The sequence below is a fragment of the Saccoglossus kowalevskii genome, chromosome 8, assembly GCF_978046115.1.
Source record: "Saccoglossus kowalevskii chromosome 8, keSacKowa6.1, whole genome shotgun sequence".
In the NCBI taxonomy this organism is placed as follows: Eukaryota; Metazoa; Hemichordata; class Enteropneusta; family Harrimaniidae; genus Saccoglossus; species Saccoglossus kowalevskii.
In genome coordinates this window covers 9,316,865-9,441,025 of record NC_140648.1, presented here as the reverse complement: position 1 = coordinate 9,441,025, position 124,161 = coordinate 9,316,865, and the positions used below count along the sequence as shown (strand labels likewise).

The 124,161-nt window shown below is 36.1% G+C and overlaps 9 protein-coding genes and 1 long non-coding RNA gene across 10 annotated transcripts; 5 read left to right on the top strand and 5 right to left on the bottom strand.

Annotated features, from left to right (window-relative positions):
- Positions 1-1,509: 1,509 nt before the first annotated feature.
- On the bottom strand, positions 1,510-5,456 carry LOC100370047 (proprotein convertase subtilisin/kexin type 9-like). Its single transcript, XM_002731178.4, has 7 exons — positions 5,232-5,456; positions 4,847-4,865; positions 4,375-4,587; positions 3,020-3,163; positions 2,760-2,885; positions 2,040-2,210; positions 1,510-1,721 (listed from the first exon to the last, which is right to left on the bottom strand). The coding sequence occupies exons 1-7, from the start codon at positions 5,283-5,285 to the stop codon at positions 1,651-1,653; spliced, it is 798 nt and encodes a 265-aa protein (XP_002731224.1). The 5' UTR covers positions 5,286-5,456; the 3' UTR covers positions 1,510-1,650.
- A 3,507-nt stretch (positions 5,457-8,963) lies between these two features.
- Positions 8,964-10,502, top strand: LOC100369900 (beta-1,4 N-acetylgalactosaminyltransferase 1-like). The gene has a single exon (XM_002731177.1). It carries the CDS (start codon positions 8,964-8,966, stop codon positions 10,500-10,502), a length of 1,539 nt encoding a protein of 512 aa, XP_002731223.1.
- Positions 10,503-38,689: 28,187 nt separating this feature from the next.
- Positions 38,690-40,144, top strand: LOC102804391 (beta-1,4 N-acetylgalactosaminyltransferase 1-like). The gene has a single exon (XM_006812038.2). The coding sequence runs from the start codon at positions 38,690-38,692 to the stop codon at positions 40,142-40,144; it is 1,455 nt and encodes a 484-aa protein (XP_006812101.2).
- Positions 40,145-44,036: 3,892 nt separating this feature from the next.
- Positions 44,037-45,185, top strand: LOC100369750 (beta-1,4 N-acetylgalactosaminyltransferase 1-like). Its single transcript, XM_006812037.2, has one exon. The coding sequence runs from the start codon at positions 44,037-44,039 to the stop codon at positions 45,183-45,185; it is 1,149 nt and encodes a 382-aa protein (XP_006812100.2).
- Positions 45,186-55,823: 10,638 nt separating this feature from the next.
- LOC102804151 (beta-1,4 N-acetylgalactosaminyltransferase 1-like) lies at positions 55,824-57,323 on the bottom strand. The gene has a single exon (XM_006812036.2). The coding sequence runs from the start codon at positions 57,321-57,323 to the stop codon at positions 55,824-55,826; it is 1,500 nt and encodes a 499-aa protein (XP_006812099.2).
- A 480-nt stretch (positions 57,324-57,803) lies between these two features.
- On the bottom strand, positions 57,804-59,021 carry LOC100369599 (beta-1,4 N-acetylgalactosaminyltransferase 1-like). Its single transcript, XM_006812035.1, has one exon. It carries the CDS (start codon positions 59,019-59,021, stop codon positions 57,804-57,806), a length of 1,218 nt encoding a protein of 405 aa, XP_006812098.1.
- Positions 59,022-61,855: 2,834 nt separating this feature from the next.
- On the bottom strand, positions 61,856-97,809 carry LOC100369450 (uncharacterized). The gene is made up of 3 exons (XM_006812032.3): positions 97,686-97,809; positions 65,915-66,416; positions 61,856-64,418 (listed from the first exon to the last, which is right to left on the bottom strand). The coding sequence occupies exons 2-3, from the start codon at positions 66,411-66,413 to the stop codon at positions 63,469-63,471; spliced, it is 1,449 nt and encodes a 482-aa protein (XP_006812095.1). The 5' UTR covers positions 66,414-66,416; positions 97,686-97,809; the 3' UTR covers positions 61,856-63,468.
- On the bottom strand, positions 75,684-78,174 carry LOC146739266 (uncharacterized). The gene is made up of 2 exons (XR_014930142.1): positions 78,052-78,174; positions 75,684-75,914 (listed from the first exon to the last, which is right to left on the bottom strand). It is a non-coding gene; the product is annotated as an uncharacterized LOC146739266 (long non-coding RNA).
- On the top strand, positions 80,861-82,018 carry LOC100369622 (uncharacterized). Its single transcript, XM_006817985.1, has one exon. It carries the CDS (start codon positions 80,861-80,863, stop codon positions 82,016-82,018), a length of 1,158 nt encoding a protein of 385 aa, XP_006818048.1.
- A 35-nt stretch (positions 97,810-97,844) lies between the features above and the next one.
- On the top strand, positions 97,845-123,465 carry LOC100369304 (uncharacterized). The gene is made up of 18 exons (XM_002731173.4): positions 97,845-97,968; positions 100,732-100,839; positions 101,413-103,377; positions 103,942-104,212; positions 105,897-106,151; positions 107,429-107,598; positions 108,184-108,334; positions 109,680-109,916; positions 111,049-111,255; positions 112,363-112,520; positions 113,319-113,577; positions 114,225-114,322; positions 114,432-114,525; positions 114,820-114,884; positions 118,312-118,740; positions 119,871-120,334; positions 122,262-122,420; positions 122,670-123,465. Exons 2-18 carry the CDS (start codon positions 100,786-100,788, stop codon positions 122,758-122,760), a joined length of 5,127 nt encoding a protein of 1,708 aa, XP_002731219.1. The 5' UTR covers positions 97,845-97,968; positions 100,732-100,785; the 3' UTR covers positions 122,761-123,465.
- The last annotated feature ends 696 nt before the right edge of the window (positions 123,466-124,161 follow it).

Below are 124,161 nucleotides of genomic sequence, written 5' to 3'. Positions count from 1 at the left end.
GCGGTCTGTTGGGGTTATATTAAGCCAACCGATAACAAAATTTAGTCGAATTTGGCGTTTTTGTGTGGAAATATTATTTGCATACGAACACCTAATTACACGAAGAACATAGAACACTTTCCTGGGGTATTTAAAACTAAAAATTGGCATTCCAGCTCTGCAGCCAATCAGCGACGCCTAATGCTTAGACGACAATTTCGGTTTCAAACACCCCGGCTTAGTGGACCTCTCTCAGATTTGTTTATTTTGTAATGATATCTTTAGTTATCTAATTTTGGTGAATATTTTTGGTAAAAAGTGATATTTTCGACTTCCATCAGGACAACTTTGCCCACCAGCAGTGAACACTTGAGTGGAAGTAATTCAAATCACCGACACATTTACGAATATGTATAAACAAGATTCAACTCAGAATTCCGCAAATGCATATTGCCTCTGTAAGCAGACGAGCTCCCTGTTACGCCACATTATTATAATTCTTCGGGGGGGGGGGGGGGGGGGGGTTCAGCAAACTCTTATAAAATTGGTATAACTCTCCGACTCTTCAACAAATAATTTCTGTAGCAAAGTGTTTACTACCATGCATAGATTATAAAACCAATAAAATTATTCCACTTGCGTATTGGTTGCAGTTTTTATTTAGATTAAAATAATTTATTCAAAAGAATTCATTGTGTACTATTTCTGCAAGGATATATATGTTCTATATGAATATATCAAAATTATGTACGCAGTCAATCTTGGTGCAAGAAAGTACATTTTAGTCAAAATATTGCAATTAACCAACTGGAAATCATGCACACGTTCACGAAAAGATGCAATAGAAGTTAAGAGACACACCAACAACATGAATGTAAATTTGTTTGTAAACTCATTGACTTAGCTGTGGGTCCATAGATCTTGTGTCGGTCTTTTGTCGTTGTAATGATATTTTAGTAATTCTGATACATTTGGTATTAAAAGTTGTAATTTGTGGATATTGAAATGTTATCGACAGAAATTCTATGGTTCCTCTCATAGACTTGCGTAACAGAAACCAGGTTCATGTTCAAAACTCGTCAACTAAATTGTCATATTGGAGCAATATTAGTTTGACAATAAAGTACAAAATATGAAATTGAGTATATGTGGGAGCAGTGATACATGACCCAAATTACAGTGACTGCATGTTAATTTTTGATTTTCCAAACTATGCCTTTAATGCCAACATCTGATAATAAAATTAACAGAACCAATAGTAAACAGTTGCCATAGGAATGCACTATTTTAATATTTATTTTAATTTATATTATTAATATTCAACGTTGAAGCTCTGGGTCAGAAAAGTCAGTTCAATTAGTTCAAACAAAGCAGTCTTATGCTTTGTTTGAACTAATTGAACTGACTTTTCTCTCAAAGTATCCTCATCAAATGAATGAATGCATCCGTCTCAGATTTGTGTTACGTTGATAGAATTTTCATTGGTCGGGTGGATGTACGTGCCTTCCAGATCGTGCTTTCGCATCTCAATCAGAAATTAAATGATGTGTAATTATAACACTAAATTGAATGTATACCCACTGTTTTAATACTATATTTGTTTAACTCCGTCACCATTATAACTTGTACGATATACTTGTTTCATTTGTACATTTCGTTTGTTGTATGCATTCACCCAGTTTTACAACATACGGCTACAGCCCACAGCTTGTCTGTTCCAGCGGCAATGCAATTATCATCGTCTGAAATGAAACAAATAAATGTGTCAGTCTTCTATCATCAAAACCATCTCAACTAGTTAGTTTAATATAATCTGGCCGGCGCACGCTTCAGTTTGAATTTACCCACACAGTGCATGTTTACTATGATTTGATTATTTGCTTACTTTACTTTCTATGTCCGCAGCAACTGTGAGTTTACAATTGTTTCTCAGTACTTATTCAGTTTGAATTTGTTGGTTTCTGCCAAAACTGTAAAACGCCCTCCGCGTTGGTTCATGGTTACTTATTGTGCACTGCCCCACACAAAAATAGTTAGCATAAAGCAAAACTGTTACCTACCATCGATATAGGCACCGTCAGTTTCTTTCCATGACGTACGAACCGAACATCCAGTCAGAATCCATCCATCGTCGCATTTTACCTTGGCTTCGGCATTTTTAACCTGCTCGCTAAACTTTGCTTTACATTTAAGACCAGGAGCACCACAACATGCAGCATGTCCCGTAACACCTTGAATAATATATATATTAGAACCAATTATTTTTTTTTGATATCTGGATTGCCACAACTTCGTTCAGCATCCATCAATGTTTACCACCTGGTAGTGCGGGTTGTGGGCGAAATTTTACATTTTTGTACAGTGTCAAACATTCAACCTATGGGATCTGGACATTTGTCAATACCCAAACATGCCAATTTATTTGCACGACTATTTTTACTGTTTAAGTTTCTGTTCAATAAAATAAAGACCATATAATCGCTGAGGTGAAATTCCCGGACGCTGTCAAATTCCCTAAATAAGCGAGTGTCATTGCATTCAACGTTCTATGTGGAGACTTTTTTGTATTTAAAATCAACAAAATATATACTGAGTCGGAAACCATTTGGGGGTGTAGTTTGGTCGAATAGTGATTATATATTAAGATTCGATATCTAAATTTAGTTACCTATCCGACCAGAGACGGAAGACTGATGTTATAAAATGAACAACACGGCAACTACAACGATTCACATGAGCAATAGTTGTGGAATTACTAATGACAAACTCTAAATACATACCCTTGCCAGAATATCCGTTAACTCCGTAACAATAGTTATCAGTGATATCAGTCAATTCTGTCGGGTAAGAAGGGACATTGGGCTGGGTGCCATCAAGATTTTGCCAATAAGTGTGTACTGCACATCCTACAAAGACATAACATAACTTGTGAATCAAGGGACAATGTAGATTTGGACAAAGTAAATCGTCTTTTCGAAGCAGCAATCTCTGTAGACAGCCACAAAAATTACGACAGAAGATTAGTTTAAAAGGGAAATACCTGTTACGGAGGCACTCATACAATCGATTACATCCGGGCACTGTGCTATACTGATAGCATCATCTGAAGTCTCGGATTGTTCACCTTTCACATATTGGCATGTCATTTTCGGCCAATGGCAACATCGAGCATATGCATACACCCCTTGAGATAAAATACATGCAGGGTTTAGAAACTTATGTCTGATATCATCTGATTGGGTGATTATTTGTTAACAGGCACTGAACAATTTAAATAAACGTAAATGTCACAACTATTTTCTGTTAAAGTCTTTGAAAGCACAACATAGTAACATACAAGTACTCGAGTGACATGTTGCATCCCGAATAATATACAGGTGTGTAATTTGCCTACGATGTTGTTATGAAGTGGAGACTGACAAGTGAATATTTAATATAAAGGTAATTGACAATATGTAAGCAATAGTTTTGTCTGTTGAGTTTCAGGACTAAAACAAAATTTGCATATAAGTGAATCTGCTGATCGTTATTACCGTTGACACCCAATATCTATTCTAAAGGCCGCATTATCTGTTGTTCTACCTGTGACGTAAAAATACACTGCACACCGAAGAACCTATAGATTGTGACAACCAAACTGAAAACAGCCGACCAGGAAAATCAAAACCGCGGTCTTCCTGGTATTTGAGAAACTCCATTTACGGAAAACGCATGTATTTACTTAGTAAAACTATTAATTGTTATTTGTTTGTAATATGTTTTCAGACCATTGACTACCGCTATAGTTCATATAAAAGACGACCAACAAATTTCTAGCTATAATTAGCAAGCACAACTCAAAATATATAAGTCTAACCAGAGGCGGCGGCACAAAATTTTGCATTCGTGGGGGGGGGGTTCTTCTCACCAAACACACGACCTTACCTTAATGAAACACTATTTCCTGCATTTTGAGGGGCAAATTTTGCTGACACAAAGGGTTTCAGCTTGATTTTGGAGGGGCATTTTTTTTTTCTCTGCCACTCCCCTGTGCCGCCGCCACTGCTAACATGCCAAATTAAATTAAAGAATAGCCCATATCTAAGCAAACATCGATATATAAGTATATCATGTTGGAGCCGTACGTTTGGTGACTGTATAGAGTTAGAGTAAAATGGTTAAAAAGTAATTTTTCATTGAATTTGTATAGTGATTCGAACTACCATACCAGCATTGTAATTAACTGGTTTTAAGACAGCTCGCTCAACGAGTTTCAAATTCTTACCTTTTCATCTACTGACGTCTTATAAGATGTAAGTTTCTGGAAGCTATAGAAAGGGTGATAATTTTCTATATTTTCAAGCTGAACAGAATAGTTTAATACACTTAAATAAATAATGAACGAATAACACTCACCCGTTCCTTTGTAACCATTTTGAGCAACACATACAGCATTGCCATTGGTGTCAGTTTTGAAGAATTCGCCGTCTCGTTTTCCATGCCCCTTCCCCGGTGAATAGCTGCTACATCCTGTCATTACTTCGCCGGATTTACATTGTACTTCGGATTTGTCATCATCTCCAGTGCCAGATAATTCAGACACTCTTGTTGTACAGACTATGCACCATTCTATAAACGATAATAATATAATATACCACCTTACCTTCATTACAATAAATATATATCAAAGAATAATACAAAAGTAATACATTTCTGAATAACAAACATAACAAATTGAATATTTAGGTCTTAACCGGTGTCACGAATTTACATGTCGGAGAACACAAACCAGCGTAATAAACACACAATACATTATTTGGTCCAAATTAGATATAGAAACGCATATAAACATCCGAACAATGATTCAAAACATAAAAAACGTTCTTACCACCTTCTTCACCACAAACCTAGAACATAGAAAGACCAGAATTATACGATGAACACCAATGTACATGACTCTAAAATACGTGTGAGACAAGGCGGGGTCAAACAAATGTTTCAAGTAATCTTTACATGTTAGACATATGTACGAGTATTTCGGAAATTGGCTCTGCCTCTACGTGTTGCGTTATATACACTGTTCAACGTCGAAGTTTCTGGACATGGTTAAAATTTAACCGGCGTCTTAAATTCGTGTTGTCTATTACACCTTGTAAAGCTTCACTGAATCCCCTGCGTCTTGACAGATTGTTTTGCTACTAATATTCATATACTGACACTAAACAGCTCGTATGTATCTTGATAAACACTGCAATGAATACAATATCACCTACCGTACTGACACAGACGACAGTCAGAACAACACATACACAAAAAGCAATATTCATGATTTTTCTATTTAGTTCGTACACGCTACTGTCAAATCGTTAATGTAAATTGAAAACTATCTTCACATATATAATAAACAAAAACGGTGTGCTATTATGGTAACATTGATGGACACGCAATGTGGGAGCATTCGACACGCAGACGATTGAAATTACATGCTAGTTACATACATACATACATGTGCTCGTGGTATTATTTTTTAAACAAGAAAGTTTACAATTGTCTGGGGCTAGGCACGATAGCGTGTACGATAACGTCTATTTTTGGAGAGCATGAACATTAAACTGTCATAGTATTTCTCAGGAGCCAATGATAAAAATGGATCGCTGGACAAATGCGGGCAATAAGTTGTGCAAGCCAGTATGTGTTCGCCCATTTTGCGGGGCGGCAACTAAAACATTTCATTCGGAGAGAAGCGGGGAGGAGAGTGGAAAAAGGAATACCGAGTGGGAATCCATCGCTCGTATTACATTTGTTTGTTTCATTATATTTAGTTCAGCGACCAGATCTGGACCTGAATGGGCATACACATCTCTATGTTAACCGTTACCACATTACACAACTTATATTTTTTTAATATCTATAATTTTACTATTCAGTCACTGGAATCGATTGACAATAACCCTTGCGTGTGCATTCATGTCAATATATGCAGTTACTGTGACTGGCGGCCATTTTGTTTTAATGAATGTGTTCTAGTGCCATATCTCTGAGTTGCTTTGGCTGATTATGTTCAAAATTTAAATATTCATTATACATCATGTCATAGATATACAGATAAATTGGTTTGACGATCTTATTCAAAATGGCCGAATGGTGGCCATTTTTGTACTAAAAAACATCAAATATCAAGCATTTCCGGCATTTATGGATGGATTTCGTTCAAACTTGGCACATACATTAGACATTACGGGTTCCTGATGCACGTCATTTTATTGTTCAGATCGGATTCAAAATAGCTGACTGGCGGCCATTTTGTTTTAATGAATTAGCTTCTAGAGCTATATCTCTGACTTGCTTTGACTGATTATGTTAAATTTTTAAATATTCATAATACATCATGTCATAGATATATAGATATATTGGTTTGACAATCCTATTCAAAGTGACCGAATGGTGGCTAGTTTTGTGCTAAAAAAAATATATCTTGAATTCAATAACTAACGAGGACTGTGCTATGCATGGCTTGTTTCTAATTTGGTTAGGTTAAGTGCGACTATGAACACGTGGGGGCATCGAGTGTACAATTAAAATCATCACCGAGTATAATTGGGGCACAGTGACCGAGTCACAGTGATTCACGGCGGATATGCCTGCTACGATCGTGAGAGTTTGAGGAATCCACGAATAATAGCCAAGTGAATCGGTCTGAAGTGTTGAGGGTGGGTCTTACGTGCGCCAGTCAATCATTCATGGCACAGAATTATATGTCAACTATGTAGTTACATAGAGATTCACCATTCTTGAGTGTACTCGTAATTTCTGGATTCCAGGCTATATACCCCCAGATAGTGGTGCAATAGAATGAAAATCCAAGATGGTAGCTGAACCACGTGACTGTTTCAATCACATTCTAGAACGAATCAATTAGAATGTATTCCTGAATTCTCATGCCAAATGGTACAGCTGTTTTTGAAAAGTCATTTGAAAATATAAATTGTGTAGGGAGAAATGTACGTGTCTCATGCAATAACAAACGATTTAAAGATGGTGTTTACATTGTACATACTAGTACATCATCTACTAGTTTAAATGAGCTAACGTATCCATTGTATCGAATATTCGACTAAGACTCGTCTCTTGATGCTAAAACGTCGATTTCATTGCTTCAAGTTGGATTTCCAATCCTATCAAAGTTCCGATTTTTTGTGTAGCAGCTCTCCAGAGTATGTGTAGGGATAATCACTTTAAAAGCTTTGGCGGTCACATGACTTTGACCGCCATTTTTAATTTTCGAGTAACATTCAAGCAGAACCAACCAAATATGGTTGGCCACTGGGATCCACTGATATGTTCTACCCAACTACTGTTTCAGATGTTAAATTACTAGCGTCAATGGAGTTACTTAGCTTGACGAAATGCTCATGTAGGAGAGAGTTTTGTTTTAAAGAGTTTACATGTAGCACATAGTTTTAGTTGTCATAGTTCTAATCTTGCATATACTGTATTATGTCCATATTAAGGAGGGCAGCCATGCTTCAATGGAAATACAAAACAGGCAAGGCTAGTGGACGATGAAGATGACGGAAAACAAGAATTATTGTTACTGTGTACATCCAGAAACCTTTATAATAAAAATTTATATAAAAATATGATATTTTGGTAACATTGATGGACACGCAGATATTTTGATTACATGGTAGTATTTATCGATAATCTTGGCACTTTTAACGTCGTCGAGAATAGTTCTACATATTTGGCGACGCCAGATACAATAGTAAAATCCTGCACCAAACAAGCGTTCGTGGTATTATTGTTTAAACAAGGAAGCCTACAATCGTCCAGGGCAATACACGAGACACGATAGCGTGTAGGATGACATCTATTTTTGCTGGGCAGGAAGAGCCAATGACAAAAATAGATCGCTGGACAAATGCAGGCAAGTAGTTGTGCAAACCAGTAAAACTGTTCAAGTTAAATTTCAAGTTCATACGTCCCTACATATTATTTAGACCACACAGAGAAATAATTACCATAAAGAAATATACCAGAACATTACAGGTTTGACTAAAACATCCCATTTGACTGATGGAGTATACCGAAAATTGGGGAATGGGTTTATAAAAAAACAATATTTATTTGTATCAATACAGATATCATAACATGATATCAGACAAGTCAATGGTTGAATAGATTCAGCAATGACAATATTGACGTCATACTTCCACAATAAACATTATTTTGGTAAATAGTGTAATTACATATTCCAATAAAATAATTGAGCCCATAGAATACTATTATATTTACCATTTGTAATATAAGCCATATATAAACCAATATACTCTATAAGCATAACTAATCTTTTTGCATATGAGATTATTTTTATTTATTATTGATCAATAATTTCTTTTTACTACATGTAATTGCAAATACCCCTTTTATAACAAACTAAACATATTGAAACTTTGGAAGTATGGTTATAATTCGATTTCTAAATCTATTAAACTCTAAATTACATTTGAAATGTATAAACCCCAAATAACCCTATTTTTATGCAGATCTTAAACAAGATAAAGCTATACAATGGAGCTAGCTATTACACACTGTATCATAGAAATGTGAAGCTTGCATGTGAGACTTTGGCCCACAGAATAGTACCAGCATCATCTCTAAACTGAGTGTCACTTGAGGAAATTTGTGAATACTGTCGATTCGCAACAAAGACATATTTTATTGGACATTTGACATTGGACAAAAGACATTTGTTATTGGAGAAAAAAGGAAAATAATAGTGACTGTATTACTGAGAACAATTGCAAGTTTATTTTCCCTCCAGACCCCTATTTTTAAAATGGTCCATTCCTTAATATTTGTCATATCATGTCACTGTATTTTTACTGCTACACGCTGTTACAGCAGACGAAGCATGAATATAAAATGATATACATTTATATTGCACAGCTGATACGCTTATAGTGGTAACTATATATAGTTGTTTGTATTTTATACATACTGCTATGGATTCTACTAGACAATTATTTTGTTACATGATATCTCTGTTTGCTGGCAGCTTATTCTCAAATGTAGTATGGATATCCGGACCATATGCAGTGGAACGAAGAATTGTCTCAGGAAAACAGTTGAGAGAAAAGCCAGAGAATTCTATGTCCGTGAAAAACATGGCGACTAACACAGTTACTGATTCCAAACTTCAAGAAATTATTGACGATGTCAATTACCAGATGGAAGGTTCCCGACCTCACTGTGTTTGTACGAAGCCACACCATAGAGCGTCTCAGACATTGGATTTGAAAAGAAGAACTGAAGCACTCGAATTCCAGAAAGACTGGCGAACCAGTGACCAGCCATTGACTTTATGTAAAGCCATGTTGCCAATTAATTACATTGGTAATGGCATTCAGTTAGAGCCTTTAAACTCTGTTCCAATTGTAGGTATATCTTTCTCTGAGCATATTGTTTTTTCTAAAACACGTTGGAAGTTGTCCATAAAAACGCGCAAAAAACTAGGCGTAGTGTTCGTTTCTCTGCCAGCTAGTAATTCAGAAGCGTCGGCACTCGCCATCACTGGAAACTTCAGTGGAGAAATGTATATAGAGGCAGTAACATTGTCATTATTAAATCAATATATCTCTAATCTAGTCTACAGAAGCCAAGAGTATGTAATAGATGCCAGAGACAGTCTTGAGGTGAATTTCCTAAACTATACTACTCATATCAATATACACATAAAAAAACATTCACTGTCATTTCGTTACCCTATTGTAAGAGGTAATGTTTCAGAGAAAGTTACTGTTATTACGAAAACATTTGAGCGTTATGAAGCGGTACATCGCCTTGTGAACAGCGTGCATCAGTTGTATGACAAATTAACCATAATCGTTGCTGATGATTCGGAAAAACCAGTGAAAATCAACAAACCTTACGTGAAACACTACACGATGCCATACCTAGAAGGTTATTTTGCTGGAAGGAATCTAGCACTCAGCCAAGTGACCACGGAGTATGTCATGTATGTTGACGACGATGTGTTTTTTACAAGTAACACGAAATTAGAATCTCTGATCGAAAAAATGGAGCACACGAATTCAAAAGTTGATTTAGTTGCAGCAGCTATAACTGGCTACAGAAACAATTCAGGTCATGCCCATTTGATGTCAATAGCATATTCTGCAGATGGTATGTGTTATCAAGGAGTGCGTAAAACCCGCACACATCAATATTTTCCGCAGTGTCAGTGGACAGAATTGTCTCTCAACGTTTTCATTGCTAGGACTAACGTTCTGAGGAGCATAGGATTTGATGCAAATACAACACCATTTAATGGTGGACACATCGAATTCTGGATTGATGCTCTAGGAAAAAGTCAGAGCATTTTCTGTCGCGACGTTTCTGTTGGACATGACGATAAATTAATAGGAAATGAAAAGTACGAACTTATTCGTTCGAAAAAGCAGGAATCCCACCCTAAGAATATCATGTTACAAAATAATATGTGTAGTCTTCTATATTTGGGAAGACAACGATCCTTTATATAGGATTATATTAATTGTGATTGAAATACAGTAGTGGTTACAGATTTATACACAAACAATCAGTTCAGATCAGATCATAGTGAGATCATATTGGAGTATATATGTATATTTGCATTCGAAATATCTGACCTTTTGATTTCATATGCTGGGGTGCATTCATCAATCTTCCACAGCTTTGCACGCAGCTTTGTTATGTTTATTTTTGTTGGTTGCACATGTATTGGGTTTGTGTTCATGAATTTATATTTTCCGATGCGTATTTCGATTGCTAGATCCACGGTTGAGCATGATATTTCTACTATGCATTAACAAAATTTGACAAAATAGATAAATGATAGACTTTTAAATTGTGTTATCATTGATGGTTATTCAGTACGCTTATAAAACATTACTTATTTCATCTTAACGAAAAGATTAAAGGGCGGCAGTCGTCGCGCCGCGTTCTGTTCGATATGGGACTCATAGCGACGTATACAACGCGTGTAAAATACATTGTTTATTTACATGAAATTCGAACACGCGCTGCGCGACGACCACCGCGCTTTAAACAATTATTAAACTTTGCTATGCTTCACCTCATATTGTTCATTTATAGAGACACATTATGCAAATCAAGGAATTGTTCAGTACACGGATAATCCTCCAACACATGTGGCATGTTACAACCATTTTGGCATTGTTTGACCTCCGTAACCTTTGAGTTAAGATAGAAAACTGCAGTCAGCTTGATAATATTGAGTAATTTCACGCATATTTGAATTGGTAATAACATTGGGTCTTTATCTAATCATATTATTTCACATATGTTCTCAACTAAATTGTATATGGCGGTAGATGTTTTTACACACATAATAATAACAGAATATATTTATTTTTATACATTTTATCCGATTCATGAAATCTGTAACAGGCGTGATGGGATGTCTGTATGTGGAATATCTAAATATTTATAATTTTTGCGAGCGAAAGACAATGACGATGCTCTTTAATTATTATGAGGTGTACTTGTATTGTGTCAACTTGTATTAATAATTTTATAATGTTCCAAAAAGTAATATATATTGTGAAACTCATGAGGAAAGTTAGTTAAATATTCCATTCAACCGCTATTACAAATAAGACATTGGTATATTAAAATTAACATTGTTATAACAGATATGGATTTAATTTTAATTTTATTTAAAAAAATATTTTGTACTGCATATTAACAATGATGATTAAAACTTACATAGTACAATATTATACAATAAGAAATAGGACTGCGTTCAATTGAACCACTTTGACCTAATTATACTGAGAATATTTATGTATGAGAAAGCACTAATGAAAAAAAAACATTGCATACAGCTGTCACAAACATGACAAATAACACTATGAGCATTGGTTTTACATCCGTAAATCACAGTCCTCAAACGTGACAGGGATAGAACAGCGTAATTTGACCTCAACTGTGCGTGGCCATACAATTGTGCCTTGCTGCAAAGAGGCGTGACCTTCAACGTATATCCGTTGCGTTACGAGCATATAATTTGCTTTGGTTATTCATAGTGCTCTACCAACATAGTCATTTGTTTATAGGTGATTACAGACAATACCCCACCTACGAGATAATTTTGCAAATCGAGATCAACATTGTTTTGGGGGATTAAGGTTAGGCATGCACACTCATTTGTGAGTATATAGATTATGCTACAACAGAGCCAAAATTCTTGCGGCAAATTTCTAAAATCGGTGATGTTAGATTGAAGTATTAATCACTAGCACTGAAAAACAACTAAGACAAAAAACGTGCAGACGGCGCCATTTACAAAATGAAAATATTATCCCAAACATTATATCCATTTTTGAAAATACAGCGGAACTTCGTGTGACGTCATCGCTGGTACTTAAGGTACGACCGCATGTTTCGACAAGGTTTCCACTCAATATTTTGGTTGATGGGAAGGGTGACCCTGAAATCCGTGGATCCATGTACTGCCACAGCCAAACTCACAGTTTTATTATTAAAGAGTGAAGTCCAACATAAGAGAAAACCTAGTAAACGACTCTAACTGTTGAACTCTAGTCACTGGTTACTTGCAATTTATCCAGGTGACAAAATAGAGGGCTGACCACTATGACGTCTCAGCCGTGGTACCAGGTGTCCGGAATGAGTAAGCATTACTTGCTGACTAGCCACACCCATCACAACTGGTCAACTGGCACTTTAACACATGTCAAGCAATAAGGATATAATGTTGACAAGTCATTAGCAATCTATATGGAGTCGTTATTGGGAATGCTGTCTCTCATAATTTGCTTGAAGTCATATTTGGTAAACACACGTCGAACTATTACACCTGTCAGGAAATTCAGAACATTCATACACTCATACTAGTTAATTCTGGGCTTTCGGTTATTATACTGTGCTTGTTTAATTTGTAGACTCTATTTTGATGTGATATTTGGCTAATATATGAAGAGCATTGGATGTTCTCTGTTCCTCTTGTTGCATCGTAACTAATCCCGTTGTGGTGTGTGTAGTGCACATTTTTTTTTACTTTCAATTAACTAATGTAGGGGCGGGTGATATTGCCGAAAATGAGTAACCATACCAAATGTAAATAAATGTTGTACCTAGTGAACTGTAATTCCATGTACTTTATGTGGGGTCTTGTGTGTAGAAATTGGTCAATGAGCATACTTACATATATGCATAAAATTGTATTGTACTATGTTGATGTCCATCAGTCTAACTTATACCTATGTTACACAAATTGTGTAAATTTAAACCGGTTAAAAACCTGCACGAGGTGGTAAAATTATTACCAAACGCTTCAGCGTGGTATTAAGAGTTTGTTTTCAGGGGTGGGTGATACCAAGGTGGGAAATGGATGCCCATATGGGGTTAATTCCTTGAATTGCAATATAGAGGGTTCAGGCTGAAATACAATAAATAGTGTTTTCATGTTTCGTCTGATATTTCTGTGGTATTCTGCTGCTGTAAGTAATGCACGATTTGTTCCGAAATTCAGTATGCTGTGTGCATTTCAGGGTTATTCGTTTTTTGCTGAAAACACCCCTATTTTTTAATGGCAGAGTCGAATAGTTTCACTCCCACTGGGAAATCTGCAGTGTTGCTTGAATGAGAGCTAATTAAACACATTTTCCAGACCGGCGAAAGAGTATGCAACAGCCAATTTTAACAGCCTGTCACATGATTTTACTCTGAATGTCAACATGAAAAGAGGCTAGTCCATTTTACGCAGGAGTAATTGGGAGTAGAATATGTGAGGGATAGTATCAACAGAGATGTGTATAGTGAAAAGTAATATCTATCCTTCTTTTGCATCTCTGAGCATTTCTGTTTTTGTATATTAGTTTGAAAATCTTGAACTTGCATGATTTGCAATGTGTTTTTTTTACTGAAACTCCCCTATTGATCGAATCCCGGGTTTGAACAAGAACGGCACACCACGTGATTCGTTTGAATACAATGCTGAAGGCAAACATGCCGTGCTACAGCGGTACTCCACTGACGGGATGACTTACTAGTACTGCATGCTACAACTTCGCTTGTGATGTTGCTTGTTAGCCATGGATTAAATGAATCTTGATTACCAGTTAAAATGTTGCTCATTTGGCGTTGGTAATCTTTATTTGGAATTGGGTAACGCCGCAACGTCGCCAGCAGAAACCTCCTGGTACTTCGTACTATGATAAAACTCAGTCAACATACATCAAGTTCTCTCAATCGTAGTATTCCATGTGATGTACACCTAATATGCCAAAAATGTTGCTGAACGATTTGAACTGGATAAAAATACTTTGGTTGCCATTGAAAACAAGCCGGTAAAAAACAAGCAATATGTTTTCGGCTGTTACCATGGTAGGACATGAACGTGAAGCTAACGTCGGTTTATAACTAAAACTGGGCACCTTATACGAGGTTCGCAAAATAACATTCAGTCTTTAGAAGTCACTTTATTTTATTGCTAGGACGTATTCCGCTGTTAAATATATTATTTCCAACCGTTTTGCGATAGTATTTTCTAGATTGGAGGCAGCATTTACATTTTATTCAAAGTTCAAAGTTGCGTTGGGATTACGTTGACAGTGTAACAATGTGGGGCGAAAAGTATTCAAAAAACAGATTTGGCTTTGCCATGGTAGCGGTGGGTCAGGATTGTTTTTCCAATTAGTGATGGTACGACCTGCCTGTCAAGTATGAACAAAGAGTTACTCTAACTTTTGGGGTCAACTTTCTCATTAATGAAAAAAGATATCAGAAATTCAAATAGTAACTTTGTGCCCACACTGAAGCCGAGTACAACTTGAATGAGCTATGTCTGAGGTGTTGTATCACAGGGAGTTGGACAAACTTATGTATTTTAATAAATTATTGAATAATAAAATGTTATATAACTTTTTTTTACCCCCTCCCCTTCCTGGTATCTATTTCAAGTAATCACTATTTTTATTTTGTAAACACATTTCCGTCTGCTATTTTTGTCAGGTTCAAATCGTTCATCAGCATTTTTGGCATGTTAGATGTACATCACATAGAATACTAGGATTGGGAGAACTTAATGTATGTTGACCACTAGTCGATTTGTCATTTCTTAAACCTAGAAATGTTGTTTCCTATAGAGTTTTTTTAATGATTTACATTCACATGGGACCAAAGAACAATTTTAGCTTGGTTGCCAAAATTGCAACATTGGGCAACTCTGCTAATTTGCATAATCCAAGATGGCCACCAAACGTTATCTGGAAAATTCAACTCTTGACCCACCTGTCCTATTATAGTGTGTAATACCTCTTTTTTAAGGTTTTCTTGTGTGTAGAATTCATTTCTGATGTTATTTTTTTTATTTGCAGGTCAACTTTTAGTGCTAAAGGTCAGGTCAAAATTAACTTTGACCTTTATTATTTTATTTATTTATATTTGAATAGCAGTAGCGAATAAACGTTTGAAATGAATTCGTGTTTTTTTTCTTCTAATTTTACTGTTTTTTGCTGGGTATCAGAGATGACTGATGCTGGGAAATGCCTCCTGCCAACCTGCAGCAAGTCTTGGCGACTAAAAACATTCAAATTATAGGCCGTGCCAAGACTTATTGCATGTGCAACAGAGCGGCATGATGATGAAACCCTTACTAGAATGCAGGATGTTTTGGACTCTCAAGGAGAGGATGCATCAGTAGAAGTTCATCAAGGCTGTTACTATTCATTCACCTCTAAGGATCATATTAAACAAGTTGTTAATAAGAAGAGAAAGGAAGGTTTAATAGATAGTGATGAACCTCCAGCTGCCAGAATCAGAAGATCACAAGCGACAGAGTTTCATTTTAAGAAACAATGCTTGTTTTGTGCTGCAGTTTGTGAACCTGTTAATCCTAAACATCCCGATAGGTGGGACAGAGTGGTACAGTGTGAACAAAAAGGTCTCAAAGATGCTCCACCTTTCAAGGGTGTTGTACTACAGTATTGTGATGATCGAAATGATTTGTGGAGTCGAGAAGTTGCTATCCGCTGTCATGGGGTACATGACTTGTCTGCAGCTGAGGCACAGTATCACGTTCGCTGTTATGATGAATTCAGAAAAATTCCCATGCATGCTGACCAGAGTCCAATGATTGATGATACTGCATTGAAGTTGCTTGTTGATGAGATGTATACTAAAGGAAAACTATGTACTTGGACTTCTATTGAACTGTACGATAAGTATGTGAGTCATGGTGGTCAGTTGTCACGAAAGCAAATGTTTACCAATCTGGTTACGTATTTGGGTGATGATGTGGCGGTGCTTAAATTACATTGACGGTTGTGCATCTATTGTTGGTTTTCGGGAGTTGGACACATTGGATGGTCTGAAAGATCAAAACTGAGGCACGTGAAATTCCTTTCAATAACAAAATATATGATCTTGGTGACTTTACATTTGCCAAAACAAAAGAACACACTAGTGCCACACTGCTCAGGTTTGTCTCAAAGCTGGTATCACATGGTGAAATTACAAAGGCATCACTGAGTTTATTACAATCAATACAATATCACATTACCAATACATGAAACCAAACAGCACTTGGGTTGGGTGTGAAACTACACCACAAGTTTGGTAGCAGTGATCTCATTCAAATTTTGAATGAACATGGATATACTGTGTCATATGATGAGGTGTTACGATTCCGCAAGTCAGCGACAAAGTATGTTGGTGATAATGCTGCCACACTGCATAGGATGATGGGACTCACGCAAACAGTTGGAGTCGTATTTGGTTGGTATGATAACTTTGACTTGCTGGTGTCAACCCCAAATGGTCGCCGTGAGACACATGCCACGGCCAATGAATTTCAGATGCATCCTGCTGGGATCATTGAGACTGGAAACATTCAGACGGGCATCAAAACGATTGTAATCCCATGCCTTACATCCAAGCAGGCCAAGTCTGTGGGTAATAGCAAGGCCATAACAATTATACACTACACTGGCCTTAAGAAAGTAATTTCTCCTGCTGTACCAGTCTGGTGGCTGCACAAGAAAGACACAGAGTGGCTCAACAGCTTGAGAGAAGGGCAAGATGCCATGGAGTGGAATGGTTTCAACAATCAGCTAGCCAGGAACCATGGCATACTAATACCTGGCAGCACGTATATGTTTGGTCCTTTGATTGATGCACCTCCTTCCCACTCAGACATGATACTTACAACCCTGACATACATGCAGGGGTCGCTGGTCGACATGGGAATGACGTATGTCCATCTCACTATGGATATGCAGCTGTTTGTTGTAACAAAGCAGGTATGCTGGAACCAGCCAGTGCAGTCCTATAATGTAATCGCTCATCCTGGTGAAATGCATATTATACAGTCATTCCTCAGCAGCATTGGAAAACTAATGCAAGGTTCAGCACTGGAAGTATATGTGGCTGCAGGATATGGAGGGCTGACAGGCATATTCAGTGGCAAATCCTGGGCGAAAGCAATGAGAGCCTTCCGTGGTGTATCAGCATCAATCTTGAAGCATTTTCTATTCTATTCCAAAGACATTTGAACACATAGAGAAGTACTTGGACAATGCTCGCCTCCATCCCACTGGCCGGCACTGGGTAGACAACTTTATTCTTCCTACACTACTTATCCACAAGTTTGAACGTGCAGAGAGAGAAGGTAACATTTACTTGAAACAGCAGTCCTTGGAGTGAATGATGAAGTATATCTTCCTTGCTGGCCATGTGCAATATGCTCGCTATTTGACCCAGTACCTGCTGGAGATGCGCAGACATCATGCCATAGAAGCTATGCCAGACCTTGTCTGTCAGCACCATGATGGATATTGGAATGCTGTCTCTGCTGACCAGTTTGGTGAGCAGACTGCTATTAAGATGGGAAAAGGAGCTCTCAAGGGAATGACACTGTCTGTTGAGCTTGTGTGTGAGTGGATTGATGCATTCCCTATCACTGTACATGTATCAGACTGTGTGGATCGTATGTACTCTGCTTATACACCAGGCAAAAATGCACAGAGACAGCACAAAGAAGAGTTAAAGCATCAACGTGTCTTGGATGCAAAAGATAGAAGTCTCATTGATGCAGAGGTTGAGAAGTATCCTCACCCACTAGAAGATCATCGACCTCATCTGTACAATCCAGTCACTGGCCAAATTGCCCCCTCTGTTGTGAATGTTGCTGACTCGACTGCGATTGGAGAACAAATGGAGAGAAAATACATTGCCAGTCTTCCTAATATTTTTTACAACCTTGAAAGCATTTTTCTTCGGTTATTGGTGATTGGTCAGCGAAGACAGATGAAGCTTGAGCCACTGTTTGCCTGTGTGCTGTGCCTGCATCAATCATCGATGAGTATGGTTGTCTTCGCAAAGGTAGCAAGTCAGAGCTGGTTAAACGACTAGCTGTGCCTAAGACATTGCCAACATCAGCTGATTTTGTCATCGTTGATGTTTCACAGTTGTTCTACCATATTGTATGGCCACATAGGGGTAGTCCTTCAGATCTAATCACATCCATTCACAGACGTTTGAGTCATTACCCAGCTGCTACTGAGAAAATCATTGTCTTCGACAAGTACCAAGATGTCTCTGCAAAGGATCATGAGAGAATGCGTCGGGCTGGGGATATTATTACCGACTATGAACTTTCTATCACAAGTTCTTTACCCAAACGAGATGTCATTCTGAAAAGCAAAAACAACAAGCGGAGACTTGCGAGTATGTTGCACACCTTCAGTGTTGAAGACAATGTGACAATGGATAAGCATATTGACAGTGCATTTGGTCATGATGAGGCAGATATAACTATGGTTTCCTATGTCCTCGTGGCAGCTAACTCTGGAAAGGCTGTAATACGTGTGCTTAGTGATGACACTGATGTGTTTGTTCTGTTAGTGTATTGGTTGTGTCAGATGGACCTACAGTGCAAAATACAGATAGAGCGTTGGTATGGAACAGTCCTGAATATTAATGCAACCTGTGCTAACCTAGGCCAAACATGTCTGCAACTCCTGGGAATGCATGCTCTCAGTGGGTGCGACACGACCTCATATCTGTATGGCAAAGGCAAGATTGGTACACTGAAAACTTTGCTAGCAGGAAACTTCCCAGGTTTAGCTGATGTGCTGGGTGAGGTGGCTGCCACAGATGATGATTTGCTACAGGCAGTAAAACCCTTCCTTCTGGCTCTTTATGGTCACCTGCCAGGAACTAATATGGAATCTGCCCGCTTTACATTGTTCACCAAAAAGAAGAAATATCCTAAAGTGATGGCCCTTCCTCCAACAACACCCAACCTCTTGCAGCATGTTTTAAGGGCTCATTTACAAATGATGTTGTGGAAAGCAGCAGACGATCAAGTTTCACCTGTTGAGTCAGCTGATATCACAAAATTTGGATGGGAGATCCAGGTTAGTACCCCAGTTCCTGTCAGTGCTAAGTGTGACCCAGTATCGCCAGAACTAATTGATGTGATTCGGTGTCAATGCAAAGCACAAGGTAAAAAATGTATCACTGAGGCATGTGGCTGCCACAAAGAACATCTTTCGTGCACGTCATATTGTAATTGCTTGGAGGATGCTGTGGAGACTTTTCAGGATAATGTAGACCAGGATGCTGAGGAAGATTTTGAAGATGATGCGGAACAGGAAGATTTGGAGAGTAGTCTTTCTGATCCTGATAATGAGTGGGAGCATACAGATATTTAATTTCAGATATAAAAGTTTAAGACTATCTACTTATTGTATTATTTTACACTTATTATGAATACCATTTTTGTGTCATGTAATTACAGATTTCACAGAAAGAAAACATGAATAAAGTTAATTATGAATGTTGATAAATTTGTTATTTTTATTTTGTGTTCTAATCTAAGCTTCGCCCTGGGCTTTCACACATGAGATTAACCAGCAAAATAACACCAGGAATAAATTGTATACACAGAAAAACCATTAAAAAGAGGTATTGCACATTATTCCAGGACAAACGGGTCAAAAGTTAAATTTTCCAGATGACGTTTGGTGGCCATCTTGGATTATGCAAATTGCCCAATGTTGCAATTTTGGCAACCAAGCTGAAATTGTTCTTTGGTTCCATATGAATGTAAATCAATAAAAAAACTTCATAGGAAACAACATTTCTTGGTTTAGTATTGGACAGATAGAAATGTCAAACCGACTACACCTGGAAACTGAGTTTTATAAATCTTGAAGGGCTCTCGGAAGATCCACCCGCAGCCTGGACCCGCAGTAAAATCAGCGATTACTATGGAGCCGCAACCATCAACATCGAGATACCAGGAGGTTTCTGCTGGCGACGTTGCGGCGTTACTCAGTTCCAAATAAAGATTACCTACGCCAAATGAGCAACATTTAACCGGTAACCAAGACTCAGTCTATCCACGATCAGCAAGCAACATCACAAACGAAGTTGTAGTGGGCAGCTCACGAGTCAGCGACGACCGATGTCAACGAAAGTCATTCCGTCAGTGGAGTACCGCACTTGCACGGCATGTTTGCCAATGCACAGATCTGTGGAGGAACTTTAACTTCAACATAAACCGTGTATCGTAGTCGCCTAGTTTAAGTTCTGGTTCTGTCGTGGTCCCAACTAAAGGGCGACAGTCATCGTGCCGCGTCCTGTTCGATATGGGACTCGATATAGCGACGTACATGAAGCTCAAACATCCAAGAGTTATTTATTTGGACGACTCAAATTAGACGTCTGATTATATTATTTTCACAGTACACTGACACGCGTTCTACACTGACACGCGTCGCTAGGTCGCAGGACTGTCTTGGAGCATATTAATGGGCAATTGGGTTCCCCGACCTAAATTGCTATCCCTGTTTGTTGCACTTCTTTCTTTAATACGAAATAATCAAATATGGGACATATGTAATAATAACAGAACCCTACACCCTCCCCGTGGCTTCGCTCGTGAAAGTACGGCAGCAGGATACACCGCATCACTCGTGAAAATAACTTCCATACGCAATGAAAGCCACGGGGAGGGTAAGGGGTTTTGTCATAATACTTCATTATCACTGAAAACATTTTTTCCCTGAAATAAATTCCAGTGAAAGTGCCATTTCCTCATACTCTATTGAGACACGGCACAGTGAAATTGGATTCACATGTAATGCTTGAAAACATGTCAGCAAAAATAAATTAAGTGAAATTCTATGTGACTTCAGTTGGAAATGAACAAATTACACCCGACCCTACCACTCCATACACAATGTAAACTACATCCCAAAACACCCTTTCACCCACGGTTACAACCGTGTTTCACCAGTGTATTCTATTTGACTTCAAGAGAAATTGAAATAAACAAATTAATTATAGTTTCAGCCTCTAGTTGAGCACTGATTAAATAAACTACCTCGTCATTATGTCAACTTGCAGTTATTCGTTGCCTACATCAGTGACTTCAAAATATATGTTTCAATCCCAGGAATTTCACTCGCTGTTAATTGCATGGGAGTGCCAGTCTTTCATGAATTTCTATTGTCATGTCAATTTCTTGCGATTACTCGGAACATGAAGCTGTAACCACATACCGCCTAGGTGCTGTAACCAAATCCTGGTATAAGCACCGGTTAGGCAGTCTTGAACTATGCATGTGAAGCCAGCTGAGAGGTATATCCAATCCTATCGATCTTTCATTGTTTGGTAACTATTTGCTGCAAATGCAACAAAAATCAATATAAAAATATTACCCACACAGCATTCTACAGGTTACTTGTTGATTGTTATTGGTTGTTTTGAGTTAATATTTGACCCGACCCTGTGACCCCGTGACAACCATTAACAACCATGTTATTATGTTATTATGTTTGCTCATTCATGAAATGTCGCTTGTTATATATATATAGGGCAGAAATATCCAATCCAAGCATTTTATGGCTTGTCTATATAAGTAATAAAAATATGTACTTAGCAAGTCACAATTCTTGTGGAAAATTTCTAAAGTCGGGGATGTTAGATTGAAGTATTAATCACTGGCACCGAGAAACAACTAAGAAAAAAAAACGGGCAGACGGCGCCATTCACAAAGTGAAAAGATTATCCCAAACATTATCCATTTTTTAAAATACAGCGGAAATTTGTGTGACGTCATCGCTGGTACATAGGGTTGATTGATGGAAGGGTGGCTCTGAACATTACTACATACAATAAAAACCTATTTAGATAGAGATCGACATGTTTAACTTTGCAATTTTCCCATAATTCACGAGCATGAAAGTCAAAGGTCAAATCTCTCAAAACGATACTTCATTAACATTAACTAAATCATAATATAAGTATAATAATAAGAGTAAATTAGGAAACATTCACTTTCCCTCTTGATAAAAAAATGATGACCAGATATTATATGTATTTAACAAGTTATATATATATTCTAATGAGTGCTGCGTTTAAACTTGATTGGTTCAAGCATGTATGAGATATGGCTCTGCATTCGTTTAAACAATATGAATGCAAGTCAGCTATTTTGGATTTGATGGTACCATGTGCATTTGCCCAATATAATTTGTGATGTATGTATGAAGTTTATCGGTTCAGGCATGTCAAATATATGGATCTGGAACTGCATTCTTTGATACAAAATGGCCACCAGTCGGCCATTTTGAATCTGAAAGATAAAATGTGCATTAACGAATTTACAAACATACTCCATCCATAAACAACTTACATCGGGTTCCGAAATGGTGAAAATGTGTGTGTTTTGAGACATTTTTGCCAATCAACAATCTTGAATCAGATAATGAAACAAATGCATGTGCATATGTCCAATTTGATGTGTCTGTGAAGTTTCAACTTGATATGGATCAAATCCGAACAATAAAATTACGTGCGTCCAGGCATGTCGGATATATGGATCCGGAACTGCATTTTTTTCAAATAAAATGGCCATCAGTCGATCATTATGAACCCAATTCGAAATATAAACCACATGCATCGATGTAGTACTATTATGCTCAATATATGTATCAGTATATTTGTCCATGCACGACCGATGTCTGGTCTAGAATGGTGAAAATGTTTGATTGTGATGCTTTTGTCGCCTTTAAGTTGCTATTTGACCATCTTGAATCAGATTATGAAACAAATGTCCGATATGTATGTGTGAAGTTTGAACTTGGTCGGTCACATTATATTTTACTTCTTCCAACATAAACTTAATTTTTCAAAACACAAATTTAATTTACAAAACAAAACTTTTATGCTGTTAAGGTGGAACTCGTGACATTCCCACTTATGAACATAATGTGTATTTGTGCTCAACAATCTACGACGGAATTACTAACGGTTTTTTTATCTGCCGACTGTACTAGAAAGGTAACAGTTGCCAATATTGCATTTAACATCCAAGGACAACATTCAACAATTTATTTATAGCAATTAAGCCCGTACTACGGGGCTCTATGTTGCCAATAGCAACAATTTGTTCATTTTGATATATTATCCACTGACTTATAAATACGGCTAGACACGGATTAGTGACAGTGGGCGGCGGATTACTGAGTGAAGGTCAGTTAGTATAAACGGTTGATAAAATCACAATAAAACGAAATCCATTTGAACGATTTCGAATATTTCGCCATAAAATCAACTACACATAAAAATAGGCGTATGAAATGCTCCTAAGAAAAAGGGTTGCGGTGAGTCAGATCTTTCGAAGCGAAATTTTGTTTTGTAAAATAAGTTTGTGGTTCATAATTTAATGTAAAGTTAACTTTTACAGCTAGTCTCAGAAGTATTGGGGCAGCCAATTTGCAAACTCACTAGCGAATTGCCTAACTGCTTGGGTTTTGACTAAACAGTTGGCTTTCAAATCTCACTGGCGCCGACTCGTGGTCGCGTCCACTCTGGGCGAGTCTATACTGCATTGGGGAACATAGAATGCTTTTACGTAGCCTGTTACATGTGTGGATTCCCTTGAATGATTTGCTTTGCGATGCGTGATAACGTGAGATTAGTTTCCCTGGTTAGCCTGAAGTGGCAAAAGTCAGCTGGCGTACAAGTGATAATATGATAAATGCGATTAATCCACCGATATTTACTATTATGGGACCATTTTGAACACTGATTGAAACTAAATAAAGAGGCAAGTTGGGAAACAATTGCCTACAAATCAAGGAGAAAATAAATTTTCACATCCAAACGATTCGTTGGGGTAACATTAAACCAAACGTTCATAAAATTCGACTTCATTCCTCGTTTTTGCGTGGATAATTCCTTTGTATACATACACCACATTACACGAAGAAAATATAACACTTTCCCTGGCATATTTGAAAGCGAAATCGCCATCCAACTAAAGTATGACGGCCCCTACTGTTATATAGATTCACCCAGAGTGGGTGTGACCACAGGACGGCGCCAGCGAGATTCGAAAGGCAACCGTTCAGTCAAAACCAAAGCAGCTAGCTAAGACTTGCTGTAATGTCTGTTAGTTGTGCCTTAAAGTTAAAGATGTATTTGAAAAAAAAACAGTTTTATCCTGAGAAACCGCTGTTGATTTATGAGAATTTAAAGTATTGTTTTGTAAATTAAAGTTGTCTTATGAGAAATTCAAATTTGGATCTGTGAATTGAAGTTTTGTAGTGAGATAAATTTGTGTTTTGAGAAATTAAGTTTATGTGACACCTGTGGACCAAACATACTGAATTCCAAAAAAATGCAGAATGATATATTTACTATGATACAAAATTTGACAAAAATAACAGATAACTAAATATAAGCTGCAAGAGGTATCATTTAAACAAACAAACCTTTCGGCAATTTTCCGGAAAATCCTACTTGAAGATGACAGCAAACCACGTGACTGATCAAATTTATTTTATTTTCTCATAAAAAGCGATGGCCAGACATATTGTGCAACACATCAATTTGATGCACTCATAATTAACAAATGCCCTGCAACTTGGTAATTTTTGCTGGAAATCCAAGAAGGCGGCCAAATCAAGTGACCGATCCACATTATTTTATTGTTCTCCCTTAGCCAGACATTCTACATGCAAGTTGACTGATGAAAGTGTTTATGATAAACAAATGCCTACATTTCGACCATTTTTGCAGAATAAATTAAGATGGTGGACAAACCATGTGACTTAGCAATATTATTTTATTTATTTTTTAACAACAAATTGTGACTATACATGATAAATACAAAATACCCAGTTGATCGGTTAAGCACTCAGGCTCACGAGAAACGAATTGAGACCATTTGGCCCCAAATCCAAGAAATGGCCAAACCTTGCTACATGCAAAATATCAAGTGAATCGGTTGAAACACTCACGATAAACAAATGCATAAAATAATTGCCATTTTTGTCGCAAATTCGAGATGACAGCCACATTATGTGACTATCAACATTTATTCCAGGTGTCTGAAAGAGTTTAATATAAAGATGCAACAAGACGATTTTCAAAATAATCGCATGACTGTGGTATCTTTAAAAAATGGCTTCCTGTTTGGATGAAATTAAAAATGGTGGCCAAACCTCGCGACAACCATAAATAGATTATTGCGACTTTGGCAATGCGCAGATCAACGAGAACAAACTGAGACGTTACTAAGCGTTAATTAGTTATTTTTAGGTGATTGGAATGTATCAAAGGAGTCACCAGCTGTATTCAGTCGTGCCCAGGTCAAACCTCATACTTGTGATTTCCATAAGAAGAGCACATTTGATTATGGGAAAATCAATGTGTATCACCACAAATGTCGCACATGCGCGGCGCGACGACTATCGCCTTTTAATTCAACTGAAGAGAGTTGACACGGAGCTCATGGGTACAAATCATAGTTACTGTACAACCAAGTGGACGTTATATTTATATTCGAAAGTTATTTATTGTTGCTGTTGTTGAAGTCATTGATTTGTTAAAGAAAATAGTCGGTGAAGTATCAGGGGGTAAATCTTCTACTCTCGGGTTCTCCACACTTGTCAGGGGGGAATCTCGTCTCGTCTCTATATCTCGTCCCCTTGAGGTACGGGATCGGGGAAGTCACTTATACTTTACAGTCAAATAAGACGCACACAACGAAATACGTTTCAGCTCTCGTCTTAGTCGGTCAATCGAGCACTCTATCAGACACAGCGCCCTGGGGAAAAATCCCCAAGACTATCGCAAGGCTGACCCAAGACTCTCTTAGACTGCGTCAACACTCGCCCCAAGGCTCTCCAGGACTGCTCTCTCGACTTTCGACTGCGTCTATCGTAGAGTACTTGCCAAGACCGACTCAAACTCTCTTTATTCATTTTCAAAACTCTAACCAATTACAAAACAGTAAAAAGACTCTAGGGCGTAACCTTCAATCATAAAGCCAATCACACTAAGTACTGAATACGTCATATCTTTTGATTAATCGTTCACTACATTAATAACTATGAATATAAACTGTCAGAATTAATAGTCTAAATAGCGGCGGTTATCTGGTAATTAGTTCCAAATCACTGAGCCAAGTTCCGTCCAAAACTTCAAATAGGCCTAAACGATGACAGACATAACACAGCAATTCGCTAATAATCAACTAATTAAGTCGGTCAACAGATACGCGAAAACTAATTCATGACAGAAGGCAAAACAAGGGTGATCTATGTGTGAGTACAAGTACTACTAAAAATATTTAATACAGCTCAAGATATGAATAAGCTTGTGGCTACTGTGTTCTAGTGGTGCATATACCAATATCGACAGTTTTCAGTGGCGACCTTGCCAAAGAAATTTAAGAAAAGAACAATATCTTCAATAACGTGGGCGGACTGAAGCAAAAATAGACGATGGAAAAGAACAGTTACTGCCAGTTGGTCGATTGGTTAAAATAACACCATCCTGATATGCGATCGCATGTGCATAGCGACCCTGCCACGCAACTTTGTTTACAGCTTCATTCCTCTTTTGGTATTATTCAGTGGTATTTGAGACCAATGATACTTCATTGTATGCCCAATGACGCATCAATACGCTCTTTCCATGATCCAACTCATAAACTTGTCATGATTCTATCAGGGGGAAATTCTTTTACTCTCGGGGTTTTCTACACGTGTCAGGGGGGAAACTCGTCTCGTCTCTCTATCGCGTCCCCTTGAGGTATGGGATCGGGAAAGTCACTTACGCCTTACAGTCAAATAAGACACACACAACGAAATACGTTTCAGCTCTCGTCTTAGTCGGTCAATCGAGCACTCTATAAAACACAGCGCCCTGGGGAAAAAATCCCCAAAACTCTCTTAGACTGCGTCAACACTCGCCCCAAGGCTCTCCAGGACTCGACTGTACTCTCCAGGACTGCACTCTCTCTACTGCGTCTATCGTGCTGTGCTCCCCAAGACCAACTCAAACTCTCTTTATTCATTTTCACAACTCTAACCAATTACAAAGCAGTAAAAAGACTCTAGGGCGTAACCTTCAATCATAAAGCCAATCACACTAAGTACTGAATACGTCATATCTTTTGATTAATCGTTCACTACATTAATAACTATGGATACCAACTGTCAGAATCGCGACGGATATCTCGTAATTAGTTCCAAATCACTGAGCCAAGTTCCGTCCAAAACTTCAAATAGGCCTAAACGATGACAGACATAACACAGCAATTCGCTAATAATCAGCTAATTAAGTCGGTTAACAGATACACAAAAACAAATTCATAACAATTCATACATGCACTACTGATTTTTAATGAACGTCTCATACAGTTGATCAAAGAGGGCGTACCCTTTTATGATTCCATGGAGGAAATGCAGTTAAAGCAATATTGATACATATCAAGCTATGTGTATCAGTATAAACTAGTTTAATGAAGGCAATAAAATTGTCATCAAATGTAAATGCATTTAAAGCTAGTGAGACAACAACTTTTGGATTCTTAAGGAAAAGAGAATTGACGCACCCTTGGTTTCAATTTTTACGAAGTATCTCCTTTTCTGACAATAGACAGTATTTGTTCCAATGAAATCAGATTCAATCGAGAATTTTCGATGCTGTTCAAAAAAATAATAAGCCTTTGTTTTGTGTCTGTAGTTATTCACTCTTCCTCAGTACTTGGATAATCATAAACCCGAATGATTCGTATTGAAAAATGAATACTAGGCTTTCTATGTGTATAGTTCAACAACTATACGATGTTTATGCTATCAGATATTCGGCTTGCATAATTTCTACCTCCGAATAGCGATAAACAAGTTGGATCACTCTTCACATGAAGAAGAAATACTGTCTGTCATACAAAAAAAAGTTTGTTATTATGTTGGTGGAAAAATTGCAAACCCCCAATTTCCAAATGATTCACCCCTAACATAATCAATATAATATATGTGTAATCTTAATCTTAACCTGGACTATTAAGAACTGCAGCAGCTGGTATGATGTAACCATGGTAACTGAATCATACGTATTACAAATGCACATTTTCATATAAATCCAATAACTTTATTCACACAGTTGCAAGTTGTTATAAATAAGTGAAATCATACGTACTATATATTCGCCTTAACTCATAACAGGTCTTTTTTCTTATTCATAAATCGTAACGAGTGACCTCGTATGACGCGTGTCCCATTACGTGGTTATACGATTGCAACTGTAATAGTAAAACCACAAAGTGCCTTTAAAATAATATATTAATATTATATTTTAATCCACGTATATTAATGTTGCAACAGCTGGATCGAGCATCAGCTTAAAACGTAATAATTGTTGCTATTAATAGTTATGTCATGAATTTGTTTTTGCGTATCTGATGGTCGACTTAATTAGCTGATTATTAGCTGAATTGCTGTGTTATGTCTGTCATCGTTTAGGCCTATTTGAAGTTTTGGACGGAACTTGGCTCAGTGATTTGGAACTAATTACCAGATAACCACCGCTATTTAGACTACTCATTCTGACAGTTTATATCCATAGTTATTAATGTAGTGAACGATTAATCAAAAGACGTATTCAGTACTTAGTGTGATTGGCTTTATGATTGAAGGTTACGCCCTAGAGTCTTTTTACTGCTTTGTAATTGGTTAGAGTTGTGAAAATGAATAAAGAGAGTTTGAGTTGGTCTTGGGGAGCACAGCACGATAGACGAGTAGAGAGAGGCAGTCTGAGAGTCGAGTCCAGTCCAGGGGCGAGCCTTGAGGCAGTCCAGTCTTGGGCGAGTCTTGGTTCAGCCTTGCGAGAGTCTTGGGGACTTTTCCCCAGGGCGCTGTGTCTTATAGTGTGCTCGATTGACCGACTTGGACGAGAGCTGAAACGTATTTCGTTGTGTGTGTCTTATTTGACTGTAAAGTATAAGTGACTTTCCCGATCCCGTACCTCAAGGGGACGAGATAGAGAGACGAGACGAGTCCCCCCCGGCAAGTGTGGAGAACCCAGAGGAAAAGTTTTACCCCCTGATAGTTACACTAATGTTTAGGCAAATCATCTTTTTATGTAGACTTCTATGTATCGCACACATTTGTTTTTATCGGCTATCATGTTCTGGTGGATGGTTGTTAACTATCTTCATGATTAACATATAAAAAGCAAAGAGTGTGGGTGTTCTAAGAACAGCAGAGTACAGTCGGACAATATTTCAGCAAAATAGAATGAATGATTTTCTTTTGAAGATTTTATTATTTATATTAGTGATATTTTTTATCCTATTCCGCATATTTTCAGGATGAATTTTCATTTTACAACTTATTGAGGATTTTCATTAATTATTATTGGATTATCGGGAGTGGATGCCTTGCACATGGGAAGTAATCGATTAGATTTTGGTAAAGATATGGAAACAGTTGCCATACTTCGGGACGATCTTTTTATTTATAATTCTAAAGATGGATTCTCATGAAATAATCCGGATGAGTTGCTCTCGATACGAACTATGTATTATACTTTACGTTGAACCACTTCCATGAAGGGTTTGTTTTTTGTACTGGTGGTCTGTCTTTGCTCGTGTGTCTGGTGCAGCTGAGAAACCATTATTACGTACAATATTATGTCAAGAGAATGACGCATCACTACCGGTCTTTGTCAACAGTGAATTTTAAAAGATTAAAAACACAGTAACGTGACATTTGAAAACAACGCAAAAAAGACCAGATACTCCATTTCAAGGTCGGGTTTATTGTGATGAACTGTGTTGTGTAAGTGTTTCTTTTTAAAGCGTGTCATTGTTTACAAACAAGCGTCTACCCCTGAGCCTTTGCGTTTTTAGCGTGTGGTGTTATCGTCGCTTGGGACTAAATTCCCGCGTGTGCGCAGGTGACCACCCACCCGCTTTAATGTTCGATTGATTTTACATAATAAATGTTTACGTTAATGTGTGCCTTGCCTCTGTGTATGAACTGGTCTATATAAAGATCTATTATAACACTCATTTGTATATGCGAGTCATCCCTAAATCTGGCCACGTGATGGCCAACACCCACACAAAAAAGTTTATTTTGGTAGATTTAGATAACATCTTGATAATAGTCATTGTGTGATTGGACTCAGTCACCATCTTAACTAACCTAACATTGTCATTCCTGTCACTTGTCTCTAGTATGAACCAGTGTGATGGCTGTACGAGCTACAAGAGATAATCACTTATTCTTTGTATTTACAATTCACCAAGTACTTAAAGCGCGGTAGTCGTCGCGCTGCGCATGTGCAAGATATATGGGTCTCATATAAACAAAGATGGCGGTTTTGACTGTTGCGCAGATCAACGAGTACGAACTGACACGTTTCCAAGCTTTAATTACGTAATTTTCATGTGATTGGAAGGTATCGAAGGAGCCACCGGTGGTAATCAGTGCAAGTCGCGCCCAGGTCAAACCTCATACTTGTGATTTCCATTTGAAGAGCGCATTGGATTGTGGGAAAATCAGTGTTTATCAACACAAATGTCGAACATGCGCAGCGCGACGACTACCGCGCTTTAAGCGGGTATAGTCCAATTTAATGTTTGCCTGCTAACAATGGCAGGAAAAGAAAACTTGTAGTTAAATAACACAATCTTATCTCCATATATGAACATCACTCATGTTTCTGTAAGATCATTCTACCTTCTCTTTGACATTAACATTCTTGTCCCATCACTGTAGGCCTCTCAATAATTATTTTACTGCATGAACACTACCTTATTACTAGGCATGTACTATACAGTCACTCAGATTCCCAACATCATTCCTGCAAGTTTCGAAATGTACATCTACTTTACTGTTAGCATTCCCAGTTAATGCAAGTGATTTTGGGGGAGTATACAAAGTAATCTTGTGAACTTTTACTAGTCCACACTTCGGCAGCTCCCTGTTCCAAATGACACTTTATTATACCTGATGTATGCCTAATTTTGTCTCAGAGACTTAAATAATCATTCAGTGCACTCACCAATAGTGGCGTGACTTATCAATTAACTGTGACCAGATAGTCTGTAGAACATCTATTATTATCACGATAATGCTTCACCATATTCACCACTTTCTAAGGGTTTTGCTTCTCAACAAGTTCTCATTTTTCTTACATCAATCTCTGGAATTACATGCGGAGACGTTCACGCCCATGTCTGAGTGGTGTAGTAGGCAAAACAAATACAAGGCTAGTATCCAATATCAATTGGAGCATAACAATCCATACATTATAATGTCTTCTTTGTAACGTATCCATAAACAATGTTTCCAACTTGAATTGTGTCACGTGATTGCTTAATGCATTGTGTTGGTGTATTGTAGCACTATACTTGGAAACAGTGATCAGACAAATACTCACGTGAAAAAGAAGACTTGAATGATCTAAAGTAAAACGTAAACTAGCTTTTTGTTGAATTGTTTAAGTCTCTCACGATGTGTAGGAAAATTCTACCCCCGATTAGGGTATTCAATTCTCAATATCTAAAATAATACAATTCAGCTTCCATATTCAGTTATTTTAGAAAGCTATTGTGCCAGTTTTATAAAACCGAACATTATGATTGTTACGTGGTAAGGCTACGAAAAATCAATAATTTACTGAAATCAACGAGAACATCCTTGAGTAAATAGTGTAACAACATTATCTATTTGTTCGTCAGCTTAAGAGTGTTATCCCATATCACAACAAATGGTTATTTATAAAAGGAATGTGAGCACGCGTGTCGGATGTATTGTACCGAGTGCTACAAAACAGTGACGAATCAGGACTGTGAGTGACTGACGTGGCTTTTGGCCAAGCATGCAAGCCGGTAATATTAAGTATTGTTAAGAACATGCCTTAGTTTTTGTTGGCCCTAAAACTTGTTGCAATCAGCGTTTCAAATTTACAACGAATGTCCGACAGCTTACGAATGTAAAGACAGCGTATGGTACGATTCACGTACTAGCTCATCACCCAGGTCTTAATAATTTGGCTTGAGTACTCAGTTGAGGGGATCGGCTGGAACTGACATGAACCTAGGACGTATGTTCATAAGGAATTTGCTGCTTCACATATGCAGCATGATATAAAAGCTGTGAAGCAAGTCGTAAATATACAGGAGAGTGTATCAAATCCATGGACAGGTCCAGAGCTACCAAGTGTCACAACTGGAATTGAAGCATAAGGCGATGTTCTTGACTATTTGTTAAATGCAATGAAGTATGAAAATGGAAGCATGCAATACATTGGTAAATAGCAGGTGTACATAGGATCCTTCAGCAGATTGTTTGAGCCACTTCGAATGCTGAAATTGAAAACATTCAGGAATTTAACACACACTAAAGGCAAACTGATTCCCTTGAAGTTGGGTCGCACTATTTGCCTGAATGGCACTTTGGGTTCAATACTTTCAAATTTATCTTAAAACAGTCTTCACATATCTACTTGAACCATTGCCTTGGTCTTTTCTGATGCCTATGGTCTACCAGGAAAAACGAATATGGCTCAACTACTGAATTACTTAGAGAAAGGTGGTCCTATCAGGGGGAAAATCCTCTTCTCTCGGGGTTCTCCACACGTGTCAGGGGAGAATCTCGTCTCGTCTCTATATCTCGTCCCCTCGAGGTACGGGATCAGGGAAGTCACTTATGCTTTACAGTCAAATAAGACACACACAACGAAATACATTTCAGCTCTCGTCTTAGTCGGTCAATCGAGCACTCTATAAGACACAGCGCCCTGGGGAAAAATCCCCAAGACTATCGCAAGGCTGACCCAAGACTCTTTTAGACTGCGTCAAGGCTCGCCCCAAGGCTCTCCAGGACTGCCCTCGACTGCGTCTATCGTGCTGTGTTCCCCAAGACCAACTCAAACTCTCTTTATTCATTTTCAAAATTCTAACCAATTACAAAACAGTAAAAAGACTCTAGGGCGTAACCTTCAATCATAAAGCCAATCACACTAAGTACTGAATACGTCATATCTTTTGATTAATCGTTCACTACATTAATAACTATGAATATAAACTGTCAGAATGAGTAGTCTGAATAGCGGCGGTTATTTGGTGTATTGGCCATAAAAAAATCGTGATGATCAGATGATTTACTTGATGAATACCATGTCATATTGTGGGAGTAGGGCAGAAGAGATTCAGTAGCTTAAAAATAACAATACAACGAGGCAGTGATAAGGTATCATAGACAAGACTACGACCATACGATAACTGCTTTATTCAGTAAAACTTACGACTATAAATACACTAACGTCAGATGGTTAGATTACACACGACAGGATATGCAAATTACTATTAAATCTGGAATCTATCACTGAACTTGATCTTGTTTATTAGTGTAATTAAAATTCCCCGGAAGTTACACCCCTTTCTGTAATATTTGGTATTCTCAGACTTGATGTCTGTTTTACAGTGTCTCCCGGCACATGTCTATTAAAAATTCTGAAAGAGGGAAGAGATCCCAAAGCAAAAAAACAACAAAAATCCTATCTGGTACCATATAAAAGTACATCATCCCGGGATTTCCTATGAAGTCGTGGCAAAACTTTATATTTCACTCTTCAAATAAGACAGAAGTTGTAAAAATTCTCTTTACAGATGGCAGACACAAGAGTTCCTGAAAAATAGAAAAACAGAGTGTTGTATGTAACAGCAGGTACTGAGAGAATGTGTTCATCAGAAGCACAACCTGCTCCTGAATTAACATCTACACATGAAGAGGCGGACACTGGAATGATTCTCCATGCATCTCAGATATAGAAGCCAGTAGTCATGCAGATGACACTTATTTAATCTTTTTCTTTGATTATAATATGAAAGAAGAGATGTTCATGAAAGCAGAAAAAGGAAAGTTTTTCCATATATTACTACAAAATGAAAAATATTGCATAATAAACATCTCTAAATTTATAGAATTTAGGGATGAAAATGCTCTGTAATATGGAAATAGTCCTATCGCAGACATGTTTACATAAGTCGTGTAGGAAAATTTACAATTCCAAGGATACTAAACCAATGACGAATGCACTACACACGATAGTGAGATCAATAAAAAAAGATATGGTCTTCATGGAAATGAAAGTAACATACACTACTAAATCAATGATCATGGTATAAAGTCGTACAAGAAAATTGTCACATTTCTTGTTAACATATCTATTGTTTAAAGAAAATCGCCAACTTGAAATTCAGCTTTATAACGATATCTTACTTATCTACGTGCGAAAATGTGCTCTGATAAATATTGAAAACTCGCTTTGTTGAATGCGTGGAAATTCTAAAACAAATACTGCTAACCTGAATCAAAGCCAATGTTTAGCACATAAGAACTTTATAGGAATTTCACCATATCTAAAAATCTTTGCTTTTTTCATACTACAGGGTTAAAAAATGACAATTGCGCCCTCTATGACAGAAGCTGCGCTCCCATAGTTGCGCCTCCAAGCAATACGCGATATATCAATGTACGGAATATCATCTATTACGACGAATGTTATTGTTTCAGATCAGAACGACTAGCCGTGCTGAAGGCCTCAAATGAAAATATGCCTGTAGATATTATTCACCGTTGCAAAAAAAAAAATCACTGCGAAAATCCAGACTCCTCATCCAACGCCTAGAACGAACGTCAAATACGATTACATTCTACGGTATTCAGTACGAGTGTGGTAAACTCCAGGTTGCCGAGTATGATAAACCGTAAATTGATAGCTAATAACAGACTCTGGTTAAGGAGATATTTCTTGTTAGCAAATCGAGCAAGAGGGCGCCATAAAAACAGCAATTACCGATATTTTTCCAAATTTGAGCAGTAATGTAGAATATTTATTTTCTAAAATCGTCTAATAATGGATTAGCATGATGCAAATACTCAGATAACTGCTTATGAACATGTGTATTGTGTAAAGTGATGATAAAACAGAAATTGGACGATATCTCAACACATCTGAGAGACTGTCTCCCCTTATGGCATAGTGGCAAACCCATGCATGCTTGGGAATACGGAAGAAAAATACTTATATTGAATATGCAATTAAGGCTTCGAAAAATAACATGTCGCCACCATTCAAAAGCTTAAAATTTACGTTTTCATCATTATTAAGTTTCACGTAAATTAGTGAGATCTGGATTGTACACGAAAGATCAACTACTGGTACTTACCGCAAAATACCTTTACAAAATAACAAATAAACATAATTTAAGATAGAGATGCAGATTCGTAGGCACTTAGAAGTGAATTTTTTTTTTTTTGCTTTTTATTATCCAAACAGTATTGTAACTGTTGAACTTTTGTAGAATTGTGAATAGTGGAACATACTCTAAAAAAGCATGGTTTAGAAGCTAATTTTTTTAATCACTTTTGACCAAAAAAGCACATTTTTGTGCACATTTCAAACTGTGTGTCCATAAAAATATACTAACAAAATTTTAAAATTCATACAATAAGCTTTTTGAAAATATATAATTTTGTGGACAAGGGAGGTCATCTTGGTTTTCTAATTAACTAATTAAAATACCTGTCAGCTAAACTGCATCTCTACCTTAAGATACCAGGAATTGTGTTATTATTAGAATAGACAACATTTCCACTCCCAATTGCAGATGGGATAGAAAGAAAGTTAAACTGAGTGAAGTCTAAACTAATGGTGTTAAACCGTGGAAAAGTGGAGATCGACAAGACGCCCAGCACCGGGCCTGATATACAGATGACATATGACTATCAGTGTATTAGGTTACAATTAGTGATTATTTTCTATTCTTTATTCACCATTGATTGCAAATTGTATTTACTTTTTATTCATATTTTTTCGTTTAGTTTATATTTTTTTTTTTTTTTTTTTTTTGTAAGACCCTTTTTATAATCTCAGGATGTTCCCATTGTAATCACTACTGTGAGCGTATTTCATTAGTGTAACCAAAGACACTAGAAAATACATTTTCAAAATACAGTATGTTACGCCATGGAAGTGAAAACAGATTGTGTACCTTCATGGTTACGCCCAAGTACTGTTTATTTGGTAATTTCACTCTTCGTTTGTCATAATGTTAGAGTTAATTTGGCGACGTATTCTTGTGTTTATTTGTGCAATCTACTAGTATATTGTTAATCTGTTATTAAAACTCGGTTATATTGTGAATTTGATACAAAGAATTCGATTATTAATTATTTCACATATTATTCTACTAATAATAATAATAGAAAAGATAAACAAAATCATCCCAATTAAATTTGTGAAAATCAAAATGTATAAATTTTGTTTAAATATAACCACAAAAAGATGGCCAAATCTTCCTGAAATATTGTCCTAGACACAAATGCATGGAAACGTAACCCTACATAAAATGCGATGTAAAAACTGAGGGTTGAGTATCAGGGGGGAATTCTTCTCCACGGGGTTCTCCACACGTGTCAGGGGGGAATCTCGTCTCGTCTCTATATCTCGTCCCCTTGAGGTACGGGATCGGGGAAGTCACTTAAGCTTTTACAGTCAAATAAGACACACACAACGAAATACGTTTCAACTCTCGTCTTAGTCGGTCTTTCGAGCACTCTATAAGACACAGCGCCCTGGGGAAAAATCCCCAAGACTATCGCAAGGCTGACCCAAGACTCTCTTAGACTGCGTCAACACTCGCCCCAAGGCTCTCCAGGACTGGACTCTCGACTGCGTCTGTCGTGCTGTACTCGCCAATACCAACTAAAACAACTGTATTCATTTTCAAAACTCTAACCAATTACAAAGCAGAAAAAAGACTCTAGGGCGTAACTTTCAATCATAAAGCCAATCACACTAAGTACTGAATACGTCATATCTTTTGATTAATCGTTCACTACATTAATAACTACGGATACCAACTGTCAGAAATCGTAGTCAGAATAGCGACGGTTATCTCGTAATTAGTTCCAAATCACTGAGCCAAGTTCCGTCCAAAACTTCAAATATGCCTAAACGACGACAGACATAACACAACAATTCGCGAATAATCAACTAATTAAGTCGATCAACAGATACGCAAAAACAAATTCATGACATGAGTAGTCGCTGTGACGCATGGAGCCGGGAACAGCCACTAGTAGCGCTGTTTACAATCAAAATTTATTTATGCTTGCCCACGCTGAATAAGATAATCCCTGGAATAGATACGCTTGACAAACATGAATTTCAATAGATGGCGCCTCCTGGAGCCTGACCTGAACGCAATCTCGTGGCCATTTTTTTTTTCACTTTTGAGATGTACAGCGTCCATATATAGCGTATATGCTATGCTTTCAGCATTCACAATTAGGCGATGGGCGTTACAAATTAGCACTAATGTTTGTTAAAAACAATTGAGAGGAAATGTTTTATTAAAAACTGTGACAGGTACAGCTATTGCCGCTTTTACTGTTACAAAACCCAATATTTGTTTTTGCATCAATAACAGTTTTTTTTTTCAAAGCATGGCAGACAAGCTAGTATGTTGTAAGGTTATTACACGATATCAAACATTTTAACCATCAGTACGTATAAGCAAAATATAAAGAGTAATTGTTGATCGCTTCGAAAGTATCACATCGGTTTGACAAAAAATGTCGCATGATTTGTTTTTCTACCGCTCGAATATACACCAAATGATGACGTGTAACGTGAATGTGGTTTTGCGTACAAATTTAGCAGTGACATTTCCCAATCCACGCCACAGCTGTGAATAATATACACGCAGGTCATGCGACAATAATTGTGTGTCACTTGAATGGAACGTCAAAGATACTTGTCTCGATTATTCAATCAGAAGAGAAATGAACAGATAGTAATTAGTATTGCCGAAATATACCAATATCAGAAGTATATATATATATATATATATATATATATATATATGCTCCTTGGAAATCAATCCATTTACAGCCATTACCATAAAGTTGCGTTACTGCTTTTATTATAACAACAACAATTAAAATATAAATTGTTTTTACATAGTATTGTATTCTACAAAAGATTTAGAAACAATGGCACAATAATAACATTGAATATCAGAAAGCAATTAATGTTAATAGTGCATTTCCGTGTAAAACAGTTTAGATTTATTATAACTAGAATTGGGTACGTTTTTTTTAATAATGTGTGATTTTCCATGCCCGATTTCTAGTCGATACGTTTAGATGCATATGGTATATTAATTATGTCGGTCACTAAATAAGCATACGGGGAGGGATTAGTCACATGTGGTGTACTCTATTATCTCTCGTCGTAAATAACCATGTATCGTACACGATATTTGTTTTTTTATCTGCTATCATTTTCTTGTGGATGTTTGTTTTCAACTGTCGTCAAGATGACTGTAACATATAACAAAGCGAACAGTGTTGGGATTCGAGGACAAACTTCAACAGGGGACATTCGGTCAATCTCTGCATATCTGGAAAACACAACAAAACATACCGCAAATGATGACCGCGACGACGCCATTGACAATCGAATGCGGAGTGTGAAGAGACGGTGTTCTTGTTCAACGCTGTATGACAAACTACCAACCGAAACACGTGCAACAATGCGGATCGAATCAAGGGCGTCTGACAACCGCCAGTTAAAACGTGGCGAACCTATTATCGTATGTGCGGCGATGTCGCCAGTTAATTACATTGGAAGTGGGCTTTTGGTAGAACCTCTAAAAAGCATCCCAGTTATTGGTTTATTTATATCGGATTACACACACATGCCCGCGCGATTTAATGTGTCGATCATTTCTCTTGGTTATTTGGGCACGGTAAGTCTTCCATGTGTGGGTGTAGACAGCGCATCAATTACTGGAAACAACAGTGAACATTTGGAAGTTGCTCTGTATGGCCATATTATTGAATTGAATCGCTTGTTATCGAGTATAGTATACACAAGCACTGTATACGACATAGATACAAGAGACACCATTGAAATTAGGTTTCTCAACTTTGATCCAGTTCACATAAGTGTCCACATCAAGCGATCACTAATTCCAGAACGATTTGATCTTATTTCAAATGGAGATTTATCTCAGCAAGTTACCATTATTGTGAAAACTTTCGAACGCTATGAAGGTGTTCTTCGATTGATAGACAGTGTGCATAAATTCTACCCAAATATGACTATTATTGTTGCAGATGATAACAGAAAGATGAAGCATATAAACAGGGAAAACGTAAAGCAATATGGTATGCCTTTTAAGTTGGGAAATTTCCCAGGAAGAAATGTGATATTAAGTCAAGTGCGCACTAAGTATGTTGTATATGTAGACGATGACATGTTCTTTACAAACAAAACAAAATTAGAATTAATGGTTGATAAACTAGAGAATCGCAGTTACCATAGTGATTTAGTTTCGGGATCCTTAACCGGATATAGAAATAATACTGGACAAGCCCATTTAATGACAATAGACTATTCTGATCATGGAATGTGTTACCGTGGAATTGAACGTTCAATTCCTCATCCATCTTTCCCGAACTGTCAGTGGACAGAGCTGTCACTAAATTTCTTCATGGCAAGAACGTCTACCCTCAGACAAATTTGGTTTGATAACCGCGTACCGTTTAATCGCGGTCATATTGAGTTTTGGTTGGACGCACTAGGTAGGACTCAAAGCATTTTCTGTAAAGATGTGTGGATACACCACGATTCTCAAACTGTCAATAGTAAATCATACGACAACTATAGGTGGAAACATGGTTTATACACAAAACACATCATGTTTCAGAATAATTTATGTGAACTTAACTTAAAGTTGAAAAAGAGAACCACGGTTAAACAACAATAGACGCCAAAACTGTGTAATTAAATGAATGCGACATTATTGACGTGCATTATTATGTTCATTTCACAAAACACTGGACCCAGTTCCTCAATTACCGACTTCCATTATATATATTATAAATAAAAAAATCGACTTGCTTGAGAGAAATGTTCCATCATCTAATGTGCTTATAGATTTCACAAAAACTATGGACTCGTCGCAGCCATTTGAGATGACTCCAAGAATGTCGTGATAAACTAATGTTTTTAAAGTAGTCGGCAACGCGCAAATCCATTGCAAATGCATTGAATAATCAAACACTACATAATATTTGAGAGAGTTTGGAGAGAAAGGGTTATCGATAAACATCTTTGGTTTTGAAGTGCTATATTGACAAGACAAAAATTATAATTTATTGAAAAATAAGATAATTATATGCCATTCGTAAGCGCCTTTTTGTGATGGTTCATGAAGTATACTTTTTACTTCACAGCTTCCAAATACAGGATTTCATACGTAACAGTGAAAAACATTTACTATTTCATGAGATTTGAGAGCTCATGCACGGATTGCCAGAGCCATATAACTGCAAAATAATACGCTAGATTGTGTTTCTAAAGAACATGTTACAGACCAGTGTTAATCAAATTTAAGATAAATTAGGAATAATGTAAACGATATTTGAACAAAGAAATAAAATACGATTGTAATGAATGTAGTCATCGTGTTATATTTAGGAACGACATTCGCAGGAATTTATTCGAAAACTGTAGGCGGCTTAGACGTGTTGAAGATCGATGATTTACTTAGAGAAATATGAAATCACCTGGCACTGTCGACCTTCAGTGTATTTAGTTAAGACGAAATTGGATCACTTTTGATTGATATTTTCTACTCCACTCTCATAAATGCATGTATTAGAACAACAACAATTACATATGCAAATTGCAACAATAAAGTTAAGCTTTTTTGGCAAATGATTAAATGCAATATGCATCCATGGGAAAGGAATAAACGTACGTTTATTAGATTTAGAGTCGGATATTGCTGTGAGTGAGAGCAAACTATCCATACATTTAACAGATGCCATAATATTAATATTAACTCAATAATGTAATTACGGAACCAAAATCATTCTTCAATTTAGAGAAATCGTTCTATCTACAATTATATGCTTCTCAAAATATCTATCAAAATTGTCAAGTTGAGATCAGTTTTGCCAGAATCCAGTAGTTTAGAACAACAAAGATAACATTATGCCGCATGTGGTACAATCCAGCAGGAGTATATTTTGTGATTTAGAGGAAACATTAATACATTTGTTTGTGCAGTATCCTGTTTTTTGCAATGTTAGGTAAAATTTTTTGGGCGCCAGGGCAAATAATTTACTGACAACATAAAAGCTTAAAGGCATCAGTAAATTGTTGTACTTGTAATACATTTCGGTTAATGTTTTATTTGTATTTCAGTGACTACTTGAGTTGTAATTTTAATTTTCAAAATGTTACGACAATGTATAGTACCTTCATTATTTCTACACTGTTTTCCAATGTAATACAGACTTCAATAAAAAAGTTCCGACGATTGTTTAACCAATTTTAATCTAACCACTTACAGTTTTGAAATTTAATCTGTGACATCACAGTATTCCTGTAAACCTTCTTTGAGTGTGGACAAAATAGATTTTAGACAACTCTTTGGTTGAACATTTGGACGACCAAGTAATAAATCTAATTCCAATAACAGCTGGAAAAGTCACCCGTTTTGTCCATGGTAAGAACGTTTATATATGGCATGAATTACTTTTGATTAGCTATCTCTGCATCAAACTGACATTCTATTCTTCATTCATTTCCATTCTGAACGTTGGAAAGATGATGATTGTGCCTAGTTTGGAAATAGGAAAAAAAAATAAAGATGACTATTCATATGTATTATCTGCCAACAAGTAATGCTACATCATCTATAAGCTTACTCAAAGCAGCCGAATGTTACAATTAGGGGCATACATGATATATCGCCAAAATTTGTCCCCACGTGTATCAGACGGATGAAACTTGGAAAGTTATTAGGTGGTGGATTTCTTTCTTATCGAAACTCTAAAACTAAGCTTTATATCATTAAAAAAAGCGCTGAACTATTGGGTAGAGTTGTGCTTAGAAAAAAGGGCACAACACATTCATACGCGTAAATACAATGACTCAAGCCCATACCAAAACACAATAACCCATGTTACAGAGATGTTTGACCTACCACAGGCTATCTGTAATATAGACACGCTCGCATTCCATAAGCCTACTTCAACACACTAATATTGACAATAATTCGAAGCACACAACTTATACAAGTTGTAAAACTGACTAGAAAAAACATTAAAAGAAATCGGTTTAAAAGTCAGAACATTTGCAGTCACACTAACATAATACTACATAGTCAAATCAACGAGAGAAAACACGTGGACTCAATTGTATGTCAGGTGTTCTGCAAATAGTAGGTACACCTTGCCCCATATGTGACACCCACTATATATATTTCGGAGATATAATCTATTGGTTTCTATTTGAAACATGTGGTATACATCGGACAAATGTGATCTGGGATCAAACTCAATATATCTGCTAAAAAAACATTTGAAGGTTAAGACTAGTTGTTCTTTACGAAATATATACCCTATATATAGACAGGAGTAGTTGAATATTTGCTGCAAAAAGTGCGGAAAATTAGTGATAGTCAAATGAAAATCATCCCTCTTAGCATATAGTCTGGTAGAAAGTTGCCCTTGATATCAAATTAAAGGTCAATATCTAAATATGAAGTAGAAGACGCACATTCTGCAGTCTCCTTAATCTCATGTTCGAATGGCCATTTAATTGTTCGAATAGGTCATATAATATAATCACCAAATTTAAGATTGTTGATGAATAGTACATAATCGATATATCTGAAAATAAAGAGTTTGTTTTGTATTGTATTCAGCTTTTACTAGTATGTCAACAAAAGGAATACATCTGTCAACAAGGAAGCACAAATTGTTTCAATTAAAATTACTCTTGTACTCCAAAACGATGAAAAATTGTTTAGTATTTTCACATTTTGTCTCTAGCAAACGTTTACAACAACAAATACATATTATCAAAAATGTTATGCAGTATGTTGTTACCTTGGTGACCAATCGATAGGTGTCAAATGTTAACCTGATCGTGTTAATGGAATGTCAATCATGTATTCTATTTTTATACTGTGGATTATCTAACAGGGTATTTAAGCAGCATTTTTATTAATACAGTTATAATAATCATATACAATATGAAATAACGTTTATACAACGTTTCAGGGATATAAAATAATATAATTACCACAGCAAAATAACGCGTATTATTGTGCATTACATTATTTCTCTGAGAATGGAGGTGCTTTTATACATAAACTTATATAGTCTGGTGCAGTTACCATGGTTACCCAATACCAGCTGTTGTACTATCCAGATCTCATATCGTCGGATGAATCAAAGAATACTGTGATCTGATTCGCTGCTGTACAATCGGGTGGAATATCATTTATATGATCCAACATTCGAGCAATGAATTCTTCCTTATACATAGTTCTTGTTTATATCACGTCATTCTCGACAGGATGTATGATATCGTTTTTGCTTCAAATGTCACATACAGACACATCTGGGGCGAGATTTAATCATCTGTCATTCGAGTGTAAGGAACTTCGTAGGAAAGAAAACAATGTATATCATCAGGTAAATCTTAATAGCGTAAAGGGGAATGTATCTCAAGCAGTTCATCAGTGTATATGCAGACATAAATATAGACTAAAATCCAATGAAGAGAAACGATTGCAGGAGGCAGAAGAGTTCTACAACGATACTATCAGACTAGAAGAGCCGTTCATCATATGCTATTCCATGTCACCAATCGACTATATTGGAAGTGGTATCCAATTAGAACCGCTACACACGGCACATATCATTGGTCTCTCGATATCAGAAATAATTTATCGTTGTCTTAGTCGTTCCGACAAACATTTACAATTTTCTATAATATCCCGGAGTAAGTTAGGGGTTATATTTGTTCCTGCATTGAATATGGGATCTAACACATCTGAAATCATTCAAATAACTGGCAATTTTAGCGAAGAAACGACAATTGTGCTGAAAGATATTACAATATTGCAAAATGTGCTTCGTATGATATATTATAAGAGTACTGTCTATAAGATCGATGCAAGGGATTTCTTAGAAATGCATTTTCATAATTTTGTAGGAACCATTTCAGTTCGTATCAAACGTCCACCATTGCCTGATCGTCATAGATTTGACAGCAGCTTTTTAAGTAAAGTAACAATCATAGCAAAAACGTTCGAACGTTATAAAGCAGTGCATCGATTGATTGACAGTGTGAATTCATTCTATCCACACATGACTATCATTGTTGCGGACGATTCGTTACAAATACAGAAAATATCTAAACCAAATGTTAAACATTATTCGATGCCATATACATCGGGATATTTTGCTGGACGTAACTTGGCACTGAGCCAGGTCCAAACAGAGTTTGTGCTCTACGTCGATGATGACTTTATTTTTACGAATGAAACAGTGCTCAAGAAAATGGCGGACAGATTAAGAAACTATCCGATCACTTTAGTTGCCGGGGCGGTCCACAATGGAGTGGATATTGCCGGTCGCGCTAATGTGATGGAAATAGGTTATTCCAAAAAAGGCATGTGCTATAGGCACAAACAACTTGACATAGCACACCCATATTTACCACATTGTTGGTGGACTGAACTGTCATTGAATTTCTTTATGGCAAGAACCAAAACACTGCAACGTATCGGTTTTGACCAGAACACAGTAGCATACAATCGAGGACATGCCGAGTTTTGGATAGATGCTCTTGGAAAAAGCAACAGCATATTCTGCAATGACGTGGGTGTTGACCACGAGAGCAAAAGTGTAACAAGTGAAACGTATGAAGAAGATAGGAATTCGCATGGATACCAATGGCGTAAATTGATGTTTCAGAATAATATGTGCGATATAAAAAGTTGAATCGTATTTGAATATACAGAATGATACGATTAGTCGGTCAGTGTTGAAATCATTTGTTATGATATCAAAAATATACTGGGTAACATGGAAATCAGTCTCCCGATACAGATACAGATTTTCCGTCCGTGAAATCCAGTTGTTTGATAATTAATGCTTATATGTTTCACATTGGTGGCTTGCTCTACATCAAATGGAACTTCCAAAAAAAAAATACTGGGGGAAAATATTGGAAAATGCCGAGATGCTCTGTTAGCGAACGACCACTTTTAATATGCCAGACGTAACTGGTCCAACCTCAGGTAGTTTATTTTTCAGGATAATCCGTAATATTATTGAATAAAATTGTAAGTGGCTGAGAGACTGGTTATACCAAATTTATATTGTATTCCTCTGTTTTACATACGAGAATATATGGTGGTATTTGACCTATTTGATTGAATTTGCGACATTGCATTAATAGAGATTATACACTTTTAATGACATGCATTATTCATAGAAAATTCCATTTTTATTAATCTATCTGGTGGATGTTCATAGCAAGGAATTACAAAACGTGTGCACGTGTGGGCCGACAATAGATCAAACAGAATACATTGAATTAGCCATTGGCTAGTTCTTTCCTTTTCTTTGTTTGGGGCACAATGTACATGCATTGAGGAGTGTTAGCATAAATAACAAGTTATGTGCATAAGTTATACCCTCTAAGCTTCCTTGGAATCTTAATTTCAATAGTTTCTTGTCCAGTATCGCGATCTGAATCTTGCTATCCGATCAAATCTCATAGCGACGCGTCTTATAAGGTCAAGTACAGTTTTTCCTAAAACAATCTCGCATGGTAAGGTCGATAATGGATATCCAGCGTCAACAAAACCGTGCGAATCGGACGGTTGAGGAACGAATGTAGTATTCCTGTTTCTTTGCTTTGTTAGTTCTGAATAAACCTTACCTAGTAAGTGACTATGCAAAGAAAATAATAATTACTAGTACTTACAGGAGAATAAATGTGTCGAATGAGCACAAAAAGTACAAAGTGCTCAGAATAGAAACTACTATATCGAGTTGAATTATGCATAATCAAAGTTGACAAAATCAATTGGTAGTTGAGTGAGTAAATTGAGTCAATTCTTCTACGTTAAAAATAACATGGCTTTACGCAAAACCGGAAAAAACTTCTTCCATAGCGCGATCAGACATTTGATGAAGCCGGCCCCATAAATTATTTCATCACGTATAGTAATTGTGAATTTGGCTCTGTAAATCTTGGAAAATTTCTTTTTTTTTTCATTAAAACACAGCGTTTTAATTGAAAATACAATAATTAAAAAACATTTGTATTATATAATAAAACTCTTGTATTTTCTATCAAAACAGTAGTGTTTTAGAATTTTTAGAAAAGTGTTTTGAGAAGTTATTAAAACACGTTGTTAAGCATGTTGTAAACATATCAAAATACACTTTTTCAAAAATAAACATTGAGTTTTCAAGGGTTGTAAACGTGTCATTGAAATGTTTATTGATAGGACATTTATGGACTAATGCATCCGACTTCATGCTCAGACTAGTAATACTGTATTACTAGTCTGAGCTTTATGCAAGCAGTATTAACACAATTAAGTGAGAAGTCTCTTGAGTAAACATTATGGTATAATGCAACGCATAATGAGATGAGTCGTGACATTACCTCCAGAAATTAATTTTATGTCAAGCACCCAGGTTGTGGAAGAATTAATTGTATGTGCGCTCATATAGTCTTGCCAACCAATGTGGTCTTATCAACCTAAGTACAACTAGAAATCGAGGCACGTGCCAGTGGTGAATTAAGTATCTCGTGGCTTAACGGATTCTGCAGTGATACTCTGCATTTGGTAATCGATAGTGAAAATGTTATTTAAACATTTTTCTCGAAAACTAAATTTGAAACATTTCAGAAAGCAAAATCACCAACGATGTTTCAACCCGAAACAGCAGACTATAAATGTTTCGCAAAGTCTTAATGTACAAGGCACATTTGTGTTCATGAGAGTAACTAAAATACATTTTTTCTAAATTGTTTTATCTTGAAGCACTTCCTAAAACAAAAACAAATGCAATGTTTCAAGGTAATACGCCCGTATGTTTGACTATGACGATGCAGTGTTTATGTACACAAGTTCATAAGAGTGACTAAAACACCCTTTTTCCAAAATCGTTTTATTTTGAAGTACCTTCCAAAACAAATACACACGTAATGTTTCAACCTAAAACACCCGATTAGATAAGTGTTCATATACAGGACACTTTTGTATGCAGTCTACGGTATGCATCTATAATAGACACAGTGCATGGACTGTATGCAGCATATTTATTGGAAAAATGCCAACACATGGCATCATTGTCAGCAGTCACACTGTGCATGTAGCGATAAATTTATTAATTTTAGTATTTTGCGAGTGTGCATACTATGTACATGTCACAAACATGCATGGCGTTGTTATCAATGCTCGAGTTAGTAAGCTGGATGTCCCAGCGCTAGACAGACGTTAATTGCCTGTGATCTAATCATTAGATTCATTTTCTTCATAGCTATTATTCTATTGGCGGATCCTCGTTGTTGAATTCCAATATGGTGATTAGCACACACTTGTGCGAATTTGCGTCTTATTTGAACGAGCTATTCTAAGCTTCTAATACATAACCATTTAATTGTTATTTAGAAATTTAAATAATACAAATAAATACACTATGAAAAACAAATATTGAACAATTAAATAGTTTGCTACTTCTTCTGCAAATATTTTGAGATGCATTTCTTAAACGACAGTGTTTACAATAAACACTATTATATGTTGCGTGTTCTACTAGTATATATAATTATAACACATCACTCGTTAATACTGTACTGTAATTGGTCAAAACAGGATCACGTGTTATTGGCTAAATTACCATAGTAGTGCCAGGGAAATTACCAGTTCCCTAGGGAGACTAGTACATCAACTAGTGCCCGGGGATGACGTCACTCGTTACCTAATCGTGTGATTTCCAATATGTCGTCTGCTAGTTCGGTCGCGGATATCCGCTGATATCGATGGTCCGCCTCGAAAGACTGGACGATTTAGCTTCAGTTCAGAAGAAGAACTTGGCACACTAGTAGAAAATAAAGATGCGCCGAAGACGAAGGACGCAATCAGGTTTTCTAGAAGCGTCTTTACATCGTTTTGTGAACAATTTAAGACACCGTTAGCAGACGTCAAGAAGAAGACGGCAGATGATCTATGCACGTTCCTAGTATGAACTTGTAATGTGTTATAAAACACATATTGCATGGCCTAATATGTGCTTACTGGTAACTTGTGTCGTGCGCACGCTCATTCAATGATTGAATTATACTATCGGGAGTATGTGGACAGGTGGCATATTCGTTAAAGAAGCAACAACAACTTGGACCGAATGATGTTTTCTCAGATTTTCTTTAAAAAGGAGTTGAACAGGAAGTTATCCTACACAAACCTGAAGATATGTTGATATTGTTACTCCGTTACGAAGCGTGTGGAGAGTGTAATTGATAGAGCCAGCGTCGGCAGTTGTGCACTGCATTGATATTTGCAGCGGCCTCTATTCATTTCTTTATGTGCGGGATAACCGCATAACATCCTTGCCGACATCCCCCAGAGACATGAGTTACCAAATAAAATCATAGAAATGTTGCAGAATTTAACGGGAAAATGCAGTTAATAGTTTTCATAATACTTGCGCGTTAGTTTATAACAATAATATTTTACATCGCATAATTCTGATTGAAATGTGACACTGCTTGAAACAATAATGATAATTAATTAAATATTACTCAATGGATTTCGATAATATTATACTTCTCTGAGAGAAACGATCTGAGCGGACAAGATGATACTGCTAATATTCGGAATTAATTTTGTTAATATAGGTTATTGTTGGTTCAGTGCCCTCGTGCTCTATGCGAGAAAAACTCAGGTTAGGTAAAAATATTTTTAAACAAGCATTGATAATGCATAGTCCCCGTTCAGTTTTAACTGTAATCGATGTAAATGTTCAGTACAAGTGACATGTAGAAATGAAAGATCAATTTCGAGAAATGTGATCAAATCTCAAAACAAAACATGGTGTTGTGTTATAAGTATAGTACCTATGTACAAACTTTGAACTGAATCAGGCCATATCTTATGGAGGAATCAGCAAGAAAAAACACAAAATGGCCGCCAGTCAGACATCTTGGATCGAATCTCGAAAAAAAATGGCGTGTACCTATAACCCAATATGCATGATCACCAGACAAAGTGTTATTGCAATCACCCTGTTCAGCTCCGAGAAAACAGTTCTGGACACGTTACAGACTGTGATTTTAAGGTATTAAACAAAATGGCCGCCATTTCAACAAATTTGATCAAATCTCAAAACAAAACATGGTGTTGTGTTATCTTCAAGTATAGTACCTATATACAAACTTTGAACTGAATCAGGCCATATCTTATGGAGGAATCAGTACGAAAACGGAAAAACAAAATGGCCGCCAGTCGGCCATCTTGGACCGAATCTCGAAAAAAAGTGACGTGCACCTATAAACCAATATGCATGATCACCATATAAAGTTTTATTGAAATCATCCTGTTCAGCTCCGAGAACAGTTACGGATACGTTTAAAAATCAGAATTTAGCAAATTTGAGGGACAAAATGGCTGCCAGTCAGCCATATTTAATCGAATTATAACGAAAATTGGCATGCACATGTAGGTCATCATACATTGTCTGTATGCCAAGTTTTAACTAGATCGGCCAAAGGGTGTCCAAGAAATGACTCCGGGCGGGCACACGGACACACGAACGCACGGAGCCCAAATTAATAGTCCCCGTTTTCGGGACTGAAAATCACACTCCCGGTTTTAGGGGTGATTTTAAAAGTGATGAAAAGAAGCATACCATTTGACAGATAGAAATGTGAAAGATGAATGAAATAGAATGTATGTAGTGCATATATGCAGATTCAAAGATTGAGTGCGAATGGGATCGCAATAAATGAAATTAATGATTTCCTGGAGGGACTGCATCCGAGACAACAATACCACATGAGAAGAGATTGGGCCCTTTCATTTATGTCAGTGAGGAAAGGGTTCAATATTCATTACTCATCTGTTTTGAAGTATCGATGTTAACAAATATTGGGTATTGCATCTACAGTTTCACCAAAGGTTTGAATTTCAATAAAAACACTTATTCAGCTGCACGTAAGTCAAGGACACTTTTTGATGCGATTGATAATATCTATTATTATACATCTGTCACCGTAAGTTACAGCGTGCCGTAATTTTGCGGTATTTTACGGGGTATTTTCATACTACCATATTAGGAAATGCGAATTCCAAAAATGGAATGATTCCGCGCGTAAGCGTCCTCTAATAATAAAAACAAACATGGCTGCCACCAGGATTTGACCGGACTCCACACAAATAAGTTCGCTGATTCTGTTCTAAACTTTTTGGATTTCGGCATTCCCATGATGTATCATTGGAAGGAAAAGATGTATAATAATAAGGTTATTACGAAGATACCTCAAAGTATGCACTCAGACAGTACGCTGTCGCATCGTGCATACTTTGAGGTATATTCGTAATAACCTTATATTACAACAATTATATGTCTATACTTCAACTTACCTTATTAATGTTTATAATTAGAAATAAATACTTACTTGATTATGTGATTTGTTTATCGTTTGTTATGATTTCTGTATAATAGTGCAAAGTATCTCATCATGAAACGCATATTTTACAAAATGTGGGACTAGTAAAAACACTTTTAAAAGTGTTGCGATAATAAGCAATTTGTATACATGTTCCTGGTGGAAACACTTTTTAAAACGTGTTTCTAATGGAAACAATTGAAATAATGTGTTATGTGCAAAACAATCCCTGAAATGTTGCAATGAAAATTACAAACTGCAAGTAATAATTTCCACTTTTCGCAATTATGCAGATTATAAACACTTTAAATGTTTAGTCACAAAATAGTAAAAAATGTTTTATTTTAAAGCATATAACTCATTTGCGATTTTAAGGAAAACACTTAACGTGTTTAACTATAAAACACTTAAAGTGATTTTAAAGTGGGTTCAAAAATGTGTCATCTTTTAAAACACCTAGATTGTGTAGCTCATCTAATGGGGACAAACTGAGCATATTCCATCCCATAGATTTCAATCCTCGTCCAGTTTATGTACGTTCAAAGTTGTATAGAATATATTGACCAAATACGAGTGTATGTGATAAGAACGCCGTAAACAAATTGTATTCATGTCTCCTTGAAGAAATAGTTTGACTTCTGGAATAATCTATTAAGTGCGTTATTCTACTAGAAAATGCTGTAATTATTGAAGTACGCTGAAACACTAATTCTAGGAACACGTTCAAATAAATTATATAAACATTTATTGTGCATAGAAATGTGCAACGTATGCATACGTACAATTAACTACCGCAAATGCCAGGCATGTCGCCCTCCAAAGGCGACTCTTTCCATAGGTTTAGTGGAAGATTCCATATGGGTGTTCACCCATACATATTATATCTATCTATCTATATCTATATATATATTAAAAGATTCCTCTCATTAGATAATAGGGCCCTCACTCCACAATATTTAGAATGAGTGGTTGGTCAAAAGTTTGATGAGTCAGGTGCATCTATTGGCTAAGCTTGTTGTACATAGATGCAAATGAGTATATGAACCATTAATGCTGTAGGGTGTACTGGGAGGGGTGGAGGATTTCATGTTTGTAATGACTGGTTGTAATGTGGTATCTCGTTGTTTTCAAGATGCAGCCTGATATTTGTTGCTTTCTTGGTTGTTCAATTGTGGCTACAATTTGTGTGGTGGGTGGGAGATGTGTTTATTGTTTGTTGAGTCATTGTTTAGACACCCTGCAGCTTGAAATGGTATGGCCAAATCCAAATTCGATATGGTGGTGTTGAATATCTGTGCGATATGGCAGTGTCGTCTAAAAACCACGCATCAAAATGATTTCTGTTTATTTATTTACTGTTGTAGATCCTGAGAACTAGCCATTGAATATGATGTCGGGAATAAATGGTTTTCTGAACAAGCTTTATTAATTATTGCTGGCAATATTCCAGTATGAATTGGGAGCAAACTGTGACATCAAATCTAGTCGTTGTATTGTTATGCCTCTAAAATATTTTTTTTAAATAAAATAAATTAAATAGAAATATATTATGTGTATTTTTGTATGTGGAAACATGGCTTGCCCACTAATAAATATAAAGAAGTGTGGTCTGCAGTTCTTTTTTTTTAAATTTTTTTATTTGTGAAAAAAACTTTAGTGTAAACAATAAAACACTCACAGTGCAAGGCTAGTTCACCAACATGTCTATTCTCTTGCTTGAGTGTGAAAGTACATGGTTTAGTGACTACCTCTTATATTTTTAAACTTTAGAATTTTTTTTTATTTGGGAAGGTTCTTCTATAAAAATAGAACAGTATATGTATATATATATATATATCAGTAATTTTAATGAAAAAAAAGTACATTTATCTTAGTAATAGTGACACCTGTTGTTTAGTGTGATGAACCCCACGGTTGGGTACAGGAGCATAGAAGTTTTTAATTAAAATTGTTTTCCATAAGAAAAATGAAACCATCATACATGGCCTTATAAACAGCCTTTTACTTCATAGTGGGGTGGGTGGAGTAAAGCTGTGATTATTTTTATTACTTTCTGACCATCTAGTTTGCCATTTACCATGTCCATATAAACTAAAGCTCCAGCCAATATCAGATTTGACTACTTGTTTCAAGCTATGGCACTTGGAAATGAGTGTTGTGACATGTGGCAAATGTCCAACTGTCTTGGTTAATAAGATTGGCTATATTTCAACTAGAAACAGGTAAACCAGTATACCTGTATGTACGAAGCCAGTGATCGTTATTCAAGCCAAAGAAACTGCATCTATTTATATAAATACACATGGACAGAGAATATTTTCTTGGAGCACTAAATGTGACAATTGCCCTACTGTCTGTGATAAATATACCACACCAGCTACATAGTGCCCGACGAGGAGTTGGGTAGGTAGTGAAGAAAAACATTGACTGAAGCCTGGCAGAGGACTGAATTGTTGTCAACAGCAACAAACATACTGGGAAAGTCAAAGACAGTGAAAGAAAAAACAAAACAAAAAACACACAGGCATATAAATACTAACTTTCTAGGATCTTTATTGACTCCAAGTAATCCAGAGTAGAACGAGATGAATCAACGCTATACTCCGCCATCTTTATTTTAATATTAGATGCAACCATTATTCTGTAGGGGACAACGGGTCATAACTTGAGGGGAGTTAACACCCATGATTTTTAAAATGCCTTGATCAATAAGAGTCTAAGTTACAGGGAACATTATTTTCATTTTTCAGTGGACCAATAAATGCATTTGACAGGAAAATAGAAAAACTCTACCACAACAGCAATTAGAACAGCTTGCTGCATTATAAGTATCACTTCCCTGTCAAATTAGTGGTTCATGCTTATTTGAATCTGAACATAACAGGCCAATTCTATCACACCTTGCTAGGCTTGAACTTCCATCCAATCAGAGCATTCCAAATGAACATGATTCTCCACAAAACTAGAGGGCGCTCTGACCAAAAAATTGCCATGATCTAAATAAAAAGAACTGATATATATATATATATATATATATATATATATATATATATATATATATATATATGGAAACACTTGACATATTGTGTTTACTGGGGTCCTTCTAGTGCCAATTAGTTACAATAAGTGCTAATGAATAACAATGAATACTATATTCGTTTTGTACGTCCGTCCACCTAAAGATTCGCCGACATTGCAATGGTTTGGTGCTATACAGGAAGGAGCAGCCATCTTGTCTGCCATGTGGGCTCGCTCCAGAAAATCAACATGAGCTTTCTATGAATTTTTTTTTCTGCATAATAAACTTTTGGGTTCAGTGAAGTCAATCAAAATGTTCAGAGACTAAAAATCTACTCACAAAATTTCTCAAACAAAGTGAATTTCAGATTTTGAAAATATTAACTAACTGCAAGCATAAAATACAATGAAGTATATGGGGTAATTCCATGGCGACGAACGTTATGTTATTAGTTGTCCTTATTACTAGAGTATTACCTCTGTGTTATAGATTTGCTTATGCCACTAGGATTCTCATGCCAAGAGGAAATATTCTTAGCTTGACATACGGCTAGAGGAAACCAGAAATATTTGTGTGACAGACATTACATCAAAAAAGACTTAAATAAAGTAACTTTATTTTCAGATTATCTGAAGACTTGGAATTTTACATATCTCAATATGGTCACAGAAAAGTACAAATTGCAATTTACTGTCAAACCCCAAAACCAAACAAATAATATATTACATAACAATGTGTGACGGACGTTATGTGATGGATGTTACAGTTTGCCAGTTGTCAATTTTCTTACATATTGTGAAGTATATTGTCCAATACTTGGCAACAAATGCCCATTAACTTCTATACTTTTCAAATTGGTGGTATTAGCATATTAAATCTAGTGAAAATGAACCAAAAAGGAACTTAAATTAAAAAGCATTTCAAGGCTAAAATTACTCTTACCATAGAAGGCTTAAAAACATTCATGAAAACAAAATGATGTGTCTAATTCAGAACAACTTCTTTCTAGAGACCCCAGTGAGTAAATGTCTTCCCGTTCCGTTGCGTTATCTTCTCGTACGCTGTGCCAAAGCTCTACATTAGGCCAAAATCAACTGAGAACAATCGACAATATACTTATATATTATTCAAAACTTATTTTGATACGAAGAAAATAATATTTAGATGTAATTTCCCTACTACAAAACGAAGTAATTTTCACAATATTCCCAAGCATGGTAGTGTGATTATTGTGATTTGATTATTTGATTAGAATAGTGGAATATCAGCAATGTTTAAGGTCAGGGAAAAACTACACAAATACATATATAGGTAATAACCACCGATATCAAATGTAACTTTAAACAAGCAGTCTCTCGGCTGACATAACTCCGCTGTGAGCAATGCACATTTCAATTAGAAAATTGAAGATTCACAAATGAACAAATTTGCGAGCGGTCCTCCTGTAGTACCTTTATGTATAATATCAAATCAATCATACTTGTGGTTTTTAAGTCGTAGTCGGAAATGTCGCTTTTTACTAAAAATGGCAAAAATATTCATCAAAATTAGAGAATTAAAGATATTATCACGAAATGAACAAATCTGAGAGTGGTCCAGATGTAGTACATATTAATATAATATCAAAACAGTCAGACTAGTGGTTTTCAACAAGAAGTCGAAAATATCACTTTTTACCAAAAATGACAAACACATTCATCAAAATTTGAGAAATAAAGATATCAACACGAAATGAATAAATCTATGATGGTCTATCCAAGAAACAAATACACCAGACTTGTGTTTTTTAAGAAGAAGTCGAAAAATGTTTACGTTGACGACGAACAATCAGTAATATGATTAGCTCCGCTCGACGACGCGAGTTGAGAGTTGTAGTTGGTAAACAACTGTCATGTTTGAATTTTAGATGCAATTTGGTCGACCAATAACATTAACGCAAGAGAATATCACAGAAATTTTTTTTAAACAATATTTCACGCAATAAGTAATGTCGGAGATTACTTCGAGCCTTTGTATACACAGCATTGGCAACACTTTTGCTATCGTGGTTAACTGTTACGTCGTTGCAGAAAATGCTGTTACTTTTCCCAAGGGCATCTATCCAAAATTCAGCATGTCCCCGAGTCGATGTTACAATATTCTGATCAAAACCAATACGTTGCAGTGTTTTGGTTCTTGCCATAAAGAAATTCAATGACAGTTCAGTCCACCAACAATGTGGTAAATATGGGTGTGTTATGTCAATTTGTTTGTGCCTATAGCACATGCCTTTTTTGGAATAACCTATTTCGATCATATTTGCACGACCGGCAATAATCACTCCATTGTGAACCGCCTCAGCAACCAACGTTATACGATAGTTTTCTAATTTGTCCACCATTTTCTCGAGCACTGTTTCATTCGTAAAAATAAAGTCATCATCGACGTAGAGCACAAACTCTGTTTGGACCTGGCTCAGTGCTAAGTTACGTCCAGCAAAATATCCCGATGTATATGGCATCAAATAATGTTTAACATTTGGTTTAGATATTTTCTCTATTTGTAACGAGTCGTCCGCAACAATGATAGTCATGTGTGGATAGAATAAATTCACACTGTCAATCAATCGACGCACTGCTTCATAACGTTCGAACGTTTTTGCTATGATTGTTACTTTACTTAAAAAGCTGCTGTCAAAACTATGACGATCAGGCAATGGTGGACGTTTGATACGAACTGAAATGGTTCCTACAAAATTATGAAAATGCATTTCTAAGAAATCCCTTGCATCGATCTTATAGACAGTACTCTTATAATATATCATACGAAGCACATTTTGCAATATTGTAATATCTTTCAGCACAATTGTCATTTCTTCGCTAAAATTACCAGTTATTTGAATGATTTCAGATGTTTTAGATCCCATCGTCAATGCAGGAACAAATATAACCCCTAACTTACTCCGGGATATTATAGAAAATTGTAAATGTTTGTCGGAACGACTAAGACAGCGATAAATTATTTCTGATATCGAGAGACCAATGATATGTGCCGTGTGTAGCGGTTCTAATTGGACACCACTTCCAATATAGTCGATTGGTGACATGGCGTTACATAGAATGAACGGTTCTTCTAGTCTCTTAGTATCGTTGTAGAACTCTTCTGCCGCCTGCAATCGTTTCTCTTCATTTGACGTTATTTTGTATTTAGATCTGCATTTACACTGCTGGCGTGCGTGTGCCACTCTTGCCTTAATAACAGTCACGTTCTCTCGCCAGGATCCATGTTGAACATCTTTACAACACACGTCCGACACGGAATACGGTAACCGCGAACTGTTCCAATGTCCATTTTCCCTATCTGTGCTTGAAATGAACCCCACAAACGATAAAATGCAGCCAATTGAAAATGATGTGATATAAAGAAGACCAGCTTTATAAAATGAGACCATAACTGTCGATGTCCTACAATCTAGTATTGCAGGTCAGCTGCTGCATTGTAACCATGGCAACTGGATGGACCACAAGTGTTCTGTTCAACGGGTTATAATAATTGTGATGTATTGTAGTTGTACAGAACGTAACTATAATCTTAACTCTTTAGAAAAACGTTATAGAAATAATCCTATTGAGCGCCTGTTTTAATTTCCGTCAACAATTTCTATATTATATTATATTATATTATATTATATTATATTATGACTTGATCGAACAGAGCATCAGATTATATATTGAACTCCAAAAACATACACTGTTCTATAGTGCCGTGTGATCCCAGGGGTAATCATGCATATCTACGTGTTATTAAAGTTTAGTGGAAAAAACGCGCATCTTTTTTTATACAAGTGTCAGTCTCTCAGATGCAATGTATACACCATTACTTTGTTGCAGTATGCTCCATTTACGCGGATCGATTTTGAATAAAACATCGTTTACAACTTCTCCCTGTATATCCAGACATTCTCGCAAAATAAGTTCATACCAGGTAACACATTCTCAAATAGTTCTTCATCAGACATGGCTCGTTTAAAAATCATAATTTCTCGGAGAACAGCGGTTTTGGCTAGGAAAAAAATGGGGATCGATTCTGTCATACGGCAAGATCCTGATAGCTGCTCCACGCTTTTGTGTACAGAGATGTGATTTGTACAGTCAGTGTTGTTGTTGTTTTCCCAAACGCCAGCACCAACTATATCATAAGTTGAATTTTCCATTTCAACAAGCAAAACTTCCAGTTTGGTAGCATGTGTGAAATACATATCATCAGTAACGTGCAAGACATATTTGGTTCGTACTTGGCTCAGTGCCAAGTTTCTGCCTGCGAAAAAACCTCCATATGAAGGCTTTGTGAATTGTTTTGTCCGAAGTTTGTTTATTTTTTCAATAGATTTCGAACCATCTGCAACGATGATAGCCAAGTTAGGATAAAAGAAATGCACGCTATCAATCATTCTGTTCACCGATCCATACCGTCCAAGGGTTGTTGTCATGACAGAGACACTCCGACTCAGGTCATTGTGTCCACCAGTGTTAAATAGATTTGGCAGCGATGGTCTCCTAATATGTAAATTTATATAAATATAGTAATGTAAAAAATTTACTTCAAGTACGTCTTGCTCATTGGTATCGTATATAAAATTTGTGTAGGAAATTGTAGAAATTAAACTCAATAATTGTGAAATATTTGAGCCTGGTACATCAACGATGATATTCCCAGTTGAATTGCCAGCAATTATTACACGTGTGTGTCTAACCTCTTCCTTTGACATGGAAATAAACAAGTGACCAAATGAATTTAGAGATTTTATCCGCAAACGTAATTGTTCGTATTTGAGTACAAAGCGTTGAACATCCTCTGTTATCGAAAGTCCAATAATTGGAACTGATTGCAACGGTTCCATTGTAATTCCATGGCCAATGTAGTTGATTGGTGACATCGCGGGGCATACGGTCGTATGATTGGCGACATGTGTAGTCGTGTCGAACACGCCGACCTCTGGTTGTCTGTGTTTATGCCTGCCTGCGTAATTGCGTATTGACCCCAAAACATTGTCGAGTACATGTTGTTTACTCTGTTCGTCATAATTATTAGTTTCTTCCAACTGCCTATTGGGTATCGCAGATTGCCCGTAGGATGATAACAATATCATGGTTGATACAATGTATCCAGAACAAAATGAAATAACGTATAAAAGCACATATCGATAAAATGACGTCATTTTGTTGGTGATATGAAATCCACATGCCATACAGCTGACACACAACATCCACTGCAAATATTGTATAAATATACTTTGTTTTAATCAGTACTAATTAACATAATATCGGATCATTGTCCTGACGATTATACATATTTCCTGCCCAGTGACAGCTGATAATTTCCTCATTCTGCACGTCCTGGTATGCTCTCCTGTCTACTCCGTGCCCAATTTCCAATTGCATACTATAAACATTAGTCACAATCGCCAGTACGTGCATATGTGACATTATTCGATTGCTTACTGTGCCAATACTCACCCTTTTCTTTCCCTACTCTGCTATTTTGTTAATCTGATACAAGCTACATGTTAAGACAACAGGTTTAATTATCATCATACCAATACTAAAGAAAAACAAAAATTTGGCACGTCTAGAGGGAATGCGAACAATGATATTTACAGTGTTCACGCCGAGTACGACCAACACAGCAATATTTCATATACAGATTTCAAGAAATGTTCACACATTCCTTCTATAATTACAATCGTATAAACACAGGGTAAGAATCAGTCTATTATATCGATTCCTGATCTCATTTTGGTCACTCAGGACGGTTATTTCAAATGTCATGTTGTACTGCGCGATAGTTATTGGTAGCCTGTTACCTTCGGCAGTCCTGTACACCAATACTGAGAACACTCGTCAAGACTTCTATTTACCTTCTTCAGTAAACTAGTGTCCCTGTTGTCGTGCGATAGATACTCAAGGCTTTTCTTGAATACAAAATGAGACACGAGACGATTAAACTTTCAACCGCCTGCACTTGACTGGGGTTTTCAATATTTTATGGTTTATTATATTTGGCGTTATTTAAGAAGGGTCGCCTGGTAAGCTGTTGCTTTTCAACATTTCTAATGCTGGTTAGCCAAAGCCAATTGCAATACTACAAAATCCAAATATGCAGACATGTTTTTAATATAAATTAAATTTTCCTATGATATTCTATCGTTCTGTGTCAATATTTAATTATGTTATTTTAATGTATAAAGGAAACCGTTCTAATTTACTGTGGCACAAAATATCAGTCTTCCTATGATTAACCCCATAGAAATTTCTTTCATGCCTTGAATTGAACTGTTTGAATAACTTCATTTATTTAACTTATTTTGGGTAATAGTTTATAACTGAATGCTCCTATACTTTAGAACTATACATGATTGGCACAACCAGTATATCGAATAATGTCGCAATTGACGTTTATTCCAAGCATTGAGATGCTTGGACATAAAAAGCTATACAATTTTCTATATATATTCCGGAAACATTTTCATTGCTTTATTGAATTTTCCAGGAGTTAGTGATTCCCATGTACGTTTCACATTAAACAATCTCAATACCTTTACTATTGAACATGAAATTGAAAATGATTTTAGTTTTCTTGCTGCTCACTTTCAATTGCTATCTTTTACACAATGCGTTTAGAATGTCTAATGTATACATTTATTATATTCAAGGGCTAAAAAGTAAACGACTCCTGTGAATGAACTCTTACCAATCAGTGACCATGAATAACTAGTACCGGGTAGTACCCTTTATTATGCGTTTATGAGCAGGCTTTCTGCATTTACTTGAACACTTTAACAGACTACCATAATTTGCATAGCCACACTACAATAATCCTGTCACAGTGCTTCAAGAAAGGCTTTAATGTAGTAGGCAAGCTCAACATAATTCTCCCATAAACAAACAACTTTCTAAATCCCATCATCTGTTTAAACTGACCACACAGCTACTAGGACCACACCACATTGAAACTTTCGGGCTAGCAACTTTCAAGTCTGCAGCGGGGAATTATGGGCCAGTTTTTTTTTATTACTGCATAAATCACCAGCTGGTATGGTATATCTGATTGACTATTTGCGCCATCAATTACTTAGCTGGTGTATAATGCCCATTATTATGTTACTTTTAAATTTTGCAATGTACATGTGCCCAACCCTCAAGGCATTAGAATACAAATATCATGAGCCTTAAAGAGTAATACAAATAGTATTATAAATAATCATACAAGTCAGACTAATAACCATCCAATGGAATTGACAGTGCATTTTGGTGATGCTTATAAAAAGTGCGTAAATATTTTATACATGTGGCTAGGATTGATAGTTACCGGGAAATGTAAACCCCTGCAGTTTACAAAAAACATGTTTTGAAACTCTTTCAATAACTTAGGGAATTGCAAATGTACTAAATATGTATTTGCATTGAGAAGCTTTGCTGCTTTCACTCGTGAAGCTCCAACAGTGGCAGGTAATAGTGATATTAAGAAATGGGGTAATGCCAGATTGGGACAATTGAGGGAGTGAATATGCCTATCTACAACTGCCTGGGCTTCCCTGTATTCGTGGCGACTTCAGGATATGCAAACAAATTTTTAATTTTGGGATTGACAGGAACTTGTTTTTGTTATACTACACATACCGGTTTACCTACCATTACACCCATACATACATTCATATTATACTTTACATTAGCATCTTTGCACACTGGTTGAAGAGAAATGAACAAAACTTCAACTAATGTAAATTCCCAGTCCTATTTGTTACTTTTGATATAGAAATGTTAGTTAGAACCAGTAGTTGACTAACTCATGTAACTTTGGTAATTGAAGTGAGAAAAAGTTAGTCAAGAGATTGGTAAGATAAACAAACATTCAAGTGTGGTGTATCTGAATTTGGAATTTAGCAAAGTATATATGTTCAAATAGCATAACCAACACAAGTGATTATTAGTTTTTGTAAAATATTTATTCGAAAAAAAAGTAGACACAAGTCATGTATATAAATATAAACACAGAACGATGAACCAACTTGGGGTAAAAGGAAAAGAATATTATAAATTTCAGACAGACTTTAGAAGATATTTTATGCAACTCAATAGTCAACAGTCAAAATTAGATGTGGCAACAATATGTCAAATTCCTTTTAGTATGGAAAGAACATTGAAGTCAGCAAATGTTTATTCTTCTAAATATAGCCATATATCCACGGTTTTCATTTGAAATCCATTTCAATCAAATCCAAATGAAATGATTTGCTTGGCATATTTACGACCCAGCAACTGATGAATATTGGGTGGGGCAGATAGCTGGCAAAACATTTAGTCAAAGACCATGTTTTGCTGTACATGTTTTGCTTATTAAAAAGACAATGCGAATAACGAATAGTTTGTTTTAAGGTACAATTAACTTTATAGCAGTAGAATATTCATTCTATGCAATAACAATAATGTACATGTGCCTAAGATGTATCTGCAAGTAAAGCTACTTTAAAGCATTGTACACTAATCTTTACATTACTGTAATGAACCAAGACAAGGATTTTATACCATATCAAGATGCATTTTCAAACGAAACAACTAAAATATGCTCATTTATCCACATAATCTCTTCTTGTACTTGTTTCAAAAACTGTATGCAATCTATATAGACAAATTATATTTTTTTTATTGCAAAACAAGGCAAACAATCATAAATAAAATAAAGATAAGAACAAATAAACCACAAAAAATGTGTTGGAGGGGTGCCAGAGTGTAGCTTTGAGAGAATTATCTTATACTAGAAATACTCATCTCATCGTACACAGGGTGAAGCAACAAAAATATAAAATATATTTAAATATTGGCATGTTACACACCTATACCAAAAAAACTGTATACATCAAGTCATACAGAAACTGAGGTGTAAACATCATACACTCAATAATTTACATGTAACAGGATTATTATATACCGTACTCCCCCCCCCCCCGAGTATAAAGCCCCTCCCCAAGTATAAGCCCACCCCTCTGTTTTTGGACATTTAACAAGTTGAAGGCATCCCCGAGTATAGGCCCAGGGTGTTTTCACCGGGCATCAACAACATTTATTAAAATATGCATGTAAAAAGTGTATTTCATTGCATTCAAAAAACCTCTTGAAACCTGGTCACTGATCATCGTTTTCTTCGACTTGTTGGCGGCCGTGAAAGGTTTAAATACTTCCTTCACCTTCAGTTTACCTTTCAAAAATTGTGAATAATCAGCTTTTGGTGGGGAAAAAAATCACTGTTTTTTTGTCGAAATCAGTGTTAACAGATCACATTTTAACATCGCGGTAATTCACTTGCGCATTGCGTTGAAAAAAATACTTTGTCAATAATCGGAAAACATGATGAAACCATGGCGGAAATAGCTTGGAAAAATGGCTACAATTTTTTAAACGCACCAAACAAATATTTTTGTCTGAGGTGGTCCTTGAGTATAAGCCCACCCCTTATTTTTTCAGATTTTACATGTTCAGGCCCCTGGGCTTATACTCCTGGAAGTACGGTAGTTATAGCAAGAAGCTGCAAACCTTCATCTACTCATTGTTCTCATTACTGGTATTGCTAGAATTATTTAACCGAATTTGTTTTCTTAGCCTTTGTCGATAACCAGAACTACTACCATCGGGTTCATCATTAGATGCTCTTCTTTTTCTCAGATTCCTTCTTAGTGACCCTTCTGCCTCATCTTGGTCATCAGAGGATGAATCACTGATGGAGATATTATAAGGATCCCACGAAACATCTGAATCATCAGAATGATATGAATTCAATAGATCATAAAACGTTATATGATTATCATCATCACTTGAATACATCTCTTCGTCTGTGAATTCCTCACTGATTGTTGTATCAGTGGATTGGTCACAAGAATCTTGTACCCATGATCCATCCTCAGAACTTTCATGATCAGTAAGAAGATCAATAAGTGGAACTTCATCCAAGTCATCCTCAACGTTATGGCTGTAATCATGATCATTTTCATCGCTGGTGCTATCACTTGTAGCCAATTGTATGCCGGATATTTCAGACTCATTGTCATAGTTATGTTCACTGCTTTCGTCATAACTGCTATCATGACCATTACTATCATCACTATTTTCACTGCTACCAGCATAATTATCTGAATTGTCATCTGCATTATCAGAATCACTCCCACCACCATTATTGTCATTATTTTCTTCATTCTCTTCCTCCTCCTCCTCCTCAACATAGTTATCATCACCATCATTATCATCATAACTGTCTTCATCTTCATCATCTTCCTCTTCTTCCTCCTCCTCCTCATTTTCATCTTCATTCTCATCACTCCTGTTGTATGCTGCAATACTGGTGTCAATTTCATCAGTGTTACGCAACCTATCTATTTGTTGTTCAATTTTAAGCTTTAGATCTTTCATCTGTTTTACTTCATTTTGGACAAGGTTTAGTTCATTCATGAATTCTTTTGTCTCTTTTATCCACTTTTTACAGTTTTCTTCAATCTCTGTACAAAGCAGATATCACAATAAATCGGATTGTGTACAAAAATCACATGTCCATTTTAAATCTGGTCAATTGACAACATTAGAATTTATTTCATAATTAATTGCATACACAAATAACACAAGTTTATATTAAGTAGCATAGTACTGGATGCTGCCATATGAAGTAGCATAGTGCTTGATGCTGCCATATGAAGTAGCATAGTGCTTGATGCTGCCATATGAAGTAGCATAGTGCTTGATGCTGCCATATGAAGTAGCATAGTGCTTGATGCTGCCATATAAAGTAGCATAGTGCTTGATGCTGCCATATGAAGTAGCATAGTGCTTGATGCTGCCATATGAAGTAGCATAGTGCTTGATGCTGCCATATGAAGTAGCATAGTGCTTGATGCTGCCATATGAAGTAGCATAGTGCTTGATGCTGCCATATGAAGTAGCATAGTGCTTGATGCTGCCATATGAAGTAGTATACTGATTGATGCTGCCATATAAAGTAGCATAGTGCTGGATGCTGCCATATGAAGTAGCATAATGACCTGGAAGCGAATAATTATAACGTGGCACAAGTCTGAATAGGTCATACGTATGCGGTTACAGGGTCCATAGCACCAAGAGCCAAATGAGTTCCAAGACCTTTCCACACCTTTTCCCAAGATATTTTGACCTTTAATTCAGGCCAACATCATCACCAAAGTTCTGAGGATATGATTGTTCCCTGGAGAAAACAGGCCTTTCTAAAATGAATTAATAACTTTGAAGAAATTTAAAGAGTTTTCAAAGATTTTTTTTATTTTTCCTGTAATTAAAGACACCACAAAGATATTCCAGACCTTAACAAATCCAAAGACTTTCAAAGAATTTTCCCAATGCTATGTATGGACCCTGGATTACCAATGAAGTCAAAGATTCTGTTTGCACATTAATACACATCATTTGGATGTTGAGCAGGGGTAGTGACATAAGGAGGTACACAATGCTTACAATGGCAAGGCGCTTTGCCATGGTCATGAGTTTGAATATTGTCTTGCATGTTTATATGTCCATAAGGCCAGACGTTTATTATCCCTTGTTTCGCGAACCCGCCGAATGAACAGGAGCCGAAAAATGAAATTAAAGTTATATTTTTATTTCATTACAGAGTCATTTCTCACGCCCGCCAACTTGTAAGCACAAAAAAATGCTAAAAAAAATATTATTTTTATCTTCATTTTTTTACCGCCCACCGCATAACAAATCTAAGTTGCATTTTCGTGGGAGTATCATGATCAAAGTACCAAAGTCTCACGCAGATGAGAAACAAGGTTATACATGGAATAAATTTATATTCCATTTCTTCTCTCCGATCAATGATCTCACTTACAATTCTTTGAGAGTCACACAAATCTAATGGGAAAAAAGAATTAATTTCATTTTTTTTTCACCCTCCTTATAAAAACTCACGAAATAAGGAATAAAAAAAGTCTGGCCTAATACAACTGTAATTTATATCACATACCTTTGATCTTGGATGTCAGCTGTTGAATACAACTGTGAGATTCAAGTGCATTCTGTTTAATGGACTGACCACATCCCCTGTTACACATAACCATCCGACATGGACATGTTCTTTCATGCTCATCTCTGTCTTTCACCAGAATTGCTCCATTACAGAAGATACATTTGCCAGGTTTAAATTCACATCCAAGCACATGTTCACTATGCCTCTCAAGTGGAATTTCTTGTGTACATCCGTTGTCATGGTATTCACATTTCATCAGTAATTTATTTATCATATTCGATACAATCGGCAAAACTGGCTTGATTTTTGACGTGCTGTTTATTCGTTTTCGACAGGTCGGGCAGCTTTTTCTGCCTTCCAACCACTTGTGAATGCAGTCTCGGCAGAAGACATGTCTGCATGGGCTTTCCATTGGATAATCGAACACACACGTGCAGATACAACATATTAATTCTGGGTCAGGAGGATGTACAAATTTATCCACATCATACATCATTGCCTGCAAAAAATAAACATTTCGTTACAAGAGAAATCACAGAAAAAAAAAAATTCTTTGCACAACAAACTTCTCAGACATAATAGTGTAATCTCCAATACAACTGCTTCAAGGCAAGGATCATTTCAAGAATGACAAAAATTGCTTGACAATTAAATAATAATATGAGGTTATTAAAAGGATACCTCAAAGTATGCACGAAGACAGTACAGCAGGAGTAACGACCATATAGTTATCCGTTAGTATCTGTTCAGAACAGAATCAGCGAACTTTGTGTAGAGTCCGGTCAAACCCAGGTGGCAGCCATGTTTGTTTTTATTATTAGAGGACGCTTGCACGTATAATCATTCCATATTTGGAATTCTCATTTCCTAATATGGTAGGATGAAAATAACCTGTAAATACCACAAAATTACGGCACAACGTAATTTACGGCGTTACAGTGACAGATGTATAATAATAGTTTTCACACAATTAGGATTTTAATACCTGCCATAATCTCAAAGAGCGCCCTCTATCATTGTTAGTGAAAAAATGTAAGTTTTCTGAAAGAGGGCAGTATTCAGACTTGTCTCTTGAGGTGGGTAAACTGCTGACAATATATCTACATTTATGGAGTAGCAAAGATATAGATATACAGCATTCATACATTTCTATTCGAAGGGCAAATGTAAAGTTTATTATGTATTATTTATTTCAGACATGCTTTTATTTTGATGTTATGACAGTGTTCTCCCCATCATGGTACCGCAATGGTTGGACACCCCCCAACCCCCTCCGCGTGTTTGTGACAGCCTTGTCTTGCAGAAATTTAAAACGTGCATTGATCGAAAGGTTATCCACCTTTGTCAGCAACACAAAGATAGCTGTAAAAATAGAAGTCTGCAAAACGTTGCCATACTATTCAGAAATGCATGGTCTCTAAATCCAAAAACAAATACTAGAGTAATAATTTTTCCCATTAATGTGACAAAAGCAATTCTCACAATTTACAAACACAATATACGTTGTGAAGATCTATTCACATTAGCTGCACAGTGGTTATTTGCAGTTTTTACTTTGCTAGTGACACAAATTATCAAAAACAAACAAAATGAAATCGCGCATTCAAAAGGAAACTACTGTAAACAAATCAACCTCTGACCTCAATACCTCTGGAAATGCCTCGTTCATACATGTAGAGTGCCTTAGTACCAACGATGCAGCCCATAGCGACATAACGTACATAACTGTGTGCTGTGGCGTTACAAGGAATAGATATGCTTACAGTGACACACTCATTTGCCGAGTTGAGAGTTTGAATTTGGTGTTTTAAGTTTTATTCTAAGTCTGATATAATCATGATCAAATATAAAATATCAGCAAGCAACCTCAAAAACTTATTGAATTATCAGACTTATAGAAATAATGATCAGGCCACATTAGAAAAATATAAATATGATGTTTATGAACAATTATACATTATGAGACTCTAGACTAGAAAAAGTAAATGAATAATGTAAATGAAAACCAGTAAGACAGGAAACAATACAGCGATCGTGTCAGAGGTAAAGGAAGTCTGATTTACTCACACTACCTCGGCCACATGTTTAATTAAAATCCGATTTTTTGAAATATTAGAAATTAACTAATAAAAATTAAATAATTAATATACATTGTTTTCAACATTAAACTAATTATTAAACTAATCACTAAATGAAATGTGATGATTATACATGCAAATTAGGTAATTACTTGAATTTCAATCCCAAACTAAACAGGTCTTTATCGTTGTTCCTAGGAACTTATACGCATGTACCAAGTCTTATTCAAATGTAATAATCATTTTTTTTTTAGCGAAAATTAATTCCAGCTAAAATAAAGTATTTTACAGTATTATGCAAAATAGGTAATTATTATACATTGTAAATGTATTTGAACCTAAAACTATTTAGGTCATCGCATTGTCACAGAGCATCTATGTTTTATTGAGGTAATCAATTAGCATGGACTTTAGCCGAAACTGATCAGCTCTGAGTAATGTCCAACAGCATCAACTTTTCTTGAAGTGTGATGATTATTACTTGAAATATCAGCGGAAAAGCAAAGATTCCTACCGAAAACTGCATATCTGATGCATATTTTACAGAGCACTTATGTACCAAGTTTCAATGAAATCCGACAAGCAGTTCTAGTGATATCCATGGAACAGAAATACATTTATTTTTCGGTAAAATAAATTTCATTCATTCATACGCACAGAATCAAAGAAAACTTCTGTGTGCTGAAGGTTTTGGAATACAACAAATAAAGAATACTGTATTAACTAGTTTCATTAAAATTTGATGAGTGGGACTCATCTGTAGTGCACCTATAAATTGGTTAATTTATGCGAATTAGCAAGCACAAATTTTAACCCTAAATTTAAATCGCATATGGCATATCGCTAAACATCTATGTACCAAGTTTTATTGAATCTGGTGAGTGGTTGGGATATTGTTGGAAAAGTAAAATTTTGGTTAATTAATATGCAAATTAGATCATTAATATGCCTGGATTTAAAACCAAAACAAAAAAGGTCTGCGCATTATCACAGAGCATCTATGTGCTAAGTCTCATTGAAATCTGTTGAATAGTACACGAGAAAAAAATGAAAAGGCTTAAAATTGATTTATTAATATGCTAATTAGGTAATTAATATACACAAATTGCAAATAAAAACTAATCAGGTATGCACTTTATCCCAGAGCATCTAAGTACCAAATTTAATTAAAATCTGATAATTGGTTCTTGAGATATCAGTGGAAGACACACACACAGAGACATACTAACTGCAAAGACTCGCATTGTGTGCTTTGCACATGGAAGCCAAAAAAAAGTCATGTGCATCAGTAAAGTTCAACAAACTTCATGGAACTTCTTGTAAATGTATATTTTAAATTATTCGATTCTAGGATTGTTCCCATTCTTTGTTATAAGAGATGAAATTTGGGGTACCAATATTATGATGTAAAAAAATCAAAAAGAAATGCCATTGATACCTACTAGGGTTTCTTCAATATACTACCAAAGATGCAATTATGGGTTGTTGGTCGTTTACAGATTTTAGCTCTAACCCTCAAAAAGTGTGTTCCATTTTTTGGCTCATGGTTTTAGAATTGTCTTCACATCGGCTTTCCCCAACACACATGCTATTATATATTACTGTCCGAATAGTTGAATAGAATAATGAACTTGTGCCCGAGTGCAGGTGATCATTTGAGCAACATTATTTTTATTACATGCCTTTAATAACATAAAGAATACAGGGTTTATATCCTAATGTTTAAAGGTAATTCTTATTGGTAAAAAGGTACATTTTTCATAAGCAGTAACAGTTTTACATGCAATCGCATTAATCAATAAGTTTGGCACTGTGGATGGATATGTTTACACATCGTGTTAGCCGACTCCATTGACAACCTGCAGACGATAATGGCTGCAGCAGACGAAATGGATATTATGCAGTGGTTGTGATCGATAGGACAGGGCCAACTTGATGAAATTCTCGGACCAGCACCAGAAAATGAAGTACCAGACGAAGTGGATGGTTTTATAAAAGCACACCAGAAGCAAAGTACCGTTAAAACCACCAAACATGATGTCTGTCACTGTACCGAGTGGCTAACTCTGAATATCTAAGAATTGCTATTGACGATGGTCTGTACATGGCTCACATGACCGCAAAAATCCCTGAATGTTCCTCTTCTAAAGTGTGTGTTTGTTTGGGGGCGGATGAAGGCATGTAATATTGAATCGATGGAAAGACACAATTGGGTAAATGTCTGTTAGACATATTTTGTGTTCATATGGAAATGCATACGTTTTGTTGGCTCAGCAAGTAGGAACAAACATGTTTTCTTGTCAAAAAATATGTAGACAACAATAGAACAAGCAGCCTCTCGACTGAGATAGCTCTGCTGTTAGCAATGCACATTTCAATTAAAGAACAGAAGATATCATTAGAAAATGAACAAATATTACAGAGGTCTACCTGAGGTACCTACATATACATATATAACATCAAAGCAATCAGAATTGGGGGTTTTTAACAAGAAATCAAAAATTTTTCACTTTTTACCAAAAATATTCATGAAAATTACAGAATCAAAGATATCATTACAAAATGAACAAATCTGAGAGACCACTACTTGTAGTACTTATACGTATAATATCAAAGCAATTGGACTTGGGGTTTTCAACAAGAAGTCAAAAATATCACTTTTTACTAAAAATGACAAAAATATTCATGAAAGCGAGGGGAGAATTGAAGATAACATCAAGAAATAAACAAATCTAAGAGGTTTTCCCAATTTACATATACAACAAATTACAACACAATAAAGGTTTGTATTTTTCAAGAAGAAGTAAAAAAAGCATAAAGCTGACAACAGACAATCATTCCGCCCGACAAAGTCGACAACAGAGCTAAAAACTGTTTTAGCAAAATCAAATATGCAACTAATAACTGTTTTAAAAGCTTACTAGATGCTAAAAGATATTTGTCTAAATATTTCCTCTAAATGTATTTGTATTCCGGCTCGTTTCTGTTGCTCTGTATTATCTTTGCACATCAATTGGGTATTGATTCTAAATTGAGAGTATCCAATGTTTGTATTAACAGCAAATGTAAAACAACTTTATATTGATATGTCTGGTTTAGAACTTCCTAAGACAGGAGCAAATATACCATCTGAATATACGTGTATGCCAGTGTAGGATACCGAATATCCAAATTATTGTAATCAGAGATAGTCAGTAAATCCATTCTCAAATAGCAACATGTGACCTGCTACTGACATGCGACTGTAATTCAGATGATTTTGTATTTATTTATATTGCATTTGTATATTGAATTGCAAACAATTACTAATATATTATGTTCAACTACCATACCAAATCAGAAAAAATTTATCAATGTCCAAAAAAGTTTGATGAAAATATTATTATTCATCATTTAAAATTCACCTACATTTGTATTTGGTCAAAAACAATAAAATCAACCTGTCACTGTCTCAACTTTAAACAAAATCCGCAAAAGCTTGTCTGAGAAACGTTGAAGTTATAAAACCAAGAAAAACACACAACTCGGCATGTTCAGCCAGCATATCAAATTTGAACAAGCAGTCTCTCTGCTGAGATAGTTCCGTCATTTTACAAGCAATCTGTTACACAGTATAAGAAAGAAGACCTGTATGAAGAGTGAATTGAAGGGATGAATAATTTCAATTTACATTTTAATTTCACACGTAAACTATTAAAAGCACAATTTTTGCACAAATATTTACCACTGGTGAACAGCTGCTGCCACGCTATTGGTCAAAAAGTTGCTCTAATGACAAAAATGGGAATCTGTAGAAAAGTTAATTATATATGCCATACAAAATACAAACAAAGTGGATTTTGAAGACTTTTTCACCATTAGCTCAAAAAATATACGAGCAGGACTTGGCAACATTGAAATGCAATGAGATTATATTTTGATTGATTAGACGAATTGACAAAAACAAAGCCCCCCCCCCTCCACCATGACACATGCAGATGCATCATTGGCATAGCCGTATTATTACAATTCTTTTTTTTTTGCTTCCTCTCTTCTGTTATCAGAATGCGACATTTCAAACTCGACCTTCTTCCAAGTCCAGTTCTCGCTCTTGATGAACTCGCTTTCTATTTTTTTCTTTGTCTCCAAAAATCTGTCATATTCCTTCTTCGTCATGTCCACGGTCATATCAGGACTGTTGATATCAACGCGGTACCAAACCCTCACTTTTTCACGGAAGTTTTGCAGCTCCACTGCCGCTTTCAGGTGGTCATCCCTTAATTTTTTGGGTGCATACTCACTGCTATTGAGAGTTGTGATTGCAGCTTGTATGATGCCTGTTGCAGCAGTGAACAAAATGGCTTTATTTTTGTGGTTGGAATCTTTCTTCTTGTCGTCTGTCAGTAAACTACCAGCACTGACGGCACTGCATGATCCTAGGATAACCGACGTGTAAGTTATATAGTTATTAAGGCGTTCATACCAGTCTGCACTGATGTGGTGTGAAACTGCGTGGAAACGAGCTTTGTCGGCAATATGCCAACCCATATCCTGAAACTCTTCTCGCCAGGTTTTTTTAGTGTCAGACTTCATGTTCAGCCACTCTTAGGTAAACAAACAGGAAATAGAGAAACTGTAATAATAATAATAATAATATTTATTAACTCGAAATACTCATGATGTATCTCCAGGAAAATGCTCATACAAAACAAAAGAAATTGTAAGAAATTTTTGTTTATCAAAAAAAACGAGCTTAAGAAATTTTAGTTTATCAAAAATAAAAACAGGCTTAGCTTAGTTTATGAAAATACAATGGGAGGTTTTTGAGATGTAAAAATAAACAGCAAGCAAATAATTTCTTTCTCTTGGTCGTGTAACAGCTGGCTGAATCCTTGAAAACAAGTCATTGAAAAAGACCGTCCCCGTTAAATTTTTGGAAGTTCTCTTTGTGCTCGTCATAATAAAGTGGAGGGGTTGTCGTGAGTGTGTCCTTGAAACTTGAGTCCCAAGTGGCGTATACAACAGATTGTTTATTTACATCAAATTCGAACACGTGCTATGTGACGACCCCTCCAGTTTAAGAAATAGCAAAGAAAAACATAGATCACAAGTGAAAGCATGTTCAAGTTATCTCATTTTAAACAAACAAGATGGCCGCGAGTCGGCCATATTTGATCAAATTGCAAATTGAATTGACATGTATCGATTTATGACATGCTAAATATCAATGAAAATGATACATGGGTAACAGAGATTTGATTTTTGATATGATTATGAAACAAAGTGACATGTATGATGTATGTACCAAATACAAATGAAAATGGTACATAAATCTTGGAAATATAGTAGTAAGGCCAAAAAGTCAGATGGCTGTCAATCAGCCATCCTTGATCAGGTTTGAAACAAATTGTCATGGACATGTATCCTAACATGTATAAAGTATGTGCCAAATTTTAATGAAAACTGACAAAGTATGTCAAAGATACAACATTTAAAAAAAAAGATGCCTGCCAGTCGACCGTCTGATCAAATTGCGAAAGAAATTGTCATGGACATGTATCCTAACATGTATAATCTATGTACCAAGTTTGAATGAAAACTGACACAGCAAGTCCAAAATATGACATTTTCAAAACACATGATGGCTGCAAGTCGTCCATTTTGAATTGAATCGCTAAACCACTGCATGTGCATATGTCCCACATAAAGTACTCGACACATGCAAAGATGAACAGAATCGGTCCAAAGGATTCTGAAATATGACTCTGGACAGACGAACGAATGGACGGAGACCGAATTATGGATATTAACCTAAAACCTATCAGGCCTATGCATCGTCCTATGACATCCATGTACCAAGTTTCTTTGAAATGTTATGATTAATATTTATACTTATTATGTCAGTTGAATAACCAAAAACTGACTACTGGTAATCATTATGCAAACTAGGTAATTTGAAATTGTTGGTTTGTAAAAAAATTCATTCATTTGCCATTAATAAATACACTTTCATAAGCAAATTGGTATCATTTTTGAACTTTTAAATAATCTGCGAAACTGAAAACAAATCCGTTGAAAGCGAAACATAGCATACTCGCTGAACGAAAGTGTCAATGTGTGGTTGACACTCCTGGCATCAGTCAAAAATAGCACAGTCAAACATGTCTCAGATGGTGGACTGCAAACTCATGCATGGATTTTTACCCAAAACTAATCAGATATGTGAATTAGTCCGCACTATCTATAGGTATGTGCCAAGTTTCATCAAAATCTAATGGTTCTTCAGATATCAGAGGAACAGCTAAAAATAGCTAATTATCATGCAAGTTAGGTAATAAATATGCATGAATTTATGCAATCTATGCATCAAGTTTCATCAAAAACCAACATATGGTTCTTGAGCTTTCAGTGAAATTGACACAGTCAGACATGCACAATTGTGTGCTTTGCCATAAACTTGTTGACTCCCATGTGCAATCTTTAATTTCTCTATGAATTAACAAGATACAAATTATTTTTTTGTCGGAACTTGGCGAATTATTAAGATACAAATTAGTTTTTTAAAATAAAACAGGTTGGCAAATTAATAGACAGCGAATTAATAGAGTTTTTACATTTGAATAACTGCAACATAGAACTGGCAAATCTGGCCACGATATCTGACCCAAATTTGGTCGATTTTGGCCAACATTTCATTTCCAGTTGTAGTTTTATGGCAACACAATTAACTATTGCTGGTCATTGGGGCACAATCCAATGGTTGTTACAATTTATTTTATTAATTAATACATGTACTAACAAGACATGTCATGTCATAGCCCCCGCTCAGAAAAAAAATTTAAAAACTTATATTGAACTTAGTTTGTGTCAGAGTGAATTAATTCATTATGAGCTGTATTAAAATTCTGTTATTAAATGTTCAGAATTGATGTGTTACAATTTTAGGGGGTGGGGTAAAAATTTATTCATTTGGCTTTTCTGAGACGATTTATAACTTGTTAAACATATAATGCGATGTGCACTTGTAAACAATTATTACCTGTCCCTGTACCAACTTTGAACAAAACTGGATGACATATCTGAGAAAAAGCTGTTAACAGCTAGAAAAAGCTTGTTTTTTTTAGATTTTTGAGGGAAAAAATGGCCTCCAAGTTGTAAAACTTTATCCAATCAAACAGGGCATGAATGACACTGAAAGTTGCAACATATAATTTGTCCAGTTTTTGGTTTGGATGTAAATTGGCAAACATGATTTCTATGGCATTCTCAGCAAGAACACCAGAGAGCAACAAACAAGTACAACAGGTAAAATGACATGCAAGTATGCAAATCAGATCTGCAAATATGTTGAAGAGTCAGTGTTGTGTCTGTTTGGATAAACTTCTTTGTACAACTATATTCCTAATACAAGAACACCGTCAATCACAGAACTGTTCCAGCGAAAAACTTCTGATATTTCAAACAGTAACAGAGCAAAGATACTGTTTGTCATACAAGTACTAGCACCAGATGAAGAACTGAGAAACTGCAATGATCCTTGGTGTACATTACCTGTGTCAACAACTTTACTTCCCATGTACTTCATGTACAGATCTACATGTAGTTTATGGCCCTGAATTAGTTTCAATATCTCTAAATAAGGACAAGAGTACTTCTCATATGACAATGATACAAATACAGTGCAAGAATCAAGAAAAAATATTATCGAGTTTTTATTATCATACATTAATATTAACAAATCATGTGAAATTGAACTTTTATGTACAGAGAAACACATATTTATGCTTTGGTTGACAGCACTTCTCAAAAAAAAAAAAAAAGACGACCTGCAAAACTTTATACAATTGTCAGACATGCAGCGAATAGTATGCTTTTGTAATACATTGTATATGCAGTTTCAGTGGCTTTGCTTTCCGAGAAAAAAAATTCTGGCTCTGCACCTGAAAAAAACAAAAAAACATTTAGTCAAAAGTAAGCAGAGATTGTAGCATATATGCTCCCATTAGCTGTTAAATTTAATTAAAAAAGATATTTGTGTACTGTCTTTTCAGTACGAAAATATATTACTTAATATATTTATACCAGCCAGAAAGAAATTGCAAGTTTTCACTGAGCAATATACATGGACAACAATTGATGCATTTCTAGCAATATACTGTTTGAAAGGCTGCAAGATGTAATGAAGTAGCGAAGTAGCGAAGTAGTCTGACTGGCTGGGAAACTGCACAGTACATACAAAAATGTATGCAGATGATATATGAGCAGCTCCACCAAATATAAAAATATTCTTTCCATAGTTATGACTCTAATGTGAATGTGATTTTCCACTCCTTAGCAATAGTAGTTAGAGTATTGTATTGTACTGTATCGTACAAGTTTATTGTGATTCTATGTGTTTGTAATATTATTTAGCTTTATTTAGCATTCTGTTTAGTTGGTTAACTTTACTGTATCTTAATGTCGTTCATTTTATTTTTATACGACCATAGAACAACTCACTGTAGTTTGTTTTAATGTTGAATAAAAATTAAAATCAGTCACTGTATAGTGGTGACGTATTGCGCAAAATTGTTGCAAGGACAATACTTTTCTCGATTTGCGTGTCGTCGTGCGTCAATAAAAAATGCATGGAATAGTCGGCAGTATCGATCAAGTTCGTCTAGTGTGACATTCGTGGCTGGCGACAAGATGCCGTCTAATCGTTTAAATAGGCGTCAAGGAGGAGTGAAAAGCCCTAATTTGGTGCTACAATAGACGTCATGGAATGTTGGAAAATTACAGTCAATCAAAAAAACTGTTCACATGACAACAACAAATATTCACTATGCATTATTTTTTTGTTGGTAGCACGGTACGGTAGCTTACTTGTTTTTGAAGTGTTGTAATTGTTGATTAGTACTCAGTAGTGATTATATTAACGTACAAAAAATAAATTCGTTGAATTGTTATGAAATGCAAGTAAAATTCAACTTAGTTTTATCGTAAGCAAATGTTTTCGATTACATGTTAACGCTCGATGAGACAATATCCGCCATGTTATCCATGCCCACGACGCGTGTTTATAATGACCAGATAGGTCAAGTCGCTAATCAACCAATCAAAATGCTGGATGGTGCCCATGTGCTCAAATTACCATAAAGCATTTAAATATGACAGTTCAGCGACCTCATGGTGAAAGCAACACGAAAGACCAGATTTACCGATGTTTTAGTGCGATCTTTTGGCTTCGTTTCTCATGGGGAAAAAGGCAGGATTTTTATAATCGGATTTAGAAAAATAAATAAACGTACCATCCCAAATAAAAATGTGCCAGATGGAATTTTTCTGTGGAAAAAATAAACGTACCGGTACGTTTATATTGGGACATTTAGACCTCATGGTGAAAGCAACACGAAAGACCAGATTTACCGATGTTTTAGTGCGATCTTTTGGCTTCGTTTCTCCAGGGGAAAAAGGCAGGATTTTTTTAATCGGATTTAGAAAAATAAATAAACGTACCGTCCCAAATAGAAATGTGCCAGATGGAATTTTTCTGTGGAAAAAATAAACATACCGGTACGTTTATATTGGGACATTTAGCGTTGTGGACAAGCTCTCCTGAGTAGCGACATATTTTTAACTTCGCCTATTGCGTGATCAGTGGATTACGTAAATAAACCAACACTTTCAATGAGTACATGCCGACCCAACTAAACTTGTTTATGGCTGTTTATGAACAGCGAGGACGCATCTCATAGAACAATAGCTGTGGAAATCATAAACAAATGTAAATGTTGCGGAAATCAAGCATGGCGATAATGATTTTGAGCGAGGCAGAGTCTGGCAAGCGTCTCAGAGCAGCATTGCGCCGACACCACCACGACGTTTGAATCCCGGTGAGAGCACTGCAAACCTCTTAAGTCACGAGGTAAACTTTCAATTTACACAATACATAATCAGTTCCTACAACCATAATAAAAAGGCAGTTTTTCTGGCGAAACTCTCGCCAGGTTAGCAATAGTTTCTCACGATCACCAAACCGGAGACACAAACGATAATACAAAGTGTATAAATACCATAACAAGCACAGTTTCTTACCTTTGAAATTGACGAGACACAATTTTGTCCATAGAAGCGTTGCGCAAATAAAGATTCCGGGATACAATATCCTCACAAAATTGACTGATTTCCACCGAGACGAGAACTGCGTAAGCGTCATCAAAACTCGGATTAAACTCGGGTAATTTCGGGAAAAGTCGGATTTTGAAGGAAAAATGTTAAAAATCAAGGAAAAACACAGTGAAACTTTGAAGAATCGAAAAAATAACTTGATGTGCACCATAGCACCATCAATTTCTGTCTCTGTACCAACTCTGAACTTAATTGGATCACACATGTGTGAGAAAAAGCTGGTAACATGAAAATGTGCACGCACATTGCACAGACACAACCCAAATTAATACCCCCCGCCCGAATCGCAGATCCGGCGGGGGCTAATAAACATTGAATAACCTACTTACAGCATGCGCAACATATTTACATACACCTAACTCCAGTACCTGGTAGGCAATTACTGAGGGACTTTGCGAAATCTCCGAACACTTTCCTAGAGGATTCTGTAACCGTTGTAGAGGCAATAAAGTTAAACGTGAAAGTTGATCAAAACAACGGACCAGGGTTTCAGATGGGTTCGACTATTATAACATGTAAGCGTCCAGTCAAACATTCATCAAACAATGTTTTACTCATTGTTGATAGCGTACACTTTATTATTTCATGCATACATATGCATGTTCATTTAATAAATGGGAGTCTAATGTTTATGTTAGACTGTATTTATGATCACACGGTGATTTGCATAATCTCGTGTTGGCATCAGTTTCTCAGTTTTATCTGCGTCAGCGGTTATGTTTGTTGCAAGTTGAAGTTTATTTCTGGATTCTGTACGAATTTACACCAACTTTTCGCACGATGGAGAATTCTACAGTTAATACCAGACGACGGGGTCGTAAACGTGGAGTGCCTACTGCACCCCAAACAACAGAGCCAGTGTTGCCGGCCACGAGGAGAAAATCAAGTCGTCGAGGCCGTGGTAGGGGTCGCCATCGATCTCTTTCTTTACCAAATAACGCCTTGGGCGATGTCAACGAACTATCGAGATCGCGAACGTTTGATGCCTCAAACCCTAACAATTGGACGGCGGCTGAAGTCCGACAGAAACTTTTGGAAATGGGCATAACGGTACCACAGTCCATGAATAAGAAAGAGGCGATTCAACTATACAAATTGAACTGCCAAGGCCGTGTTTCGACCACCAGCAGTGACGGTACAGTTACACGTACTGGTGACGCAATCGAGAATCGCGGAACTTTAGAACTCACTTCACAGACTATTGAATCAGCGGATGTTACAGCCAACAACTCAGGCAATGTTAACGCTGCAACTAATATGGAAAGTCTTATTCAGGAGGTCAGAGAGTTGCGAGAAACGGTACACGGATGGCGTCGTTCACCCGATGATGTTGAAAACAACATGGCCGCTGTTCCATCGCGGGGGTCACCTCAGGAATTTGACAACGTCGCGCCACGTACAGTTACAGTACCAAGCCTTCACGACACGGCTCTTGGACAGGATCGATCCGCTACCTTACCAACGAGACGACGGTTTGGCGTAGCTTTGCACGAATTACCTAGAATCGTGCCAGTTTCAGATTCCTTGAAAACCAGTATACTTCAAGGTAAATATGTTAATTTGGCTACCTTACTGATACCAGCTCATGACAGTTCAGAGAGTCGCACTATTATTGATGCAACAGGTAACGAGATTAAACTGAAGGGAAATCCTGACCCTCGACTAAACAAAGTTCTCACTCACAATGAATTCTTGGTGGCGTTCGGCAAATATCAATCAATTATATGCGAAGCGTTTCCACATCGTCGTGAAGAACTTGTTTGTTACCAAGCTCTTATTACCAACATGGCCGTCAATTTTGGGGGTAGCTTGTTTTATGATTATCATGTGGAATTCGCAAACCAAGCTGCAGCATGGCAAGCACAGCGTAATATTAAAGTGGATTGGTCGATTAGAGATTCTGAAATTTATATGAATCTTACGTCCGGACGTCGATGTAATACTTGTACAGTCTGTGGCAGTACTGGGCACTTGGTTGATTTTTGTCCCCGTAAACAGTTCACTCCCCAGTTTCTACAACGTGGGGATTCCAGCAATGACAGTCGCGGTCGTCCTAAAGTTTTCTGGAATGGTAGAGAGATTTGCAACAATTTCAATTTGGCTTATAAGGGTTGCACCAGGAATCCATGTCCTTTTATTCATGTGTGCACTTCATGCAAAGCCAACCATCCTGTTAATACTTGCTCAAAGTCTATCGCAAAAAGTAAGGGATCTTCTGCTGCTCCTGGTAATGTCAACGCTACCCAGTGACTACCAAAGTCAGCCACCACACCAATCAATGTTGATAAACTAGAAGAGTTATTGATAGCGCACCCAGAATCTAACTTTGTTTCATATTTGTGCAGTGGTTTACGAGATGGTTTTCTGACTGGGATTGAAAATGCACCTACTGATTCATTTGACTGCCGCAATAACTTATCTGCTAGACAGAACCCAGAAGTTGTTTCCCGTTTACTTCAGTTAGAGTTAGATAAGGGGTATATTATAGGACCCTTTGAATCGTCACCTTTTCCTGTTTACAGAATCAACCCACTTGGGGTGGTTGAAGGGAAATATTCGAAAAAACAGAGACTAATAGTTGATTTATCCGCACCGCATGACAATCCACAGGTTCCCAGTTTAAATGAACTCATAGACAAGGAGACATATTCCATGTCCTATATAAAAAATTGATGATGCCTTTCAGGAGATAAAGCGTCTGAATGGGTGTGCTTACATGTGCAAGTTTGACATTACAGATGCCTTCAAACAATTACCACTGCATCCATCAGTATGGCATCTACATGGCATTAAGTGGGATGGGAAGTTTTACTTTTTTGTAAGACTTGTTTTCGGGTCTAGGTCCAGCCCAAAGATTTTCGATAGTCTTTCGCAGGCCATTTGCTGGATTGCGGAACATAGATTTAATGTGAGATTCATCCTACATTTACTAGATGACTTTTTAACCATAGATCCGACAGAGGAAGTAGCTATGAGATCTATGGCAATTATGACCATGATATTCAACTCACTTCGAGTACCTTTGGCAGCTCATAAAACCTTTGGACCTGTGCAAGAGTTAGAATACCTGGGCCTCATGCTCAATTCTAAGACTATGACCGTGTTCTTACCAACAAATAAGATGGGCCGGATTACTGCCAAAATCTCAGAATTCTCTACTAAGCGCACTGTTACGAAGCAGGAGCTACTATCTTTGTTAGGTCACCTGAACTTTGCAGCCCGAGTAATCATACCAGGGAGGTCCTTCATTTCTTACTTGCTCCAGCTGGCGTCGTCAGTTTCCCAATTACATCATCATGTCACGTTCACTACGGCTTGTCTGTCAGAATTATCTATGTGGAGACAGTTTCTTATTTCTTGGAATGGTATACATTTGATTCTGAACAGCCAAGTGGTTAGTTCTTCAGACCTGCATATTTTCACTGACGCATCATCTACTAAAGGATTTGGGGGCTATTTCCAGGGGAGTTGGTTTAGTGAAGTATGGCCACCACAGTTGCTCTCCGTGCGACATGATAAGCTATCTATGGCGTTATTGGATCTTTATCCTATTGTAATTGCGGCAATGCTGTGGGGAAGGCATTGGTCTCAACAGAGAATTCGCTTTAACTGTGACAACCAGACAACAGTTCATGTGTTGAGGAAAGGAAGAGCTTCATCACATTGCCACTCTATTAATGCTCTCTTGCGCCGCTTAACCTTAACGGCCATGAAACATAATTTCATTGTGTTGGCACAGTTTGTTCCTGGCAGGCAGAACTCTATTGCTGATGCTTTATCACGCTTTCAATTGCAGAAATTCCACAGTCTGGCACCAGAGGCAGAACTGAACAAGACACTGTGTCCACCGTTTTGCAAAGTAACACTTATTTAGGGATTGAAGTGCGTGAGTTGTGGAGTGCAACAATATCACATAGTACAAGGCAGGTGTATGACTCTGGCTTGGCCCTCTTTACCAATATTCTGTCTATGCACAATGTACCATGTTCAACTTTTAATTTACCAGTGCTTTCTGAGGATTTATTGTTGTTATTTATTACACACTGCTACAAACATTTGCACCTCCGAGAATCGACTATTCGACTTTATCTTGCTGGTATACGATTCAAGTACATTGAGGCCGGGGTGACAAATCCCTGGCAGAGTTCAGTTAATATACCACTGTTGCGTGTAAACTTATTACTCAGAGCCATCAAGCGCGATCAGGGACAGTGTTCCAGGACACGGCTTCCTTTCACTTCAGCTATTATTTTTTCAATGTTTTCGAGGTTGCAGGCAGGACTGTTTACTGGTTTTGCCGACATTCTTATGCAAACTGTTATTTTGCTAGCCTTTTTCGGATTTATGCGTTGTGGGGAATTCTCTGTTTCATCTAAATTTGATAGTAATGTTCACTTATGCATAGGCGATGTCAGTTTTAGCGCTGATGGTCAAGCTTCCCTTAGATTGAAGTCTTCTAAGACTGATCCCTTTCGTAAAGGGGCAGTTATTAAATTTTACAGTAATTCTCGGATGTGCCCAGTTCGCACACTACAGCGTTACCTAACTTTTAGGGCTGCTATGCAACCTTCACCTTCGTTAAACCACCCCCTTTTTGTAACTGCAGAAGGTCAGCCTATGACTCGGTCTATTTTCCTTCAGTTTTTGCATCAAATTTTACTTGCATTGGGGTTAGATACAACTCAGTATTCTGGCCATTCTTTCCGAATTGGTGCCGCTTCCTCAGCAGCTGAAGCAGGGATCCAGGATCACATGATAAAGGCCCTGGGACGATGGTCATCTGACAGCTATGTCAGGTACATTCATACAACAGATACCTCTATCAGTCATGCTCATGCAGTATTGAGCAACAGCTGTTATGATCACGCTTAAATTTCATCTTGGGGGCATTGCTGCAATTATTTATTGCAGCATATTTCGGGGGCTTCGTATTAGTGGATTATACTCATTTGTTCCCCCAAGATTTATTTTTCCTAGTTTATTTTTAGTATGTATTTTTGTCATCCTTGTGTTTATAGTTCACCCAAGTGTTTTCTCTTAGTTTATATATAGTATGTATTTATTTTCATCCTCATGTATATTAACCTACCATACTTGTAGCTATGGCTTCCGCCATTTCTACCTTGCCAGGCAGCTTCCGCTGCCTTACTAACCCTTACGTGGTCTCGGCTTACGCTGTCTCTGCTAGTATGTGCAGCCTCCGCAGCACTACTGATAACTTACTTACCTCAGGTAGTCAATAGTCTTCGCTGTTCTACCAGGTAGTCTTATCTCAGCTACCACAGCTTCACCTCATAATCATTACTGATTACTAATAGTTAACATTTATTTATCTTTATCGCAGTTTGTTTTTAAGAAGTTTTCTGTATGTTTTGTTACCAGGTGCTAAAGGTCATTAGTACTGTCACTAACTGACCTATCTGGGGGGCCCGCTGTGGGACACGTTATCTTAGATAGCTTAGTTACAGTTACAGTCAGTCATTTTCAACTTTGTACAGGCAGATTGTCCCAGCAGCGTGCCCCCCCTTGATGCCAAATAAAGTTCTGTTTACAATATTGAGTGTGTCATAAATTATATTTTAAATGTTTTGAGAAAATAATAAACCTACTTGATACAAATAACATATAATGAAATTATCTAAATTATCCTCGTGAGAACAGTTTAGTTTTGAATGCAGTTTCTGATTTTGAACAATTATTACTATTATGTCAGAGCGTCTAGACTAAGACACTGAGATGGAGATTATTTGCGTTTTGCGAATGATTGCACAAGAAGCTAGACGGTTCAAGAGATTGTGCGACATTTCTGTGGCATCGGTTGGACATTGGTACGTTCCGACAGTATCGGTTGTCGTCGACTGAAGATTACACAAGAAATCGTTGCGTTTATCAAAGTTCTTCTAAGATCTGAAAGATATTTGAAACTGGTATATGTTGACAGTGGGGAGGTGATAATAAGTAGAAGATTCCAGGAAAGAATGACTGGACGATGAGTGTTCTGGCAAACGGGACTTGCCATTATGCGAAAAATTAGACACGGCACTCACAACACAAATATTGTACTTGCCTGTGTTAGCGCCCACGGGCCTCAACTCAGAAAATCACAATTTTTTAAGGGTGGACGCTTACCCGAGCACCCCCCTCGAAAAAGAGTGCAAATGAAAAATTTCATTCATCAAGTGACAGATTACATCTTTGAGGGAAAATCAAATTACGAAATTATTGAGTCATCATTGATTTTCACAATGAAGAAACAGAAATGATCAGAAAAAATATGCACATTTTATTACAATATTAATTACGTACCACAAGAATTTACGAAATTATAAACATTTGAGTCAGTCGAAGTCAAAATTGTCATATTATCTCCACTGACGAAAGTGTTGGATCGTATGCAAACTCTCGATGAAAATCACTTTCCGCCATGATGCATTTGCCCTGCAGCAGCGTCCTTTGACCTAATGGGTCAAGTTGGTTATTTACCAATCAGAATGCTGTGTTGTACTGACGCAATTCTTTCCGAAATTCCTGAAGACTTTCCGGTTACGCAATGCGGAAGTGAATTATCGATGTCGAAGTACGATCTGATGGAATTGATTTCAGCGAATAAATGACATGGTTTTTCCAAAAAAAATAGTAACTAGCCATTTTTGAGAGGTAAACTGAATATGGCATGAAATATTTACCGCATTTTTCTTGTATTAACAAGTCATTGTCGAAGCGTAGTTTACGCACAGTTACCGTGTTTACGCATTCACAACATGTTCACAGCATCGATATCCACGCTGTATCATATAAAAATGATTACCAAGATTCGTTACGCAAGACCAAGTTTTAAATTAGTTGCATTTTGAAGGGTGGGCGCTTTGCTGAATGTGACCCCAAATATAAAAATTGCACAAAAGGGGGGGGGGGTACGCTTGCCCGGACATGGGCACTAACGCGGTTGAGTACGGTATATTAATAAAATCCATTGACAACATCTCAACAAACTACCAATCAAAGGAATTTACATATATCATTTCTTGGTAATATTCATTCCCAGTTATATGTTCGTATCATATTCTTCCAAGTGTTGCACAGCAATGATTTTCGTATCTACAAAGCAATGGAATAGTCCAACTACCCCTCGTCCCTAGCATACCGTGACCGGTGTTTTGATTAACTGTCACGCAAGTATGTAACTTTATTGGGTCTACAACGATCACTAAGTGTCTAGAAAAATGCCTGGATAGGTTGCAAAGTCGCTCAGTAATTGCTTACCAGATGGAAGAGTTATCTTGTGCCTGCTGAAATAATACAAGCACACTGAGACAAATTGCTTGAAAGTTCCTTGAAAGTCATGCTGTAGTAAACAGCTCCAGCTCAGCTCCGGTAAAAATGAAAGTGGTTGTGGTCTGTGTGAACGCAGTGCAGTGAATATTTTGTTTTATTGTTGACTGTAGTGAGCTTGAAAACATTCATCGTGGTCAACGCTGTGATATCGTAGTTCTCAACTATACGAGCGTAGAAAATGGATATGATATGTTAAATTTACATTTCAGACAAACGCCATTGTTGAAATAAACGTAATTCAAAGAAATGGCCAATGCCAATTGTAACACGTTCCATATTGGCTAGTCAATACGGAATTATGTAGCTAAGGTCTGTGCTCTATAGTGGTGTTCTCACTAGACGAAATAAGCTGTTGTCATAACGCCTTTTATTTGAGAATGTTGTTAAAATGAGTGTGTGAACAGAATACGCCGTTGTGGCGCCGGCGTTTTTGACACCGTCGTAAAAGGGGTGGACCAGATCCTACATGCCGTTGCACAACGCAATGTGCCGTGTAAACACAATACAACGGCCAAATACCCTCTATCGCCGACTTATTTATGCTTTTCATCACACAAGATGGCCTCAGACATTACAGGTTGAATGTCAAACTGGTCAGAGGAAGAAACAAGATTACTGATATCTGTATGGAGAGAATCGAATATTCAAAGAATGATGGACGGATGCTAGAGTATATATGAGTATATGTGATTGCAGAGAAAGCGGCTGAAAAGGGTTGGACAGGACATCATTACAATTGAATGTCAACAGAAAATCGAAACTTTACATATAAAGTACAGAGAAGTGACTGAGCACAACAACAGAGGCGGTAGAGATCTGGAAACTATGCTATTTTGGGATGAACAACACGAAATATTATGTGTAAGGACAGCATTAAATCCTCAAACACCAGTGTTTTCACTAAGTGAGAACGCGAGCAGACAATTCAGCAGATTATCTAATATTTGCACAGCAAAAAAACAGTGTAAACACGAGCATTTTTTAGACGTGTAAGAACGTAGCTTATGGAAGCAAGTCTGACTGACCCGTTATATACTTTGATGCTTATGGGTATTAGTGCTATCAGCTCGTAAATAAACTACGAGTTTCTGTAAACATAGGCAATGTAAGTGATTAACAGGTCATAGCATAGCCACACCTCCAATAAACACATGCCCAGGGCAAGTGAAATGGGCCTTCAATTCAGTTACAGTGAGCGCAAGATATTTACACACACCTAACTCCTGCACACATAGGTAATTACCAAGGGACTTTGAAACAACCCCAGACACTTTCCTAGACACTCCAGTGACCGTTTTAGACGCAATAAATTTACATACACGCCTACATGACAGTTTAATCAAAACACTGGACCAGCATTTCAAATGGGTTCAACTACTACAACGTGTAAGTGTCCAGTAAAACATTCATCAAACAATGATGTTTTACTCATTTTATCGAACACTTTATTATTAATTTCATGTATACTATGCTGGTTCATTTAATAAATGGTATTTTGAACGTTTCAGGGAAAATAATAAACCTAGTTGATACAAATATTAAAAAATATCCTAACATAGAATGAAATTATCTAAATTATGCTTGTGAGAACTATTTAGTTTTGAATGCAGTTTCTGATTTTGAACAATTATTGCTATTATGTCAAGGATACGTCCCGAGAGGAGTAGCGGCCTTCATCGACTGAATGTTACACAAGAAATCGTTGAGTTTATCAAATTCTGAGATCTGGAGGATATTTGAAACTGGTATATAGTGACAGTGTGGAGGAGAAGGAGAACTGAGTAGAAGATTCCAGGGAAAGATTGACTGGGCGATGAGTGTTCTGGCAAACTGGCAATGGGACCAGCCATTATTCGAGAAATTGTACAGGACACTCACAAAGCTAATATTAATATAAATCCATTTACAACATCTCAACAAACTATTTATCATTTCTTATTAATATTCATTCCCAGTTTTATGTTTGTATTATATTACACAGCAATGATTTTTGTATCTGCAATGGAATAGTCCAACTACCCCTCTCCTCGTGGCCAAACATCAAAGGCATTCCTTGTCTGGCGGGTGTTTAGAGATTAACTGTCACGTAGGTGTGTATGTAACTTTATTGCGTTGACAACGGTCATTGGAGTGTCTAGGGAAGTGCCTGGGGATGTTGCAAAGTCCCTCGGTAATTACCTACCGTGTGCAGGAGTTAGGTGTATGTAAATATCTTGCGCCCGCTGTAACATACATTGTCAACATTGAGTCGATCGGCGTGCACACTATCGTAGAGGTTAGATTCAAACACAAGTAGTCAGCAACTCACATTTAAACTCATAAGTTGTAAATGGCAAAACTCCTCATAACTTTGCCAAAAGTCATTACATTTTTATGTTGTTTACATTTTTTTTTTTTGTCTTTGATTTTGAAAGCTGTATTTTCCAACATTATGATTACGTCATCTTTACAATACAGATCGTAATACTTCCATCACACTCGCACTCCCCAGATGAAATAACAAGACATGAAATGTCACAGTCCCCGTTATTTGATTATAAAGTACAGGTAGTACAAGGAACATCTGCAAACAGGTGAATAAATATGTACTCTTTGTGGGTACAACTCATCATAAAGTGATTTCCCATAATCTAGTTTTGTACTGACAACTAAAAACTTCCACTGACCCATGTTCAGAATCTCAGAGTACACAAGTGCAACAAAACTATTTGTCATATATGTATACTTGCTCAAGAAACTGCATTCATAAATCTGAGTTAATCAAGTCTTAGTATATTACCAGGACCTGGGTTTGTTTCAAAATCACCACTAGGCATTAGAATCATTCTCATGTTGTCAAATACAATTTGTTAACACAGTAAGGTTTATTATTTAAAATGTATTCATTGTACATAGAACAACATCTGTTAATTTAAACAATTGTAAAAGCTATGTTTTCAGAGCAAGTACATGTAATAATAAAGAAAGCCAGTAGTGATAAAGGTTGGTCTGCTCATAACCTTCAATCACGGTTACTAAAAAAAGACGGTTAGGAAACGAACCGTGTTCTTTTCATTGGATGCGTGTCGCGGGTAAACATTTGAAACAAAAGACATACTAATCTGTGATAAATTATTAACATAAAATGTAGACAGGAAATCACGCAAATATGACGTCATTTTCCCCAGAGTTCATTGCAATCAACAACTGCACGCCATTTTATTGTGTCTGCATCGATACTTTTAGTAATACTAAAGTGTAAGTTGTTCCACTGAATCCTGACAAAACCTGTCGCTCAGTTTAAACTCAATACAAATTTGCCTGTCTTGTATGGCATTTTCGTTTCTAAAGAACAAGATCGGCAGAAAACTGAAATAAAAACCAAAACAAAACATGATCAGAAAAAAAGACGTCAAAGAAACCATACAAGTGTTTATATTTCAGCCATGCGAAAGTTTTAATGAGGAGCCATGATACCACATACATTTTGTTGGAAATAAACAAAATATGCAATAAGATAACTGAAATGACCCACCCATCTACAAAATGCATGTAAGCAGACCAAATATGCAACAACAGGCAGTTCCAATGAAATTAAGAACGGTTAAAAAGGGTTCGAAAAATTGATTTGGCGAAGAGACTGCTAGAAAGTTGTACCGTCAGTTCAATGTTTTCAAAAATTGTAGCGTTGACTAAAACCATATTTAACGGCACGCTGAATATTGCAACATGAAAAATTTGCCAAAAAACTGAAACAAGGACAGACAAGAACAATTAAACAGACATTTTATAAAACTGGCGGAAAATGTTGAATACATTTTCAACGATTTCTATGGCGTCTACAAAAAAAGTGTTAAGACTTTAAACAAAATGGCTAATACAGAGACGCGAAAGCAAAACGATAAAATTTACTCTAATAAGCCCCCAAATCGCATACAACTGTCATAAGTAGGCAGAGTAGTATACTAAAAATTCATTTGGTAGTATTTTTTATAATATAATGCATTTTAAAATAGTGACTTAGGGGTTAGAATTTTTGTCACTTCTTATTCCGGGATCCAAGCTTACTTTCATGACAACAGTGAAAACGATAAATGACAATTCTCGATTCTGAATGGTATCGCAGTCACGAAGAGTACTCATCCGAAATAAACGTGTAGTTCTTCGTAGAGCTTGTGCACTAAACGTGGATATTCTATCGAAAACGAGCTTAAAACTTCAAATTCGCAGGACATCAAGTGATCGACACAAAACTGAAACAAAATGGTGGGCCTTGAAATCTCAAGCAATAGAGGGCGTACACAGCGCGACACGCATCCTTGAGGGATTAGGCAGATTCACACCTTTTTACAATAGCGTTTCCTAACCGTCTTTTTTAGTAACCGTGCTTCAATGGAGAAGTAACAATAATTGTTCGAAGTCTTTTTAGTGCAGTGATATTATTGCATTTCAATCATTATTAATGGGTATAAAATACTGTAAACCATTTAATTTTCACTTTTAGATATATTCAGGATTTTATTAAATTTGTGTACAACATTTCAATAAAGTCCCTGACACTCCATGTTGTGGGAACCCAGAAAAAATTGCCTTGCGAAATTGAAGCAGTTCACAGCACCACTGTAAAAAAAAAAAAAAAGTTTAAAATGAGGACATATGTACCAATCTTAGTGGTTCTAGAGATTATTATCACAAGATTTTACTCTCTGTGATTCAATATCAGCCCTATGTATAACGCTGTGTTGATCAGGCGAACTACCGGTAGTTGACAATGGCCCTACAGGTATCACTATGCAATCACAGTAGTTTTGTATTCTTCTTGCATTTCGACCATGGAAAAATATTTGTTTTTGAGAGTGACCGAGTTATTAGAAGAAAAACAGAAACTATTTTTTTTTAGTATAAATTCTAGTAACTGAAATGCAGGATTGGTAAAGAACAAGACAATAAGCAAGATTGATAAACCTTCAGCGAGCACTCCTGAAATTTCAGATCATTGGTCCCATGTTTTTGGATACATTCAATAACCTGATACATAAAACCACATTTTTTATTGCTCAATCACTTGACCCTGTATGGCACAAGATCGCAAGCTTCTATCATAAAATTGGGTTATTTATTTGATGCAACGAAACATGCATTCACAGCAGACAAAAATTCGTTTGAGATGTTACTGGATTTTTGTATTCAGTTTTCCATTTCAACCACCATCATCATTTAGTAAGCTAAGATCGCGCATTGGGATACTGACTGTGCATAAATGCGCAGTGTAGTGTCATCAGAAGACCGACTGTTTGAGAATATTTTGCACCATTACGCCATTTCAAATATTATATTAATTCACAGACAACAAAATAAAGATTTTCAATAACATACAAGTTTTCCCACAATTGATGATTGTATGGCAATTACATGCCTTCGCCAGTTTTACTTTGGAAGAAGTTGGAAACAGATAACAGAAAAGGGGCTACATGGCTACATCTTTTTTTTTTTTGAATTTTAATCAAGCATGATTTTTTAATTTTTTTTTACAAATGTCTATTTCAGAAACAAAAACAATAAATGTGTAGGTAGGCATTTTAACAATTTCACAATTAATATTGGATGAAAACGTAATTACCGATATAAATCATTCTTTTCAAACAATTAAAAATAAGATCACATTTAATTTAGTCAGTTTTTCATAATGAAATACATAATAACATGTACTAATAAATTTGAATAAGGTACAACGGTCTTTTTATTTAGTGCCAGTTTATACACTATAAAAGCTCTGGTTTAGGTGTCACACTCAGAGAAGAGTGAAAGGCCTTTGGTTCATAGGAACCGCGAAATTTTGATATTGAATCCCCCCCCCCCTCCAAAAAAAAAAATCACATAATGTAATATGCATTATTTTTCTATAATTTTGTTGATAACGAAAAGTAAAGTATGTTCTAAAAGAAGTTTCGAATGAATACAAACACAAATACATTGCCTAGTGGTTAGTACCGGTAGCAAATGATCACGGTAGCACAATCTGGTCATTCTGTGTTTCGCAAGTGAATAACTTACTTGTTTTCGAAGTATTGCAATTGTTGATTATTATTCAGTAATGATTATAATAACGCACAAAAAATTAATTTGTTGAATTTTTATGAATTGGATGTACTATTCAATTTAGTTTTATCGTAAACGAATGATTTCGGTCGAATGTAAATGCTTGATACGATACAATATCCGCCATGTTTCCATTTACACGTGGCTCATTTAAATATGTTAATGACGGTTCAGTGACCTCGTGGTGAACGCAACGCGGTAGTAGATTTACCGATGTTCTGGCAAGATTTTTATGCTTTGATTTTGCGGGGAAAACTGCATGATTTTTTTTTAATCCAAAAATTAGTTGTTTTCAAAAAATAAACTGAGCCTTCAAAGAATAATGTAACATTGTTCACAGAAATAACAGCTCATTGTCGAACTAAGCTTACCCATTCGGGCTATTCACAATAAACATACTCTTGAATAGCTGTCAATGACTACGGTAAAATATAAATTAGACCTCTTTAGGCGTCAGGAGTCAATGAAATATCCAAAATATTAAAAAAAAAACCTGCCGAAAAAAACGCTGGGCAATTTCATGGTCCGTTGCAGACTACTCGACCGACCGTCCATACATGTGTTGTCACTGTACATCCGCCATGTTGAATCGCAGGAGATAGGCAGTTTAATGCTCACAACATAAAAAATACGAATATAATCATAGGCAACCTACTATTATATAATGAATAAATTGATCGATACAGGGACACCCCCCCTCCCCCAGTTGTGGATATTTCGGAAATTGCGACACAAGCAAAAGACCGGATAACGATTTAGTTGAAAACTATGTCCCCATGTACAATAATATGACAATTTACAAACTAGTTTCGTAGACTGGAGACAATTGTTTGCTTGTTTGGCTTTTCACAAGAATATAAAGCTGGCAATCATAATATTCACATCCATACGTCACGGAATGTACACCAATCGTACCCCAATATACATTCAATTTAGCTGAAACAGGAGAACTTACCTTTGCAAACATGTCTCTTATGCCGCTTTTTTGAAGTTCTTGAAATCAAATAAAGTTACTAGTTCTTCTAGTAACTAGTGAATGAGACCACTGAGCCGAACAGAATACATGTATAAACAGTACTATAATAAATTGCACGCAATGGAGAAATCACATGCCGTAATAACAGCAGCGTTACTCACAGATCTAATCTACTGTAAAATATTTTATTTCAGCTGGATTATCATTCGCTGAAAGGACTTTTTCTGGGTGTTTTGTATTGAATTTATTTTCATTGATTTTTGACAAGTTGACTGTAAAATATAAGAAAAGGGTATATTCGCTGGATTTTATTTTAACTGAAACATTCCTTCAGCGAAAATAGCAAAAAAATGCAATCAAAAATAAAGTATTTTACAGTAATTAATTTATTCTGAGCATGCGCAGACATTCTGTCAATGTTGCCGGGAAAAAAATTACGTGCATACTCAGCAGAGACTTGTTCAACCTGCCTAGCTTTGGTTCGACCTACAATCAAATTTGGCCCTAACAATTTCATTTGGACGGCTTCTTTTTAATTTTGTTGTTGTACGTCGAACATAGAGCTACGGGATCTTTCACCATTTAAAAACAGAAATCTGGCATACGTAAATTAAATCGCTTTTGCTTTCGATTACGATGGTGTGACGTACATGTACCTTTATTGTGAATTGATCGCTGGATGAATAACATTTGTGTTTGCATTTGCAATTTGTGTTTATAAATAAGCAATAATTTGTGATCTTGGCACGGATCTAGAAGCCGTACCTCCACACACGAATTGGTGACGTCACAAAATACATGACCTTCAATCGGCGGCGTTTCCTCGGTATATACGAATTGGTATATACAAATTACAATAAAGATACCGGTACTTAAAGGTAGCGAGACTATTATTTGTGTTGAAAATTACAATTTTCACATTCATTTATTAATTGATGAAATGCACTATAAACTTTCATCTGATAAAGTCAACGTAACCTAGAATGTCATGTAAGTTGGTTAAAATATTGATTTTTTGAAGGGAAGCAAGGCAGCTTCAGTAGTGTTTTCCTAAATCAACAACACAGGTTTAATTTGTGTGCCTATAAGTTTCAAAGATTAACCCAAGACAAAGCAATGTTAGGATGTGTTATCAGTAGCTATCTGACACACAATGAGTGTTACCAAAGATTTGAGTGGTTTGTCTCCGCCCCTGTTTGTTTCACAGATTAGTCATTGCATATGAATGTGTCAGACACAAGGTCACACAGCCACTGAAATAAATCATTGACTTTGGTGTTTTCATCTGGCGATTTTATCAAATTATAGCTATTCCATTCCTTTTATTTTTTGGTTTCCAATAGCCTTACACATTTGGATGCCCCTACACATGTTAAAACAGACCTTGATGGGAAAACAAATCGCTTGTGCAAATAAACAAGCTTGAAAATCTTTACTGTGACTTCATTAACGTTTTCTAGGAGTTTATGTTTTTCAGAATACAAGGTCTTTAACAAAAAATAACGTATACTTATTGTCGTCGGATTAACACCAAATTTTTACAGCTTTAAGGTGACAATGATAGGAACTTGAATGTGTCCAGACAAACTATTTCATGGATTATTTACCAATGTGTTGCGGTTTGAGTTGGGAACAATGCGACTGAAACAGAAATTAAAATGCAGGACACTACTTTTTAAAATGCGTTGCTTGAATAAAACTAACCAGACACATTTAATTTACCAGGCTATTGAACAACTAGGAAAAGTGAGAAAAAAAAACTCCCTATCACCAGCATAAATGCGTAATTATTTTTTTTACAAAGAAAGTAATTTTTCACTTTTCATTAAGTAACGCACCGTAAAATGCAGATAAGGGTATGGCAAACACACCTTTGAAAAGCTTGAAGTCTGGCGATTCCAAAAATATATACTTTCCTGGGGTTATTTGTAGTCATTTGGTCACAATTAGAAGATGAAAACAAGTATGCAAATAATAGTCCTGCTACCTTAAGACATTACACATAAGGTAAAACAAATCACGTGACAATATAATGATAATAACGGTAATAAATTCTAGCTTAACAGTTGAACACAACGCTCATATAGTCAGTCGGGCGATGCCGAGGGTCACACACTGTGTTGCAAAATGGCCGTGTGGTTGAAGCTGGGTCATAGCGTGACGGGTGAGGAAGACATCATTAAACACTCTCATCATTAAATCACAATAAAACAGGGAAGTGGTTGCATATTACGGCGTAGCCAACACGGGAAATAAAAAAACGCCCAATACAAACGACATGGGTTCAAATCACACTAGATACACACTCACCAGAACCAAAGCAATCAGAAACCAGCAAATCGTTTTGGCTTTTCCGTTCAACTCATCGGAACACTGGAGTAGTTAGAAAAATGAACACCACTTAACAACCAACGTCGTGGCGTGGTACACAAGCGTGCCATCAAAATAAAACAAAATTAGCTTGAAAAGACAGTGGGTTCGAGTCCTGCTCAGAGCTACCGTAAAAAATGTAAATCAAATAAACTGAAATCTCTCAAACCGTAAACAAGTAAACAAACAACGTCGTGAAAAAATAATAAAGCTCACAAAACTCCACCATACAAAACTGAATGAATAAATAATAAAATAACTCGCATCTTAAACTGGACGACGCGCAATTTGTTCAACAGTTTCCAGATTGTGACAGGAGATAAACAAGACCCAAGTCAAGGTAAGTTTTGTTAAAGTGTCGATTGCGTTCCCTATATTACGAAAACAATTCAGGCAACAGACTAATATCTTCTGTGGTGTTGTGGAATTTACATGTATACTGTGTCTGCGGAATTGTTGATTGAGGTTCGAAGCCAGCAGTTAACATTTTGTTAGAAAGTTTCACAATTAAATCAAATAGCCAATGATACCAGTATATTTATTTCATTATTTTAACAACTTGCAATGGTGGAAGGTGGTCAAACACGTGTTCTTACACCTAAATAAGTAACAAATATTTGTCGACACATTTAGTCTCTCAATTTAACAACCTTGTAGAAGTGGAAATTAATTAAACAGGTATTTACTCACAATTATAATGGTCAATATTTGTCCATACCTTCATTCTGTCAATTTAAGAACTTGTAATTGTTGGAATTAATCAAATGAGAGTTGTCTACACCAAAATAAGTTTCAAATACTTGTCCATACATTTATTCTGTCAATTTAACAACTTGTAATGGTGTAAAATTATTAAATGAGAGTTGTCTACACCAAAATAAGTCACAAATATTTGTCCATACATTTATTCTCTCAATTTAACAATTTGTAATTTGTGAAAGTAAATTAAAATCAAACACGAGTTGTTTACACCAAAATAAGTCTCAAATATTAGTCCATACATTTATTCTCTCAATTTAACAACTTGTAATTGTGGGAATTAATCAAACGAGAGCTGTCTACACCAAAATAAGTCTAAAATATTTGTCCGCACACTTATTCTCTCAATTTAACAACTTGTAATTGTGGGTATTTATCAAACGAGAGCTGTCTACACCAAAATAAGTCTAAAATATTTGTCCGCACACTTATTCTCTCAATTTAACAACTTGTAATGGTGTAAAATAATCAAACGAGAGCTGTCTACACCAAAATAAGTCTAATATATTTGTCCGCACATTTATTCTTTCAATTTAACAACCTGTAATTGTGGGAATTAATCAAACGTGAGTTGTTTACACCAAACTAAGTATTAAATATTTGTTGAGACATTTATTCTCTCAATTTAACAACTTGTAATGGTGTAAAATAATTAAACGAGAGTTATCTACACCAAAATTAATCTCAAATATTTGTCCACACATTTATTGTCACAATTTAACCACTTGTTAATTGTGAAAATTACTTAAACGCGACTTGTTTAATCAGTTGACATCAATGCAACTTACCCGCAGACAGTGCACAACAGAGTATCATTATTGAGCAATTATTAACAGGAACGTGTCTTGGCATTAGGGTTAGGGTCGGGTCAGGTATGGGCAACGCAAATGGCAAACACCCAATTGGCAAGATGTACACTAACGGGTTATGGCATGCATATAGTTTACACAAGTAAAAACACAAAATTGGCAATTTTTTGGACAATTGTAACTCAATAATAGAAATATGTTGTATTTCTATATATATATACATATACACACTATATAGTCTTAACAAATGCAAACACATCCAGTCAATCAATTGTGGTCTTGTGGTTCAGTTGTCTACACAGTGACCTGGAGGACCCAGGTTCAATTCCCATGCCAGACACTAATTTGCAATAAAGCTAAATATGAAAACAAATCATTCATTTGCACGACTACCCACATGATTCAGTGGATATGTACAATGTAGGCAATGTGAGAGATCGCTGATTCGAATCCAGTACGGTTAGTACGTTTTTTGAATGCTAGTGAAGTAGGACTTAAATAAGTAGGACTTAAATCCTATCATTTCTGTGAAGACACTTGTGGTACAGTGGACAAGACAGTGCGCTGGCAACTCAAAGATTGCAAGTTTGAATCACCGACAGCACACTCTACAAGACAAGATATGAAAGAAAGAAAAACATAAACAACATAGAACACTAAGCCGGGGTATTTGAAACCGAAATTGTCATCTAAGCGTTAGGCCGTCGCTGTTTGGCTGCTGAGCTGGAATGCCAATTTTTAGTTTTAAATACCCCAGGAAAGTGTTCTAGGTTCTTCGCGTAATTAGATGTTTGTATGCAAGGGATTTTTCCACACAAAAACGACGAATTCGGCCGAATTTTGTTATCGGTTGGCTTAATATAACCCCAAACGGACCGTATTTTTGTGAAAGATTGGTATTTTTGTCCTGATTTGTAGGAATCTGAAAAACGCGTTTCACAACTTGTCTCTTATTTAGTTTTATGCGTCATTTAAGATGGCGGCCCCCATGTAGTAAATATCGTATTTATTTTAATATCACGTGTGCGCCAGCTGACTGTGCATATGGCTATGATTCCACAGCTACAACCTGCCAAGTTTCACTGATATCTGCTGCAGCTAGAATTTCTGAGAAAATGTTGGAGACGGACAAATAGACATTTGACATAACCTGAATTATAAAGTCTTCTTTTCAGGCTACGCCTGAACGGGGACTAAAAACAAGCTAATCAAACCTTTTAATCTTGGAATGGAAGTGACGATGGTTTCTTCTGTCTTCTATCTTCAACCAAAACCAAAGATTTCACGTTCCCGCTGAGGTCAAATGTGTTATTGTTTGATTGCGTGGTTAGTCGCTCCTCAAGTGAAATCCTTCCAGCCGATTGGCTATTTGCGAAGTTCATAGGTCACACTCTTGTTGGCGCCTTTTCCTAGTTATCTGTATCTTGAGATGCCCAATTTGAGAGAGCAGTTAACTATATTTTCCGAATTTATATGTTTCACAGTAACCAAAATAAGGTAGGAATCTTTGTAAGTTATCTTTCATTATTCTAGCCCACATAGATAAATGTAATACATTTTCTTCGTTGTCGAAGCATCACAAAATCAGTTCATCGCGACCACCGCCGATGTTCATCTTTGTTTGTGTTTATTCGTCATCTGTTGTACTCGTAATCGGCAATCGATTGTTGAACCATAGATGCTAAACTGCGTTTTCCTCACAACAACGAATATTACACTAAACACAGATTGAGAAAATCAAATTATTAGATCCAAGTTTTTGTATTTATTCAATCATTGTTGTTCGCAAACGGAAATGGTAATAATATTCAGAGAAATAAGAAAGAAGAGTGACCTGATTTTATTCCTACAGTACTTCAGTCTTTTGTTTTGAGCTAATTATTTTCATACACTCGCCTTTCACAGTGCTGACTGCCACTGACAGGGACGTGTTGAGGGGAAGGGCACTTAAGCCCCTCACCAACCCAAATAGTATTGTTTTGAGGACACCAACAGTTGTCTAGAATGGCATATAGAGTAGCGCTGTGTGTCATTTTTTATTTGTATTATTAGATTTTTTTTCAATATTATGAAAATGTTACCATAATGACAATACATCACATTGGCTGTTTTCAATAGTAGTGTTCATGCTATATTGGCTAAGATTTAAGCTGACTCATAGTTTGCATATCGTTATCGGATACATCCAAATGCAGTCACACGCAGAGGAAACAGTGTTTAGCACAAGCTAAGGAACGCCCAACTTATTAAGAATATACAAAATCTTCAGTCATTTTAACTGTGATTACCATTAGAGTATCTTGAAAGGTATACATGTTAGTTCTACTGTTACAACACAATACCAAACCAAGGTGCAGATTGCAGGATAACAAGAAGTAGCACAGATTCTCATCATTGGTTCATTTATCTGTAGATAATCTAACATTGATTGTCATGTCAGAAATAGCATACCAAAATGAATGGTTATGAATTTAATACCAAATATTCAATTGGGCACTTAGTCGAGCTAAGTGCATGTTCACGCACACTTTGTCAGACCATGCTAGGATCTGGACGAGCTAGATTTAATCCATATTTCTTAGCTCGTGTTCATGCATGTTTTCTATATATGGACTAAAGTATTTGATCTCTTAGCCCATGCTAAGGAGCTGTGTGGGAACATTACTAATATCTCAAGACAAAAACAGAAATGCAAATATAGAAAATGGCTGACTTCACTTGAAGTTTTCATTACATGGAAGTAAATTTCAAGTGAACACTTTTTATTTACAGAAACAAATTTTGATTTTATACAAAAAAAAAATACGATTTGAACTACGTAAAGGAGTATACCATGAAATCAAATGTAGCATTGTTGTTTCAATCAATGAGTCAGGCATCTTTTGACAACAGCCGTGATGATCAACTCAATTGCCATACATACATGTACATGTATGTATTGAAAAAATTGACTTTACTTTGCACTAAAATTGGTTTTCAGTAGAGAATATATGGAAATGGTGATAGAAAAAATGATAGAAAGCTAGACCCAGGTTCAAAGTTGTCCAAGGCCCATATGTAATTTTTCATTCTTGTATAATTATGCATAGTATACCAACAATAGTATAAACTTTTGATTGTGATTGTTATATTACAACCCCCAAACCATGTCTTGAGTTCACAGTCCACCATCTTGGACATGTTGGACTGTGCTGTTTTTCACTGATGGCAGGAGTGTCAACAACACATTGACACTTTCGTTCAGCGGCTATGCTATGTTTAAGTTTTGATGGATTATTTAAAAATGATATAAATTTACCTACATTTTGGAGTTGGTACCAAATTAAATAAAAAGAATTCTTGAACGAGCATTGCATCACACCTTCTCCTGCAGGCTACGTCATCCCACATCGATACATAACTCTCTTGACTAAAGGTCCGTGTTGAAATCTGTTCTTTTGTTGCAGCTTAAGCAAGCTGAGGGACATTTTTTAAAAGCACTACACCTATCAACAATAAACCCCCTAGACACATTATTTTAGTTCATCTCAATAGTAAAGATATTCTGTCAAAAATCAAAATAAAACACTGTGATAATACTAATGCAACTTTCATACAAAACCCAATAAAAAATCATCCTAAAATAACATACTAATACCCAATTGATTCTGGATTCATTTGCCTGACAAAAAACAAAAAAAGATTTTGCGATCAATATGCAAAGTAGAAAGTTGATGACTAGTAATAGTAGAGTAGGTCAAGATTTTAATGTTCGCTCGGCAAAATGGATGACACAATTCAGCATATATGATTGTACTTACAGCGACGAAAACAAATTTCAACAGCTTTTTTCAATTTTATTCAAAACCTTTTTTTGTCTCAGGTTCACTTATAATCATAATAGATTTTCATTATTGATCTGTCATATTTCTACAAGGGATCTGTTTCTCTCGATCTAATGCAACTCGTATACAACCTAGCAAGCGTCCTCCAGTGAAGACATACAAAATACATGCAGACTTGAACTACGTGGCATCTAGCTGCGTCCCCTTAAAATGTATGCACAGATCAACATGCACACAACAATGTTATAACTTCTGCCGGCCTGCAAAACTCTCCTCTCCTCCTCTTGAAGCACCCATAATTAAATGGATGAATAGCGTATTTCAATTTATCACATGATTTGTACATGTGTTATGTTCCCCTCTCCATCTCAAAGGCTCTCAACAAATTATGCTGACATTACAACTTTAAAACAAGTTATGATACTTTTTTTTTCAGATGACTACAATATTTGATCTTTGATGGAGGTGTATTAAGTTTACTATAATATCAATGGCAATGATTGGAATAGCATCTAATTGTGGGCAAGCAGTAAATCTGCAGCAGGTACAGAACATTATTATTATTATTTTAACATGTTATATTTGGCCATGAGTGCTACTCTTTCAAATGAAAGGATCCTTACTGACACCATAACATACATCGTCTTCATGGTTGTAACTACTGCAAGGTTTATTTTGAAGTACAGTTGTGAAGCACTGTGAGCAATTTAAATAGTCTATGAGTGAATAATACATGAATGATAAAAGACAATGAAGTGCTATTCAATCCCAATTAATTTCTAAAAATTCAATCGGGGAAATTGTTGGCTATCTGTTTAGTCGTAACTTAAGTTGCCAGCAAATTATTGAGCAAATTTAAGACTTATTGCAATAGCTATTGCTTTAGAACAAGATGTATGTGTTTGTGTTGTATTCTTGGAGCACTCCTCTTGAACCAGATATACATTTATTTGTTGTATTCTTGTATCATTATACTTGCATTCGAGCAACTTGTGTGTGATTCTATTATTTTAAAATGGTATATTAGATAATAAAAAAAATTCTAAAGATAATGATAGATATGTGATAAGAGGTCAACAGATGGTTTTACATGGATACCTTAATTCTTGTATTTCAGGAATGTATAGAGCAAGACTCTCCCCTGAGGTGTCAGAAAAGTCCTCAAGAAAACAAAAGGAATACTCCAATCACTAATTTTTTCAAGCCTTCGCCTAAAGATACAAAATCAGCGGAAAAGCCCAAGGATCTTTTTGGTTATTTTAGGAAATTAGACAAAACTCCAAATGGTAGTGAAAAATTGTCTGATAAAACACACTTGCAAGACGAAGAGATTCACAGGCTTGTGCCAAGCTGTTTATCTTACAATCTGAAGGCAAAAGATAAAGGGAAAAGGGAAACCCGAAAGGCGAAGAAAAAACTACCAGATACAAATAGCAGTGAACTACATGATGTAGCTCTCAGATCAATTGAAGACAGTGAAGAGATAGTTCAAAATGGTGTAGGGTTACGGAAATCAAATACGGTATCCATGTGTAGTGGGAGTGACACTATTGTGATGGTGCAGTTACAGAACCAGCTGGAAATTGATGTGAATAACATGGATCGAAAAAGAAAGATGCAGGATACTTTAGACTGCTCCATGGAAGAGTTTGCTGTTTTACAACCAGTTGCTAAATCTGCTAAATTAGAATATTCAAGTGATAACAGAAAAAGGAAATCAAAGAAGAAGAAAAAAGTAATACCTGACGGTGATGTGTATCATGGTAAGAGTAAACACAGAGGTGGTAAAAAGCGCAACGATATAAACATACTAAATAACAGTGATGTAGACACTGAAACATTGCAACTGGAAATAACAGCATTTGAGAAAATTGTTGCAGCTGACTCAATAAAAAATTCTGATGATGATTTAGATGATTACATCTATGATGATGATGATGATGACGGCGGCGGCAACGACGATGATGATGATGAGCAAAGCATGGCATCTACATGTACATTGTCTAAAGAAGGTGATGAAACTGAAGTTGTTAGCTATGAACAATTTCTTTCTGACACAATTGAAATGTCAAAGTCACAAGAAGAAAGTAATTCATCTGATCAAGAAGACTGTACAACAGCTAAAGAATGTATAAAGATTTGTGGTAAAATAATCACAACCAAAGCCATTGTGCATGGCCCTCCTTCTCCAGCTTGCTCCACTGAAAGACCTGCTTCCCCTGATGTGACATTTATAGACTCACCAGCAAGTATTAAACATCAGAGAAGACGAAAATCCAATGTTGTGATCGATATGAATGAATCAGACTTGAGTGTTGTTGTGTTGGGTGGATCTGAGGGAAGTAAACCAGAGAACAAGAAACCACTCCACAGTTTCTTCACAAAAACTCAGTTGCGTAAAACAAGTTCCTCTGAAGTGTCTCATTCTGTAAAAGACAAATCTGCGAAAGAGCCAGGTGATGTTCCGAGGAGGGAGAAATTATCCCAAAGTGAAAAAGATCTTGATGTGGTATGCGTCTCCCCAGAGATTGTTGAAGAGAACAGATGTGGCAAGATTGTTTATTGTGTCAAGAGTGAAAACGACGATACAAATATTGACATAGCTGCTAGGAAACGCTTCCAGGGACAGGTAATGAAAGGTACAATAACAGATCCAGATACAATCAATACAAGTAAAACATTGAATGAGAAAACTGAACTTGTATCAGTCTCTATCAAAAAAAGAAGCAGAGGGAGACCTTGTAAATTAGTCTCTGAAAATGACAATAATTTAAATAGGGCAAAGGATGTAACTAAGAGGAATAAAATGGTGACACGGACGAACCATAAAGAAATCCAGGATCCTTGTAATAAAGTTGGCAGTCGTAAAAGAGGACGCCCAAGGTCAAGTAAAAGTTCTGATTCGGATTTTGAGACTGAAAAGATTTCAAAGAGGTCAAAAAGGTCAATTTACAAGTCAACTGTTCTGGATGTAGGGTATAAAAGAGGCAGCCCACTCAGAATAAGACTTACCCGGTTAAAGAAAAGCTCATCAGGAAGCTCACCAGATTCTGCCAAGAAACCAACGACCAGGAAAACCAGTGTAAGTAATAAAAAACACATTTTTCTTACCTTTATGCAGTATTTTAATTGTTCAGAAAAGTAAAACATACATTATCGTACAAGCCCCTTGGCACCTATTGTTTTTGTTCAAGTTCTTCTTCTGTTGTGTTTTTTTTTTTTGCCCAAGAACTTGAACACTGTAGCTGCTACTAGGCTTCAGAAACTTCTCAAGCACTTTGGAGACTATGAGAATCTTTCTCTTAGAACTTCCCAACCTGCAACACAGTGTAATGTAATCTGTCGATGATGCTCATTAAAGTTTTCGAAGCACTTTGGCATTGGTCATGTGGTTTGGCTTTTAAATAACATGCACACATGGTTACTTGTACACAATATGGATGGATTTCAAGAGAATTCATGTATCTTGAAGTCAGAATATAAACTTCATATAAATATTTTTCACAGATATTGCAGCAGACACATGGGTTTCATCAACACAAAACTTGATCACTATGCCTATGTTCATCAAAATGTTGCAAATGAGCATTCATTTCCTTCAGACTTTTGATCTGGGACTCACTGCATAACTTCCGTCTTTATATAGGCGATCCTGAAAGCAGCCAAGGCTCAGGAGATACTACAGAAAGCAAAGACTACAAAACATAAAAAGGTTAAACCTGCTTCCAAACCCAAGATTATTTCTAAAAGTCTTAAGAAGTTGCCAGCAAAGAGTAAGAAGGCAGTGAATAAAAACACAAAAGTTATAAAAATTGAAGATTCACCAGAAGAAAGTAACAAGAGAACACCAGTTAGAAATATAAACTCTGTACTTGGGAAGAAATCCAAAGGGGAAGAAAAGACAGGTGTTGATAATGGTATGTACTATTATACGTAACATATATTGAAACATTTAGTCATGTCGTATATGGAATTTTTAGCAAACATGGTATCCATTCGCTACATACATGTACATATATAAAACTGCATTTCCAATGTTTCACTTTTGAAAACTTATATTTTTTTGGAGGATCTGAATCTATGATATTCAATTCACAACTAAGATGTTGTTAAATATGCAAAGTTCTCTAATACAGAATACAAGTACATATATTCTTGATTCGTCTTTTTTATTTGTTATGTATGTATGTGTGTTCAGAAAATATTATTTTGTAATGGGCCATTCCAGTTTATATCTGCACCCCCTGTTGATGAGCTTGTGTGTTTACTTCATACAGGGTATAATTTCCATGGGTGTATAAGTCATACAAAGTTTTATTTCCAAATCACCATTCACCATACAGTAATGGAAATTCAAAACTATAGTTCCTACTTATGGTGTTGATGAGTTCCATTGGGCCACCATACAGAGTAGGATTTCCAAATATAACTCTCATCATATGCTAATTTACCAAGTTCAAAATTTTTATATTTGATAATGGAAATCCAAACTAGTCCTGATTCACGGTGTTGATGAGCTCATTCGTGCCACCATCCTTATCTAATTTCAGTAATAACTATTTCATGCTGGCCCAATTTCTTTACCATATACAGTCAGAATTCCAAGTTTTTTAGTCATATTGTTGGAAATCCAACCTCAACCGGTATGTGGCGAGATAAACTAGGCCATATTTTGTTTCGTAACCATACTCCATACTCGTCTGGATTTCCAGATTCTGTTTCTTCATATACAGTTGGAATTCCGGGGTATTTTCCCCATCATACAGTGCTGGAAATCCGACCACATCAACATGGGGGGTGCAGATGTAAACTGGAATGGCCCAATGTTTGATTCTAATAAATTATAATAGTGCAACTACTCAGTGTTTTATCTACATTGTACATACCGATAGTAGGTATTACCAGAGGTATATTACTTGGGGTTTGCAACTACGGTGACATGATACCAAGATCCTGTTTAATCTCGCTCTTGCATAAGCGTTCCAACTCAGAAAAATGCGAATGCGCATGCCCTAGGTAACTAGAATACTCGGATGTCCAGGTGGATCAAAATAGCTGCTCACGATATGACGGATTACGATAACTATAATTTCTGTACATTTTCGATGTATTACATTTTTTCAATATGAATGTGGTAATACATGTTTTATTGTTTTATTACAAACTGCCTATATCATGTCAGAAGGTCGTAGCATCAGTCTCGCTATCTACGAGATGAGACTTGAATGGGATCTTGACATGATGTCACCATACAGTACTATGCACGTTGCAAACCCCAAGTAATGTACCTCTGGTATTACATATATTACCCCCCCCCCCCTCCCCCCCCCCCCCAAAAAAAAAAAAAATCCTGCCATATTCTCAAAAAAAATACCATTTTCTGCTCGTATATTTCTGTAGCATCTAAACATGGGCTTCGTCTCAGGTTAGGTAAATTCTCTGCTGAACACCAGAAAAATAAATTCCTGAGAGGACAACTAGAACAAACAATTCTTTGAACAGAATAAACTTGAAAGTTTTCACTATGATGTTATAGGTGAATGAATGCATTCTTCGTATAATTTCTTTTTCTAAATCATTGCTTTATTTTATTCAATACAGGAAATATTGCACCATTTTTCTCAATGTTTGGTGTGAAAAAAAACACTGAGACTGTGAATACAAAACAAATTACTCCCATAAAAAAACCACTTGTAATAATTGATGAAAGCAGTCAAGAATTTTCTTGGGACGATGAAGCATTCTTGTTGAGGCGTAATATGCTTTTAAGTCGTATGGCTGAAACATCTCGAAAACAGACCGGGGAAGATTTGAAAGCTGCTCCACTTCCTCAAGTTAGTCATGTGCAACAAAGGGGTAAGTTTAGTACAAGAAAGTTTTTTTTCTATTTCATACATACAGTCACTATTATTACCTTACCATTCCAAACTCCAAGATGGACGAATGGCGGCAATTTATGTGCTGAAATATCATCAAAATCAAGCATTTCTGGCATTCAGGAACCGCAATTTGGCTGTTTACAGATGGATTTTTTTCAAACTTGATATATACACTGGATATTATAGGACCTTGATGCACGCCATTTTGTTTTTCAGATTGGATTCAAATTGACCGACTGGCAGCCATTTTGTTTTTGTGAATGCTGTTCTAGTGCAATACCTCTGACATGCTTTGACTGATTATGTTCAAATTGTGTAAATTTATTATACATCGTGTCATAGATATACAGATGTATTGGTTTGACGATCTGATTAAAAATGGCTGAATGGTGGCCATTTTTGTGCTGAAAAATCATCCAAATCAAGCATTTCTGTCATTCAATCCAGAACCGGATCTAGGATTTTTACAGATGGACTTGATACATATGTTGAACATTATTGGACCTTGATGCATGTCATTTTGTTTTTCAGATGGGATTCAAAATAGCTGATTGGCGGCTATTTTGTTTTAATGAATGTGGTTCTTACATTTTATATAATATTATTCATTATACATCATGTCATAAATATACAGATGTATTGGTTTGACTATCAGATTTAAAATCGCGACCGATGACCATTTTGTTTTAATTAATGCTGTTCCAGAGCAATATTCTCTGTATGGACAAGTACTCATTTGACAATCAGATACATGATTGCTGAATGTCAGTCATTTCAATGTTAAAAAATCATAATAAGCCATCAATTTTTGAATCCATATCTCTGACATGTTTATGTTCCATATATATGACTATAAACAAAACTATATTATCCTAAATTTTTTTACTAACAGGGACTGTGCCATGCATGAAATTGATATGATTGAAGTATGTCTGTGTTCATATTTTCTGCATAATGTGAAATTCACAAATGTTAATACTCTATAAAATTTATGAATATATGTATAATGTAAAATACTTTATTTTAGCTGGAATTTATTTTCGCTGAAAAGGACTTTGGGTGTTTTGTACAGATTTTTTTCCGCTGATTTTCGATGAGTTGCATGTAAAATATAGGAAAAAAAGTATATTCACTGGATTTTATCTTCACTGAAGCATCCTTTCAGCGAAAGTAAATTCTAAGTGAAGATAAAGTATTCCACAGTAATATATAACCTTGAATTTATAAAGATTTTCAACTTTGACTTTTTGCTAGATGCGGCTAGAAACTCTTTGTGGAATCTCAGTCATCCAAATTTTAATTTCACTCTCAGAGAAGATTTCCTAAATAAGATTTGCAGAGTTACGATCTCAGCTAAAGAATTGAAACTTGGCAGTTTTACATCAGCGTTAGATAGAATGGAAATCTCTAAAGCTCTGATCAAGGTAAGTTATCTAGTGTTAACATATTTGCTCTTAAAGGTTGGCAGTTGTCGCGCCGCGTCCTGTTCGATATGGGACTCCTAGCAACGTATACAACGTGTGTAAAATACATTGTTTATTTACATGAAATTCGAACACGCGCTGCGCGACGACCACCACTGTGCTTTAAACCAAAATTTGCATTTATTGTATACAGATTTATTTTGTTGTTCTGTGTTTCAAATAAAATGAATGATATATTGAACCACTGATGTGCCCTGCAATCCAAATGAGATGATGATAGACATGATTTTTGATGCACTATTGACTCAAAAACCTTGATTCATAGGGAAAATATGTATTTAAGAGGGCACACTGATTTTGACCATGGAAACACTTTAGAATTGGTCATTTACTACAAATAGAGCAGATACTTTGCATGTGTGTGTTTCTAGTAGACTGGGGATCATTATATATTATTTTGATCATTCTACATGTAGAAAAAAGTATGGTTAACATAAATGTGTACATATATATTCTAGAACAGTAATAAGTTGGGTCAATTTGTGCAAGACATTGAACTGTGGGATTATCAAATTTCTTTTACAGAGTTGTGAAAAAACAGATTTATCATATGTAGTGAGAAAACAGTTACTACAAGAGATTGGTCAAAATAATCCTGGATTTCCTGTGAATAGATGGTTTAAAAGATATTTGGAAAAGTATAAAGGATTGGATTCCGATAAATCAAATCCAGCGAGTAAGTTTAAGTTTCTGTTACACTTGTATGTAATCCAGTTACTGAAGAGAATTAGTGTTTTATTTCATAGACTCACAGACACTGATGTATAAATAGAAATGAGTACATGTTGATTAGTTTACAGAGAATGATGTATACATAGACCTGTACATGTTTATTAGCTGACAGACTGATATATGAATAGGCATGTACACGTGTATTGGCTGACAGACTGATGTATAAATAGGCATGTACATGCATAGAGTGATGTATACATAGGCATGTACATGTTTATTGGCTGACAGAGACTGATGTATACATAGACATGTACATGTTTATTGGCTGACAGACTGTTGTATACATAGACATGTACATATTTATTGGCTGACAGACTGATGTATACATAGGCATGTACATATTTATTGGCTAACAGAGACTGATGTATACATAGGCATGTACATGTTTATTGGCTGACAGAGACTGATGTATACATAGACATGTACATATTTATTGGCTGACAGACTGATGTATACATAGGCATGTACATGTTTATTAGCTGACAGTTTGATGTATATATAGGAATGTATATATCCCTGATGTATCTATTGTCACAGTGGGCATTATTTACATCAGTCGCTGACTACCAACTCAAAGACTGCCATAGATCCTGCTATAGTTGGAATGCATACACCAGGGATAAACTAACTTTTATTGCCCGTACTCAATAAGTTAAGCAAATTGCGCCAAATTAATAGTGTAATTGAGATTTTTACAGATAAATCAAAGTTATTACAATTACTTGTTCATATTTTGCTCATCTGCTTGATCAAAACATCTATTTGCTGTGCATCCACCTGCTTTCAACACGATCCATGCTGTGGATCTAGGACTAAGGCATCAGTACATGTTCATTAGCTGACAGAGACTGATGTATCAAGGGCACCAAATTAACTGTAGTCTGAGTTACAGATACTGCTAGTTCCTCTGCCATTCTTCAAAATTTTTAGTCCAACTGGGCTTAAAAATAAGTAGTTAAAATGTTGATACACCAAAAAAATAACTGACTGTCCCTTGCAGAGTTTGTTGTCTTTTTTTGTATTCACAATTGTGTGCACAGCCTCAAGTACCAATTGACTACATACCTAAAATAATGATTATCATTTTGCCACCAAGTTATTCTTGCTAGACCATTCAGGCTGTTGTATTGATTAGAGGGTTTTATTGTCGCTGTCTAAAACCATCACACTGTCATATTGAGCCATGCTTTCTATGTTTGAATTTTGTTTTACGCAATCTATTTTACATGCCTCTGTATAGAATAAGAATGTTGACTGAAATTTTAACTCATTTTTACTCTCTGGCACAGGCAATTCAAATGAAAATAGCAGTGGAAAAGTTAAATCAAGAAACACAGCACATGTGGAAGGAGGGAAAGGCAGCAGGAAAAAAAAAAGGGAAAGCTTGGGAGAGAGTTGTAATAAACGGGAACGTAGAAGTAGTCGTAGATTACAAGAGAAAGTGAAGGAAAGTGATGTGGGTGAAATAAAGTGTGAAAGTGATGAAGTCCAACTAATTAATCCAGAGAAGAATGAGCTTGTCACTGGTAAGCAGAATAAATTTATTTTATAATGTAGTATGGATGTGAGACAATACATGCACACATCGTCACACTTGTTAATGCCTTGCAGTAAGTGGTTTAGCATGTTCAGGGAAGTTGTGGGTTTGATTTCACCTAGCTGCTCATTCAGCAGTGTAAATTCAATAGGTGATTTTCCGTTCAACTGTGAGATCTCGCGAGATGCATGAAAAACGCGCGTCGAACGTCTGCCGCAAAATCGAACGATTTGATTTTCAACTCGAATTTCTTTATTTCGTAGCTCACATCGACAGGCCGATCTTCGACAGAGGAATATTGATTCCGAATACCCTTACTTAATCGAAATTGTCTATCATCAAATGTATACAGCACATTATTAAGCATGGAAATGCCCCCAAAATATTTTCACGTTTATCGAATCCCACGCGATGTTTGACGCCACTACGACGCTATGACCTTTGTTTGTCCTGTTTTTACGTTCGATTTCACGCATAACGCGTGATTCTCGCAGTGTACGGAAAATGGTCTATTGCAGGCTCTGTCTGTCAATGTACTGTTCTTGCATGCTACAAATCTGTGTTAAAGTTTCTTCCTCAGTTCTTTCAAGATGTATCTTTCCAGATCAGTGTACATTCAATTGCAGGCTCTGTCTGTCAATGTACTGTTCTTGCATGCTACAAATCTGTGTTAAAGTTTCTTCCTCGGTTCTTCCAAGATGTCTCTTTCCAGATCAGTATTAGAGATAACGCTGATATGCCACAAGAATTCTTTTTGCCTCTCAAATAATGTTTCATTGTTTTCCTTCATTTTGTTTGAAATACGCATATCATTGCTACATAGGATAGCGAGAGAGAATAGAATACTTATATGAAGGGCAAATAACAAGGCATTTTTGCTCTCGCTCTCTCAAGGTCTTGAGGTCTTGATGTCTATTTGCATTTAAAGTCCATTAATCCATTTCTGCTGTTCTGAGTCAAATGCGAATGACATGACAATATCCTGGTATCTGCTTTCAGAATTCACCCTGCTTCGTCTTTCAAAATAGTCAGCATATGAAACTGTCCTTACATGTATGTGTGCACAGTTACAAGTTAAAATAATCATTTGCATCTATATTTACATTTCTTATGTTCATTAGATAAATGCTGTGATAGACTGTGGACTGATAAATACCAACCCTGTCAATCATCAGAAATAATAGGGAATAAAGACAATGTAAAGAAGATATTTTCTTGGCTGGGAGAATGGAAAGCTAGAAGTGACAGAGAAACAAGGAAACTCAAGAAACAGTTAAAAAAAGAAGCCAAGAAGAAAAAAGCTAAAACTGAAGATATTAAATCAGATGGTAATAATTATTGCATGCTAACAGGGATGATGCAATATGAAATCCCTGTTGAATTATTTGTGCATGATTCTGTTTATTAATATACAGGAATGAGAATTTTCCGCAAATTTCTAAGCCCCACGGATCGATTTTCTGAAACGTCTAAATCCGAAGAGAAAATTGGGGGGGGGGGGGTAAGAATACAAATCTTGTTCATTCACCGGAAGTAAACACACTGTCGGGTAATTGTTGTCGACTGCAAGAGGCCTGTATCAGTGTAAAATCAGAAGTGGTTTCGAAGTGTTTGAAGTAATATGTAACAATTAACAGGATTGGCTGGGTTTGCTCTGACAGGCCAATCAGTGAAGAGCTTTCATTTTTTTCTTTTCACCAACGGCGCCATTTTATTCGATATAAACTTTAGGAAAAAATTTCGTTGGCCATGGCTTGACAAGGAAGTGACTTTGACTGTGCGAATTGGGAAGAAAGATGAAGAGGTAACTGAAAAATTGAGTGACTTCATCGGCAAGTGCAAGGTCCTGGGCACAGTGTCTGTATTGTTAAACGATTTGATCAACTACAGTTCTTGGACCCCGGCTACTTTACTTTTAGCTGAAAATTTAAATTCTCTTTCTCATCCATGAATATAATTTATTATAAACCAAACCAAATTTGTATGCAAGTATGCAGAAAAATACTTGCCTATTCCCCCCCCCCCCCCACCACCACCACCAATCAGCACTTTGAAATGACAATTTACATTATTTGTATAGATTACTAAATTGCATATTTATTCATGGATTGATTGGTAAACGTAGAGTGAATGGTTTGCTGGAATGGGGATTATACCTGTATATACAAAGAATATAATACAATCTAAAAGCAAATACTGTGGAATACTTTATTTTCGCTGGAATTAATTTTCGCTGAAAAGGCTTTTTGGGCGTTTTGCTTGGAATTTATTTTCACTGATTTTTGATGAGATTAATGTGAAATATAGGAAAAAAAGTATATTCACTGGATTTTATTTTCACGGAATCATCCCTTCAGCGAAAATAGCGAAAATAAAGTATTCTACAGTATTTAGTAAGTACAATTCATTATTTGATTAACATTTATGTATTTCAGAATGGTGGTTTGATGATGATAGTAGTGACTTTGCCAGTGATGATAGCGACTACATTGACGAAGATGATACAATCTGTAATACTATGCTGATTGCTGGGCCATCTGGTATTGGTAAAACATCTGCAGTGTATGCATGTGCCATGGAACTCGGTTTTAAGGTAAAATATTTAATTTCCCACATTCACCTGACAAGACAGTACCTTGAAGGATTAGCAGTACTCTTTTACAGAGCTTGATATCTTTGGCAGGTGACATTAATCCTTTTGATACTCCTTGTGTCTTGGTGCTTTCAAAATACTCTGATATTTTATTTAGATATTTTAGTTACTGTATATATCTTTATTATTCATTGTGTTTTATTTTTGCAAAGAGCTATATTCGCTAAATTAAAAACGAGTTAATATTCAATTTGGCCTCAAATTTTGAATACTGTCATACATTGATATTATAGAAATATGTTAGAAAATATGATGAGATTATTACGAGGATACCTCAAAGTATGCATGAAGACAGTACAGCAGGAGTACCGATTGACAGGCAGTGGAGGTCAATGCGACAGTGTACTGTCTGAGGGTAGGATACACCATGGGAATGCTGAAATTCAAAATGTTTAGAACAGTATCATTAAACTTCTTTGTGTGGAATCCACTCAAACCCTGGTGGCAGCCATGTTTGTTTTTATTATTAGAGGATGCATACATACGCGCGTAATAATTCCATATTTGGCATTCGCATTTCCTAATATGATAGGATGGAAATACCCCATAAAATAACGCAAAATTACGACACGCTGTAACTTATGGCGTTACAGTGACAGATGTATAATAATGATACATATACTCAGTACACCAACTAATATCCATAATTTATACAAAGTAACTTTTTGTATTTCTGTCAGTTTTTTCAATTTATTCTATAAAAAAACTTAGTCTTTGTATGGAACTATCTACTTATAGGTTTTTGAAGTTAATGCATCATCCAAGCGTGGCGGTAAACATATCTTATCAGAATTAAAAGAAGCCACTCAGTCTCATCAAGTGTCAAAAGGGTCAGGAAGTGGTGCCCTCAGTCAGTTTCTTTCTGCTGAAGAAAAAACTACACAACAGAAGAAGAAAAAACAGATCCATTCTGCATTTTCATCATTCGTAAAGAAACCAGAAGAAACAAATAATAAAGTAGCAAATAAAAAGAAAAGAAACTCAAAAATCAATGAAAGTGAGTAATGCTACATGTACTGAGTCATTGAAAGCATGTGTCTTCTTGTAATGAGTCAATGAAAGTGGGTGGCCCCTGCTTGTAATGAGTCATTGAAAGTGGGTATCATTGCTTACAGTGAGTCAATGAAACCATGTGTGTGCTTGCAATTAGTCAATGAAAATGGGTACCCTCGTTTGTAATAGTCATTGAAAGTAGGTGCCCCTGCTTATAATGAGTCAATGAAAGTAGGTGTCTGCTTGTGACAGGTCAATGAAAGTGAACCCCCTGTTTGTAATGAGTCAATGAAAGCAGGGATCCTTGCTTATAATGAGTCAATGGAAGCAGGTGTCTGCTTGTAACGGGTCAATGAAAGTGGATGTCCTTACTTATAACAAGTCAATGAAAGCAGGTGTCTGCTTGTAATGGGTCAATGAAAGTGGGTGCCCCTGCTTGTAATGAGTCATTGAAAGTACTAGGTTTCTGTTTGTAATAAGTCAATGAATGCAGGTGTCTGCTTGTAATGAGTAATTGAAAATGTGTATTTGTGTTGGTATAGTGCATTACGTTGCATCTGGAAAAAATACATCATGTTAGATCTATGTACTAATATTAGATATATAGTCTAAAACTTGTCTCATCATCACTGATATTTTCTTGTTTTGTAGAGAAAAAGAACAGAAAAGCTTCTCCTAAAGACACAATAAGTGACTCAAATGTTGCCAAAATGAAAATAGCAAGTACTTCACTCATACTGATTGAAGAGGTAACCTTTTATACTCCATCATTTTCTCTTAGGCTACGGACTGCAATTGAACATTTCACACAGTTCAAATGAAAACAAAAACACTTATTATATTGTGTCTTTGCTGTAGGTTGATGTGATATTTGATGACGACAAAGGGTTCTGGTCTGCAATCAATACATTAATTGGAACAACAAAGAGACCAATCATCATGACAGCTAATGGTAGGTAGTGTCATCAATTAGGTTTATGTGTGTCAACAGATTATTTCTTCAATTATCTTGTTATTTTTGTTAACTAATTCTCCCAATACAGAAAATGTTGCGTCCTGGGTAATCTTTGTGCAATTCATAATGTGCAAGGATAAATGGAGTGATTGAAAATAAATCAGAGAATGTTGATCTCAAATATATAACCTCAGATTGTAATATATTGTGAAATAGTTGAGTGCAGATATGGAATAGTAAATTTTATTGTTTTCGATGCAAGATGTATAATAACATGCTATTCCTTGACAGATACAATATCTGCATCTCAGCTTGAAGGTGAATATGAACGACTGGTATTCAGATCCCCCACTGTGGTGAGTGTTGCTTTTCAAAGAAGTTTAGAATTATATACTAACACAAATTTTTACCAAAAACCACTATTATATTAAATGGCTTCTAATACCGATTTTACAGTATATCCTTATACATTGAAACCAACACTGAACATTGGTTGGTTTATAGAGATGTTTGATTATAGCAATCATTTGTATTATGTAAATCGAGGGCGCAGAACGATACTTTTAATTTAGTAAACAGTTTTTTGTTGAAACTGGTCATTTACATGTAAAATAGTTATTTTTGACTCCCATGTGCGAAGCACAAAATGGGAGTCTTTGCAGTTAGTGTGTCTGTATGTGTGTATGTGTGTATGTGTGTATGTGTGTCCGACTGTTCCACTGCTATCTCAAAAACCATACATTGGTTTTTGATGAAACTTGGTGCATAGATGCTCTGGGCCAATGCGCAGATTTGATTAGGTTTTGGTAAAAATCCATGCTCGTTAATTACCTAATTTGCATGATAATTAGCTAATTTTTAGCTGTTCTATGACTGTTCCACTGATATCTAAAGAACCACTCATTGGATTTTGATGAAACTTGGTACATAGATGCTCTGAACATATGCGCAGATTTGATTAATTTTTGGTAAAAATCCGTGCATATTAATTACCTAATTTGCATGATAATTAGCTATTTTTTAGTGGTTCCATGACTGTTCCACTGATATCTAAACAACCACTCATTGGATTTTGATGAAACTTGGTACATAGATGCTCTGAACTAATGCTAGGTTTTGATTAGTTTTTGGTAATAATCCGTGGATACTAATTACCTAATTTGCATAATGATTAGTCAATTTTCGGTTTTTTCACTGATATCTCAAGTACTAATCATCACATTTCAATGAAACTTGGTACATAGATGTCATACGACACTGCACAGACCTGATAGTTTTTATGGTAATATCAGTACATATTAATTACCTAATTTGCATAATTAATTAATTTTCAGCATTTGATATAAGTAGTTAGCATTACATTTCAATGAAACTTGGTACTTACATACTCAAGGACTATGCAGAGATTGATTGTTTTCGATAAATATTTGTGCATATTAATCACCTAATTTGCATAATTAGTTAATTTTCAGCTTTTCCACGGGTATCTCAAGTACTAATCATCGCATTTCAATGAAACTTGGTACATAGATCCTTTAGGACTATGCAGAGACCTGATTAGTTTTAGGGTAAATAATTGTGCATATTAATTACCTAATTTGCATAATTAATTTTCAGCTTTTCTACTGATATCTAAAGTACTAATCATCATATTTCAATGAATCTAGAATTATGCAGACCCAATTAGTTTCCGGTAAATATTTGTGCATATTAATCACCTAATTTGCATAATTAACCAACTTTCACACTGATATCTCAGGTACTATACATCACATATCAATGAATGTACATGGATGCTGTAGGACAATAGACAGACCTGAATAATTGTGGGTTAAAATCTGTACATATTAATTACCTAATTTGCATAATTAACCAATTTTAATCTTTCACACTGATATCTAAAGTACCGTAAAAACTCCAAAATTTCGACTGGTTTTAAATAATTTGTGTTAGAAATGTGACGTGTTTTTAGAGTCAAAATTAAGGTGCATTTTCGGACGGTCGAATTTTTCAGAATAGAAATCAGCAAAAAAAAATGGGGATGATAGACAGTGTGCTTCATTAGTTTTTAAAAAATGCAATGTCCGTCAATTGACGTAAACTTCCTCATGTTTCACGGTAAAAGCAAAGGTCGTGGCCGAGTTGTAACTCAAAATCTAAACAAAGTCATCAATCAGTGAGTATTATGACAAGCAAAACAAAACATCAAGACGCGGAGAAGAGGTCAGCACAAAACTAATAGGTCAAAAGACAAAGCTGTCTCGCACTACCTAGGAAAACTTGTGAATGTTCGAAGTACAGGTACCCATTGGACAAAAGATACATGGAAGTTTAGCAAACGATCTCCCCGACCCAGTGCAATGTATCCGGTTAGAATCAAAGCTCACGTGTCCCTTATTTGAGCACCGTACCGGTGATTTGAGGGACCAAATTCTGCCGTAAATTCGCCCTTGGATTAAAAAATATAATGGGATTTAAGAAAATAAAATGGGACTTTTAAGGTGTATTTTGGCGTCATTTTTCGGACATTTCAATCAATCCTGCCGGCTAAAATAGAGTCTAAGTTTTACCGTAGTCATTGACGTCTGTCTATTCAAGAGTACACGTGTATGATTTTTATCGTGACTAGCGTGAGCGGGTAAGCTTCCTTTCGAGAATGAGCTGTTATCACTGTGAACAATGTTAAATTATTCTTCAGATGACCAGTTTATTTTTTAAAAACAACTAATTTTTTTATTTAAAAAAAATCATGCCGTTTTCGCATCATCCAGCTTTTTGATTGGTTAATTAGCGATTTGACCTATTTGACCTAAGAGAACATGGCGGATATCCTACAGCATCAAACGTTTATACGAGACCGGAATCATTCGCTTACGATGAAACTAAGTTGACTTTTATTTGTATTTCATAACCATTCAACAAATTTATTTTGTGTACATTATTATAATCACTACTGAGTACAGTAATAATCAACAATTCAGAAACGCAGCATGCCGAGATTTTTGTGTTCGTTTTTATTTGAAACTTCGTTTATTTAGAATATATTTTCGTTACCAATAAAATAAAAATCTCTCAGTCAATCAGAAACCCGGATTCATGCCTTTGAGGAAGGTCCCGTTTGAACGCTCACATCGGTTTTTTTTTCGTTTGGGGGAAAACTAAAACTGGTCGCAATTTTCGAATAAGAATGAGTCGGCAATTTTTAGTGGAGTCGAAAATTTGGAGGTAAATAAAACACCGAAACCCGGCAAATAAATAGGCGGTCAAATTTTTAGAGGGGTCGAAATTTTGGAGTTTTCGCAGTGTTAATTATTCCATTTCAATGAAACTTAGTACAAAGATGCTCTAGGACAATGTACAAACCTAATTAGTTTGGGGTAAAAATCTGTTCATATTAATTCCCTAATAAGCATAATAATTCATAATTTTTTGGTTCTGTTACATTGCGCAGACCTCATTAGTTTTACACTCAAATCTGGTCATATTAATTTTCTGATTTGCATAATTAGTTTTCAGCTAAGTAATTTCGAATTATATTTAATGTGTCTCCAATACTCTCAGCACATGGGAGTTCTTTCTAAGCTTTCTTTGATTTTATTTGGATTTGCGTTATTTGTGATACTCCAGTGAAGCAAATAATCGTACATTGTTTGAGTTCGCACAGCGTTATATGCTGTCAATTACATATTGGATCAAATTTGTGCAGCACCCAATATTTTAATCATAGTTAAATTTTCAAGTACATGTACATGTAATGTAACTTTTATGTCTGTTTTATTGCAGGCCAGTATCACAACGCATTTACAACTGTTATGTTTGGCCGAGAATTTTAGAACAAACCATTATGATTTAGAAAAAGTAGTAAAATTTCATAACTGCGATATCAGACGCAGTATTTTAAGTTTACAGTTTTGGATAGAATCTGGGGGAAGTGCGGATATGATCACCTCATGTTACGATGACGAAGATGATGAAAATGAAGGGGAGAGCTTTGAAGAACGATTTCTACGTAAATTAATAGACGTAGAAATTAAAACAATTGTCGTGTCTGAATATTACAAGAGTCAAGGAATCAATGAGCAAATGGAAAGTGAAGATAATCAGGAAGGAGATTATTATGAGCTGCCATCTGAGAATACCCTCTGTTATGAGAGTACCTTGGGTCTTCAAAACATTGCAGGGAGATCTGGTGGACTGCATCACAATATAAAGGTAGCTACTGGTATATGAACCAGTCTGATCTCCATTTGGTCTCCATCTAGTTTTATTAATAGCTTCTTAATTAAAATTCAATGTAAGCAGAGGCTCCAAGATTATAATATCGTATAAATATAACTGTTATAGAACATGGTGCAACATCTAATGCCCGATCTAATGCAGAAACCGATCTAATGCAGACGTACAAGGACATTTTCAACTGCATTATTTCACACTAACTTTTCAGTGATATATTGTGAAACGCATGCAAAAAATGTTATTGCCTGAACATAATCTTTGTAAAAAGATTCCAATGCCTCAATAGATATAAATACGTCTCTCGTGAGTTCAGATTGCATCTGTCCTTGTATCCAACTTTCATTGGTAGTTTTGTCAGTTCAGGTCGTGTACACTAGCAACTTGAATTAGAAGGAACTAGAGCATCTAGTCATCTGTTTGTTAGCTAACATAAAAAGGAGACAAGTAACAATGAATATAGTTCAGTTTAATTATTACTTCATGGAAGTAAACTTGTACTGCATGCATGAATCAATCTGATGCACACTTACGGTATCAAATCACTGAGCTACATTTTCTGCCGTCTTTCTCCAGCCACCATGACCTACACTAGGCAATTTAGAGCCAAACATGTGCATGCACTTAACCATTTCTTTGCTATCTTACATGTTTATATTTTTATGGCATGCTTACAGCACATGTTCACTCCACCATTTCTTTGCTATCTTACATGTTTATATTGTGTTGACATGCTTACAGCACATGTTTACTCCATTTCTTTGCTATCTTACATGTTTATATTGTGTTGACATGCTTATAGCACATGTTTACTCCACCATTTCTTTGCTATCTTACATGTTTATATTGTGTTGACATGCTTACAGCACATGTTTACTCCAGCATTTCTTTACTATCTTACATGTTTATATTGTGTTGACATGCTTACAGCACATGTTTACTCCAGCATTTCTTTACTATCTTACATGTTTATATTTTTATGGCATGCTTACAGCACATGTTTACTCCAGCATTTCTTTACTATCTTACATGTTTATATTTTCATGGCATGCTTACAGCACATTGCCATCTTCTCGACTTGAAATGACCTCTTTATGGTTGTTTTGCAGGACCACAATGCCAGTTTGTCAATGAAAGTTAACATGGTATCGTCAATGAAAGAACATGTGCAGTGTGATAACTACAATAATCATACATTTGTATATGAATATTGCCATAGCAACCTATCAGATTCCAAAAAAAACATACAGGAATCATTGAATTCCTGGAGTGAATACATGGACAGTATGTCACAAGCGGATAATATGAGAATTGCTGAAAGTACGGTCATCAATCGCTACGACAACTGTGCCTGGTGGGGAGCAAGAACAATGCCAGGTTTGAGTGATCGGCCGGTCAAATCGGAGGATAATGATTATAACTTTAAGGCAACAATGAGGGATATAGATAGTTGTATCTCTGTATTGAGTATGGACAGATTTAGGAAGGAGCAAATGAGACTTGGACATCATAGAAGTAGGACAGACGGCAAGCAGGAACCACCATGTAGCATTGCAATGGAATCTGGCACAAAGTAAGTAAAATTTGTCGTCTAATGCTGCAAATATCCAAACAATGGATTTGTCTGCTATGTCAGTTCTGTTTAAATACTGTAGGCATGGTGACACTTTGACATTGTTGTGGTTTCCATGGTGACACTTTGACTGACATTGTTGTGGTTTCCATGTACTTTTGCTGATAGTGACTGTAAGGCTATATAAAAGGGAAGTACTACATCTGCATTTGTGCTATGTTAGAGAGTGTATGGTGATGCAAATAAAAAAAAGTTGGTCATTTCAGGACTAGTAGAAATAATTAAGGTTTGCCAAATGGCTAATTATGTACAATTATGTATAGCCATTCTCATAAGAAATTAACCATTTGGTGGAGAAGTAGGGTGAAACAATATATCACTTATCATTGTTATCATTGTTCTTTTAAAAAATCACGCGTTATGCGTGAAATCTAACGTAAAAACAGGACAAAGGTCATAGCATTGTTGTGTCGTCAAACATCTCGTGGGGGCATTTCCATGCTTAATAATGTGCTGTACACATTTGAAGATAGACAATTTTGATTAAGTATTAAAGGGTATTCAAAAGCAATATTCCTCTGTCAAAGATTGGCCGGTCGATGTGAGCTACGAAATAAAGAAATTCGAATTTCAAAATGAAATCGTTCGATTTTTGCGGCAGATGTTCGACGCGCGTCTTTCATGCATCTTGCGAGATCTCGCAATTGTACAGAAAATCATCTATTAGGAAAAACAGATGGAAACCATGCTGGTATTTGTTTGTGAAGCCAGCCTAGCCTATTGAAAATGACCTTTAAGCAAAAAGTGGCTTCCCCGAACACTGTTATGTGATTGATCGGGGGGGGGGGGTGCTATGGTACCAAAATCTCTACCAAATGATATCTATTGAGTGAAGAGATTAGCTTGTCTTGGTCTTGATTTGGGCATGTGGTCTGACTGAGAAGTCAAAACAAGAAGTGGCAGAATACAATTTGGTTGGGAGAATGATAAAATGTTGCAATGGTATTGTTGAAAATAATGATACAGTGATGCTTATCTTTTATGTATATATATTAATGTGTTCCTTATGTATGGAGTGAACCAAGGTAATTGGGATTTTTGGACAGTAAAGATAATCTGGGGAAAATTCTAGGTGCATCAAGACTTACCGGTACTTTGATTTTGATCTCAAAGTTAAATTAAACTTGGCTATTTTGATTATTCCACATGTGACCAGACATCTTATTTCAGTAAAACTTACCACACACTGGATCTAATGAATCTGATATCACAATTAATTCATCAATGAAATATCATATTTTGTTGCACACAAGTGGGTAAGCAACTAGCAGTATTACAAAGACTAAAAAAAGTGTAATTTTGTGTGATGCAAAATTACACCTATTTCACAGCTACATTAGAATGTAAATGCAATATTATGGAACAGAGAAATGTTAGAAAGTGGATAAGCCTAATGAGAGGATTCTCTGATTACAATATCGATTATACAACACTTTTTTAAATTAGGAACTCTGTTCCACATTACGCCCACATACAACATGTGATATATAATTTGGTATATACATGTAAGACTATATCGAGCCAAGCAATTGTTATTATTCATTTTCCCTAAAACAAATTCATCTATCTAAACAATCGAAGACTACCATCAGTCAAAAATACTCGTTATGTTTTAAATTCTTTTTTCTACTAAGCATTTATGGAATCAGCTCAGTGACCATATTAGGTCAGGTAGTAGTATTTAGTCTTTAAAAAAAAGAAAGAATAAATAATTACACATTTTGTTTTTATATAAATGTGTTACTTTCCTGTATGTATTTATTGTATTCATATTTCTCTGTATTAGTATTTTTTGCTCAATTGTATTAGTCAGTGTGTGACTTTTCTTTTCAAGTTCAAATAAACATAATTATCTATCTATCTACAGTTATGATGCAAGTCCAAAGGACTGTAACTACAAAACATGTTGCATGCTGCCATTGGCAGTACAGTGCAATCATTATGGGGTTACAATGGATTATTTGCCAACATTTAGAGCAATTTGTAGATCAGAACAGTATCGACAAGCCACTAATTCCAAACGAAGGTAGGTTATCTTAGTACGCAGTCACATCCACATGCTCACTCCATACAAGGTTTACTACTATTAGCGAGAAGAATGATTCGTTAGCATGCTTTTATATTCCCAAAAATATTTTAGGAATTGATTGACCAGAGCACACGGGGCGGTGACCAGAGAACATGTATGCTATTAAACTTGTTTGGCGCCCTCTTGTGTATTAACAGAGCAATGTTTTCTTGTATATTCATTTACTTTATATTTTGATATTCCTAGATTTCTCCACTATTTGGACCAGGCAGCACTATCACTACCGCAATCCACGTTGAACACCTTTACGAAAGCTTTCACTGACCATACAACATAGAATTCCATTTATCTGCAATGCCATAAAGACCTGGAACGCAAGAACACTCTTGATGAACTTAACCCACAAAATTCCATTTGTAGATTTGCTAGATTTGATGGGTCAATTAATGTAACACACTGATATCCATACTAATTTTACTTGTCTTGGATACATCTCCTTTGGATGTCTAATTACACCATGCTAGCAACTGCACTCGTATTAGGCAATCAACATATAAGGGTAGTCTTCTGTTGCAGCATTCTTGGTAGCTCACTCCCACTGCTTAACAATGGTGTACTTCCTTGAATTAATGTATATATGTTTGATATTAAAATACGTAAATGTTTACTGTTATGTGTTCGCAAACTGCAAATCTTTTACTTTCGAGTGGCCCTACTCAGCATGTAGCATTGCTCCAGTGAATGGTCACATGGACCATGCCCAGGAAATGTGTACATTTATAGAAAATAAATTTTTACTGTTAAATATTAATACTTGTGATTATCCATGGTCATTCAGCTCAGACTAGTTTTAATAAATACACAAAGTGGATCTCGTCTTTATTTATCCCTGATAATAAGCATCAATTTTCATTTAATGTATTAATTGTGCCCCTGGGCCAGTACAAAAAACGTTTGGATTGATACTTTGTTGGGTTGGGGTAGTAGTGCATTTTATATTGTGTGTACATGATGTATATAATAAAGAATGAGTTGTACTGGATTGTCATCTTTATTTTGAAGATCTGTGTGTGATGGGTACTTGTTGAGTAACCAAATGATGAATGTTCCCAGTGGTGGAGAGTCTGAGATAAATAGGCGGACATAATATGTGAAAAATACATATTGATAAAATATACTACAAAGGTAGGTTTCCATGTATCCAGACGGAATACACATAATCAATGTTAAAACTGTTCTGCATATAATGTCTCATCCATCTTCCCAGTGTGAGGGGAAGATAAGTAGTTGCGGAATAAGTGGACGTATCAAGATGCAATCGATCTTCATTAGCTTATAGGCTCTATCTGCTGTGATTAATGTTAAAGGTTTAAAACCTATCCTGCAACTGAGGTGTTGTGCATGATTAGTTTTGTGGAAGTGATTTTCCCACATGGCAAGCATAAATGAGTGTTTTGATCTTGCCATTCTGTTCAATAAATACTGACTTTGACTTCTTAGATGTCCCAGGAATTTACCTACCTTTGAAGTGTATTTTTTTCATTGACTAAAGTTGAAAAGAAATATATTTCCTATCAAAGTTTCAGTGGGTTGTTAGAACAAAGACAAGCCAAAAAGTAGTATTGCTTGAATAAAAGTATACAACCAGAATAGTACTCTGTGTAGATTGTTGCCATGGCAATTACCACATGAAAATAGTTTTAAAATAAAAAATGGGATGTCAACCAACATCAGATTC

What these genes read in the sequence shown, in the direction of transcription:
- LOC100370047 (XM_002731178.4), bottom strand. Translation starts at nt 5,285, where the DNA reads ATGAATATTGCTTTTTGTGTATGTGTTGTTCTGACTGTCGTCTGTGTC. An exon ending in TATGAGTGCCTCCGTAACAG is followed by an intron (nt 2,886 to 3,019) that starts GTATTTCCCTTT and finishes ATGTCTTTGTAG; the next exon opens with GATGTGCAGTACACACTTAT. An exon ending in TGACGGTGCCTATATCGATG is followed by an intron (nt 1,722 to 2,039) that starts GTAGGTAACAGT and finishes GTTTCATTTCAG; the next exon opens with ACGATGATAATTGCATTGCC.
- LOC100369900 (XM_002731177.1), top strand. Translation starts at nt 8,964, where the DNA reads ATGGATTCTACTAGACAATTATTTTGTTACATGATATCTCTGTTTGCT.
- LOC102804391 (XM_006812038.2), top strand. Translation starts at nt 38,690, where the DNA reads ATGACTGTAACATATAACAAAGCGAACAGTGTTGGGATTCGAGGACAA.
- LOC100369750 (XM_006812037.2), top strand. Translation starts at nt 44,037, where the DNA reads ATGTCACCAATCGACTATATTGGAAGTGGTATCCAATTAGAACCGCTA.
- LOC102804151 (XM_006812036.2), bottom strand. Translation starts at nt 57,323, where the DNA reads ATGGTCTCATTTTATAAAGCTGGTCTTCTTTATATCACATCATTTTCA.
- LOC100369599 (XM_006812035.1), bottom strand. Translation starts at nt 59,021, where the DNA reads ATGATATTGTTATCATCCTACGGGCAATCTGCGATACCCAATAGGCAG.
- LOC100369450 (XM_006812032.3), bottom strand. Translation starts at nt 66,413, where the DNA reads ATGATGTATGATGTGGATAAATTTGTACATCCTCCTGACCCAGAATTA. An exon ending in GCTGACATCCAAGATCAAAG is followed by an intron (nt 64,419 to 65,914) that starts GTATGTGATATA and finishes TGCTTTGTACAG; the next exon opens with AGATTGAAGAAAACTGTAAA.
- LOC100369622 (XM_006817985.1), top strand. Translation starts at nt 80,861, where the DNA reads ATGTGCAAGTTTGACATTACAGATGCCTTCAAACAATTACCACTGCAT.
- LOC100369304 (XM_002731173.4), top strand. Translation starts at nt 100,786, where the DNA reads ATGGCAATGATTGGAATAGCATCTAATTGTGGGCAAGCAGTAAATCTG. An exon ending in TGAAGATATTAAATCAGATG is followed by an intron (nt 111,256 to 112,362) that starts GTAATAATTATT and finishes TATGTATTTCAG; the next exon opens with AATGGTGGTTTGATGATGAT. An exon ending in GACTGCATCACAATATAAAG is followed by an intron (nt 118,741 to 119,870) that starts GTAGCTACTGGT and finishes GTTGTTTTGCAG; the next exon opens with GACCACAATGCCAGTTTGTC.